At 42.6% G+C, this 144179-nt stretch overlaps 1 protein-coding gene across 1 annotated transcript; it reads left to right on the top strand.

The window, feature by feature from the left end:
* The first annotated feature begins 33441 nt into the window (after positions 1–33441).
* LOC145406150 (uncharacterized) lies at positions 33442–141599 on the top strand. The gene is made up of 8 exons (XM_080277347.1): positions 33442–34522; positions 40407–40578; positions 43324–43474; positions 89046–89261; positions 92584–92688; positions 137060–137268; positions 138011–138181; positions 141392–141599. The coding sequence occupies exons 1-8, from the start codon at positions 33442–33444 to the stop codon at positions 141543–141545; spliced, it is 2259 nt and encodes a 752-aa protein (XP_080133473.1). The 3' UTR covers positions 141546–141599.
* The last annotated feature ends 2580 nt before the right edge of the window (positions 141600–144179 follow it).

Here is a 144179-nt window from a genome sequence, read left to right as displayed (position 1 = left end):
ATTGGGGAGGCGGTGGTTGAATCGGTAGAGAGGCGGCCTGCAGTCCTGATATACCCAGGATCGAATCCCGGCTGGGGCAGGGAACAGTTTAAGGATTTGTATTTCATAAAAGCAGATTTTACTGATCTACCAGAAGACTCTCCGACATGTGCTAAAAATACCCGAGCTAAAACCAGTACACCAGTCCTGTATGAGACAACCCTAGCATGTACTCAATATGGACGGTGGGTGTTAGCGCCGAAGTGGTGACATGTGGAGGTGTGTAGGAGGACTACTGGGCCTTGGAATAGGCCCTGAAACCTTTGCCCAGACACATTAAGAAAAAAAAAAAAAGCTCGGTCGAAATCGGACATAAAAGTGTTGAAGCTGATTTTGCTTGGCCCTCCTCTGTGTCGTATTTACTGCTATCCCGGCAAGACGCAGGTATGAAGTCGCCTAGATGCACACCACACTTACACACACACACACACACACACACACACACACACACACACACACACACACACTCACACACACACACACACACACACACACACACAGACCTCGAGTAAACGTAATGCTCGTTCTCGCGCGGATAGAAATACTGAGGTGTTATATGGAAGATAAATAATTGCGAAATCGAGATGCTGGGCAGACTCCTTAACCGATGAAAATTTGGAGTCGGGATTCATACACAATTATTTACTCCTTTTACCTGAACTTGACCCAGGATTTTGTCCTTTTGTTGCTTATTTCACGTAGCTCAGCGACAAAATAAAATAATATTGTGGCTCTACATCCTTTCCATTGCACTTTTTCGTGACTAGCATCATATTCTGCTTTTAATTAGTTTCTGTAACTAAACATTCAAGATGGAAAGGTGCTGAATTTAAGCCAGGTTAGTGTAAAACGGGTATAGTTTTCTTTCACGACTCAGATTTTGATTTGCAGGAAGAACGAGAGACACTGGAGGTTTCTGAATTCTTCTTTACTTGTCTTTCCTGCACTCTCTTACGTGCTCTTCCTACAAAAACAATCTCCTTTTCTTGTCTCCCCTGCATTCTCCTGTACTAACTGAGCTAGATTTCCCCTTTTACTTATCTCTTGTGCTCTCTTTCTCGTACTACCTCGCCTTCCTAACAGTTCATTTACCTGTCTATCCTGCACTCCCTGGTACTACCTGGCATTCCTACAAAAACAATCGCCTTTAGATGTCTTTCTTTCCCTCGTGCTTGGCTTTCCTACAAAAACTATATCCATCACTTGTCCTTCTTGCTCTCTCTCTCTCGAACTACCTGGCCTTCCTACAAAACATTTAAACTTAGCCCATGATAATTTAATTTCCTCTAGCCACGAAGATCTGTTTTGCTGAAAGACAAGCGACAGGAAAATTCTTCTGTGTCTTATCTTTCTTGCAAAGACAAATCATAGTTACAAGAGGCAGTTGACTCTAAGTTTGTAAATTCGAATCCAAACTAACACATGTCAAAATCGCGACTAAATATTTCATCATCATCATCATCATCATCTTCGTATTATTATTATTGTTGTTGTTGTTATTATTATTATTATTATTATTATTATTATTATTATTATTATTAAGGTGTAAGCAGTATCTTCCACTTCCGTTTATATAAACTGACAGTCACCAGACAACAGGAGAGGGTGAGTATCAGGATGGAATCTGTATACAGGCTGCTCGAAATTTTACGCATCATTTCTCATCGCTGCGGGAAAGGCTCGGTCATCGTTATTAGTGTCTTCCCTGCCACTTTATCTATTTATTTATTTATTTATTTATCTATCTATATCTAAGTACTAGTGACCCTTTTCATACCCTGCAGCGTCTACTTTCAACGTCCTTTGTTTTGCATGATTTATTCTTAGTTTTATGGGGCAGCCGAAATGTCTACGCTCCTGACATCAGCAAACTGAGCCGTTCTAGCATCACATAAAATAGAAGGGTCAAAATTAAGACCACCCTATTACGACATATGCGTCAGGGTGGTAATTGTGTCATCTAGGGCAGGGCAGGGGCTGGGCAGGGTGGCACAGGTTTTAGGGGTTGGTGTAGGGCAAGGTCAGGAAGATCGGTTGGGTACTAGGGCTGGTTAGGGCGGTTTTATTAGTACTGGGAAGGCGATCACACCTTCACAGTCCAGTCTTATTTGGGAACACTGGGTAGATTTATTCGTGTACCAAGATTTCCTCGTCAGTAGTTTATTATTAATCTACTCCAGAATCTATCGACTTTATCTTTACCATTCTCATGGTAGGGACAACTCTCCTTTTTACTCTTCTCTCTCTTTCCCCATTTTTTTCAGTAATTATTTTTTCATACTTTTTAATTTCCGTATTATAACATCTTTAGCAATGCCAAGCCATTTGATTTATATGAGAGTGAGTCAAAGGAGTCTGGGTTCTAATATTGCCACCATTGCCACCCTCATGGTCGGGACAACTCTTGTGTTCTATACCTACTATTGTTAGACGATTTTATTCACGTGAGACTGATTTACAGGAGCCTAAAACTGTTATCCTCTTGATATTGATGACTTAATTTCGTTTTCTTCTTGACACAATCATTTTTCGAGAGAGAGAGAGAGAGAGAGAGAGAGAGAGAGAGAGAGAGAGAGAGACAGACAGACAGACAGACAGACAGAGACAGAGACAGACAGACAGAGACAGACAGACAGACAGACAGAGACAGACAGACAGACAGACAGACAGACAGACAGACAGAGACAGAGACAGACAGAGACAGAGAGAGATAGAGAGACAGAATGATTTAGTATCAAGAAATTCGTTAAGGCTATTACTAACTCGTCCAGCTCAAGAAGTCTCCCCTACATTGAATAAAAATTTCTGAATTTAACATTAATTTTAAAAAAAAGCAAAACAAGTGAAGGTGTTAAAAATGAGATCGCAAATATGTAGGTAAGTCTTCAGTGATCTATGGAACTGTTGTAAGTGTTGGTTGATGTTAGCCTGCATGCCACGTTACATAACGCATTCAGCAACGAGGTATATATCGGCACACACTTAATTCTCATCATGGGCTTCAGGCATGGTGGCGTAGGAGGCTTCGTAGCACCTCTTCCCTTGCGATTTATTTTGCCTTTTTCACTCCTTCACACACTCTTCTTTGCTCTATACGGTAAATTGTTTCAGTATCGACATAATTTGCATCACTAATTCTGAGGAGGACAGTGAGTGTAATGTGATAAATAAATCGCTAAGAATGGGATGTTAAGAAGTGTCCGAAGCCACTTGGTATACAGACCTCACAGAGGACCGCCCCTAGTTCAGGTTTAACCACTTCACAGCGATAACTTAATATAGTTCTTTCATTTTAACTGTATTTCTTTTATATCAGCCCGGCCCAAATTTTCATCCTTTTGCAGCTTACTTCATGCATCTCAGTGGCAGAGAAGGACAATACTGTGACTCTGTATTCTTTCCATAGCATTTTCCTGTGACTAGCATCATACTCTAATTCTAATCGTTTGTTACACCTCAAGCACTGGAGTTGGAGACATGGCAGTCTTAAGACATACTAAAGGGAGATTTTCGTTTTTTTGAAGCTTATTTCTCGCAGTTAACTATCTATCTATCTATCTATATACCTAGGCTGCTTCCCCCAAGGAAAGGGAGGTAGCCGAGACAAGACGACACTCCCCATTTACTCATCCATTCAAACACATTCATTCGCATCTTAGCCCCAAAGGGGAGAACGGACAGATCCTCACCGCACCACACCGCACAAGGGTAAACTGCGCAATGCAATCAGTGACATCCGCAGCAGGCCCGACAGCAGAACTGGTTTACCCCTGCCACATCATAACAGACCCATCCCCTTACCCGCACCTGACCTGACTAGCTGATCAGACCAAATGCGGGAGAATATTCCCTCAGGGCTGCGTCATCACTTATTCATTCACAGTTTCTCTCCATTTATTTCTGTCACGCACAGCCACTCTTCCTTGCTCAACAGACATACCTCTCGCATCCAGCGCTCTCTTCACACTGTCCATCCATCCTATTCGTGGTCTTCCTCTCAGCCTTACACCTCTCACATCAGATCTAGTTAACTGCCGCAGAAATATCAACATCCTAGAACTTCATCGTGACTAGCACCATGTTTAAGTACTGACCTCTTGTTACAGCTCAACCTTCAAGATGGCGAGAGGGCAACTTTACTCCCAGTTAAAGTGAACATAGCATAGTTTATCCTTGCAACCTCAGACGATTTTATTCACTTTAAAGGAAGAGGTCTCATACTGAAAGAGTTAATAACGACTATATCTAACTCCCTCAGGTTCGAAAACAAGTTGTCCCGTATTCTCGCCGGCTAAGGAAACTCCCTAACATCTTTTCCTAAGCGATTTATTTTGTTTAATTACATTTTACTTTCCTCTTCTGTGTTCTGTAAATTCTTTTAATATCGCCCCACTTTACAGACATAACGTGCCAAAGGACACTAACCAGCCAAATCTAAAAATAAATCGCTAAGGAAGAAGTCTTTGGCAGCTTCCTTACTCGACGAGAATACTTGCCCATGAGTCACACATAATGAGCCGATTCTTAGGCTTGTATTCCCGTCGGGTAAGGAAGCTCCCTAACACCTTCTCCTAAGCGATTTATTTTTGGATATGGGTGGCTAATATCCTTTTGTACGTTATTCATGCAGAGTATGGCGTATTGGAAGGATTTAAATGACATAAGAGGACAATAAGGTGTAATAAATAAAATAAAACTCTTAGGAAAAGCTGTTAGGGAATTCCTCAACCGAAGAGAATACGGACCCTAATTACATGGAAGGGTTAGTAGCAACTTTTCCTTAGCAGTTTATTTTGCATATTATTTCTTATCATTCTCTTGTATGCTATTTATGTTGTTACAGAATATTCATAGTTCGTATCAGTAACAGACAAGACAATCTCAGTATATAATATGCAGAATAAATCGCTTGGGAAAATGTGTTCCGGAACCAAAATGCCACTTTGAATACAAACCATAAGCCTGTAGTTTCCTTATCTTTCAGACATTATGGCATTTCTCCCTTGCTATACCATTTTTACTTCAACTTGGCCTAAAACTCCATCTCTATATCCTGAATACTGAGTTGTTACAAGAGACTAATGCTAGAATATGGCACTAGTCACGAAGAAGTGCTTAGATGACGATGTGGAGCCGTAGCATTGCCATTTTCTGCCACTGTGCTTGTGACGTTAGCTACAAATAAAAAATAAAAAAAAGCTCTGGGCCAAGTTAGAATAAAATAAGTATAGTTTCTCTGCATGTGGTACGATAAAATTCTCTCGCATGTTAGTTAATAATTTGGGTAACAAGAAGATCTAATGTGTATAACAGAGACTGCTGAGGTTTGTTATAGTCGGTTACATCTCGTCTGGCAAAGATCCCTAACTTCTTTCAGCTCATTTAATGTCCAGATGTTGGCAGATTGGAGGAGAAATGTAACTAGTAACCAAGGAGACTCATTCCTACCTCACATAATGGTCGCATGTAGCCAGACTGGAGAATAAATTTAACTAACAACCAAGGAGACTCATTCCCACCTCACAACTAAGACTCATCAGATTTCACGCAACCATGGCTAACAATCCAAGTTGTTTGGGTGGTCTAGTTCGCTGAGATATATATATATATAAAAAAACTGTAGTCATGATAAATCGCCAAGAGAAAGGTGTTACAAATTTTCCCAAGCTGGCGAGAATGTAAGTCTAAAAGGTCATCTAGTCGGCTTAGGGTTTGTGGCCTCTTTTCCTTATAGACTAATTTTGTATGATGCATGCTAATACGCTCTTTAATTTTTTTTATATTATTACTTACGACGTAGATTGTATTGATACAGTTTAAGATTATATTAACTCTTTATTAGCAGCGTCCCCTCTATTGAAAGAACACAAGTCAAGAGTGAGATCAGTGGAATAAAGGGAATGTGGAACTAGGTAGAAAAACAGGCAGACCGACAAACAAGAAGGTGCAGGAGTGTTAAGGTGAAAGTGTGGATGCGTTAGAAAGCACTGGGAGAAGTAAGTCCCCTGAGATAGTTTGGCCATGTAGAGAGAGTGGAAGAGAATGACTAGGAGTGTATGTGAGCGAGTTGGAGGGGGGAGGAGGAGAACGAGGGGGAGGAGGGATGGGATGGGCCGTGTGTGAGAACGAGAAGGGATGGACTAGAAAGGTATATGAGAGAGGGGCGTGTGAATTTGAGAAAAAGGCAGCCTAATGACAGAGAACAGGGTGACATGGAGGCGATTCATTTGTACCCACCCCTTCCAGAATTCATGTTCCTGGCTACAGATCAATAGTTTTCTCTGTTTATTCCATTTAAAGTCTGGGCGTATGGGTTGCATGCTTAAACCTTAAATCGCAAAATAAAATCCAAACCCCTAATTCTTTACTGTCATTTTATGGAAAGCCTGTGGTTATTAGGAATGGTTAGCCTGCATCCCACATTACAGAGTGTAGTCAGCAATAATATAGGAGGGCTAAACACGTTCCATCTGCCTCACTTGTTTCATAAATTATCGTCAAAAATTAGAGGTTTGCATTCCACTTTGCGATTACAAGTTTAATCATATGACCCTAAAGGTGATGTTCTCGTGCGGTTGAGAAACTTACTAACACCTCATCCATATCGGTTTAAGAGTATTTCTGATGCTGCTCCGTTACTATATTCTTGTACTGTATCTTCCTTACCGAATTATTTCTGTTTCTGCTCCCTTACTGTATTTCTGTGTCTTACTAAAACCTCTTCCTTGCTGTGTTATTTATGTTTCTGCTTATTTACTATATTCTTTGCCCTACTAACACCTCTTCCATACCGGATTATTTCTGTTTCTGCTCCGTTACTATATTCTTGTGCTTACTAACACCTATTCCTTACACGATTATTTCTGTTTCTGCCCCGTTACTATATTCTTGTATCTTACTAACACCCTTCCTTACCGATTTATTTCTGATTCTGCATTGTTACCATGTTACTAATGTGTTTTATTAACACATCTTCCTTAACGGATTATATCTGTTTCTGCTCCGTTAGTATATTCTTGCGTCTTAGTAACACATCTTCCTTACCGATTTATTTCTGATGCTGCTCATTTACTATATTCTTGTTTTTTACTAACACATCATTTACTGACTTATTTCTGATGCTGCGCCATTACTGTGTATATATATATATATATATATATATATATATATATATATATATATATATATATATATATATATATATATATATATGTATATATATATATATATATATATATATATATATATATATATATATATATATATATATATATATATATATATATATATATATATATATATATATATATATATATATATATATATATACCCCTTGAGGGTAGGGGTTTCTTTCAAGAATACTCCCCCAGTATCCCTGCTTGTCGTAAAAGGCGACTAAAAGGGTTGGCGGAGGGTTAGTGCCCCTCCCCGGAAAAAAAACTAAAAAAACAAACAAGAAGCCTCGGACAAGGACTGACCAAACGATGACGACCCAGGACCGGACAAAGGACTTGGTAATGGCTACATGGAATGTAAGAGGAGAGAATGATGAGGTGAAAGAGAGAGAGATTGTCTAGGTGCTTGAGGGTGCGAAAGTGGATGTATGTAGAATAACTGAAACAAAATGGAGAGGAGAAAGTGTGAGAGAATGGGAGTATGGATGGGTTATATGTGCAGGAGTAGGTGAGAATGGGAGGGCAAAGGAAGGTGTATGTATAGTTGTGAGCAAAAGATGGAAGAAGAGCATAAGACAGTATGGATCAGTTGAGTCAAGGATTGTGTGGGTAAAGTTGAAAGTTGGAATACAAATGTGGGCGATTGTGTGTGTGTATGTGCCAATGCAAGATCGTGCTAGCAGAGTGAGAGAAGAGTTCTGAACAAATGTAGAAGTGTGCATGGAAAAGTTTGGAAGGAATGAGAGAGTGTTTTTGATCGGTGATATGAATGGAAAAGTAGGGAATGTGAAGGTGGATGGAATACTTGGTGAGTGGGATGTGCCTGCTGAGATAGATGAGAATGGCAGTGCGTTAGTGGACATTTGTGCTGGGAGGGGGTTGGTGATAGCCAATACCCTCTTCAGGCATAAAATGATCCACAGGTATACATGGCGAGTGATGAGAAGGGTGGGTAGTGAACTGAGTGAAAGGAAGGCAATGATTGATTATGTGTGTGTGGATGAAAGGATGCAAAGATGTGTAATGGATGCAAGAGCTTATAGAGGCTGGGGGAGTGGACTTTCTGCCCACTACTTAGTGGTGGCCAGAATTAGGATCCAAGTAAGATGGAGGAATAGAAGAAGGGAAAGACGAGAGGAAGGAGTAGTTGCAAGGAGAGTGGAAAGGTTACAAGAGGATGAGAAAAAGGTAGAGTATAAGAGAGAAGTGGAAGAATGATTGGGCAAATATGAATTGGAGCAGATGGGAGACGTGGAAGGTGTGTGCAGGATATTTACAGAAGAAATATGTGCAGCATGTGACGTGGTGTGTGGGATGAAGAGAAGACGGAGGGGGGTGCAAGGAACAGCGTGGTGGACTGAAGAGGTGAGACAGGCTGTGGCACAAATGAAGAAAGCATACAACGAATGGATGAGAAATAGGGGCGTGGAAGAAGTTGAGAGGCGGAAGAGAGAGTTATATGTAGAAAGAAAGAGAGAGATGAAAAGATTAGTAAGAGAGAGTAAGAAGAGAGTGGATGAAGAATATGGAAGGAATTTGAGTGTAAAGTGGAGGGACTGTAAGAAAATGTTCTGGAAAGAAGTGAAGAGAGTAAGACAGGGTGGAAGTGAAGTTAGCAGGGGAGTGAAAGATAAAAATGGTAGATTACTAGTGGAGAAGGGAGAAAAAGTGAGCAGATGGAGAGAACACTTTAAGGAATTGATGAACATAGAGGATGGAAGTAATGCGAGTATAAGTGGCTGGGGAATGGCTGGGAGAAGGAGGGAGGTGAGAAGACAGGAAGAAATCAGTAGGATAGAAGTTGTGGAAGCAATGAAGAAAGTTAAATTGGGGAAAGCCCCAGGAATTGATGGAGTGTGTGGTGAAATGCTGAAGCATGGGGGAGAGATAGTAGTAGAATGGATGTGGAAGATGTGCAGATTGGCCTGGGAGGAAGGTAGAGTCCCGGAGGATTAGAAGTCAGCTATAATTATTCCCATGTACAAAGGAAAAGGGGAAAAAGAAGTGTGTGGCAATCATAGGGGCATTTGTCTTCTTAGTATAATAGGAAAAGTGTATGGTAGGATACTTATTGACAGAGTTAGAGAAAGAACAGAGGAATTAGTTGGAGAAGAACAGGGAGGCTTTAGGAAGGGAAGAGGTTGTGTAGATCAGATATTCATTCTCAGATCTTTAGTGGAAAAGTTTCTAGAGAAGGGAAAGAAGTTGTATGCGGCTTTCATGGATTTGGAGAAAGCATATGACAGGGTGGATAGACAAGGATTGTGGAAAGTATTAAGAAAATATGGAGTAAATGGGAAGTTGTTGAATGCTGTGAAGAGTATGTATGATGGTGCTAAGGCTGCAGTGCGTGTGGATGGTGAACTAAGTGAATTTTTCTCTTTGAAGGTTGGGTTGAAACAGGGATGTGTCATGTCTCCATGGTTGTTCAATCTGTCCATGGATGGGGTAATAAAAGAGGTACAAAGTAGGGTAGTGGATGTTGGAGTGGCCTTGATGAGAGAGGGTAGTGTTTGGAAACTACCTGCACTGTTGTTTGCAGATGATACTGTGTTGTTGGGTGGAGACGAAGGGGAGCTGCAAGGCTTGGTGGATGAGTTTGGAAGAGTGTGTAAGAAACTGAATCTAAAGGTGAATGTAGGGAAGAGTAAAGCGATGGTCTTTGAGAGAGGTGAAGTCAGTGAATGTACAGCGAGGTTGGATGGTGAGGAATTGGAAAATGTGAGTACGTTTAAGTACTTGGGTAGTGTGATGAGTAAGGATGGAGGTTTGGAGGATGAAGTGCTTGAAAGGGTACAGCAGGGAAGAAAGGTTGCTGGTTCCTTGAAAGCAGTGATAAGAAACAGGAAAGTGAGCATGGAAGTGAAAAAGTTACTACCTGACGGTATTGTGATACCAACTCTAACGTATGGAAGTGAAGCTTAGACGTTGTTGGAAGGACACAAGTCAAGAGTGAGAGCAGTGGAAATGAGTTATTTAAGAGGAGCCTGTGGAGTCACATGGAGAGACAGGCTGACGAATAAGGATATAAAGGAGCGTTGTGGTGTGGATCTGGATGTGATAGGAAGCGTTATGAGGAACACACTGAGGCGGTTTGGCGATGTGGAGAGGATGGAGGGTGAGAGACTGACGAAGAGAGTGTATGTGAGTGAGGTGGAGGAGGGAAGAGGGAGGGGGAGGCCGAGGCCGAGGATGAGATGGAGATATATGAGAGAGGGGGGGTGTGAGTTGGGAGCAGGGCAGTGAAATGGCGGGGGACAGGGCGACGTGAAGGCGATTTGTTTGTGGCCACCTCAAACGGGATTGAGGCGTCTGGCAATATATATATATATATATATATTGTTACATAGCCTATGATTTCATCATCCTTTGTGTAATTCTAACGTACAGTATGCTGCATGTTTGATCACGAGCGTGTTCTACCTCACTCCCCCCTTCTACCCTTACAGTAGAGTAAGTCGTTCTTTCTGTTGTTCAGAGCAGGATTGTCAACTCTTTGTCTCCATGGCTTCATTTGCGCGTCCTTCTTACAAGTTGTATCAAGCTCTGCCGGCCCCTATATAATGAGCTCAGTCTTTGCATTAATTGCCACTTAGATCTACTCCTCATTTTGTTCACATCTCTGTCCTTCCCTGTACAGTTGTTATTATTGTGAATTCTCAGGAAGTCTCCAACCATCTAGCAGCTGTGTAATTTGAGTATAACTGTTATTGCATTTTTTCTTGTACTGTGTAGCGTAAGGTGTTAATTCTTAGGCCTGGTAAGGTTTTTGTGATTCATGTGTTTTGCGTGTCAGCCCTTATTAATAATATTTTGTATCTGTAATAATATATCTTGCATTCACTGAGCATTAGCCGGTTTTCTCATTTTATCAGGGCTGACTTAGATAAATTTACTCTTGCTAATTTCGTGTTAATAGAGGCTATTGCAGTTAACCATATATTTAACCTGTTTTTTGCCATTACATTATCCTTATGAGTTCTGAATGTTTTATTATAAGCTTGAGCATTAAACTTTAACTTGTAATTTTACTGAACTCTTTTGTTTTGAACCTGGAACTTTACGGGACAGTAGTGATTTTTAGTATTCTCACTTAAAGTGTACATTATCTTTCTCTGTTCCGTAACATAAATTTGGCGACCTCTTATCAGGATATTCAGGATATTATCATAAGGATATTGCTTGATATTTTGTGACTGTGATTTATTCATGATGTCTACTACTACTACACTTGATGAAGCCAAAGATTTTTTGTCAAATGTGCAAACAGTGTGTGATGTAGAAAACAGAACAAAGAATGAACTTAAGCTTGTTGCTCAACAATTGGGAATTGCAGTTCACTCTCATCATTCTAAAGATCAAATTGTTTGCATGATTAATAAAAGCTTGTTTAATGTAACTCCTCCAAATGAGCAAATGCAGATTGAAATAGCTAAGTTACAAATAGCTCTGCAGGAGGCTCGTGTTAAGGAAGCTGAGTTTCAGGCTCGTGCTAAGGAGGCTGAGTCTCAGGCTAAGGAGACGGAGTCTCAGGCTCGTATTCAGGAGGCTGAGTTTCAGGCAAATGCTAAGGAGGCTGAGTATCAGGCTCGTGCTAAGGAGGCTGAGTTTCAGGCACAAGTTGAACTTGCTAGGATTCACATGAAACAAGGTGGAATTGGATCATCTAGCTCTGATGATTTTGATGTGGCTAAAAATGTTAAACTTGTCCCTCCTTTTAATGAATCTGATTTAACAAAGTATTTTCAGTTGTTTGAGAGGGTAGCTACAGGTTTTAATTGGCCCAAAAAGTATTGGCCAGTACTCCTTCAAACTGTTCTCACCGGTAAAGCTCAAGTAACTTATGCATCTTTGCCTCAGGATCAATCTGATAATTATGATGTAGTTAAGAGCTTGATTCTTAAGGCCTATGAGCTTGTTCCTGAAGCCTATAGAGTAAAATTTAGGACAACTTATAAGCAAGATAAGCAATCCCATGTTGAGTATGCAAAAATCAAAGAAGATCTGTTAGAGCAGTGGTTAAATTCTAAGAATGTGGATTCTGATTTTGACAAATTTAAGCAGATGATTTTGCTAGAGGACTTCAAAGGTGTATTAATGATGTAAGCCTATATCTTGATGAGAAAAGAATAGATAATTTGTCTGATGCTGCAGTTTTAGCTGATGAATATGTTCTCACTCACAAGAGATAATATAAAGAAAAAAGGAAAGCTGAGAGTAAGTACGTTGCCTCTACTCAGAGTACAGGTAACAGGAAAGAGAATAAAGATGATGTTTCTCAGGAAGTAAATACCAGCTTCACCTCTAGATTTCGGAAAAGTAAATGTACTTATTGTAGTAAGCTTGGTCATACTACGGAGAAATGTTTCAGGAGACAGCGTGATGTGAACAAAAAGGAGTTTTTAAATATTCCGTCAATTGGTCTAGTGTCCACCCTTGAGAGTTCCCAGAATTCTTTAACTGAGTTAACTGAACCTGCTTTGAGGGGTAAATTAAATTCTCATGATGGAGCTCCTCTTTTGAGCAGTAACGTGGGTGACACTCTCAAGAGTTCATGTGCTAATTTCCTGTCTGATGGTTTTGTCAGTCCTCTGGACAGTAATGACAGGAAATCAGTTAAAATATATCTTGATGCAGGTGCTTGCCAATCCCTTATGCTGACCAGTGTTCTAGGCTCTAATGTTAATTCCTCTGATGAAACTGCAATCTTACAAGGTGTAGGGAATAATTACTTCTCTGTCCCTCTGTGCAGAGTGAATTTAGAGTCTGGTTTTGTTAATGGTTCCGTTATGGTTGGGTTGGTTGAGACACTCCCAATGTCAGGTGTAACTTTCTTACTTGGAAATGATATTGGTGGAAGTCAAGTGTGTCCAGCTCCTCAGTTGTCTAGTGAGCCAGTGGCTGCGGCCTAGGATTGTGATGTCCCTGATGTGTTCTCTGCATGTGCTGTCACTAGGGCTAAGTCTAAAGTTACTGGTGACTTAGAGGATAATGATGATGATGATGTTATCCTAGCTGACACTTTTCTTGCTAATTTGGACCACTCACCAGATGAGGCAGTACCCCGTAGTGTTGATAATTTGTCTCGTCAAGAGTTGGTTGAGTTGCAGGTTGCTGACCCTGAGTTGAAAGGTCTAGCTAACTCTGCTTGCAGTGAGGAAGAGTCAGCTGGTGCTTCTACTTGTAATTATATAAAGTCAGGAGTACTTATGAGGAAGTAGAGACCCCCAACAGCATCAGCCGACTGTGAATGGGAGGTTGTACATCAAGTTGTCATCCCTCGTGTTTGTAGGCAGGATATCATTAGAGTGGCTCATGATTCCAGTTTGGCAGGACACCTTGGAGTGAGGAAGACTGTGGCACGCATTTTGAAACACTTCTACTAGCCAGGTGTCTTCAGGGATGTTTCCTGGTATTGTAAGTCTTGTCACACCTGTCAAGTTGTGGGGAAGTGTAATCAAACCGAAAAGGTTGCACCTCTAGTTCCCATTCCTCTTTTTGAGGCGCCATTCACCCGTGTGTTGGTGGATATTGTGGGCCCTCTTCCTAAGACTTCTTCAGGATTTTCTTATGTGTTGACCCTGATTGATATGGCTACTCGTTATCCTGAAACCATTCCACTTAGAAATATCTCAGCAAAGAACGTGGTTAAGGAAATGCTAGGGTTCTTCGCAAAGTTTGGTCTGCCCAAGGAGGTACAGTCAGACCGGGGAAGTAATTTCATGTCAAATGTTTTCAAGCAATCTCTGAAAGAGTTGGGCATCACCCAGATCACGTCTTCAGCTTACCATCCCCAGACCCAAGGAGCATTGGAGAGATATCATCAAACAATCAAATCGATGCTCAAGAAATACTGTTTGGAACATCAGAAAGACTGGGATAAAGGTCTTCCATTCGTTGTATTTGCCGCAAGAGAATCTCCAAATGAATCACTGGGCTTTTCACTCTTTGAACTACTGTTTGGCCATGAAGTAAGGGGACCCCTTAAGCTACTCAAGGAATGCTGGCTGTCGGAGGAAGATGACGTCAACCTGTTGGAGTATGTGACGAAGTTCAAAGAACGGCTGTCCACTGCTTTACAGCTGGCGAGAGAGAATTTAGGAGCTGCTCAGGAGAAGATGAAGACTTGGTATGATAAGAAGTCCAGGTTACGCCACTTTCAGCCAGGAGATCAGGTTTTGATTCTGCTACCAGTGCATGGGCAACCTCTTCAAGCCAAGTTTAGTGGTCCTTATTTCGTGGAGAAGAAACTCAGTGATGTCAACTATGTCATCGCCACACCAGATCGTAGAAAGAACAAGCAACTTTGTCACATCAACATGCTAAAGTTATATCACAGGCGGGACGAAAATAACCCAGTCTGCACTGTAGCTGTTGCACCCGAGTCTGCAAGTGAAGCTCTCCCATGCAGCATGAGCCTGAGTGATAGTTTGGGGAGGAATCCTGATATCATGAATGATCTCCAGACTAAGCTTTCTCATCTACCTCCCGAGGAAAGGCAAGAGTTTTCGGCATTGCTGCAGGAGTGCCCGCGGGTGTCCGTGCCACTCCAGGAAGAACCACTGTGTCGATGCATGATGTCGATGTTGGAGACGCAAAGCCAATTAAATTGCCTCCTTACCGTGTGAACCCAATGAAAGTTCCTCTCATCCAGAAGGAGCTTGGCTACCTGTTGGACCACAAGATGATTGAGCCCTGTCAGAGCGAGTGGAGTTCTCCTGTCACTCTAGTCCCTAAGCCAGGTGGGTCACAGCGGCTTTGCATCGACTACAGACATGTTAATCAGATAACCAAAACAGACACTTACCCTCTCCCTCGCGTGGAAGATTGCATAGACAAGATCGGAAAGGCTAGGTACATAAGTAAGTTTGATTTGTTAAAGGGATACTGGCAAGTACCTATGACTGAACGTGCTAGGGAGATCTCATGTTTTGTAACACAAGGAAAGACTTTTGCATGCTCTGTAATGCCATATGGTATGAAGAATGCACCAGCCACATTTCAGAAGCTCATGAATGTTGTAACAGAGGGTTTGGCAGGGTGTGTTGTTTATATTGATGATGTATTAATCTTCAGTTACAACTGGAAAGATCACCTATGCCATGTCAGTAAATTTCTTGAGCGTTTGGTTCAGGCTAATCTTGTAGCTAATTTATCAAAGTGTGAGTTTGGTCAAGCTAAAGTTCAGTACCTTGGGTACGTAATTGGTGATGGACATGTTGCACCACCAGGAGCTAAGGTTCAGGTTATAAGTGATCTTCCCAGACCTAAAAGTAGGAAAGAACTACAAAGATTTTTGGGAATGGTAGGTTATTACAGGAGATTTGTTCTTAACTTTTCAATTCTTGTATCACCACTTACAGACCTACTAAAAAAGGGAGTTAAATTTGTCTGGACTGATAACTGTGAATCCTCTTTCAGCAAGCTTAAAGCTATCCTATTAAGTCAGCCAGTGCTCGCTACTCCAAATTTTGCTAAGCCTTTTAAGATGGCTGTTGATGCAAGTGATACAGGAGCTGGGGCTGTTTTGCTGCAAGAGGATGATCAGGGTATTGAACACCCTGTATCTTATTACAGTAAGAAGTTCACTCCACCTCAAAAGAACTACTCAACTATTGAGAAAGAGCTTTAAGCCTTGATTTTGGGTTTACAGCATTTTTCATTCCATTTGTGTTCTGGTTTTGACCCCATAGTCATTTATACCGATCATAACCCACTGAAATTCCTTAGTAAGTTTAAAGATAAAAATCAGAGATGGACAAGATGGAGTCTACTTCTTCAGGAGTATTCATTAGACATACAACATGTCAAGGGGAAAGAAAATGTTATTGCAGATTGCTTATCTAGACTTTAGACATTGTTTTAGAGTAATAAGAAATTTCCTTTGTAAATTTCTTTTTCTTTGTGGGGAGGTGTTACATAGCCTATTATTTCATCATCCTTTGTGTAATTCTAACGTACAGTATGCTGCATGTTTGATCACGAGCGTGTTCTACCTCACTCCCCCCTTCTACCCTTATAGTAGAGTAAGTCGTTCTTTCTGTTGTTCAGAGCAGGATTGTCAACTCTTTGTCCCCATGGCTTCATTTGCGCGTCCTTCTTACAAGTTGTATCAAGCTCTGCCGGCCCCTATATAATGAGCTCAGTCTTTGCGTTAATTGCCACTTAGATCTACTCCTCATTTTGTTCACATCTCTGTCCTCCCCTGTACAGTTGTTATTATTGTGAATGCTCAGGAAGTCTCCAACCATCTAGCAGCTGTGTAATTTGAGTATAACTGTTATTGCATTTTTTCTTGTACTGTGTAGCGTAAGGTGTTAATTCTTAGGCCTAGTAAGGTTTTTGTGATTCATGTGTTTTGGGTGTCAGCCCTTATTAAAAATATTTTGTATCTGTAATAATATATCTTGCATTCACTGAGCATTAGCCGGTTTTCTCATTTTATCAGGGCTGACTTAGATAAATTTACTCTTGCTAATTTCGTGTTAATAGAGGCTATTGCAGTTAACCATATATTTAACCTGTTTTTTGCCATTACATTATCCTTATGAGTCCTGAATGTTTTATTGTTAGTTTGAGCATTAAACTTTAACTTGTAATTTTACCTAACTCTTTTGTTTTGAACCTGGAACTTTACGGGACAGTAGTGATTTTTAGTATTCTCACTTAAAGTGTACATTATCTTTCTCTGTTCCGTAACAATATATATATATATATATATATATATCCCACTGGATCCCAGGGGTGCTGGGTGAGGCATTGCACTGGGAGGGCACTAAGCGTACTGCCCTCCGCCTATCGGCTCATAGTCGCGAAGCTCATTAGGTCCCTACCCGGGGGTTCCCTACTTTATAAAGACTTGAAAAATCCCAGTCCTGTCCAATACTCTGGTCACCGGTCTCCAATGGGATATATATATATATATATATATATATATATATATATATATATATATATATATATATATATATATATATATATTCTCTTAGATAGACAGATAGATAGATAGATAGATATAGATATAGATATATAGATATATTTTCTGCTCCGCTTCTATATTCTTACGTGTTATTTATGCAGTCTGTGTCGACATTTTAAAGATATAAGAAGCAAAAACGAGGAAAGTAATTGGTGGTCTGTAAAATAAATCGTTATGAGAGTGGTTCTTGGGAGCCTCCTGACCCGACGAGTATACGGGCCTAAGTCCAGCCAATATGTACTCGGTTAATGAAGCTCCCTAACACATTTTCCTAAGCGATTTATTTTGTTTATTACACCTTACCGTCCTATTCTGCGTTATCTATCTATCTATCTATCTATTGCCAGACGCCACAATCCCGTAAGGGGTGGCCATTTGACTTTGAGTTATTTATTTTATGGGGAGGGGCACTAATCCTCCACCAACCCACTTGTTGACACGTAGGGAGCACGTATGGTTTGGTTATATGGTTACCACCCAGCGTAGTAAATGGTTTCTAGGCTAACAGGAAACCATTTGGCTTGTCACTCAATGTAAAGCCACCTGTAAAGGAAAGAAAAACAATAAGAAGTGGCAGGAAAGATGGGAGAATTCTGCGTTATACTCTGCATAAATAGCGTACAAAAAATTATATTAACCAGCCGAGTCTTAAAATAAATAGCTAAGAAAGAAGCGTTAGGGAGCTCTCTTAGTCCTACGAGCATACAAGCCTAAGAGTCTGAGAGTGTTAATACTGCCAGACAATAGTATTCAGTGATGAGAGTTTGATTTAACGACAGAAATAAACCGGTAAGTGGCAGGTGCTAGGGAGATTTCATAACATAGGAAAATACGAACCTGGGTAATAGACAAGAAACAAGACTTACGCCCGTATTCTCATCTGTTGAGGAAGCTCCGTAACACTTCTTCCTAAGCGATTTATTTTGTTTATTACTTCTTACTATGCTCTTCTTTAAATCACTTCAGTACCACCATACTCAGCATAAATAACATGCAAATTGATCTTAACCAGATACCCAAAAATAAATCACTGAGGAAGAGGTACTAGTGAGCTTCCTTAACAGACCTTAGAATTAATGCCTAACTACACGAGGATCATTATGGCAGACAAGCATTATTTTTGTTATTATTATTATTATTATTATTATTATTATTATTAACGTGCTAAGGATCAATCTTCCCTTAGAATACGACCTGCAGCCATTGAACTTCCTTCCAGGTCCCCACTTGTACTGTTGGTAGAGGACGGGAGATGAGGGGAATAAGCACAATTTTCCCTTCTCTTTCCTCATCCCTTCTGTACGATAACATTTATTTTATCTCATTCTAGCGAGCTCCGGGCGATTCAGTTTTCCTCCTCAGTGGCCTTTCTGGCTGAGGGAAAAAAAAAGAAAAGAAAAAGAAAAAAAGTTCATTACCCCCTTAGGTACGTCTTTTTATTTTTTATTTTATTATAATTATTATTTTTTTTTGGGGGGATGCCTCTCAACGAATGTACGCGTATTACGCTCAGAATGAACGAAACTTAAGAGATGCAACACTAAAACAATAGGAAAAATAACGGAAAATTTACTTGAATACCAGCCACAGTAGCCAGTGCAAAAACTATAGATACACTCAAAGTACGAGGAGGTATGTATTTCGAAACCAGATGCCACAACTATAGTCCGTTTAATTTCATCTGCCAAAGATCCATGCCTTCTTTCAGCGAAGTTGATGGCCAGATGTAGTCAGACTGAAGTATAAAATTGGCTAGAAACCAAAGGGACTTATTCCCACCTCATAACCAAGGCTCATCGAATTTCATGCAACCACGACTCAGCATTCAAACTGTGGGAGTTTGAGAGCTGTTTACTTCCGGGCTGACGTGAATGCTAACGGCGAGACGATTCCTTATGAGACCACACTGCAAGTGTGTGTGTGTGTGTGTGTGTGTGTGTTTTAAGATTTGTATATTAATCATTACATGGTGCATAGTTTTTCCTCTTTGGCCTTTACCGTGAAAGTTTCCATGTTTGTAATAAAAACAATTTAAAAAATCTCCCTTTTTCCTTTTTTTTTTTTTTTTTTTCAGATGGTGTGGTGCCATAGGGAAGGGCATTCTTTCTTAACTTTTTTCATGCACAATGGTCAGATCATGGTTTTAATGACGGATACCCTTGTTATGACACAATAGGCCTCCTGTTATCTGTATATCATACATCGGGTCTCTCTCTCTCTCTCTCTCTCTCTCTCTCTCTCTCTCTCTCTCTCTCTCTCTCTCCAGACTATAGGGGCGCTAGATACAGCTTTCGCTGACTATAAGATTAATATCATTGTTCGGAGGTAAAAGAATAAACCAGTAAACTGCGTCACTTGATTCTTGGGTTAGTGGGGAGATTACCGAGAGAAGGGTGAGAAACCTTTGGAAATGAGGAAGTCGTGGGTTTTTGCAACGTAATCAGTTTTTGTGATTCGACAGTATATTTTTGTGACATCGCGTGGCGCAGTTCACCCAATTTACTTAACCAAACTAAGGCTTTCTTATATACATTAATCTCTTTATATGTTAAAAGAAGAATAAAAATCTCCAGAATGAAAAAGTTGCAGTTGCATGCAGGTTCTTTTACCCCTCGGTTTTTAGAGCACTCTCACTTCCTATCCAGTGGCGAGAAGTATGTCTCGGAAACTTGGTAGCCTACCTAACGGAGGGCCCCGTCGCACAGCACGCCAAAAGTGCAAGTTTGAGTTCTTAGAGCGGATTAAAATAACTTCGATACTCGGTAATGGTCCATAAGGAAGATGAAGGGCAGTTTGGCGTTTATATAATACGTACTGTACGGTCATGTTTCGACCACGCAGTCAGAGATTAGAATGACAGGGAAGAGATTTTAAAATGGGGTTGCGGTAGTACAAGTGAATGTCTACGGCTAGATCATGCTCAAGCCATTCTGTATTCCGTATTTACAAAAGATCTTAACCACTTCTTGCAACAAATATTTCTCCGTATCATTTATTGCTTGAAATCAGTTTGGTTTGTGGTACTTTTCGCGTTATTAGTCATTGTAGTTTGTCTCTGAAGTGTTCTGTGTCTTTATCAAGATAAAATTTAAACAAATTAAGCACAAGAAGTTCTATGAATACTGTCCCAGATTACAGTGGACCAGGATGGCAACTTTTACCGGTCCGCTTGCAAAATTCCCACGCTAGAATACGTCAAATGATTGAAATACGTGTTGTTGTAGAACTATACAGAGTACTTATACAACTAAAGAAGGCAGCAATATATCAGCGCCATGTTCAAAGCGGATCGTGAAAAGGAAGGAAGTGTAGCCTAGGCTCAGATTAATGCCTGTCGACTGAGCGGTCATTAAGGAAAGCAATTAACTTTTGCTAATATAGTCTCAGTCTTCCCTTAAGGTTCCCATACACGGGCAGTCATGACTGCTCACATGGTGATTTTGCATTCATTGGTTTTGACCATACACTCGCAGCCCATCTCTCTTCGCGGCAAGACCTCCCTGTGGGAACAGCTCTCCACAGCAGCCGTACCAGCCGAGGGACGGGCCCGTCGTTTCTATCTGAGGGAGTGCCCTCTGGTCTGCTCACCAGGAGATCGAGGCTCCTCCGCCCTAGACTACCCGGCCGACGACCCTCCCTCCGCCACGACCTGGACAGGGGCTGTGCCATCTGTGACGAACAGGACCGGGCTTCCCCTCTGTGCTTCCACCTGCTGCTGCTGGAGAGCTGGGCGTGTCTTTTTCGCCCTTTCCATGAGGGGCGTCTACCTGGCTCTCGTCCCGCCCTGCCCTGGTTTAGACCATCGTGCAGCCGGCCTCACCATCTACCGTCAAGCCCCGCCCTGACTCGTCGATCATCGGGCAGCCGATCTCACCACCAACCATCGCACCTTCCCCTGCCCCTGTCGCCTTTCCCTCGTTCGTCAGGTTGCCACTCCCGCTATACTCTCATTGTAGTGCTTGTTTCTGCTTCTTCCCTAACGGGCTCTTTGTTTGCCTGTGCCCCAACAAGTGCGGGGCGAATATCACAACAACAACAGCTTGATCGTACACTGATGACGAGACTGTGCAGCTTCAGTTGCTGTTTGTGACGCACACGCACCTCCTAGGCTTAAGGGTGGGTACTGAGGCCGCGGGTATTGCAGTAATTCTTGCTCTGGAGACCAGACAGCCCAAGAAGGAAGGGAAAGAAGAATGCTGATGAAGGACTGGCATAAAAAAAACAACAACAATGTAAGGTCACACCACTGAGCTGAGCTCAGTGGTTCACACACGAGACTCCTACAGAACCACATTGCGCATTCAGTCATTCCGATACTACATCAGGCATGAATGCACATGCGTTATGATTGACGATTAAATATCAAACCATGTTCGATACTCTTTAGTCATTTGGGCAAGCCTTCAATCACACCCTTACACGACGGCTATGCCTGCTCAATCGCCATCAGTCATGAATGAACGGAGTACGACATGCAGCAATCGAATTTACATGTAGGGCTCCAAATGTACTGCTATGTGAATAGAGCCAAGGTGACAGGGGGACAGTACTGAGGATAAGGGAGGGAGGTATTGTGAAGAGATAGGAAGGGTGCCTCTGGTAAGGGAGGCGTGGGGGGGGGGGGAAGGAGTTAAGTTCTATATTTGCAAACTTTCTTGAGTTTAAGTTGATTGCTTGTTCATACCTTCGTCTTCACTCCATACATCTGGGTACTGTACCATACGCTTCACAACCAAACGGAAGGTACAGTCGTCAGCACAAATTCGCTGCAAGCCTGCTCGTGTGATGTGGGTCGTTTTGTCTGGCAACGGTGTATGGGAACTAGTTGCCACACAGGCTTTTATACGCTTTAAAGACGTGTTTGTAAGAATTAATACTATAAATCACCCAGAATACAATATTCTTTATATCTGATTAGCGTAAAAATGTGCAAAAGACGACAGATGAATGTTGTCGAATGGTGAAACTCATGTTCTCTCCCTCGTATCCATCCCTTGTCCCTTCCCACCTTCCCCTCCTCCTTCCCTCTCCCGCTATCCTTCGTCTCCACTCCTCTCTCTCTCTCCGCCCTGTCTACCTTATATCACCCACAGCGCTAATCTACGCAATAAACCGCACTCTTCTCTATTTCTTGTCTATTCCTGTTACCTTTTTGCTCCTCAACATTCGAGAGTGTCATGCCATGCAACAGTCTCTTTCTCCCACTCATTACTCCACACACGATGCAGCAGTTCGAAACTTTAGTGTTTCTGATACTGCTTCGTGATTCAGTGAACAGTATGAGGAGAATGGGAACATTTTCCTAGGGATGAGAGAGGGCGAGAGGTAGGAGGAGTGGGCACAAATGCTTGTTTAATTTTGCCTACTGATATAATAGGCACAGACTTCCAGGCTCACTCAAACAAATACTAACAAGGAATACATCACAAGAACGAGACCTCAATGTTCCTGTATCTCCCGGCTGTTGGCAGTGACAAAGGGTGGAGAACAGAAAGACAACTGGAGAGGAGTGGGAAGGAGACGAGGAGGGTAAGAATGAGACCAGAACAAGAAGGAATATTGATAATCAACCTTGGATATAGTTGGTAGTACTGCAAGCAACTGGGAATAAGGCAGACTCGGTATAGAAAACAGTCGAGAGAGAATTGCGATGCGCCAGTCGGGTTAGTGCCGTGGATAAATGAATGAAGGTAGAGACGGTGGGGAGAGGAGACAGTGGAGAGACATGAAAGTGAGTGGGGGTAGGAGGGAGAGGGAGGGGTGGGGGGGATTTCAGGAGTAAGGAGGAGAGACGGGTAAGGGAGCTTACACACTGTTATAATGAAGAATACCAGAGTATTACGCTCGTACGTCGTTCGATAATATTCTGTCAACTCTTGCAGTTTTTTACGCTAATCAATTACGGTATACCGAGAATTGTACCCTAGGCAGTTTCTAGTACCACTTTTTAAAAACATCGTTAAAGTGTATAAAAGTGTATGTGGCAATCGTCCCTTTACACTGTTGCCAGACAAAAGGACTCGCATCATACTAGTAGACATGCAGCGATTTTATGCTGACGACTGTACCATACAGTAAATTGCCATGTCGTTTGTTTTTGCCGCTACGAGATTTTGTATATAATACAGCTACGAGATTATATATATATATACATATATATATATATATATATATATATATATATATATATATATATATATATATATATATATATATATATATAGTGTAAAGTGTGCGTTTTCGTACACTGGAGAGCGAGGGTTCGTGCCCCGCTAAGGTAAAAACTTTGGGAGCGTTCTTCTGGCCACTTACTTCTTGGCGGACATCACGGGTGCTGTGGTTGAACCAGTGTCGCATACTATAAAGTATGCTTGCACCCAGTCGGCTTGCGCGGGCCGATTACACTTGGTTCACAAACTTCACACACATCCAGTGCCACTTCAACATTACAATTACACTTACGAGCACTTCACATCCTACATACAGTCTCTACCAGACAGCCTAAGCCACTTGGTAGAGATGCATAGGTTGTATCGTCCCCACTTCGATTGGGATAGACCGGTCCTGCAGTGGATACTCAAACGGCTGATGATGATGATATATATATATATATATATATATATATATATATATATATATATATATATATATATTGTCATGCAGCATATTCTGGGTTCAGCTTCTTGAACTCAAGATACGGGCATGGACTTGGGTTCTTTTGTTCAGGACCGGGACAGAGCATGCCAACAAAGAATAGGGCTCAAACACAGGCTATCCAGTCTTACACGTATATTACCTTATAAATACACAGTGGACTTGCACAATACAGAACACAGTACAATACCATATATGAGGCACAAGTATTACACAGAGTTTATATCACAGGGAAGTGCAGGTGGCGGCCAGGCGTGGGAGGAGGGCCGTCATGGGTACGCTCTCGGTAGAGGCGCTGGTCTCAGGCTGCCCACTCAGGTGTCCGGTGCAGGCTGGAGGGTGGCGTAATGGGTGGCCCTTTCCTGGCGGGAGCCTTAGGTCTCGCCGGGAGGAGGAGGCTGTCAGGGGTCATCTATGGCCGCTCGCTCTCGGGGAGGCCATCAACTGCTGGGGGCGTCGGGGGCTCGGGTGCAGGGACAGGACACCCAGGCTCACTACAGGTCTGCTCCAGACACTCTTCAACAGGAATCCTGTAGTGGAGCAATCTCCACCTTTTGTAGTACACAAGGAGCGTGAGGGGCATCTCGTTTGGCCTCTGGAAGGGCGGGCCAAGCCAGGGACGTTGCCCTCGCAGGGAGCCTCCGGGGTAGTGGAGGAGGGATGACCGGTGATCTCTCCCTCAGCTTGGCAGGTCTGGTGGACTCCGCCAGAGCTCCATTCCGGGACAGAGGAAGGAGATCCGGTGGACTCTACCCAGGCTCCCTCCCGGGGTAGTGGAGGAAGGATCGAGGTCCGATGGACTCTCCCTCTGCCCGACAGGTCCGGTGAACTCTGCCAGGGCACCACCCTTCCCGGGGACTGCAGGAGGAGGAAGTCCAGTGGATTTTCTGGCTCCTGCGGCAAGTCCGGTGGACTCTATCGGCGCTGTCCTGCTGCTGGGGGAAAGTCGCAGCTGAGGGGTAGCCATTGGATTTCCCCTCTATGACAGGTCCGGTGGACTCTACCACGGCTCTGCTCCCTTCCCTGGGACTGCAGGTGGAAGAAGTCCAGTGGACGTTCCGAAGCCCCTGCTCCCGAAGGTGGGTGGCAGAAGGAGGTCCGGTGGACTCCCCTTCTACAGCAGGTCTAGTGGACTCTACAGCGCCACTGCTCCCCTTGGGGTTTGTAAGTCTAAGAGGACCGGTGGTCTCTCCTCCTCTTGTGATGGCAGGTCCAGTGGACTCTGCCGCCGAGGGCCTCCGTGGGACTGTATACAAACAAGGCCCACCCCAAGTCTGATGAGTGCTGTGACTGTCCTGGTCGGAGGGTAATGCACCTGGACGATGCACTTCCCGTGAGTCTGGCTGGGTGGAAGAGGGGCATAAGGCAGCTGGGGACGTGGGCTGGTGTGGCTCGAGGCCCCTTTAAGCCTCCCCGTGTCCTCCTCTTGGGGTTGCTGTGCCTGGGTCTCTCCGTCGGGTGGGTATTTCATATATATATATATATATATATATATATATATATATATAAAACTCCCTGATAGTGAAGGAGTTAATGAAGGCTCTGATATATAATGTGTAACTCCTCCATTCAGAAAAGTTTATCAGAACCTGAAAAAGACGTCTTCAGTGTTTTGTTTCCGCAAATGCAGGGTACAGTACTTTTATTCAGCTGAGAATGAGTCATCGGAGCGCAAGTGTCAAATCCCTTTAACCATGGAATGCAATTTCTTTCCATCAGAAAACGACAGACTTGTTGAGCTGGGGATGTTAGATATAGCTTTAATTAACCCTTTCTTTCAAAAGTGGAATAAAATAATCTGAACAGAATGCGGAAAAATAAAAGTACCCTGACGTTCACGGGGTAAAGATTCGCTGTAAATACAAACTGAGCTGCTAGGATTGTCAAGTTAGCGCTTTTGTTCTAGCTCTGAGACATTTTATTTACCTGCAATCTTTTAGCTCGTGCTACACGTAACTTAACTTTGATCTAGTTTTTTTTTTTTTAATAAAATTTTAGCAACATTTTTAGATTTCCATATATTGTTTTCCAGATTTTTGCTCTAGCAACATTCTAGCAATTTTTGCGACCCAGAGTTTTGCTTTATTTATGAAGAGGGGTTTGGCAACTCCACCAGCTGAGCTGCTCCAACAACAGTAAACACAGCCACTCACTTCAGCAAGCCAGTTTTCTCAGTCCCTTCACCTGCCCTTGGCCTCCACTCCTGGCCTGCCTAGCTCACCGAGATGTTAGTATGGAAAAGGGCGACACATTGGCTGGGCACAGGTGTATTTTCATGGTGATACAGTGTTGCGGTGTTGAGTTATTGTAATTTATTGCATGATCGTAACTTTGGATTGTTTCTGCTGCTGAGAAGGTATCGGTATAACCCCGTGAATCCAATGACATATTTTATTGGACTCCTCATAATGTGTTCAGACACGGTATTATCCAGAACAGTGCTGCTGTTACTAGTTAGGTGTGGATGAGTTAGGTTGGGTAGTTATGATGTTATTTTAGGTCGGGGTAGGTTCTGTTCTGCTCATTTCCGTTGAAAATGGTTGATATGTAACTTAACCAGTCTTAATATAACCCATGTGGGCAGTGTTGTGTTGGATAATTACCCCCAAGAAGGTTTTATTTAAGTAAGGAAGGACCTTTAAGAGTGAAAATGATGAGTCTATCTATCTATCTATCTATTGCCAGATGCCTCAATCCCGTTCCGGGTGGCCACAAACAAATCGCCTCCACGTCGCTCTGTCCCCCTCCATTTCATTGCCCCACTCCCAACTCACCCCCCCCCTCTCATATACCTTACCTCTCCACCTCATCCCTCCATCTCATCCTTGGCCTCCCCCTCCCTCTTCCCTCCTCCACCTCAAACATACACTCTCTTCGTTGGTCTTTCACTCTCCATCCTCTCCACATGGCCAAACCACCTCAGTGTGTTCCTCATAACGCTTCCTGTCACATCCACACCACAACGCTCCTTTATATCCTCATTTGTCAGCCTGTCTCTCCATGTAACTCCACAGGCTCTTCTTAAATAACTCATTTCCACTTCTCTCACTCTTGACTTGTGTCCTTCCAGCAACGTCCAAGCTTCACTACCATACGTTAGAGTTGGTATCACAGTACTGTCATGTAGTAACTTTTTCACTTCCATGCTCACGTCCCTGCTTCTTATGACTGCTTTCAAGGAACCAGCAACCTTTCTTCCCTGCTGCACCCTTTCAAGCACTTCACCCTCCAAACCTCCATCCTCACTCATCACACTACCCAAGTACTTAAACGTACTCACATTTTCCAATTCCTCACCATCCAATCTCGCTGTACATTCACTGACTTCACGTCTCTCAAAGACCATCACTTTACTCTTCCCTACATTCACCTTTAGATTCCGTTTCTTATACACTCTCCCAAACTCATCCACCAAGCCTTGCAGCTCTCCTTCGTCTTCACTCAACAACACGGTATCATCTGCAAACAACAGTACAGGGAGTTTCCAAACACTACCCTCTCTCACCAGGGCCACTCCAACTTGAGGCTGTATCTAATTCCATCAATTTGAAAATATAAGTTTTTGCAAGTCCACAAACAGACTTATATTATCATATTTGTGTTTATTGTTTTTTGTATGATTAGTTTGATATTTACATTCCTTTCTATTGCAAGGGACAGCTAACTGAGGGTACCAGACCCCCATTAATATATTAAGTGAGCAATTTACAAAGGAAATGGCATAGAAAAGCCATTTATATTGATAATTATCATGGTACTAACTAGAAACAGATTTATCATTACCTTTTGAGAGTGAGCTTGTAAAGTAAAGCTAAAAATTCTCTGCCAGCCTAAGTTAGATTGCCTGATATTATTATGGTGCTGATGTGTCGAGTTATTGCACAAAAATGGATGATCATGATTGTTTCGGATGCTGAGAAGATAGAAATGTAGACATGGTTGATAATCACGTAATGTAAGTACAGTACTATATATCAAGCTCAAAATTTTAATCCAGTAACTAGTAGCAAATCTAGGATTGACACCCTCACTAAGAGGGCATCATTTTTATTCTTGCTGTCTTATAATTTTTTCTTCCCCTGTTGCTGGGTAGGGTAGAAGTGCATCCCCCTGCCTCCCCCCAAAAAAAAAGTTTCGTGAGCTTTGCAGTGATTTATAGACATGCAGTCATGTTCATTTGATGCCATAGTGTCAGTAATTTTGAGTCATTTGTTGGTGTCAGTGTTTCACATCGCATGGATAAAAAGGCTTTTAGTGCCTGTACATGGCTTATAACCGGGCACAAACTCAGTCCCTTGAAACACTCACAGGCACTACTTTAGGACAGCAGAAAGAATCTGTGAATTATATTTGTTTACAACTAAAGGATTCTGTAGAATGACAGTGATTAACCTAGCCCAAGCTTTGCCCCAACCTAGGTATTGTTTCAGCCCATAATCGATCTGGTTAATTTATGGGTGTTCTGTAGTTAGATTTCACCTCAGCAAACACCATTTCTTCTATGACACTTACATTGGAAATCAGTAATAATGGAGATGTAACTGTACAGTACTTAATCCAGCCTGTTGGCATCCAGAATGTGAGTCATGCCATTAACTCAGCCAATCACCAGCTGAGTTGCTGCTTGGCAACTCAGTTATGCCATGGCCTCTGTGAAAGTAACAGGCACTTTCCCATTCATGCTCTTGTTTTTTTTTTTTTCAGAAATGTGAGGCTGATAACTAAGGTGAAACTAAATTTATGAATAGAGCTTAATTTGTTCTGGATCTGCAATAGGTTAAGTGGGGTCTCAGTAGGTTAATGCCTAAAATGGCTTGTAATTCACTTATTTTGGGGGAGGGAGCCATATCACAATTTTCAGTGGAAATGAAGGTAAAAATTGAATGAATCACATAAGCAAGGGACAAATTGTAGCTTCATTGCCAGGTTAAGTATGGGCTAAAACTAGAAAATTACTCAAGCCTCAGCCAATACAAACATAATTAAGGCTCAGAGAACACAAAAACAAGCCTTAAGACAAATAGAATGCACATAGCCCTAAATACCAGCATATTAACCTCTACACGCCAGGGGTTTTCCGATGTTACATGCTTCTCCCTATGGGGGATATCCATGATGGAAAAAATACCCTTACTTCAGACTCTAATATCTGCCAAACTATAACAGTCAGAGAAAAAATTAAAGATACATAAGACTCACCAACTTTTCCTCTTTCAAATGAAAGTGTCCCCACATCTCCAGGTGGTCCCATCAATGAGTACTGGTAATGATAAGTTAGAGTTCAGAGGGTGGTGGGAAGATGCTTGCAGCTATACGCATCACCCGGCGTTGCTCCTCGCCCAAAATCATGACGGCTACCGGTATACACGTCTGTCGGCTGTTAGGGGTTAACAGGATGAAATGAGACACAAGTACAGACGTTTCATATTAGCTTTGTAAAGACTTCGACATGCATGCATGCATTGGCCTTGGTCACCTAATGGTGGCTGTCCATGCTGCTCCATCTCTGGCAGCTTCCCTGTTCAGTTCCATTTCCCTGAGGTCACACTCAGTGACCTTGTCCCAGGGTTTTTTTGCCCTCTCTCTTGCAAACCCTACCCCTAAGGTTTTCACTTCTCACTTTCTGCACCCAATTATCATTCCCCATCCTCTCTATATACACAGACCATCTCAGTCTACCTCTTCACATACCCAAACCATCTCAGTCTACCTCTCCTCATCACAACACCAATACACTTCAGTCCAATCCTGCCACAATCAGGATGCACTGCACATCCTTGTTAACATTGTCATTTCTGTACGTTTGAGCCTGCGAATATCCTCTTCCTTTACTTCCCAGGTTTCACTACCATACAGCATTACACTCCTAACACATGCCACATACAAAGATCCTTTAGCATGGAGGGAGTGCCCTCTGTGTCAAAAGAGGCAACAGCTCCCTGAACTTCTTCCAACCACTCCTCACTCTAGCCACAGAGCTAGCACCAGCCCCACCTCCAGCACATAACATGTCTCCCAAGTAGCAAAATTCTTCCACACATTCAAGAGACTCACCTGCAAGATCACTCGTTTCACACCTGACAGTCTCCTCATGCTCTCCCCAAAGCACCGCACGGATGAAATCAGCATTATTTTGCGTCTCCACTACATCTCTTGTACATGCACTTATCACAAACCCTACACAAGATGGAATTGCTTCCCATGCCCTTGTGGCAAATCACTTATGACCACCCTCCCTCTACTTTGACAGTACTGCCACCAACCCTAGATACCATCACTTTTGTTTTATCTGCATGTACTCTTGAGCCCCTGGGCCCTGTACCACATCTTCACTTCCTAAATCTTCTTTTGCCTCCCTTTCATTCTCTGCAATCAGCTCCAAATCATCAGCATACAACATCTCCCACAGGAGTCCAATTCTGAGGTCACATGAGAGGGCTTCAAGTACCATGATAAACAACAAGAGACTCAAGACTGACCCCCGATGAAGCCTACACCAGCATTCATGGAAAACTCATCACTCAAATCTCCATTCACCCATACTTGGGTGCAAGCACCCACATAGCCTACATAGCCATAACCACCCTAACAAGCCACTCCTCATTCCCAAGCTTTCTCATTGCCCACTTCACCACCTCTTTCAGGACTCTGTCTAAGGTTGTCTCCAAACCAACAAAAACAAAATACAGATCCCGTTTCTTTCCTATATATTTTTCCTGAAGCTGTTGAACAGTGAATATGGCATCAGTCATCCCTTTGCCTGGAATAAACCCAAATGGCATCTCATCAGTATTCACACTCCCTCTGACATCAATAATCATATGGATATGAGAGGCATGCAGTTCCTTGCTCCAGCTCAAGACCCATTCCACCCCTGTAACTTGGTTGCATCATGCCCTTTCACAAAGAAACAATATGTGAGCAGCCTCCTGACTCTGTGTGGACTGTCTTGGTAAACTTCCCCTCCTCCAGCCAACACAACACTTCACACATGGCTAGAACTCCTAGCTGCCATAGCCATCCAGAACCCTTAACATAATAGCATCGTTGTCCTTCACAAACCACCACCAGACTTCCACCCCTCTTAAACTACCAAGCTACCATACTAAGTGTGACACCAGACATCCACCTGTCAGAAATTACCCATGCTTCTGGGAGAGAGACAAGTGCACGTAGCCAGATTCTGTTGTGGCCATTACCCTTCTCAGCTACAATACCGGCATAAAGTACATATCACAAAACAATCCACTTGTGCCCAGACTACAGTGGGAACCCCCAAACCACAACACACATATTCATTTCATGAACAGGTAACACACAGTCCTCCAACATAACCTCAGCAAAAACCTCTCAGAGGTATTTGTTGAGGTGGCCAGTTTTTTGTGGTGAAGTAGATTCACATTCAGATGAACCTTGGGTTGCAACAGCATTTGTTGGATTGTTCATTTTGTAGCTTGATTAGTGATTGTACAGTAGATTCAGCAGGGGAAAAAAATCTTTTTTGACTGAAGAATGGTCTTTTGTGAAAAAAATAACTTGAGATGATGACCACGTATTACTTGTGGAGAGAGATACGACAGTACTGATAACTTGCATTTAGAAGTAGGAAGAATTGTTATAAAAAAGGGGGGGAGGGTAAGAACCTTACAAGTACAGTACAGGATGGTAGAAAGTAATTTGGTGACCTTTCTTTTATGGTTCATACTGAAGTCAAGGTAAAGTTACCAGTAGCTAACAGACGATGAATGGGGCTGCACTACATACCGTATGGTTTTCAGTGATGTAGTTACTGGTACTATTTCAGATATATTAGGGTCTGAGAGGGTGAGTAGCAAAGAAAAAATTAAAATTTAGTTGTGGGATGTGACTTGTAAACCAATAGAGAATCACTTTTAAAGTGTCTGAAGTATGTACGGTGATTATATTGATAAACTTAGTTTAGGTACATAATAAGTAAGGAACATTTGATTATACAGTACAGTATTATGATTTCTAAGTTACCTAAGAAGAGAAACTGGGAAATACCATATTTAATGAAGTACATACCTGTTTGAAATATTTATTTACTGTGTATTTTAGCTAAATGCTGTCTGCAGAGGTTTCAAGTGGCCAGAGATACTTTAATGTATTTCTTTTCTTTCAGGGAAAATGAAGAAAATAGATTGCTGCTGCTGATTAAAATGAGTATAGCAGAGGCAGGAGCCCACTCAGCACCTGTAATGTACTACAGTCAATAGAATTTACAGCAGTTATTCAGTGACTACATCACAACTCTCAGGAAAAGTTGTATGGTATGGAAGTAATTTAATGTAAGGTTACATACCATACTGTGTTGTCTTAGCTTCACAAAATTAAAGAACGGTACAGTACCAGAAAGCAGTGAGCTAAGTAAAAAACAGTGATATAAACAGGAAAAATTTGTGTGGAAATCATACAGAATGGAGAGTTGCATAGCTATGTGAGGATATACGACTGCTATGGTGGTGTTTGTGGCAGGGTGGTGTGCTTGGGTGGCTGCGTGGGTGCTGTGGTGGGTAGTGTCGGTGGAGGTGACTGCATGGCTGCCCGATGACCTGCTCACAGTCACACTCCTAGCCACATTGCAGTATTCCTTCATGCTGCTACTGCTCATCTCAGCTGCACACCTCTATCACACCCTTCTTCTCTCACCTACCCCTTCTTCCGTCCTTATTGAAAGTAAATTCACTTGAACTTTTAACTGCAGGCTTTGCTCTTCCAGTTCTGTCAAAAGGACATTCTCCTGTACTTGGCTGAAAGGAAAGTAAACTGGGCAGATTGCTAGAGGAACACTAGGCACTATATGTGCATTTTTGTCCAGTCATTGATGATAAGGTTACACTGAGATATAAAACAAATATACTCCAACTCAACAAGTAAATTTTATGGAAGCCATCAGAAAACATGCTTATGCAATGAGAATTTTTTTGTTGAACAAATGAATCGATAGTCCATAAAGAAATAAGAATTAATAATCATTTAAATCATTAAGTTCAAGACAGCTTCTCTGAAATTTGGATAATTGTAGGAAACTGATGTGAATGTGATACACTATATTCCACAAGGAAGCATTTGTAATGCGATCAGACTTTGTGCAACTAGCAGAGACAGGAGACCCAGCACGACCTAGTATGGTTGTGTCAATGGCTGGGGTTCTGGTGGCCCTGGCAGTGGTGGCAGGTCATGTCTGGATTGTGTACATCTCTGCCCCACAACTCCTACCCCCAGATGCTTGGCTCATCACAGCACTCGACCTCCTAGCTCACTGGGCATTGGTCTGGGAAATCACAGCATTCTGTAGCTTTCTTAATGATGTGGAAATAAAGGGAACTGGAGGAGGTTTCATTGCTGAGTTAAGGAATTGCTGGATATAGTGAGAAAGCAGTTCTTTTTACTGTGTGTGTGCTTGTGGGAAATATTATTAAAGATTTTACTGGACATGGGAGGTGTATAAATGGAGTGTAGTTACCGTATTTCTCATTGTTCCTAATGTTACTCTTGTTTTGTGTTTTACATATGGAAATTTTTGAAAATATTTATATAGCTGGCCTATGAACATTCATTAGCCTCAGAAATATGGAGAATTCAGATCCAAGTCAGATGGGCTCACGGCCTAGCGATGTGGAAGTCTTCCCTCCACATTCACATACTGACAGAGTAAGTTTACATTCCAGAGACTCTGTAGACTACGTAGATGCTCAGACTGAAGAGCCAAGAAATGAGAATGATGTCTCTTTAACACATAATTCAAAATCCTCATCTCCAACATCAGAGGCAGAGTACAATTCCTGCACCAATTCCCCAAAGCAGGAAAGATCTGGTTCTGAGGACAGTCAAGGATCACAAGCAGAGGCAACAACAGGCAGCATAAGCATGAGTGCCAACATTGCAGATAAGTTGAACAGGCTTAGAGTGTCCAGGGAGAGCCCTGAAGAAGAGTCGGAACATAGCTCTGAGAATCCTCGTTGGGAAGAGGTACGTGACCTGCCAATCCAGGATTCTGATGACTCCTTGGGTCCGTCCAAGAGACCCACACCCAAGTCATCTCTCCGTCAGGTTTTCCCTTATGTCTCCTGCCTCCCATTTGAAAACAACATGGTCTTTTGCTTTGTTCTGTCAGTTTGGGATAATATTGTGGGCCCTCAGACTGTTTATGTGTGGAAGAGGAAATCTTTCCCTTCACAAAAAACATTTGAAGTATTTGATGAGCCAGTTAATATAGAAGTAGCTGAAGATAGTATGCAAGCTGGTCAGAACATTCTACAGCAAGAAATTAATCCTGAGTCACCATCATTGAGCAAAAGCTGGGAGAGCCAAGATACTGAAGATTGGGGACAATCAAGAAGACACAGTACTGCTTCAAGTAACTTGGGGAGATTATCAGATCGAGGCACACCACCAAAGCAAGTTGGGATTCATTCAAAACCCTCTTTATCTAATAAGTCATTGAATAAAAAAAGGAAAAGTGTGAGCAGCATAGAGAGTTTCTGTGAGGATATTGGGAATAGCATACTAATGGAGTCACTGAAGGCTGTGAAGGCTGATGAAGAAAGACATTCACCAAAGGAAGCAACCCAAAAGACAAGTGATGCAGGAAATGATGCTGCATCAGAGATGAAACAGAGGTCTGAGACTGCAAAAGAAAATGAGGAACGAGGTAAGTCTTGCCACGTTTCATGAATTATGTTTGGATGTTTTATCGAAGAACCTGTCTAGAATGCTTGAAATACTAAGCTTCCCAGATTGGTGAATTTACATACTACACAGGGTTTAACCTCATCGTACTATATAAAGAATGATTGCTCCAGGAATTAGAGTTCCACATATTTCTTCACCTCAACTTGATGGAGATTTTGTTTTTACTTTTGTATCTTAGGTTTCCATTAAAAAGTGGCAGAATGAGAAAATGTACAGTGGCTGTATATAGTTTAACACTTCTTCAAGACTGGTTCAATATTTTAGTGTTAAGCTGTCTTCACAGCTTAGCATTAAAAATGGAGAGGTTGTAGTTTTTAGGTTTAATTAAGTTTTAAAGAGAAGAGTTTTAGTTATGTCTCATAACTACTCCATAAATTACCAAGTATCATGTATGGTAGCGAATAGCCTGTAACACAGGGCTTCAGCTTGTTACCTCCAGTGTTTCTGTCTCTGCCTAGATCAACCCCTGTTTGAAGCATCTTAGGAGGTAACAAGGCATTGGAGATAATGATGAAATATGAGTAGTCTTGTGTTGTGATCTACTCTAATGCCATGTGGTACTGTATACTTTTCAGTGTTTATACTGGTACAGTACTGTACTTCCATTTTTAGGCAGAATTGTATGTGTATAGCTATTGCACTGTAGGTTACAAAGTACTGTACTTGAGCTTTTTTGTTGAGGTAAAACCCAGTTTAGTAAACTTATATGCCAATTGGTAAAAAGAATTACCTTACAGTACAGTACAGTCCTCCAGAGTGCAATCATTATTTTCTAAAAATATGAAAACTTGTAGAACCTGATTTTTCAATAGTGTATGGATCTAGAGTTCCGAACTGATTATATCCAGATGAGAGTTTATCTGTATAATCCAAACTCAGTGAAGTATTACTATATAGTCAAGTACAGTATAATATAATGGCCTGATTTTGTAATCATGCCAGATGTTATGAGGCCTTCGTGGAAGGAATAACCAGCCAAGGTTTGGAGAATAATGCTTTTTGAGTTAATACCTTTAATGACTGCTCCAGTTTTCTTTGTTAATCCACCAAAAAATTGGCAAATTAATAGGCTTTTATATCATAACTGGTGAATGTGCTTGCAGTCATAATAGTGCTGGGTAATACCCATTTATAATGCAAGAAACGGGAGAGGTATGTGGGAGGTGGTCCCTATTTTTGTACATTGCAAAGGCAAAACCTATCTCATTTTGAAGGCTACGCAGTGCCAAGAGTATTGATATGTATTACTTTTGGTCTTCCTCTCCCCTCCAGAAAAAAAAAAAAAGGTCTATCTATCTATCTATTGCCAGACGCCTCAATCCCGTTTGGGGTGGCCACAAACAAATCGCCTCCAGGTCACCCTGTCCCCCGCCATCTCGCTGCCCTGCTCCCAACTCACATCCCCCTCTCTCATATACCTCTCCACCCCATCCCTCCCTCTCATCCTCGGCCTCCCCCTCCCTCTTCCCCCCTCCACCTCACTCACATGCACTCTCTTCGTCAGTCTTTCACCCTCCATCCTCTCCACATGGCCAAACCACCTCAGTGTGTTCCTCATAACGCTTCCTATCACATCCACATCCACACCACAACGCTCCTTTACATCCTCGTTCGTCAGCCTGTCTCTCCATGTGACTCCACAGGCTCCTCTTAAATAACTCATTTCCACTGCTCTCACTCTTGACTTGTGTCCTTCCAACAACGTCCAAGCTTCACTTCCGTACGTTCGAGTTGGTATCACAATACTGTCATGTAGTAACTTTTTCACTTCCATGCTCACTTCCCTGTTTCTTATCACTGCTTTCAAAGAACCAGCAGTCTTTCTTCCCTGCTGTACCCTTTCAAGCACTTCACCTTCCAAACCTCCATCCTTACGCATCACACTACCCAAGTACTTAAACGTACTCACATTTTCCAATTCCTCACCATCCAACCTCGCTGTACATTCACTGACTTCACCTCTCTCAAAGACCATCACTTTACTCTTCCCTACATTCACCTTTAGATTCAGTTTCTTACACACTCTTCCAAACTCATCCACCAAGCCTTGCAGCTCCCCTTCGTCTTCACTCAACAACACAGTATCATCTGCAAACAACAGTACAGGGAGTTTCCAAACACTATCCTCTCTCACCAGGGCCACTCCAACATCCACCACCCTACCTTGTACCTCTTTTATTACCCCATCCATGTACAGATTGAACAACCATGGAGATAACACATCCCTGCTTCAACCCAACTTTCAAAGAGAAAAATTCACTTAGTTCACCATCCACACACACTGCAGCCTTCGCACCATCGTACATACTCTTCACAGCATTCAACAACTTCCCATCTACTCCATATATTCTTAACACTTTCCACAATCCTTGTCTCTCCACCCTGTCATATGCTTTCTCCAAATCCATGAAAGCCGCATACAACTTCTTTCCCTTCTCTAGAAACTTTTCCACTAAAGATCTAAGAATGGATATCTGATCTACACAACCTCTTCCTTTCCTAAAGCCTCCCTGTTCTTCTCCAACTAATTTCTCTGTTCTTTCTCTAACTCTGTCAGTAAGTATCCTACCATACACTTTTCCTGTTATACTAAGAAGACAAATGCCCCTATGATTACCACACACTTCTTTTTCCCCTTTTCCTTTGTACATGGGAATAATTATACCTGACTTCCAATCCTCCGGGACTGTACCTTCCTCCCAGGCCAATCTGCACATCTTCCACATCCATTCTACTACTATCTCTCCCCCATGCTTCAGCATTTCACCACACACTCCATCAATTCCTGGGGCTTTCCCTGATTTAACTTTCTTCATTGCTTCCACAACTTCTATCCTACTGATGTCTTCCTGTCTTCTCACCTCCCTCCTTCTCCCAGCCATTCCCCAGCCACTTATACTCGCATTACTTCCATCCTCTATGTACAACAATTCCTTAAAGTGTTCTCTCCATCTGCTCAATTTTTCTCCCTTCTCCACTAGCAATCTACCATTTTTATCTTTCACTCCCCTGCTAACTTCACTTCCACCCTGTCTTACTCTTTTCACCTCTTTCCAGAACATTTTCTTACAGTCCCTCCACTTCACACTGAAATTCCTTCCAAATTCCTCATCCACTCTCTTCTTACTCTCTCTTACTAATCTTTTCACCTCTTTCTTTCTACATATAACTCTCTCTTCTGCCTCTCAACTTCTTCCACGCCCCTATTTCTCATCCATTCATTGTATGCTTTCTTCTTTTGTGCCACAGCCTGTCTCACCTCTTCAGTCCACCACGCTGTTCCTTGCACCCCCCTCCGTCTTCTCTTCCTTCCACACACCACGTCACATGCTGCGCATATTTCTTCTGTAAAAATCCTACACACACCTTCCACGTCTCTCATCTGCTCCAATTCATATTTGCCCAATCGTTCCTCCACTTCTCTGTTATAAAATAAATGCCACTCAGGGAGCATCATAATAATTGTTATATTTGTAAATTACAGTAAACCCTCTCTAATTCGAACCCGCATAATTCGGAAATAGGTTGATTCAGATTTTTTTTGACCACCAGGCAAATCATTTTAATTCAGATAGAAATTAGAATTAAACGAGACAAGTCCGAAAAGGGTTCCAGTGATAATTGGACATGAACAGTTTTTGTAGTGATAAGTGTAGTAATAAATGTAATTTTTAAGAACTGTACAGTACCTTCGGTATGGTTAAGTGTACTGTACTCTACTGGTGTGTTGCAATACTTCATTATCAAGGTTTGACAGTATTTTATTTTTTGTATTGTGCACTCTTTAAGTATAAAGTAATAATGTACTGTACTGTTCAAGGTTTTTGTGAAAAAGCCATGTTTTAGTGAGCGTGGGTGTGATTTGGGGATGTGGGCAAGCACGAGCTCCAATAATTTGGATTTTTGGATAATTCGACATAGGGTTCCCCTCAATTAATCCGAATTATAGAGGGTTTACTGTAAGTAATAAAACTGACAGGTATTAGGTATTGCATGTCTTACTCACAGGACCAGGAAGTGCCTTATTGGCTAGGAGGCAGTTGCCCAATGACCCTTCTTCCTCCCTGTGGGAGCACTGTCCATTGGGACAAGTGAATGCAATAGTCGAATGCTGGTCCAGAGTGTGAACTCATGACTGTTCTAAAAGGGCCAATGCTTGTTTTTTTTGGAGGCAAAAGCAAGCAATCTAGGCCAGGGGAACATGGTGGAACCTCTAGGTCCATTATGCCATTTTGGTTGGTTGTCCTTCCTTCCATGGAACACCTTATATGGCCTTCTGTATAATTTACCTGAAACAGATCTATTGTATTTTCATTTTTATACAATTGCTGTTAACAATGGACGGTATGTAACAGTGTCCAAAATAGATGTTCTTAATTTGATAAGGTAGCTACTGTAGAATTGCACTGTGTGTAATTTATTTGTAGGAAAGAAATCAAAGTATAGCAGAAACTTGAGATTTATGACCTGTTTTGATTTGCATTAATCACCTTTGAGAAGTGCATTTTAGATAATTACTTTACATATGCAAGATTAATACTGTTTGAAGAGAAAGACTATGTGATTTGGAAGAGAGTAGAACTTCATATTGGTGAGTCAAGAGGAAGATGAGAGCAAGAGAGAGATGGGAAGCTAAAGCTGCTTGAAAGTTGTTCTTTCATTGCCTTTCCCTGTTGGATGATTCACAGGAGGAAGTAAGGTGTTAGGAACTTATTTGGTATTGTAGGCAGTGTAGGGTATAATGATGTACTGTAGATTTGTAGTACACCCATACCCCGATATCCGGCAGTGTTGTGTACCAGTGGGAGTGTTCGGTCAGTGAGTATGCTGGGTATCGAAGCAATTTTTCCTGTAAGATACTGAAATAAAGCCAGAGATGTGTTCCAGACCCAAACCCAAACTCTCATATACTGTACCTTACTCAGTTAATAGAGACTGACATAGAAACACCATCGGTAATGTTATTATCCTCATAAACAATATTGTTGCTAAAAAATGGCAATTCAAACATCATATGCAGGAGGGTAGGGTGGTGGGACGTGTGGTGTTGAGAATCTTCAGGGGGCAACTGATAGTGATGGTCAGGCAGGCAGCTGGCAGTAGCTATGCCAAGTAGGGATGGGGGAGGGCAGGCGAATGGAGAGGGAGACAAGTGGAGGTGGGGGAGGGTGGGAGACAGAGAAGGAGACAAGAAAACCAGACAGCCCTACTACCTCCCCCCCCCAGTCTCACTCACTCACTCACTCACCAGTCAATCACTGTCACACACACACACACACACACACACACACACACACACACACACACACACACACAGGAGACAAGCGGGGGTGGGGGGATGGAGAGGGAGACAAGCAGGGATGGTGGAGAACAGAGGTACAGGGAGGGAGACATCCTTGGCAGTGCTGAGTGTGTTGGGGGATGAAGGAGGGACAGGGAGGGGAGAAGAGAGGGGATGGAGGGAGGACGAGAGGACCGGGAGAGCCTCATTTCAAACCTAGGGAGAGATAGGGTGTCGGAGTAGAGATGCAACGGACTTTCAAATTGCTCAGATTGTGGAACTGTTCCCGTATTTCTTGTGTTCGGTCCAGCGAAGCACCGGTTATCGATGCGCCGGACGACGGGGTATGGGTGTACAGGGTTTGTATGTATGTGTGTATGTGAGTGATTACTGTGCAGGGTACTGTAGTTTTCATGATTGTGTTCATGTTTTAAATAGCCAGTGGAGCTGAAGTAAGGGAGACGTAGCTACTTGAATTGTTTTTTACATAAATCCTGTATGCATATTTCAGTAGAGTAGGTAGTTACTTACAGTACAGTATGATTCACTTCCATGCTTGTAGCACAGGGTGGGCGAGGATGGTGGTGTGGGAGGGGGCGACTGCGAGTAGGTAGTGTGGCGTGGTATGTGACCGAGCATAGTGTGGGTGTAGGGCAGGTGGGTCCAGCCTCAGACAAGATCACTTCAGTTCTTCATGTTGTCCCACATCAAGGAATCATCATCCTTGCAGCCAGGTTAGTAGGTTTATGAAATACTGATACTTGTACAGTAGTTTTCATATCCTCTCTTTTTCAATTATATAGTAGGTATTTAAATTCCATTTTTTCTTATAACTTTTATTGCAGGCTTTGTTCAGCTTTTCAGAATAAGTTTACAATTATATGTTTTGTTTTCTATCCAGTAACCTCTGCATGCTTTGATGATATTTGATCACCACCACCACTGACCTAATGGCAGTGAGCCTGTCCATCCTCCCACCAGATTTCCAAATTTCAACATTCCATCTTGTTTTCTGTCTGCCTCTTCCTCCTGTTCCACCTCTGAGTTACCACTGTGATACCTGGAATGGTTGCAAGCCCTTGGAACGAGAATGGCTTTTAGCTGAATAGACTGAGCTTGATTTCTGTCTGCCTCTTCCTCCTGTTCCACCTCTGAGTTACCACTGTGATACCTGGAATGGTTGCAAGCCCTTGGAACGAGAATGGCTTTCAGCTGAATAGACTGAGCTTGAATGGATATGAAGGACCTGGATGGACCTAATTATACCTGAATTGTCTTAAACTGACCCTAAATAACCTGATTTTGTGTGTGTGTGTGTGTGTGTGTGTAGTAAGAATAATAATAATAATTTTCACAGTATTTATTCATTGCAGCCATTAGCTTAAAATACACAAATTGTTAATCTGGTACCCTAAATTAATGGGGTCAGCAGGCTGACCCTGGATGCTCCTGATGAGCACCGACACACTATCAAGCCTCACCAAGGTTAGAGTGGGGCTATATCCCAAGAGGACAGACCGTGTAATCTTTACCCCTCTGAGTTTCAAATCCTTGCGGGTCTTCCACCACAGCATGCCTTGAGCTACACTCGACAGGTGAGAGCTCACCTAATGCACCCAAATAGCACGGTCCGAGTGGGGCTCGAACTCAAGTTACTTAAATTGAGAGTCGAGTGCTCTGTCAACCGCGTCACCATTGTGTGTGTGTGTGTGTGTGTGTGTGTGTGTGTGTGTGTGTGTGTGTGTGTATTTACCTATTTGTAGTATATAGGAATTGAGCGATGCTCGTGTTGTCCTGTCTCCATATCCACATTTATCTAGTTTACTTGTACACACATGAATGTTTTTTTCCTGCACCACCTTTTTGTCTAAGTCGTTCCAAATACTTATGTATTTACCCAATATACCTAATTGAGATACACACGAAATATGCTATGCTCGTGGGTTCCCATCGCTGTTTCTCAGTAAGTCAAATTTAGCTTTAAACTCGTTTAAGTTTTTAGACTGGATGATCTCTTTGTCCAGGCAATTCCATAAATCTATACTTCTGTAAGGAAAGCTATATTTCTTGATATTCTTCAAGCAGCTTGACTTTTTCAATTTCATTCCGTGTCCTCTTGTTGCTCTCTTATCCCATAAAAACAGATCTTCTCGGTCAATTTTATCTAATCCCACCATGGTCCTGAACACAGCAATCATGTCTCCCCTCTTTCTCCTTTCCTCTAAGGAAGGCAAATCCAGCTTTTCCAGCCTCTCTCTGTATGACAGATCTGCCAGCTGGGGACCATTTTGGTTGCTGTTCTCTGTATTCTCTCAATCTTGTTTATATCTTTCTTTTTGTGTGGTGACCACACTACCGCTGCATATTCTAACCTGGGGCGGATCATGGCCACTATCAATTTTTTCATCATCTCCTCATCCATATAATGAAATGCTACTCTTATGTTAGTCAGGAGTTTATAAGTCTCTCTAACTATCTTATTAATGTGCTTTTCAGGTGACAAACTATCTTGGACCAGCACTCCTAAGAGTTTCTCTTCTCTCATTTTAGTGATTAATTCATTACCCAACAAATATTTCATTGATGGCCTCCTGGTACTTTTACCCATTTCCAATATTTTACATTTCTTTACATTAAATTTCATTTCCCACTTCCAGCTCCAATCATGTATCCTATCCAGATCCTCCTGCAGCATTTTACAATCTTCCTCAACCTCTTCCTTCCTCAAGATCTTTACATCATCAGCAAACAGACGTGTGTGTGTGTGTGTGTGTGTGTGTGTGTGTGTGTGTGTGTGTGTGTGTGTGTGTGTGTGTGTGTGTGTGTGTGTGTGTTTTGTTTTGTGTTTAACTCCATCATAACCATATTCATGTGTCACAAACTAGCATTTTGCCTACACATATGGGGCAACCAGAGGTGAAATGGCTTTGGCATCCAGCACACCATGAGAACTTAGGTTTGGTTCTTGGAGTGGTCAGTTAGTTGGAGTCAGTTTCCCCATTGTTCCCGTTCACTCAGCAGTACAAGTGGGGACCTGAATGTAAACTGATTCTTGCTGGTCATGTGCTAGGGGAAGATTGGAACTCAGCAAAAATTGGTGCTTACTATAGTGATCCTGTTGTTGCTCAGGGACATAAATTTAAACCTTCTTTTTCTTCGGCGCATCATAAACTTCAAACGAGGACTGACTATTGTAACTGTAAAAGCTTTTTCCAGGGGAATAGGAAAATACAGAAAATCTTCATGGGAAAATACACAAAACTTTCATCATCTGATAGCTGTTTTGACATTCTTGTAGGTACTGAGTTCACAGTAAATTACAAAAAGCCTGCCTATTAAAGTTTCTTTCCTTCCAATAAAACCAGTTCATTCATTTCCCATTGTTTACAGTATTGGATGCATGAAAAAATGTGATAGAAACAATCCCTAACATATCGAGGACTCATTGTGCAGTTCAGTAATTCCATTTGGTCATGCAGGTTTACAGTGGAGGAAGAGGAGGGAGCCACACCATACTGCCTGTCCATGGTTGTACCAGTAGAAGAGTATGGTACCTTCATGCCCCTTACTCACACAGTCACCACCTGGCTTCTCACTACTGCTGCCACTGCTAGGCTTCTGCTAACAAAGGTTAGTCATTCTTAAAGCCACTGCCGCAGTCACTCATTAGTCAGTCAGAGTAACTTCTACAGTCGCTGCTTGGCTCTGTTCACAAAGTTTAGTTATCCCTAAGGGAAGAGGTGATCAGATGGTTAGCCCTTTGGCTACATTGCACGTTCATTGTTGAGAGAGAAAAAAAAAAGCCCATATGCCTTGACTCTACTGTAGTCCACTTTCTCAAATTTTTTTTCTTTTTTTCACCTACACGACTTACATCTACCACTCATGCGTGAGTGTGGCTGTGACGCTAGTTGCTCTAGCTGCCACCAGTGTCGGGTGGCAGCGCTTGTAATGTAAATATCCAACCTGCCTCGACTCATGGCTAACCACCTATGCACCACCCACGCACTTGAGTTCTTCAGCCTTGGACTTTTTTTTTTTTTTTTTTTTTTTTGTTTTTTTTTTAGCCTCCTTCAGGTAAGATTTATGCTAGCTATCTAAATAACATCAAGATCAATGCATATCGCTAACCGTCAGTTTACGTGCGTTGCCAGAATAAAGTGCCAATATATGAGGCGTCTTGTGGACAAGGGGCGGATGCGCCCTTTTCTTACTTTTGAGTTATAAGCGTTTAAAGTTCAGGTATAGGTGGCAGACTTAGAATATTACAGAATAGCATGTTATTATATATCATTAGAATCCTCTGGAAGAGGCAAATTTATACTGCAGGAAAAACACACACACACATACACACACACACACATCACTGAATTATTTTTTGGGTAATGAATTAATCACAAAAAGGAGAGAAGAGAAAGATTTGGGAGTGCTGGTCCAAGATAGTTTGTCACCAGAAAAGCACATTAACAAGATAGTTGGAGAGACTTATAAGCTCTTGACTAACATAAGAGTAGCATTTCATTATATGGATGAGGAAATGATGAAAAAATTGATAGTGGCCATGATCCGCCCCAGGTTAGAATATGCAGCGGTAGTGTGGTGCCCACACAAAAAGAAAGATATAAACAAGATTGAGAGAATACAAAGAACAGCAACCAAGATGGTCCCCAGTCTGACAGACCTGTCATACAGAGAGAGGCTGGAAAAAACTGGATTTGCCTTCGTTAGAGGAAAGGAGAAAGAGGGGAGACATGATTGCGGTGTTCAGGACCATGGTGGGAGTAGATAAAATTGACAAAGAAGATCTGTTTGTATGGGATAAGAGAGCAACAAGAGGACATGGAATGAAATTGAAAAAGTCAAGCTGCTTGAAGGATATCAAGAAATATAGCTTTCCTTACAGAAGTATAGACTTATGGAATAGCCTGGACAAAGAGATCGTCCAGTCTAAAAACTTAAACGAGTTTAAAGTTAAATTCGACTTATTGAGAAACAGTGACGGAAACCCATGAGCATAGTACATTCCGTGTATATCACAATTAGGTATATTCTTAAATATTTGGAACGACTTAGACAAAGAGGTGGTGCATGAGAAAAACATTCATGTGTGTAAAGGTAGACTTGATAAATGTGGACATGGAGACAGGACAACACGAGCACTGCTCAATTCCTGTATACTACAAATAGGTAAATACAAATAGGTAAATACACACACACACACACACACACACACACACACACACACACACAGAGTAAAACATGAGATGGTGTTTTTTCAGCATATAGTAATTATTGTTCAATCAACTTGAAATTCATTCCTGTATTAGATGTAAATGAAACTAAGATGCTGTGAAAATTTTAGCCAAAAATTCCTATAATTAATATTTTTCCTATAATTATTAATTAAAAATTTTCATCTCCTTGTCAGCAACAGGTTGTTTTATTGTGTGTATGATAACCATTATATTGTTAATGACTGACACAATGAAGTTATAATACTCACCAACTATTTACAACTCCAACCGCACACCAATATGAAGAGGGGGGGAGGGCCTGATGGTTAGTAGTCGAGGACGTCATTGGAGGGGTCGTCCACAACTTCACTCTTTTCCTCATCCATGTTGTCTTGGGTTGCAAACAGGGTGGTGTATGCAGGTGTGTATGCCACAGGGATGTACTGAAGGAGCTCCTTGAGGTGTTGTAGCTTCCTATTCATAGGTACACCTGAGGGGTACTTCTTTGGGAGGTCTACCTGTGCGAGGTCAAACGCAGGGTCGTGCTCCTCCGACCTGCCCTTCTGTAGTTTCCACTCTCGTACCTCGTGGTAGTTGTCGCTATACCCCCCGCACACCTTGACACCCTGGAGGTAGTCATTATCTGCCATAATGCGCCGAGCTGCCTTGAAGCCTATGTTCATCTGCCGGGCCTTGGTCGTGTGCTGCTGAAGGACGTCAGAGTCAAAGAAGTCGTCGGCTGTCATCCTGACTACGGTGGCTGGGTCTGATTTTCGGCAGGACTTCATGAGCGTGATGTAGTGCTCAGTTGTGTATACTTCCATGCCCTTGAGGTGCTTTTCTAACACACCGAAATCCCGGTCGCAGGGCAGGTAGCTGTGCCCTGGCTCCAAGTAGTAGTGGTGTATTGAGGAGAACTGGTTGGAGTGAAGCAGGCGGAGGTATAGGACCACGATGTTGATATTTTTGTCTTGCCCCGCTCAGTTGTCGCTAAAGACCAAGAATTTTAGGATATCGTTGGGCACATAATTCTTGATAAAATGGAGGAGACAGCTGGCCACCTCACACGAGCCTCGCCTGGCCTCGCTCTTGTTCCACACATAGAAGTATGGATGGTTGGCTTTCAGGTCGTGGATCCCCAGATTATACGTCCACATTTTGCATCTGTAATACTGGGCACTTGCAGTCAGTTGTGGCGTGGGCAGTGTCTGCTGCAAGTCCACTGCAATGGCAAAAACTGTGGGTGTCTTGTCTTGTATGTAGACATAAATGAAACTTCTGCCTATCTTGGCGTGGCACTGATGCTCATGCCTCTTGAGGGTCAGGGACACAAGTTTTTCCTTGTCGGCCACAGGATCCAGGGACTCGAACTGTATCTTAAACGTGTCACAGGTGGAGCAGGTGTCGCTTTTGGGAGCAGTGATGCTTATCTTGTAATCCCGTACTTTGGCTATGAACCGGGACAGAATAATGGCGTTACATTCCAGTCCCTTCTCCTCCATGTAATCCTGGAACGAAATACAGGCCGGTCCAGCTAGACCCCGGGGGCAGGTACACCTTGTCTGGGTTCTTTGCCCTTGAGTAATGGGACTGGCATGTAGGGAGTTTTTTGCAGAACTCTTCAACCATCTCAAGTAGCTCGGGGGCCATCTTGTTTGCAGGTTCTTGGCGTCCACGTTGGTCCGGGGCTGGGGGGGCAGTGGGGGAGAGAGAGGCCTTGGCCAACACATTTCACACTCACTTGTCAGTAATGGCATGAATATTTAGAAAGGCAATGAAACAGACATCAATAGTAACATTATCAACCACCACATTGTAACTTTTCCCATGCTTCTTTCTACTTTCCTTCCCCTTCACTCTTGGCCTTGCAATTTCTTTTGTGTGCACCCTGGCATTAATATACTGTGACTGAAGGTCATGGCTTTTCAATGCCCAATATGCCTTAAATAGATTGTTCACATTCTCCAACCCCACTTTTTCGTAACACTTGTTCTTACAGGTACAAGCCGGGCCTACCCTCTTCTCATCCACAACAGCTCCATACCTGTTGACATACCCCTCACCACTGTCTCTTTTGGCCTTTTTCTGGGACTTTAGCCAAGTCTCGGGCCTTCTTTTGTGTGAAGGCACGAGCGGCGGTGTATTGGCGTTATCCTGGTTGGTAGTACTCGCCATGACACCGAGTAATTCACTCGTAATCTCAAAGTAATGCGGAGTGTAAACAAAGCCAGGCTTCACTCACGTGCTTTGGGGGATGACTAGCGGGGGTGCTAGCGTGCGTCTGATTGGCTGAGAGGCGGCCCTTTAACTCTGACAGAGGTAGCCGCTCGCCCATTGGCTGGGCGCGTGCTGACATTCGCCCCTACTGCTCTGAAATCCCAGACCCTCCTCGCCCTCCTCCTCCCCTCCACGTGTGCAAAACAAGGGAGATTGAACCTAGAATTCTGAACCTGCATGGGTCGGAATCGGAAAACACTCTTCACCACGAGATTTTTAGTGCTTCCATCTATCGGAAAACATGCATAACTCATTTTTTATGGGGGTGGCGCATTCGCCCCTTGTCCACGAGACGCCTCATATGAAAGACGAGTGTTATCTGCTGGGATCTGATCAGATGTTTCTATCCATTATCATTGTCACACTGTGTTTCACATATAATCTATCTGTTGGAGGTATACAGGTATATATATGCAAGTTATTGTAGCTTATCCTGTTTGAGATTGTACTAGAAAAGAAGTGTATGTGGCTGATAAACATGTGTGATAAAGTTATTGTGAAAAGATCATTTTTAGGCGTAGGCCTAGCATGGGAAGAACGGTGTTTTTTCCCCTTTGTCTCTGAAGTGTGATTAGAGGTAAACCACTGTTATGATGCCCCAGAAATCGGAAGACATAAAAAAGTAACTAAGCATCTTGTATCCAAATTTGAAAACAAGAAACATAAGCCAAACTGCTGTGTGTGCAGTATTGAGCCCTCAAAATATAAGCTGACAGGTAAGGGACAAAGTAAAAGGAAACAAACTTCATACTTTAGCAATGAATGTATCAATAAACTTGCATTGTGTCTCCTCATCCCCTGTTTCAAGATATGTCACACTCAGAAAGTGTACAAGAGGGTATGTCAGTGTTAGATAGGGTAGATAAATTGTAGTTACATTATTTCTATTTTTCATGGAACATGACAGAATGTGGTCCCATTACGGTTGTATTTTTGATTGCTTAGATTTGCCAGGAAGTCATAATTTAATTTTTTTGGAATATTACATCATTATTTTCCATGGAAACTTTGGCAGTATACTTTTGTAGTTGTAACAATAAAACATGGATAATTTTTGTTTTTCCAGGAACATGATACAATGTGATCTCATTACAATTATATTTTTTATTGTTTAGATTTGCCAGGAAGTCATCATTTTATTTTTTGGAATATCACATTACTATTTTCCATGGAAGCCTTGGCAGTATACTTTTGTAGCTGTAACTTGATAAAGCATGGATAATTTGCAGCCTTTAGTATGAATTAGACCACATATACTCCAGTATGATGAGTGAATGGAAGCGTGGCCCATTGGATTGGGCAATTTTGGGCTGTCTGGACGTTGCTACTCCTCACCCTGCCCTTGGGTGGGAAAGGAGGTCTGGATGATGATGATGATGATGATATTTTTATTTAACTTTTTAAAATGCAATTTTATTTAATTAAAAAAGGTCATCCCTACGTGTCAAGTGGGGTTGGTGGAGGATTAGTGCCCCTCCCTGTAAAACAATTAACTCTAAGCCCTTGGCCACCCCGTTTGGGATACATGGCGTCTGGCAATGAATGAATGAATGAAAAAAATCAATTTTGAAAAAACTTTCAACTTTCAAGCAGTTCTAATGCTACATACAAAAACTTTATGTATACATAAACTTATGACATCAATCAGAAACAATGGAAAAGCATTTTCATTTTTGGGTGTAAAAATGCCTCTCAAAGGGGCTGTGCTAAAATTGACGGTGGTACCCAAAGGGTTAAAGAAGCGATTTGCTATCTGAAAGGATATAAGGTCCATTCCAGGCTGGAACAAGGAATAGTTGCATGCCACCAGGGATAATTTTTTTTTTTTTTTTTTTTTTTTTTTTTTTTTTTTTGAGGCAGATGTTAGTACTGTATGGGGAGTAGGATAGTTTAGTGTGCCAAGAAATTATAGCCATAAAAATGTATATATTGCACATTATTAGTTTTTTGTAGCAGTTTTTATATGAGTGTTGAAATCACCCCAAATGTGGATGTGATAGGAAGCATTAGGAGTTCGGACATCTGTAGAAAACAGCAGTGAATGGTCCGTTCATCGACCTCCAGTCATCCAGGACATCCCTAGGGCAAGTTAGGACAGTTGTATCTTTTTAAAAAGTTATCAAACTATCAGGTATGTGGAATTGGATGCATTTTTTTTTTTTTTTTTTTTTTTTTTTTACTAAAAGCAGATTTTAAGTACCCTATGTGTGGCTGGCTGATTGAGCTAAGAAACGGTAACCACCAAGCAAAATAATGCTCTGTATGGAAGTGAAGCATGGACCTTGTTGGAGGGACAGAAGTCAAGAGTGAGAGCAGTGGAAGTGAGTTATTTGAGAGGAGCATGTGGAGTCACATGGAGAGAAAGACTGACAAATAAGGAAGTGAAGGAATGTTGTGGTGTGGATGTGGATGTGATAGGAAGCGTTAGGAAAAACACACTGAGGTGGTTTGGCCATGTGGAGAGGATGGAAAGTGAGAGACTGATGAGGAGAGTGTATGTGAGTGAGGTGGAGGGGGAGCGAGGGAGGGGGAGGCCAAGGATGAGATGAAGGGATGGAGTGGAGAGGTATATGAGAGAGGGGGGTGTGAGCTGGGAGCAGGGCAATGAAATGGTGGGGGACAGGGCGACATGGAGGCAATTTGATTGTGGCCACCCCTTACGGGATTAAGGCGTCTGGCAACAGAGAGAGATTTTACACATATACCAGTATATATATATATATATATATATATATGTGTGTATGCACAGTACATCCCCCTAGTACGTGCCTATATGGGTGGCAGAGGATGTTGTGTACTAGGAATTCGCGTACTGTGAATACATAAACTTATGGGAAAAATTACATATGGGCGGCACCCCCCTTCTTGGGCAACCCTTGAGACGCCTTTCAGACCTAAGTATTATACTATACATGGAAACTAAGACATATTACCTAAGATAATGTAAACCAACAAGATTATGGCTTTACTAGGTAAATCATCAAGGATATGGCTTAACTGAACCAACAAGAATATGGCTGCTCACCTTTACCCAAGAGGACAATAGGTGTGATGGAGGTAAGAAAAGGATCCGAGACAGGATGAGGCACCTAGCGTGCATCTCCTGCATCACCCACCACACCACCTGACACACCACCTTCCTCACCACTTTCGTCACCAGCACTTTCAGCACTGTCACTACCTAATGCACTCACTTCGTTAATAAACCCTTCAAAGTCTATTTCTGACAACTCAGACATCGAATCAGCCTCTTGATCCTCCTCAGGATATGGCTCTTCTGATGTTGAAGGCGGTGATTCCTCACTTTGTTCAAGCCGAAGGAAACGGGTGATGAGTGTTTGCTTGCGTCTGTTTACTTCCTGGTTGTACTTGTCAGTGTAGTAGCAGAAGGTTCTGTCCAGTGAAGACATCACCTCCTCCACTCGCAACTGAGAGCGTTCGATGTCCTTGAATTCTTCTTTGAATTTATCAAGGGCACACAGTACCTTGCTGATCTTCATCATGGTCAAATCTTCACTCTCCATCACTTGTGTTGCTGCCTTTTCTGCTGCTATCTCCTGCACAAGGTGGGCGGAGCATAGGCAACCATTATCGCTTCTTGGGGGGGGGGGGGGCTATGTCGTGTACACAGGGTAACCCCGGATTTAGGCCACCCTTTGCTGTCCGTCTCACTTGCAAGGAGTTCAATTCGCGTACTAATAAAAAATGCACTAAAATAAAAAAAGAACATGTCCTCGCATACAAGGGGGATCGCGTACTCGGAACTCGCATACTGTGGGGATGTACTCTCTCTCTCTCTCTCTCTCTGTATATATATATATACAAACATCTTTTCTATCGCTGCATCAGTGGTCACTGCTCCTCTGAACTGTCTGCTTGCATCCCTCCACCTCTATGACATGCACATAGCACCTGTCTAGCAACAAATTTTCATCTCATTTCTGTCCTGCTCTCTAATGCAAGAGTTGACAATTATTCCTAGTCCTTCATGTATGCAACAGGTCAGCTCTGGAACTGTCTCCCTCTGTCTGTATTTCCCACTTCCCATGATCTCCAGTCTTTCAAATGCAGTGTGTCCAGGCATCTCAAAACAAACAGATCTTGAATTTGGCCCTCTTTTGCATTGTTTTTTCTTTTGTTTTTGTTTCTTTTTTCTTGGAAGGAATAGTTTGCAGGCTCTGACCTTTGGTTCCTTCTTCCTTGCATATGGATATATAGATAGATACTGAGTGACAAGCCAAATGGTTTCCTGTGCACCAGGAAACCGTATACTGCACTGGGTGGTAACCATATAACCAAGTTTTGGCGCCTGGTGGTTTAGTGGGTAATTATTGTGCTCCAATCGGATTGAGCCAGTGAAGGTTTATATCCAAGGGGTGGTTGGGGTTGATTGCTCATGTAATGCCACTCAGGAATGAGTGAGGCTGGTAACTCTCATCTTAAATGTCGGGACCAACTGCCTAGCCCCGGGCTCATACGCTCCTCATGGGGCAATGTAGGATTGGATGATGGATGGATGGATGATATATATATATATATATATATATATATATATATATACACAGTACATCCCCACAGTACACGAGTATATGGGTGGCAGAGGACGTCGCGTACTAGGAATTTGCGTACTGTGAATACATAAACCTATGGGAGAAATTACTTATGGGCAGGACCCCCCTTCATGGGCAACCCTTGAGACCCCTTTTAGACCTTAGTAATGTACCGGTACTATACAGGGGAACTATCTAAGACATATTACCTAAGATGGCTTTACTAGGCAAAACAACAAGGATATAGCTTAACTAAACTAACAAGAATATGGCTGCTCACCTTTACCCAAGAGGACAACAGGTGTGATGGAGATAAGAAGAGGATCCGAGGCAGGATGAGGCACCTAGCGTGCATCTCCTGCATCACCCACCACACCACCCGACACACCACCTTCCTCACCACTTTCGTCACCAGCACTTTCGACACTTTCACTACCTAATGCACTCACTTCGTTCATAAACCCTTCAAAGTCTGTTTCTGACAACTCAGACATCGAATCAGCCTCTTGATCCTCCTCAGGATATGGCTCTTCTGATGTTGAAGGCGGTGATTCCTCACTTTGTTCAGGCCGAAGGAAACGGGTGATGAGTGTTTGCTTACATCTGTTTACTTCCTGGTTGTACTTGTCAGTGTAGTAGCGGAAGGTTCTGTCCAGTGAAGACATCACCTCCTCCACTCGCAACTGAGAGCGGGCTCCTACGCTCCTCATGGGGCAATGTAGGATTGGATGATGGATGGATGGATGAGAGATATATATATATATATATATATATATATATATATATATACACACAGTACATCCCCACAGTGCACGAGTATATGGGTGGCAGAGGACGTCGCGTACCGTAAAACGCTATAACTTCGGACATTTTTTATGTGTTTTAATGAATAACTCCTCGTAGAATGGTGCAATTTTATTCCTGTTGGTGTCATGTGGTAGCCAGGGAGAGTACCTACTAACTCCATATATTAAAAAAATTAGCCAAGCTAAACTTGTGCTTTTTTTTTTTCATTTTCAAGTGTCCGAAGTTAGGAACAAATTTTCTAACTTCGGACAGCTCTTCCAAACTTCGGACATCCATGTATTTTCCCTTTAAACATGAGAATGGTTAATGGGATCTATCTCTGGACACACTGGCCAAACTTCGGACACTTGAGAAGTTTTTAAAAAATGTAAAAAAAAATATTGGGCACTCGTGACCAAAGTTATACATATATATAGAGAAGTATCCCAAAATATCTTCTTTTTGGAGCTCGTAATTTCATATCACATTAAATTGCATCATATCACATTGTAGTGAGGTATTCTGGCCGTAAATAGAACTAAGAACTATTCACGAACTTTTTGAGATGAAAAAATAAAATAAAAATGCACTGCATATACCCAAAACTGTAAGAGGAACTGTCCTCATTTTCCTAAACAAAACTTCATTTAATTATCAAGTATCTACCTCATTGACTCAACAAATGCATACCGAAATAACATAATATGATGTTGAACATTTCTTACAGGTTCTAAAGACACACACACACACACACACACACACACACACACACACACACACACACACACACACACACACACACACACACACTGTCACTGCTGTCATCAACCATTGGGTATACAAATATGTGAGGTGTACCCTGAACGTGTTTGAGAAACCTGACATGTATTTCTGGTTTTACCTTCACAATGATAGCAATATAATGCCTATATCTGTCTTTGGTATCAAAGGGAACCCTCACAACTACCCAATCTGAGGGAACAACTTTATCCCCAATAATCTGGGTAGAGGTGGCTGTCAGGGGAGATGCTTGTGCTTTATGGTTGGGTGCAGATGTGGAAGTGGAAGGCTGTGCTGCTATCTCTGCTGTATCCTCTTGTGGCTGCAGTGGCTGGGGTTGTGGATCATCAACTTCACACTCTTCATGCTGGCTCTCTGTTTCATTTTGTAGTGCCCTTGTAGTAATACTCATGCCCGGTGACACATTCAACCTTTTCTTTCACCTTGGTTTCGCTATAGCTGGACTTGAGCTTGACTGACTGGTTCCATGCCTCATGTCCTTCAACAATTCCAACACTGAGCTGTCTAAGGCAGTACTGGTAGATGGTCCTGGTGTACCAGTATCAGCTGTATCTTGGATTGAATCTTCTGGAAGTCTTGAGATGGATTTCTGTGGATCAAGAGGATAAATGCCGCACTTCCTAAACCCACTACGTAGGTTGTCAGCAATGATCCCTTTAACTTTATCCACCAGTTCGGTCAGTAGTGCTGGGAAGCAGTCTTTAGGTAATGAAGCACTCAGCCTACCAACAGTAGTTTTCTTGAAGTTCTCGAGGATCTTACGCCAGTGCACTTTTAGAGGCCGGAACACAGCAACATCGAGAGGTTGTGTCAAGTGTGTGGAGTTAGGTGGTGAGAGAAGAAAGGAGATATTATGTTTCTCACATGACTCAATAACACTGGGTGATACATGGCTTGCCAAGTTGCCTCCTATAATGACAAATCTACCTGTCTTGCGTTTAGCATAGGGGAGGATAATTTTGTGGAACCAGTCATCGAATGAACACGAGTCGAACCATCCACTGGGGGACCTATTGTATAGTGTTCCAGGAGGGCCCCCTTCAGTCCAGGTATCGTAAAGATGGATAGCTTTATACACCACATATTGAGGGAGTAACACACCAAATGCAGTTCCAGAGAACATAATAGATATTGAGGATTTTGTTGAGTTCATGATTCTCTCTGGATATTTAGTGCCCCGCCTCACTATGACTTTCTTTTTACCTGGATCATCAGTAAGATTGGTCTCATCAAAATTTATTATGTTCTCTGGAGGCACACCTTCTAGTGATTTTTTCAGGTTACTGTAGAACTCGGCTAGCATGGCTCTTGTCACTCTGGCTCTGTCAGTCTTTATATTCTGGGACAATCGTCTACTAAGGGTTTGTTTGTGGCGCTTGAAGAAGGAATGGGTCCATTTAACACCAGGTACATTGTTACTGAATCGTGACACAACAACCCCTCGTTTGTCTAAATATGCTTTCACTAACATCCTCAAGTCCAAATTGTCGAGTGGGAATCCCCATTCTGCCAATGTGAGGATTCTCTGACACACCAGTAACTCTTCATCATGGCTTAATGAAGTATTACGTCCCACTTGTTTGCAATGTTTTTGTATCAGGTAATCATGTAATGTGCTCTTTTTTAATTTATATTTTTCAGCTGCTTTGCGCACACTCATGTTCTTGTTATTTATGTCATCTTTAGCCTTTTCCAGGGCACTTTTGGACACTTTACTTGTGTAGGCTCTTTTCTTCTTTATAGGAGATTTCGCTGTTTTAGCCATGTTTTTCTGTTTATATAATTAGCATCACTTTACCATTAATATTATTGTCTGTCCGAAGTTTGGACTTTATTTGGCTCAAATAATTTGTCTGTCCGAAGTTAGGAATTTTTTCTGCAAAATAAAGAAGTATTCATTAAAGCAGGCATAGCAAGATTATCCATGCATATATTTTGAAACAGTTTACTTCCCAGTACTTACAGCACTTTTCTACATATAATCGTACTGTTCACTTTTTTACAATTGAAACTGTTTGTTCTGTGTGAACAAAGTTTTGCAGGGTAAGAAAATTCAGTTATTTTTTCCAATGGATTCACGAATTTTTTTCACCCACACATATTCAAGCTAGTTAATAGGATTAATACATAATAGTCTTAGAGGATTACCCTACCTACCCACATCATTATTTTTTGCAAATATCGCACTCTCTTCCAATAAACTTGAATTATTACATTTTTTTACGAAATATCCGAAGTTTGGACGCCGTCCGAAGTTATGGCGTTTTACGGTACTAAGAATTCGCGTACTGTGAATACATAAACCTATGGGAAAAATTGCTTATGGGCGGTACCCCCCTTCATGGGCAACCCTTGAGACCCCTTTCAGACCTAAGTAATGTACTATACAGGGAAACTATCTAACACATATTACCTAAGATAAAGTAAACCAACAAGATTATGGCTTTACTAGGCAAAACAACAAGGATATGGCTTAACTGAACCAACAAGAATATGGCTGCTCACCTTTACCCAAGAGGACAACAGGTGTGATGGAGGTAAGAAGAGGATCCGAGGCAGGATGAGGCACCTAGCATGCATCTCCTGCATCACCCAGCACACTACTCGACACACCACCTTCCTCACCATTTTAGTCACCAGCACTTTCGACACTTGCACTCGTTGATGCACTCGCTTTGTTCATAAACCCTTCAAAGTCTATTTCTGACACCTCAGACATCGAATCAGCCTCTTGATCCTCCTCAGGATATGGCTCTTCTGATGTTGAAGGCGGTGATTCCTCACTTTATTCAAGCCGAAGGAAATGGGTGATGAGTGTTTGCTTGCGTCTGTTTACTTCCTGGTTGTACTTTTCGGTGTAGAAGCGAAAGGTTTTGTCCAGTAAAGACATCACCTCCACTCGCAGCTGAGAGCATTCGATGTCCTTGAATTCTTCTTTGACTTATCAAGGGCACACAGTACCCTGCTGATCTCCATCATAGACAAATCTTCACTCTCCATCACTGGTGTTGCTGGCTTTGCTGCGATCTCCTGCTCTGCGTCGGCCTCGTCCACTCGCTGCACGATTTCCTGGGGATCCTACTCTGTTGCTGCCGAATGTAAACCCCTGATCTCCTCCTGCGAGAAGGCCTGGAATCCGGGCATAGCTTGTGCACTTGTGAGAGTGGCTGCCTTGGCAACAGCCAGGGACTGAAAGCTGTTTCCCAGTGCGATTTCACACAGGTGCAGTACAAGGAGACGCCAAGCATGATTAATTGTTGCAGTGGTTATATCTGCCCAAGAGGACAACAAGAGAGTGATGGCATCCTTGAGGTTGAATGACCACCAGAAAGCCATAATAGTCTTTTCAGGAGTTGAAGTTGGTTGTGCGGGTGCTGTGCATGGTGAGCATGAAGCGGGTGGCAAGTCCAAACCATCCTCGGCATCCATGACGTCACTCCCATCTGTATTCAAGTCAAGAATTGCCTGCAGTTCCTCACAGCTGTCGTTCTTGCTGCGGAGGTGATCGTAGAGGCGTTGGTGGTATAGCTGCTTGACCGTTGCAATCAACTGGTCTAGTGGTTGGATGAGAGAGGTTGTTCTTGGGGGCAGAAAAACGATCTTGCATTCCTTGCTAAGGTCTGCTAGCCAGGTTGGATGACTTGGGGCATTAACAAGGATGAGCATCACCTTGAAGGGGATGCCAAGTTCCCAGGATTTTGCCTTGGCATCAGGGATGAAATGCCGGAACAGCCACTCAGTAATGATGCTGCTTCTCATCCAACCATTGGGGTTGCTGTACCAGTATACCTCGCTGTCATCCATGCATCGCAGATTCTTGTAACATCTGGGGTGTGCTGCAGTATGCACCATAACAGGCCGCATCTTGTGTGAGCCTGATAAGGTCACGGCAAACATGACTGTTATCCTGCTCTTGTCAATTTTTCTGCCCCAGGCCTGGCGCTGGTGCTTACTAGTATAAGTACACTTCGGCATAGCCTTGTATTATAGGGCTGTTTCATCAGTGTTATAAATTTGGTCCCTGCTGTAGCTGCCCCCGTCGATTATCCCCTTTAGGATGGCTGGATAATCCCTGGCCACCATTTCATCCGCTGATGCATGCTCCCCCGTGAGCCGAATGTGACGTAGCTCCTTCCTCTTCAGGGAGCGGCAAAGCCATCCCATGGAGGCTTTAAATGGTTTCTTAACAGCAAGCTTCAGAGCTGCAGCTTTGTAGAAAATCTTGGCCTGGTCCCTGATGTAGCGCCCGTTCAGTGGAGTTCCTTCCTTCTCCTTCCTCTGGATAAATGTAGCCAGGTACCGCTCCATAAGAATTATAGCCTGGTTGGTCAGCCTCCTTCTTCTGTCCAATGACGCCGTCCCATATGTTTTCACAGTCTTCTTTATGGCCTCCCTGTTAGCCCATATAGTTCGCACGAACGATTCTGCCAAGCCTAGTTCCTTGCCAATGGCCGTGTTACCCATCCCACTTTCCTTCTTCCTAATGACTTGCATCTTCATAGCATGGGTGATACACTTCTTCTTCCTGGAGGAGAGGGCAGACATCTTGGCTCACAGAAAAAATAGCCTCTGAGTACACAGGGATGTACCTGGAACGGCAGGTGTACCCACTGTGCATGTGTGCTTCCTTTGCTGGGACTCTCACCTCACCACTCTCCAAGCGGCGCATATGGGCAGCACGTGACGAGTGAGCAGCATCGACATCACAAGCTGGGCGGAACGTAAGTAACCGTTATCGCTTCTTGGGGGGGCAATGTCGTGTACTCGGGGTAACCCCGGATTAGGGCCACTCTTCGCCCCCCATCTCATTTACAAGGGGTTCAATTCGCATACTAATAAAAAAAAAAAAAAAAGGGGGGGGGGGGTCCTTGTGTACAAGGGGGATTGCGTACTCGGAACTCGCATACTGTGGGGATGTACTGTATAGAGAGAGAGAGAGAGAGAGAGAGAGAGAGAGATACCAAACGTGTATGTACCGTATAGTAAAAATGCATAAAGACCCTGTAAAATTCAGATTCATAATTTCCTCCAGAGTATGTGCAACAAAATCACTGGCAAAGAAACTATCACATATTTATAAATTGATTTACAAGCAGCACAAAAGATATTGTTATAAACTAAATTTATATACAGGAATCGACTGTATGTGGATATGTGATAACTCAGAAATGTGCAGAAAGGATATTGCTTTCATCAACCACAAAAGAAATGCAAGGAACGTAGCAACACATGGTTTTTAAACGTTATACACAACGATTGAACACGAGGATATAAAAAAGGAGTTGGAATGGTCAGTGCAAGTTGCTTTTAAAGGACTGAATAAGAATTTGACTGCAGTAGGCGAACACGAAGGATACTGGGTAAATAAAAGAGATGGCAAAAACTTGACATTCTCAGAGGATCAGATAATAGATATGACAGATTACCTGGTAGAAAACTGCTTTTTTACTTGTGGATATATGGTTTTCAAACAGTGCATAGGAATACCCATGGGAACAGACCCAGCCCCATTCATGGCAGATCTGTACTTATATAGTTATGAATTCAAGTGGATGGAATGAATGTCAAAAGTTCAATATTCAGTAGTGAAGAAATTTAACAAAACTAAACGATTCATTGATGCTCTAATATCCTTAACCCCTTAAGCGCGGGCATGTCGGAGGTGGTCTGTGCACCTCACACGGGGATATTCATGCTTCGACTGACTTTTTAAAAATATTTGCCAAAAACCAGATATTAGTCCTAGAATATTATAATTACATATGCATATGGCAGATACCTTCAGCTTTCTCCTGGGATGTTTGTTGAGCCTTCATCGACTACTGTAGGACTTGTGGAGACTTCTGAAGTTGGGTAATGAAGTCTCCACTTTACACTTCCCAACACCCCATAATATGATTACCACAGCCTGATATTATCACTAGAAACACTATTCTATGATTTTCAAGTAGTTTGGAATAAAAAAAAAAAAACACTGAAAGCAATGTAAATTACGAGCACGTACCAGCTTCCCACCCGCGTTTGTTCCCTGTTGGTATTCTGTCATTTATTATTCATATACACATTCACACTTTATGTTCCTAGTACATTGTCACACTTATATATATATATATATACAGTATTTATCCATAAATTTCCTTCAGTAATAGTAGTTTATTTTTGCTCCAGGCATTCACTTTCTCCTTCAGTAAACTAGCGTAGAGAGCAAAGCTTTCACTGTCATTGCTCCAAGTATTTGTTCTCATATTCTTATACAGTATTAGTAATTATTTACATTTCTATTTTATTTACACTGTGTTATACACTGTCACTTTCTGTAACTAAGGGCTCCTTTCCCTTGGAGCCATAATGAACTTGGGACACTGAAGCACTTGTAGTTTATCACCATTTCCTCCACTGGCTCATCACACGATTCACCAGAAAGATTATAGTCACTGTCCATCATTATCATGGATAAATTAGCCAGTTCACGCTCCACAGCAGTCACGTAGTCCTTTACTCCTTCCCACACGAGGTTTAGTAGGGGTAGAGGTCACAAGGCCCTCTAGAAGCAGCGGAAATGGAGGGTGCGAGTGCTACATGGTTTCTTCTCAAGAGACAACACTGAACTGAATGATGAGGCGGATATGGAGCCGCCAAGGGTTGACAACGTCAACGAGGTGACAGCTGCTAATTTATATGCTGTGGAACGATTGGCAGGAAATCTAGACAATACATAATAAATTAGGTAGTTCCAAGTGAATGTAAATATCACTTAGGCTTCTCCCTTCCTTTCTTATATATATTTTCAAGGGGAAATAAACAGGGAAAATTAGCGAACGAGTACACGTGGGGTGTTGCCAGGTGATAATTAGCCAACTCCAGGTGTATGGCACTATCAATTACCTTTTTTCTTTTTTGTATATATTATTTTGTATAAGAATAAGGCATAGGGCTCATTCCAATGGATGAAATGAGTGGAAAAATCTGGGCAAGATTTGCCTAGTGCGGATCAGCTGGGGCAGGCAGGAGGAGAGGGTAATGGAGGGGAGGTAGGGAGGGAAGTCAAGAATGGGGAGAAATGGCTAAATTGTCAACAGTGGATAGGAGTACAGATGACAATAGCAGCACTGACTATTGTTAGACACTGGCAGTACTGACAGATGATTCAAGCAACCACTTGAAAGCCCTGGCGAATTCAAAATAACACAGACATGCAAAAGTGACATCCCGCGGTATGATCCATTGCACCCGAGCATCACAAAAGTGACTCCTCGCAGTTAAGGGGTTAAACAATGATGGAGAAGTGAATGCAAGGACAAAAGAAATACATCTGGAAGCACTAGTATTAAATAAAGAAAACACCGACCACTGCCAAGCAAGCTTTTTGGAAATTATCAAAATAGACAACAAAGTAATATCACAAAACTCTGTGATAAAGATGATTATACAGTAATATTGAAATTGTATCATACCCAAATTTGTCAGGAAACATACATAGACTTCCAGTGTACGGTGTATACATGTCTCTATTGCTACGGGTCGCAAAGGCAAGTACAAATTTGGAAAACTTTACTACAAGAATCCAACAGATCACAAGAAAATTTCTCAATCAAGGATTTTTCAAAACAGAATTACGTAAGACATTAAAGAATGCATATCATTGTCACTATACCTCCATCAAACACGTGAAAGGAGAAATAAATAGTCTTACAAGAGAAATATTTGTTTCTGCTATGGATACAATAGTATCCCAGGGCCGTTGACAGGCAGAGAGTGCTCATGGGATCCCCCCTGGCTCTGTAGCAGATTGAGACTGACTACAACAAAAAACATTTATACCTACCAATTTAGACACAGCTGGATGCTACTCAGTTGACCATAACAACAACAAACTATTCCTCTCAGTTACATCAACCAGTTACACCTACCAATTGAGACTCGACTGGATGAGACTTAACGATGACAACAACAAACCATTCCTACCAGACTGAACTCCACTGGAAATGGCATACTTATCCTATCTTTTCATGTGTGTGTGTGTGTGTTTGTGTGTGTGTGTGTGTGTGTGTGTTTGTGTGTGTGTGTGTGTGTGTGTGTGTGTGTGTGTGTGTGTGTGTGTGTGTGTGTGTGTTTGTGTGTGTGTGTGTGTATTTACTTATTTGTATTTACCTATTTGTAGTATACAGGAATTGAGCGATGCTCGTGTTGTCCTGTCTCCATATCCACTTTTATCTAGTTTACTTTTACACACATGAATGTTTTTCTCCTGCACCACCTTTTTGTCTAAGTCGTTCCAAATACTTATGTATTTACCCAATATACTTAATTGAGATACACACGAAATATGCTATGCTCGTGGGTTCCCATCGCTGTTTCTCAGTAAGTCAAATTTAGCTTTAAACTCGTTTAAGTTTTTAGACTGGATGATCTCTTTGTCCAGGCTATTCTATAAATCTATACTTCTGTAAGGAAAGCTATATTTCTTGATATCCTTCAAGCAACTTGACGTTTTCAATTTCATTCCGTGTCCTCTTGTTGCTCTCTTATCCCATAAAAACAGATCTTCTTGGGCAATTTTATCTACTCCCACCATGGTCCTGAACACTGCAATCATGTCTCCCCCCTTTCTCCTTTCCTCTAAGGAAGGCAAATCCAGCTTTTCCAGCCTCTCTCTGTATGACAGATCTGCCAGCTGGGGACCATTTTGGTCGCTGTTCTTTGTATTCTCTCAGTCTTGTTTATATCTTTCTTTTTGTGTGGGGACCACACTACCACTGCATATTCTAACCTGGGGCGGATCATGGCCACTATCAATTTTTTCATAATCTCCTCATCCATATAATGAAATGCTACTCTTATGTTAGTCAGGAGCTTATAAGTCTCTCTAACTATCTTATTAATGTGTTTTTCAGGTGACAAACTATCTTGGACCAGCACTCCTAAGTCTTTCTCTTCTCTCATTTTAGTGATTAATTCATTACCCAACAAATAATTCATTGATGGCCTCCTGGTACTTTTACCCATTTCCAATATTTTACATTTCTTTACATTATATTTCATTTCCCACTTCCGGCTCCAGTCATGTATCCTATCCAGATCCTCCTGCAGCATTTTACAATCCTCCTCAACCTCTTCCTTCCTCAAGATCTTTACATCATCAGCAAACAGACTTGCATAACTGTTCACCCTATCTACCATATCATTTATGTAAACCCGGAACATTACTGGCTCCAACACCGAACCTTGGGGGACTCCACTTGTTACTTCCCTCCATCCAGACATCCTATCCTTTATTACTGTCCTCATTTGTCTGTCTCTCAAAAAGTCTCTCATCCATTCCAGGAGTTTTCCCTTCAGTCCTCCTGCATATTGTAGTTTCCACATTAGTCTCTTATGAGGTACCTTGTCAAAGGCCTTCTCTAAGTCTAAGTACGCACAATCCACCCAACCATCTCTCTCCTGTACCACGTCAATCGCTCTTGAGTTAAAGTTCAACAAATTAGAAACACATGACCTTCCACTTCTGAATTCAAACTGACATTCGGCCAAAATATTCATCTCTTCTAGATATTTTATCCATCTGTCTTTCAGGATTCTCTTGCACAATTTTGCGACCATGCTGGTTAGAGACACTGGTCTATAATTCAGGGGTTCTTCCCTGTTTCCTCCCTTATAAATTGGTACCACATTTGCCCTCTTCCATTCTTGTGGCACTTTCCCCTCTTCCAGAGAACACATGATTAAACTGTGCATTTTATCTGCCAGTTGTTTTTTGCATTCCTTCAGTACCCAATTAGAAATTCCATCAGGTCCTGGGGCTTTCTTTATATCTTGAGTTTCTAATAATTTATACACTTCCTGTACCTCCACTTTTATATCTTTTATCACCGGTACATTTCTGGTCACTCCCTCCCCTTCCACAAACTCTTTTTCATTAGTGAAAACTGATTGGAAACATTTGTTCATTATTTCAGCTTGCATTGCTGCATCTTTATAGACCTCTCCTTCTGTTTTCAATTTAGTGAATCCTTCCCTTTGTTTCAATTTGCCATTAACAAATCTATAAAACAGTTTGGGTTCATTCTTGCATGTGTCTATTATACCTTTTTCAAAATTCCTTTCTTCTTCTCTACGTATTCTTGTGTAATCGTTTCTAGTTCTTTTATATTCTTCCTTTGTTCTGTTGTTGCCCCTCTTTCTCCAGTTGTTCCACGCCTTATCTCTTTCTTTTTTTGCTATCATACACCTTCTGTTAAACCACTCCTTTTTCCTGTTTTCTTTCCCTCTTACTCTTGGTACAAATTTTTCCACTCCCAAATTGTAGAGGTCTAGAAAGATATCGCACTTCCTTTGTATCTCTCTTGTTTCTCTGAATTTTCTCCAGTCCGCATTTTCAAAAAAGTTTCTCAGTCCTGTGAAATTATCTTTCCCAAAGTTGTATCTGCCCTGTCTATGAAGCTCGTCTCTTGGCTCGACGTTCCCTATTATCATCTGGAACTCAGTGACCACATGATCACTTTTTCCTATAGGACAGAAATATTTCAATGATTCTGTTACATCGAGTTCTTTGGTAAACAGTAAGTCTAACCTTGCTGGTGTGTCCTCACCTCGAAACCGTGTCTCTTCTCTGACCCATTGCGTCATCACATAATTCATTATTATATTGAATAATATAGTGCCCCATGAATCCTCGCTGCCTCCTGAGTCCCATTCCTCCCAGTTCACCTCTTTACAGTTAAAGTCACCCACCAAAATTATATTATTGCTTTTCTCAATTATTTTCTGTAAATAGACAGCCATATCTGACAACATCTCATGGTATTCGTCATCATTCCATGCTCTCGTCTTAGGGGGAACATACACTACCACCATATCTCTCTTGACTTTCTCTCCAGTTTCTAATTTCATATATATCACTTCAGCCCTACCTTCTCTCATTTCCACGGTGTCTACATTTATGTTGTTCTTCACTGCTATCATCACTCCTCTTCCCGTTTTTTCTTTTCGGTCTCTTCTCCACAGATTGTATTTACCATCTCCGAAATGAACATCAATATCCTCTCTTAATTTGGTCTCTACAAAGCACATGACATCAGGTTCATATTCTCTCAAGAAATCATTAATTTCAAGCCTGGCCGATATTAAACCATCAATATTAGTGTATATCACCTTTAAATTATTTTTCATGTTTTTTATACCCTCTTCTCTCCTTCTCTCCGTCAGTACCACTTCCTCAAATCTAATCTTTCACAGCTATCCCCCTTAGTTTCCTTCGCTTCTGTTTCCGTATATACCACTTCCTTACTTTCATATCCAATACTCTCCAAAAAAAAGTATTACATTCTTCCTCTTTGAAGGTTAGGTTGAAATAGGGATGTGTCATGTCTCCATGGTTGTTCAATCTGTACATGGATGGGGTAATAAAAGAGGTACAAGGTAGGGTAGTGGATGTTGGAGTGGCCCTGGTGAGAGAGGATCGTTTTCGTCGTTTTCGTTTTTAAAGGCTCCAACATGCTTGCATGTGTCGGCCTTGGTCACCTAATGGCGGCTCTCCACTCTGCACAATCCATTGCAGCCTCCCTGTTCAGTCCCTTAACCCTAAGGTCACACTTAATGACCTCGTCCCATGTCTTTCTCGGTCTACCCCTCATAACCCCACCCCCAATATTAACACTTCTCACCTTCCTCACCCAATTATCATCCCCCATCCTCTCCACATGTCCAAACCACCTCAATCTACCTCTCCTCATCACAACACCAATACACTCCAGTCCCATCCTACCTCTCAACTCTTCCATTGTAAACCCAGCCCCTCCAGGCCTTGGACGCAGGGACGCACTGCACATCCACCTAATCACTGTCATTTCTGTACGTCTGAGCCGGCGAATGTCTTCCTCCTTCACTGCCCAGGTCTCACTGCCATACAGCATTACACTCCTAACACATGCTGCATACAAAGACCCCTTAGCACGTAGGGAGAGCCCTCTCAATGTCAGGAGAGGCAAGAGCTCCCTGAACTTCTTCCAACCACTTCTCACCCTAGCCACAGAGCTAGCTCCAGCCCCACCTCCAGCACACAACATGTCTCCCAAATAACAAAACTCTTCCACACACTCAAGAGATTCACCAGCAAGTTCAATCCTTTCACGTCTGACAATCTCCACCTGCTCACCCCGGTACGCCGTACACATAAAATCAGCATTATCTCGCAGTCTGCCTCTGATACCACTACATCTCTTATGCACCCATTTAGCACACAGACCGCACAAGATGGAATTACTTCCCACGCCCTTGTGGCAAACTGCACATGGCCACTCTCCCTCGTCTTTGACAGTACCGCCACCAACCCTAGATATCATCACTTTTGTTTTATCTGCATTTACCCTTAAACCCTTTTGCCCCATACCATCTCTCCACTTCCTAAACCTTTCTTCTGCCTCCCTTTCATTCTCTGCAATCAACACCAAATCATCAGCATACAACAACTCCCACGAGAGTCCGTTTCTAAAGTCACGTGAAAGGGCTTCAAGTACCATGATAAACAACATGGGACTCAAGACTGACCCCTGATGCACACCAACATTCACGGAAAACTCATCACTCAAATCTCCATTCACTCTCACCTGTGTGTGAGCACCCACATACATGGCCATAACCACCCTAACCAGCCACTCCTCCAAGCCAAGCTTTCTCATTGCCCACTTCACCACCTCTCTAGGGACTCTGTCAAAGGCCTTTTCCAAATCAACAAAAACAAAATGAAGATCCCTTCTCCTACCAATATATTTTTCCTGAAGCTGTCGAACAATGAATATGGCATCAGTGGTCCCCCTACCTGGCATGAACCCAAACTGCATCTCATCAATATTCACTCTTTCTCTAATCATACCTTCTAAAACTCTCTCCATTACCTTCATTATCTGATCTAAAAGCTTTATACCTCTATAATTTCCTCTTTCCAGGGCATCACCCTTCCCTTTATACACATTTACAATTACACTCTTCAGCCAATCATCTGGGACAACACACTCATAAATAATCCTATTTATCAGGTCAGTGACTAAACTCACCCCTATATCGCCTTGGGCCTTCAACATTTCGGCAGTCAACCCAGACACACCTGCTGCCTTCCCCACCCTCATCCTGCCTATTGCCTCACTCACAGTAGCAGTATCAATCAAAGGCCAAGGGCCAGACACTGGATCTGCTGGCTCCAAACCTTCCCTGTCCCAGTCAAACTCCTCATTCAACAACCGGTTATAATGCTCCCTCCATGCATCTTTAATATCCTCACTGTTCACCACTACCCTTCCTTCATCATTCTTCACACACTGCTCACCTTTGATATCCCGATTATCCCTCTTCACCTGACCTGCCACCCTAAATATATTTTTCCTTTCCCCATGATTTAGGTTATCAAGTAACTGTCTCTGTGACTCAGACTTTGCCCTGTATACCTCTCTTCTAGCCCTACGCTTGGCAGCCAAATAGTCCTCTTTGCTACCACCCTTCTTCCATTCCCGGAAAAGCCTTCTTTTCTCCTTAATTGCAGCTTCTACACCCTCATCCCACCACCAAGTTACTTTATGTCTTGGTGGTCCTCTTGTCCAGCCGCATGTTACATCAGCAACTCTCAAGAAATTGTTCTTGAGGGCTCTGTACTGTTCATTAACGCCTCTGTCTACAGCTCCCTGTTCAACCACCACTCTCCTCAACTCGCTATAGAAGGCATCACTTACTACTTGGTTTTTCAGCTTCCATATTTTCCTCCTAGGTACATAAGTCCTCTTTTTCATTACTTGTTCTTTAAGCACCACATCACAAATCAACAGTTTGTGCTGCTGCACACACTCCTCACTTCCTATAACTTTAACATCCCTCACTAACCTCCTATCGGCCCTCCTAACCAGAAAATAATCTATCTGACTGCTATTTCCCCCAGACTCATACATAATTAACCTACTGTCTCTTTTCCTAAAACATGTGTTGCACACAATCATATCCGTTTCCTCCCCAAACTCGAGTATCCTTTCCCCTTCTGCATTCCTTAGACCATACGCACATCCCCCATGCACTCCTTCATTGCCTTGTGCTGCTTCACCTACATGACCATTTAAGTCCCCTCCCAAACTCACTCTCATCATCCCGCATACCACCCACTACACGTATTAAATCATCCCAAAATCTATCTTTCTCTGATTCATCCAATCCTGCCTGTGGAGCATATGCCGATATAATCACAGCTACCTTTCTTCCCAACAGAATTTTCACTACCAATATCCTATCGCTTACTCTCAAACCATCACACCAACACCTCCATATCCATCTGTCCCCCCCTGCCAAAACAACTTATAGCAACAGTCCTTCCCAACAATCTTTCTAGCTGATCCACCCCTGTACCGGACTTCCTGCAAACACACCACATCCACCCACCTCCTACTGAATGCCTCAACGACTTCCCTTGCTCTTCCCCTCAAACTTCCCACATTCCATGAACCCACCCTCATCCCCATGGGTGATTTACTGTCCTCAGGCTTGCTTTGAAACTTATTTTGTTTTGTCATCTTCAGTATTAATAAAGGGGGACAGACTCCCTGTACTATTGTTTGCAGATGATACTGTGTTGTTGAGTGAAGACGAAGGGGAGCTGCAAGGCTTGGTGGATGAGTTTGGGAGAGTGTGTAAGAAACGGAATCTAAAGGTGAATATAGGGAAGAGTAAAGTGATGGTCTTTGAGAGAGGTGAAGTCAGTGAATGTACAGCGAGGTTGGATGGTGAGGAATTGGAAAATGTGAGTACGTTTAAGTACTTGGGTAGTGTGATGAGTAATGATGGAGGTTTGGAGGGTGAAGTGCTTGAAAGGGTACAGCAGGGAAGAAAGGTTGCTGGTTCTTTGAAAGCAGTGATAAGAAACAGGGAAGTGAGCATGGAAGTGAAAAAGTTACTACATGACAGTATTGTGATACCAACTCTAACGTACGGAAGTGAAGCTTGGACGTTGTTGGAAGGACACTGGTCAAGAGTGAGAGCAGTGGAAATGAGTTATTTAAGAGGAGCCTGTGGAGTCACATGGAGAGAGAGGCTGACGAATGAGGATATAAAGGAGCGTTGTGGTGTGGACGTGGATGTGATAGGAAGCGTTATGAGGAACACACTGAGGTGGTTTGGCCATGTGGAGAGGATGGAGAGTGAAAGACTGACGAAGAGAGTGTATGTGAGTGAGGTGGAGGGGGGAAGAGGGAGGGGGAGGCCGAGGATGAGATGGAGGGATGGGGTGGAGAGGTATATGAGAGAGAGGGGTGTGAGTTGGGAGCAGGGCAGTGAAATGGCGGGGGACAGGGCGACTTGGAGGCGATTTGTTTGTGGCCACCCCAAACGGAATTGAGGCGTCTGGCAATAGATAGATAGACATTCTTCCTCTGTCCTCTTATCATTTTTTTCCTTTACTTGATCCTTCAGTGATTTTAAAACTTCTCTTTCTTTTTCATTTAAATTTTTTTTTATTATAATATTTTTCATTCCAGCATCTTTGCTTAATTTCCAGGTCATTTTGAGTATATCATTTACTAAACTTTCTGATGTCAACTTGACTCTCATTGGTCTTGTTTCCCCTTTCCTATAAGGCCCTATCCTCCTTACTTCCTCAATTTCTTTTGCCCACTTGTCTCCTTCGGGGTCAATTTTACCTAATATACCTCTCACCAGGTTCATGTCTCTCTAGAGTCTCACGAATCTAACCTTTTCTTCCTCCTCCCTGTTTCCAAATGTTACCACGCATCTGTTCCTTTCTACAGTTTCTCTCACTATTTTCTCTTTTTTTCTTCAGTATTTTCACTACATTTTCTTCCATCTTTTTCTTGTTCATTTCCCTATCTTCCTGGATGATTTCTCTTAGGCTGACCACTTCTTTCTGTTCTTCCTCTACGTGTGCCCACTGTTCCTTATGTTCTTCTAATACACTACTCACCTTCTCTGTTTTATTAGTACTCTCTTCTAGTTTCCTCCTCAATTCAACATTTTCACGCTTCAAATTTCTAATTTCTTCATTCGCCGTCTCATTGGACTGGATCAGACTCTGTATAGTAATTTCCGTATTCTCAGACACGTCCTTTAACATTAAATTCTCCACTTTCTTTTCAAGTTCACTAATCCTCATTAGCAATGTTTTAACCAGATCCATGATATTAGTATTTCTATCAAATCCAGGAAATTCGAGTCCCTTAGTGTTTACATTTTCGGCCATGTTGGATGTTGGTTACTCTAGCAAAAACAGCTGTTATCGAAAATACTAGAAAACATTCATGTATACTCTTCCCAATAAATCTGTACATTTTTGGTAGTCTGTATTAACTTACAATATTTTAAACTTAAAACAAAACCATAGGAGACAGGATAAACATAATTCCTGGAAACTGCTTAAGGTATGCAGCCTGGGCCTAGGAACTGTTGAGAGACACGTCCGTCCCTTGTGGCTGTCCGTGTGTGTGTGTGTGTGTGTGTGTGTGTGTGTGTGTGTGTGTGTGTGTGTGGATAAACCAGTGATTTGCTGTCTGAAAAGGATATAAGGTCCATTCCAGGCTAGAACAAGGAATAGTTGCATGCCAGCAGGTACAAGATTTTTTTTTTTTAGTGGTCTGAGGCACATGTTAGTACTGTATGAAGGGTAGGATAGTTTAGTGTGCTATGAAACCATAGCCATAATAATATATACAGTATATTGCACATTTTTAGTTGTTTGTAGCAGTTTTTATATGAGTGTTGAAATCACCCATATCAGATAGAGCCAGGATTCCACAGGCTTGAATGATGAGTGAATGGAAGCATGGCCCATTGGCTTGGGCAAGCTTGGGTTGTCTGGCTGTTATTGCACCTCACTCTGCCCTAGGGTGGGAAAGGAGGTCCAGATGATGATGATGATGATGATGTATACTGTACTATATATATTTATTGCCAGACTCCTTAATCCCGTAAGGAGTGGCCACAAACAAATCGCCTCCATGTCGCCCTGTCTCCCACCATTTCATTGCCCTGCTCCCAGCCCACACCCCTCTCTCTCTCTCTCATATACCTCTCCATCCCTCCATCTCATCTTTAGCCTCCCACTCCATTTCCCCCCCTCCACCTCACTCACATACACTCTCCTACTCAGTCTCTCACTCTCCATCCTCTCCACATGGCCAAACCACCTCAGTGTGTTTCTCATAACGCTTCCTAGCACATCCACATCCACACCACAATGCTCCTTCACTTCAGTCTGTCTCTCCATGTGACTCCATATGCTCCTGTCAAATAACTCATATCATATCCACTGCTCTCACTCTTGACTTCTGTCCCTCCAACAAGGTCCAAGCTTCACTTCCATATGTTAGAGATGGTATCACAATACGATAATGTCATGTATAAGCTTTTTCACTTCTATGCTCACTTCCGTTTCTTATCATTGCTTTCAAAGAACCAGCAACTTTTCTTCCCTATTGTACCCTTTCAAGCATTTCACCCTCTAATTTCCATCCTTACTCATCACACTACCCAAGCACTTAAATGCACTCACATTTTCCATATCCTCCTCATCCAGCCTCACTGTACATTAAATGACTTCATTTCTCTAAGAGGTCATAACTTTACTCTTCCATACATTCACCTTTAGACTCTGTTTCTTACAAACACTCCCAAACTCATTCACTAAGCCTTGCAATTTCCCTTCGTCTTCACTTAACAATACAGTATCATCTGCAAACAACAGTACACTGCCCTTTCTCATTAGGGTCAGTCCAACATCCACTGCCCTATCATGTATCTCTTTATAACCCCATCCATATACAGATTGAACAACCATGGGGACATGATACATCCCAGTTTAAATTCAACCTTCAAATAGAAAAATTAACTCAGTTCACCATGCACACACACACTGCAGCCTTAGCACCCTCTTACATACTCTTCACGACATTCAACAACTTCCCATTTACTCTATATATCCTAAATACTTTCCACAATCCTTGTCTATCCACCTTGTCATATGCTTTCTCCTAATCCATGAAGGCCACATACAACTTCTTTCCCCTCTCTAGAAACTTTTCCACTAAAGACCTACGAATGAATATCTGATTTACATGACCCCTTCCCTTTCTAAAACTTCCCTGTTCTTCTCCAACTAATTCCTCTGTTATTTTCTTCAGTCAGTAAGTATCCTACCATATACTTTTCCTGTTTCACTAAGAAGGCAAATGCCCCTATGATTACAACACACTTCCTTTTCCCCTCTTTTCCTTTGTACAGGGGAATAATTATTCCTGACTTCCAATTCTCTGGGACTCTACCTTCCTCCCTCCATATCCATTCTACTACTATCTCTCCCCCATGCTTCAGCATAGCATTTCGCCACACACTTCATCATTTCCTGGGGCTTTCCCCATTTTGACTTTCTTCATTGCTTCCACTACTTCCATCCTACTAATTTCTTCCTCTCTTCTCACCTCCCTCCTTCTCCCAGCCATTCCACTGCCACTTATCCTGACATCACTCTCATTCTCTATGTTTAACAGTTCTTGAAAGTGTTCTCTTCATTTACTCACTTTTTCTCCCTTCATCACTAGCAATCTACCATTTTTATCTTTCACTCCCCAGCTAACTTTTTTATCACCCTGTCTAACTCTCATTACCTCTTTCCAGAACAATTGCTTACATTCTCCCCACTTTACACTCGAATTCCAAATTCCTCATCTTCTCTCTTCTTACTCTCTTTTACTAATCTTTTCATCTCTCTCTTCCCCTCTACACATATATAACTCTTTCTTCTGTCTCTCAACTTCCTCCATGCCCCTGCATCCCAGTCACTCTTTGTATGCTTTCTTCTTTTGTGCCACAGCTTGTCTCACCTCTTCATTCCATCATGCTGTTCCTTGCACCCGCTTTCATCTTCTCTTCACCCCACACACCACCTCACATGCTGCTCATATTTCTGCTGTGAATGTCTTACACACACCTTCCACGCTCCTCATCTGCTCCAAATCATATTTACCCAATCTCTCCTCTTCTGTCTTATATTCTGCCTTTTTTCCATCGTCTTGCAACCCTCCTACCCTCCTTGTATGGAATACTTCTTCCTGTCCTTCCCTCCTCCATTGCATTTGAACCTTGACTTTTGCCACTATGTGGTGGTCAGAGAGTCCACTACCTCAACCCCTGTAGGCTCTTGCATCCATTACACACCTTCTCATTCTGTCATCCACAAGCACGTAATCAATCATTGCCTTCTGCTCAGTCATTTCGCCGTCCACCCTTCTTGTCACTCGCCATGTATACCTGTGAATCATTTCGTGTCTAAAGAGTGTATTGGCTATCACCAACTCCCCCTCCCTGCACAAATGTCCACTAGAGCACTGCCATGCTCATCCATTTCTGCAGGCACCAACTACTCCCATCAACCTTCACATTCCCTACTTTTCCATTCACATCTTCAATCAGAAACACTCTTTCATTCCTTTCAAACTTTTCCATGAATGCTTCCACATTTGCCCAGAACTCTTCTTTTACACTACTTTGCATGATCTTGTATTGGCACATACACACACACAATCGCCCACATTTGTAGTCTTACTTTCAATCTTGCCCACACAGTCCTTGAGCCAACTGATTCATACTCTTATATTCTCCATCCATCTCTTGCACACAATACATAGTCCTTCTTTTTCCCTCTCATTCTCACCCACTCCAGCACATAGCCTGTACCCCATCCATACTCTCACTCTCACATTCCCATCTATCTATATAGTCTCATTTATTCCACGTATCCTCAGGCACCTGGATAATTTTTCTCTCTTTCACCTCATCATTCCCACCCCTTAAATTTCATGTCGCAATCCATACCATGTCCTTTGCTCGGTCCTTAGTCATCACCTGTTGATCAGTCCTGGTCCGAGGCATCTTGTTTGTATTTTTAGTTAATTGTTTTCTGGGGCGGGGCATTAACCCTCCACGAACCCACTTGATATCAAATAGGGAACACGTGTTGTAAAGTTTTAGTACTGAATAATTTGCATACGATATAACTAAGATGAGACCTGTTTGCATAGGCCTAGGGGAGGTAATTTTGGTAACCTGGATGATGTAGTGGCAGTGTATCACAGGATATTAGGTGGATAACTTACTACAGGCTCTAGGGCCTATGTTGCAGAGACAAGTACCATGGCTAAGCACCTCAGGGCACCTACTCCCACCTTTATCTTCATGTACCAGGGAAAAAGAAAAAATAAAGTACTGAGTGTAACTTTTCTTATGATTCCTTAAACTGATACCGTAAACCTTTAGGAACAACACTCTATAGCACCTGCAAGAAAATAATCTATGAAATTATACAAACTGATGTGTAAAGTGAAGACAGAAATCCAGAAACTGGTAATAACTGCATTTTATGTAGGCCTAACTGAGTATTTAATTATTTTTGTATGATTATGTGTGTGTGTGGATGAGAGAATGAGGTACATAATGGGTGCAAGAGCATTTAGTGTCTGGGGGAATGGACTTCCTGACCATGAGAATCAGGGTTCAAATGAAATGGAGGAATAGAAGAAACGAAGGACAGGAGGAAGTAGTTCATACAAGTAGGGTGGAATGGTTACAAGAGGAAGGAAAAAAGGCAAAATGTAAGAGAGAAGTGGAGGAGCGATTGGGTAAATATGGATTGGAGCAGGTGGGGGACATGGAAGGTGTGTGCAGGATATTCACAGAAGAAATCTGTGCAACATGTGAGGTGGTGTATGGGATAAAGAGAAGACAAAAGGGGGTGCAAGGAACAGCATGATGGAATGAAGAGGTGAAACAGGCTGTGGCACAAAAGAAAGAATATAGTGAGTGGATGGGAAACAGGGATGTGGAAGAAGTTCAGTGACAGAGCTATGTGTAGAGAGGAAGAGAGGCGTCAAATGATCAGTAAGAGAGAGTAAGAAGAGAGTGGATGAGGAATTTGGAAGGAATTTGAGTGTAAAGTGGAGGGAATGTTAGAAACTCTTCTGGGAAGTGGTAAAGAGAGTTAGACAGGGTGTCAAAGAAGTTAGGGAGTGAAAGATAAAAATGGTAGATTACTAGTGGAGAAGGGAGGTAAAGTGAGCAGATGGAGAGCACACTTTAAGGAATTTTTTAACATAGAGAATGAAAGTAATGCAATTATAAATGGCTGGGAGATGGAGGGATGTGAGAAGAGAGGAAGAAATCAGTAGGATGGAAGTTGTGGAAGCAATGAAGAAAATCAAAATGGGGAAAGCCCCAGGGATTGACGCAGCGTGTGGCAAAATGCCATGGCATGGGGGAGAAATAGTAGTAGAATGGATGTGGAAGATGTGCAGACTGGCCTAGAAGGAAGATAGTGTCCAGGATGATCAGAAGTCAGGTATAATTATTCCTCTGTACAGAGGAAAAAGGGAAAAAGAAGTGAGTGATAATCACAGGGACATTTGTCTTCTTAGAGTAATAGGAAGAGTATATGGTGGGATACTTATTGACACAGTTAGGGAAATAACAGAGGAATTAGTTGGAGAAGAACAGGGACGATTTAGGAAGGGAAGAGGTTATGTACGGTAGATCAGATATTCCTTCTTAGGTCTTTCGTGGAAAAGTTTCCAGGGAAGGGAAAGAAGTTGTATTCAGCCTTCATGGATTTTGAGAAAGCATATGACAGGGGGGATAGACAAGGATTGTGGAAAGTACTAAGAATATTTAGAGTAAATGGGAAGTTGTTGAATGCCATGAGGAGTATGTATGAGGGTGCTAAGGCTGCAGTGCATGTGGATAGTGAACTGAGTGAATTTTTCATTTTGAAGGTTGGATTGAAACAGGAATGTGTCATGTCCCCATGTTTGTTCAATCTGTATAAGGATAGGGTTATAAAAGAGAATCAAAGTAGGGCAGTGGATGTTGGAGCGTCCCTAATGAGAGAGGGAAGTGTTTGGAAACTCCCTGTACTGTTATTTGCAAATGATACTGTTTTGTTAAGTGAAGACGAAGGGGAGCAGCAAGGCTTGGTAGATGAGTTTGGGAGAGAATGTAAGAAATAGAATCTAAAAATGAATGTAGGGAAGAGTAAAGTTATGGTCTTCAAGAGAAATGAGGTCAGTGAATTTACAGTGAGGCTCGATGAGGTAATGGAAAATGTGAGTGCAAGTACTTGGGTAGTGTGACGAGTAAAGATGGAAGTTTAGAGGGTGAAGTGCTTGAAAGGTACAAGGAAGGATGGTTCCTTGATAGCAGCGATGAGAAATAGGGAAGTGAGCATGGAAGTGAAAAGTAACGCATGACAGTATTGTGACACTAACTCTAATGTATGGAAGTGAAGTTTGGACCTTGTTTGAGGGACACAAGTCAAGAGTGAGAGCAGTGGAAATGAGTTATTTGAGAGGAGCATATGGAGTCACATGGAGAGACAGACTGACAAATAAGGAAGTGAAGGAATGTTGTGGTGTGGATGTGATCCAGGCAGTGTTAGGAAAAACACATTGAGGTGGTTTGGCCATGTGGAGAGGATGGAAAGTGAGAGACTGACAAAGAGAGTGTATGTGAGTGAGATGGAGGGGGGGAGAGGGAAGGGGAGGCCAAGGATGTGATGGAGGGATGGAATGGAGAGGTATATGAGAGAGGGGGATGTGAGCTGGGAGCGGGGCAGTGAAATGGCGGGGGATGGGGTGATGTGGAGGCGATTTGTTTGTGGCCACCCCGTATAAGAGATTAAGGTGTCTGGCAATAGATATATAAATAGATATACATACACACACTTGTACACATACCCTCGATGTGCCGGTCTAGACCGGTTTACTGCCTCTCTCGTAAGTAAGTAAGTAAGTAAGTAAGTAAGTAAGTCAGTAAGTAAGAACAGTAATTGGAAGTAATGCACACCCAAATCGCACCGAAATCATACGAGAGTGGCTGAAAGTATTATTTTATATTATATTGTGAATTGTTGTGATAAAATACAAGTGATTTGGTTATACTTTTGCAATAATTTCAGAGAAGTCATATGCTAAGCACTTTAGCCATTAGCTAGTGGACATTTTTGCAGTTGCAAACTGTGTAGCTATGCAGTGAAATGACTCATGGCATTATATCAATAAGTTTTATAAAAGCAAGTGGTAATAAAAGTCATTCATGCAGTTTGATAAAGTTGGTAATGATTTTCCTCACATTGTTACTGTTTCGCTAAGGTCTAACATAACCACTGTGGAATATCGTAATAAAATCACACGAGACCCCCCAGAAGTGTTTAATTATTATTATTATTGTAATTGTTGTGATGAGATAACGTGGCAGTAACCTTATTTTGTATGGAAAAAATCCTGTGGTTTGGTGGAAATTTCCACCTCACTGGACTATTTCCTGCATCAGACCATCAGAACACAGTTGTATTCTCTTAGATTGTTCTCTGGGTATGGAGTGCCTACTGACATGCAGAGTGTTGCTAACAATAGTAGAAAGATCGGATTTTTACTGACAAAAATTTTCTCTCGTGATTAAGGATAAGTGGGTTAAAACACGAGTTGAAAACACAGTTTTTTTCCTATTTCTCTGCATTGCACATTCACTAGGTTGTTGTCACAGCCGCTGCAGCCAAAGGGTTAAGGTATCTACAGCAACCAAGATTCGGCTGACCTGCATCTTGGAGAGCTCTCCTGATGTTTCTGGTGTTGCTGGCATCTGTGTGACCTCGTCTTGTCTCTTTTACCGTAATTCATTGTCGATAGATACTGCAGTTCACCAGCATTGTTAATTTCAGACGTTGTGGATGTTAATAGACAGCTCGCACTATTTGGGAATCGTGCTGTTTGATCACGCGCTAATTGGGACCCAAGTGTATATCGGGGTAGATTTAACATGTAAAGTATAGTGATGTTTTTGAGCTTTGGAATTCCCCCCCTAGCCAAACTAAACAAGTTCAAAAACAAGTTTCTAGCTAACCTAAGCCCTCAAAGAGCTTTAAAATAAGCTAAACTAAGCCTAAATGCAATTTATGACTCGCTTAAATCCAAAACTAAAGTCTGAAAAATCATCAAAAATAAGTGTGGAAAAAATCAAACTTAGTAAACTGTACCCCAAAATGACAATGTTCATTCTACCTTTGACGAAAACACATTAATCTAAGTCCAAAAACAGTTTACAAGTCAACCTAGACACAAAATTTAAGTCTAAAATATCATCAAAAAAATAAAAAATAAAAAAATAAAAATGTTGTACCGGGGTTTGACCATTGCTAGGTGGGATAGGGTGGTACTGTATTTCTACCCCCATCACTAATCCACGGCATTGCATATAAGGGTATCATATATCACGGTTTCCCAGAGGTAAAGCTCGATATACAGTGCCTCCATATGCGATACCCCAAGTTAGCCGTGGGGGTAGAAATACCATTCTAATCCCCTAACAATGGCCAAACCCCAGTAAAACGATATATATATATATATATATATATATATATACAGTAATCACTTCAATATCCGGATCAATAGAGCCATCGGTAGGTTCGGATATTGGTTTTGTCCGGATATTGGGCCCCAGCTTATGGACTTGTACTTACGGACCCTAACACAGAGAAACACCTATACAACTCCCTCCGGACATGCATAGCACCTATTTAACACCCAAATCACACCAATAAGGCACATAAATGACTGAAATAAATGCAATAGACACATAAAATGTGGGTTTAGAAGTATGTTCATACATTAATAAACATTCTGGTACTTATGGACTCTAACCGAACCTAACCTAACCGAACCTAACCGAACTCTGAAAAACACATTCCTACTGCACATGCATGAGGTAAGTTTAGTATGGAAAGAAGTACAGTATGACACTTTCTGGTAAGTATAGTATGGGAAAAAATACAATATGAAACATTCTGGTAAATATAGTATGGAAAATAGTACAACATGAAACATTTTGGCTACTTACAGCAAGTCCCTGGCCACCTCGATGAATAACCGCCTCCTCTCGGACTCTGACAGTAAGAACGATTTCCTGAAGCACTTGCACTACACTCTTCCTGAAGTCTTGCACTGAACTTAGTCACTAACACACAGAAGTCCGTTCTTTTCACAGTGTTCACTTTAGTCCAAATAATGTTCCATTAAATTTAAGTGTTGCACATTAACTTTTCCCAAGCCATGGCGAAGAGCGTAGGTCTTGTCGCGGTGAGAGACAGGCGGGAAGTGGGGAGGATGCAGCGGCGCTCTATCGGACGTCGGAGGAATGACGAACCAAAACAATGCTCTCACGCGGCGCGCGGCAAGTTCAAATTACGGACGGCAAAAAATCGATTTTTTTTTCCAATTTTTTTGGATTTTCGGACCATTTTGGGAATGTTTGATCCCAGGACGATAAGGTTCGGTTAGTGGGGATGTTCGGTTATTGGGCGTCCGGATATTAGAGGGATTACTGTATATATATATATTGAATATTTTTTGAAGGACAAAGGTGGTCAGGAACCTAACCCCCCTATTTGTTAACAATCTTATGGGAAAAATTGGTTCATTATTCGACCAGTTTGTTATTCAACCACTTTTTATGGAACACATCCCTGTCAGATAGTGGGGGAGAGGCATACTTTACATGTTAAATCTACCCTGATATACGTTACTCTGCCAAAAGATTTTTTTTTTTTTTTTTTTTTTTTTCTTAAACGTATCCCACTGTTAAACTGGGGTTGACCCTGTATATACAAACACACCACACACACAAGTACCAAACTGCAAACCTTTTATGTACATATAGTGTAGTAATGTAGAAGCATGGGCTAGATCTATGTGTAATGTTTTTCCATCTACTTCCATCCTTTTTTCCTTCCATCCTCTTCTGTCTTTCTTTCTTTCATTCTTTCCTTGTCCTTCTGCCTACGGGTGACTTTACACTCCCTCTTCTGTCTTTCTTTCCTTCATTCTTTCCTCTTCCCTCCATTTTTTCCTCTTCCCTCAGCCTGTGGGTGACTACACTAAGTGACAAGCCAAATGGTTTCCTATACACCAGGAAACCATTTACTACATTGGGTGGTAACCATATAACCAAATTTTGGTGCCTGGTTTAGTGGGTAATTATTGCACTCCAGTTGGATTGAGCTGGTGAAGGTTTATATCCAAGGGGTGGTTGGGGTTGATTGCTCATGTAATGCCACTCAGAGATGAGTGAGGCTGGTCCCTCTCATCTTAAATGCCTAGCCCCGGGCTTCTACGCTCCTCATGGGGCAATGTAGGATTGGATGATGGATAGATGGATAAAGGGTTGTTTCACTGTATAAGCAGGGCTTAAATGAAGTTGCCAAATGTCGTTTTTCCCCTTGTCTCAGAGTTACTGTCCTCTTTTTGCCCCCATCTACTGCCTTCTTTCATATTATTTTCAGTAAATCACTTCTTTAATTAGAATACAGTGAGAAGAGCGACTCATCACTACGACTAAGTAAAGAATGTAATATTTAATGGGTGGGGGCAGTTTGTGCTTATTTTAACAGTGTGTGTACACTATTTAGGTAGTAGTAGTAGTTGTTCCCTAGGCAGTCTGGCCAAACAGCCGCGAGCCCCTTAGGAAGGCCATGGCCGAGACCGGGCTTTCCCACAGAGCTCTCAAAGAGTGTATGTTGTGTTGTTGGGATAGGTGATTGTGTGTAATGCAGTCTTCCATAATGTGCTTAATAGTATGGGGTGCTGTGTTGCATCCTGGACAGGCATCAGCAATTTAATAGTATGGGGTGCTGTGTTGCATCCTGGACAGGCATCAGCAACGGAGTCATCCAGCCTCTTCTGGTAGCTTAAGAGGGCTGGATGGTGCGTGACTGAATGGAGCGGCGAGTGATCTGAGTGTGGATATGCTTCTGGAAGCTGGTCTGAGGTGGGCGTGGGGGGAGAGATGACAGTATTTGTGTATGGTGTCGTGTGATGGATGTTGTTTTGATGTTCCTTGGTGTGGGTGGATGTGCTGCCATGTAATATAGTGGATGTTGTGGGTTTGTGGAGGCTGCAGCAAGAAACTGGGTGCCTCTCATGTCTAGGTGATCCTTGACTTTGAGGACTTTGGTTTCTTGATGTAGGTGGTCTGTGGGTTTAGTAGCTGTGCAGCCTGTGATTATTTTTAGGACCTTGTTCTGTATGGTCTGTAGAGTGTTGTAGTGTGTTTTGGTGAGGTTAGAAACCCAGGCAGGGCTTGCATAATTCATCACTGAACGTATGTATTGTTTGTATACTGTGGTGGTGGTTTCTTTGTTGTGTCTGAATGTTGTATGGGCAAGTGACCTCAGAGCATTGAGTCTTGGTGTTATTTTATTTTTAATGTTTGTGATGTGTTGTTTAAATGACATTGATGTATTGTATGTTACACCAAGGATTTTGTGTGTGTGTGTGTGTGTGTGTGGTAGGGAGGTGTTTATGGTGAGGTGTGGGATGTGACTGTGTTCTGCTGTCCAGTTTGTGAGAAGAGTCATTGTAGATTTGGCTGGGGCTATTTTGAGCCTGTTTGTGGTGAACCATTCATGTAGTGTGTTGAGGTAAGGTTGAATGATGTGTGCAGCAGTGTTTGCATTTTGGTACATACATGTGTTATATCATCTGCATAGGAAGCTATGTGTATCTGTGGTGTGTGGGATGTGGGTACGTTGTGCATGTATAGGTTAAAGAGTGTAGGGGACAAAACAGATCCTTGGGGGACGCCGTTTGTGAAGTTTCTGATGTTAGAAGACTGACCGGCAAATGTTACATGTGCACATCTGCCTGCTAAGTAGTTTGCCAGCCATCTTTTTGTGTTATTGTGCATGTTTGTGTTGAGTATTTTGTTTGTGAGGTTGTGGTGGGGGATGGCATCAAAAGCTTTGCTAATGTCTAATGTGACTAGGAGAGTTCTGTGTTGTGGCCTAGCTGAATTCATGCCATCAAAAACTCTGTGTAAGGTCTGTAAGAAGGGTGTTTGTGGAGTGTAGTGGCCTAAAACCATGTTGTGACTGGGCTAGGGGAATGTGAGGTGTAACTAGTTGTAGTACCAGTCGTTCAGTGACTTTAGAGGGGATGCAGAGGAGTGTGATGGGGCGATGTGAGGAGGGTAACGTGGGGTCTTTGTTGGGTTTAGGGATAGCGATGATATTGCCATACTTCCAGATGTTGGGTATTATGTGCGTAACTGTAGTTTGATATGTTGGTGAGTGTTTGTATGCCTTGTGGTCCTAGGTGTTTAAGGTGAATGTTGCTTATGTTGTCTGGTCCACAGGCAGATGAGTACTTAAGGTTTTTAATGATGTGCTTCGTCTGGTTGTAAGTGAAAGGTGCGTAGTCTGGGTCTGTGGGGAACTATCTCTTACGTCGGCTGATATGTCGGTCTTCGGGATGGGGGTTTAGATGGCTGACTTGTGAAAAGTGATTGATGAGAGTGTTTGCTGGTTGTTTGTTTGAGGGTATGGTGTCTGTTGTGATGGCAGCGTGTGATTGTGTGGTGTTGCTGTTGGAGAGTGTGATGCTGTTTAGTGTTTTGTAGAGTTTACTGATGTTTGTTTTGTGTTCAAGTGTTTGGAGGTATTTTTTCCAGTTTAGTGTTTGCTGTTCTGATATTTTATTGTTTATCTGAGTGTTGAGTTCTTGTATTTGTTGTATGATGTCTTGTGTACGTGGTGTTGGGGAGTGTCGCAGTGTGTCCCGTTGCCTGATGAGGCCTTGAATTTCTGGTGTGAAGTTGGGGTTGTGTGTCTCTCTGTTGCCTCTAGGGATGTCTTTTGTCTGCATTTTGTATGATTGTATTGAAAGTGTTCACAGCGGTGTTGATGTTTGTTGTCGGTGTACTGTTTAGTGTTCCGAAATGTTCTGTTTCAGTTACAAAGGCCTCCCAGTTGGCTGTCTTATAATTAGTGTATGTGTGTTTGTGGCCAGCTGGGGTGATTCTGGTTTTGGTTGTGATGATGATTGGGAGGTGATCAGAACCTAGGGTTTTGACCACTCTCCATGATGTAGTGGGAGCGAGGTTTGGGGAGCAGAAGGTGATGTCTGGAGATGATGGGAGGAAGAGGGCTGGGTGTGGGATATGGGTATGTTGGTCTAGACTGTTTAGTATGAAGAGATGATCTGTCTGGGATTATAGTACCAGCCCTCTGTCTGTGTCAGGGTTGTTGACATGCCACTATTTAGGTACATAAACCCACATGGCCACCACACGTACCACCATAACACAGTATACCACATTCTGAGCTCGCTGCTTTCGGCCTTCAATACTTTTTCTTCTCCCCTCTTCTTTCCCACTCACCCACATGTTATTATAAACCTTTGACCCCTTGATGCCAAGCCTGTCTTGGCACGGGTGCCCTCTCCCTATGGGCATATTCCCCAAAATAACCTTTTCTCAAACCTTCATATCTGGGAAAGTAATCCCTCTATTATCCGGACATCCTTTACGTGGACATCCATTAACTGTATGTTGTGATCTGGCTGTTCAAAACCACTCATTTGTACATTTTTTCATATCAGGACAAAATGCGTCTGGGCTGAAATTATGGTCATGCGAAAATTTCTGCCCGGATGGGCAGGAAATTGTCCAGTGGGACTGCCATGTCTGGCTGGGTAGTTTACCCAGCATCCAGTTGAGACCCCCTTGCTTGGTCTCATTTCCCACAAGGCAATTGTGATGTAAACAGTTCCTCCCAGACAGTTGCTATGACGGTGCACGTTGTGGCTTTTGTGGTGGTTCCCTGTCTCCTTCAAGCCCTGCTATTCCTTGCATGCCTTTCCTTAGGGTGTGTGATGATGGTCCCTCCACCAGAGAAAGGGAGAGGGTGGTGCTGACTCTTTAGAAGTGGAAGATCCTGGGCAAGATTGATGCAGGGTGGTCGAATCATGAGTGTTGATGTTGATTTTATTCTAGGTTATTGTACTGTACCAAGATTTTATTCCAGTTTACCATTTTGTTTTGTGTACCCACTGCATTTTTCATGTGTAGACTTTTTTTTTTTTTTTTTTTTTTTTTTTTTTTATGTCACTGCAGGGTATGACCCTGCAGTGGTGATTGCATGTCTGTGGTTGATGGGTCTGCTTGATTATGATGATTGCTTGGCTGTGGTTTATAGGTCTGCTTGACCAGGCAGTGTAATGTTAAACAGCAGGAACAGGTATTGTATGATGTACTGTAGTGGCCATTTACACTGGCTTTCAAAGTAAGGTCATGTACAAATGGGAGCAAGGGGAAAAGCCCATTATCCGGACGGAGCCATTACCAGGACATGCCATTGGCTTTATTACGTTGGATAATCAAGGGAATATTGTATAGCAACTGCATTGCGCAGTTGACCCTTGTGCGGTGTGGTGCGGTGAAGATCTGTCCGTTCTCCCCTTTGGGGCTAAGATGCGAATGAATGTGTTTGAATGGATGAGTAAATGGGGAGTGTGTCGTCCTGTCTTGGCTACCTCGCTTTCCTTGGGGGAAGCAGCCTAGGTATATAGATAGATAGATAGATAGAATTCGGGGAAAAAAATTAATGACCATAATACTCACCAACTCTTCTGCTTGTGAATGAAAGCATGCCCAGGCCTGCAGGTGATCACGTCGATGAGTATGGACGTGAAGAAGATGAGTAACTTATGGCACTTGAAGCTGGATGCCTCCGTGCGTGTGCATGTGACGCTGACTTGTGATAACACTTACTTTACTACTTTTGTTCTATAGCACTTATTCAATTTGTACTTGATATCACATTCACAGTTTATATCACAAATTGTGCATGATAATTTCAGGGCCAAGAAAAGTACAGAAGTTCAACCTAAAACATTTTCTACAGGTGTGACTTAGGTTTTCTTTCATTATTGCTAGGGTGGCTCGAGATATTTACAAACTCGACCTCACTTATTAGCTTTCAGCTTTCTTTGCCACTTATAAAATACAAACAAACACATCATTTGCACATCAAGCATCTTTGGGCAGAGGCTTGGCAGGGGTGGATGAGGCAAGGGGTCCATGTGAGGCTGGAACGGAATTGGACAAGGTAGATTCTTATGACATTGCTCTGCACTTAGCTAAGCCACTGAAAAGACTGATCAGTGCTTTCGTGGGGTGGTTGGACCCTCTCCCTGCCCTTTGGTGACAAGGTCAAATGGTGGCCAATTCAAACTGTGGTGGGATTGCATTTGCGATTCCTACTGACACCTGGCGTTAAGCATCTACCCCATTAGCATCAGTCCCAACCGACACCCAGCACTTAAGGGTTGATGGGTTTCAGTAAGACTATTAAGCTGCAAAACAGTGTCAGGCCAACAACATTCACACAGAATTGGACAAAACAATTACCAAAATATTCAATAAAAGTAATTTTAATGTTTCTGTTCATATCCAATATCCCAATATCGATAGTAAATATCGGTTGGTTCAGTACCTGAAAATATTTGAATCTTGGCGATATGTCGGTTCATATCTGTTACAGAGGAGTAGACTGTAGCACCAGTCGAGCAGGGCAGTACTCCCGAGGTGGATGGAAAGCTGATGACAGGGAGTGCTGGAGCTTCCGTTTCATCAGCCCTCAGGACTAGTTCCTGATCATCCCCCTTTGCTGAACTTTTTCAGTGTCTCAGTTACACAGAGAGTTACACAGAGAGTAGGCCAGCATGCTCTCCAGTACAAATTTCTCTAACTATCTACACCAAACTAAATGCACAGTACACACTACACTTCCTATTCAAAATTCAACAAAGATGACGTCTCTTCACCAAGCCTCGGAGTCCCCAGGGGGGGGGACCATAAATGCCCCCACCATCCGCCCCTCTCCTGGTGACGACTCGAGGTGCCTGGAACCACTGTCTGACTCTCTTCTTCTTCATTTCTGCAACATTCGCGGCCTTTCCTCTAACTTTCGCTCTGTTGAACACCACCTCTCCTCCTCTAAACCTCACCTTCTTTTTCTAACGGAGACTCAGCTGTCTGAGGCAACTGACAGCAAACCCTTTTCTGTATCCTCCTACTTTCTCTATACTCATTTCAAAGCCAAAGGTGGCTGTTGTGTATATATACGCAACGACTTATTTTGCTCTCGTGTTCCTGAACTTGATTCTTCTGAATTCTCTACACTCTGGCTTCGGCTTTCCTGTCATTCTCTGACTAAATATATCTGTGCTGTTTACGTATCCCCTAATTCTACTGACTATCAAAAATTCTTCGACTATCTTACTTCTACGATGGAACACATTCTATCCATTTCTCCTTTCTCTGAAATCTCCATTCTAGGAGATTTCAATGTTCACCACCACCTTTGGCTCTCCTCTCCTTTCACGGATCCACCTGGTGAACAAGCCTACATCTTTTCTATCCTTAATGACCTAGAGCAGCTTGTACAGCACCCTACCGGGATCCCTGACCGCCTTGGAGAGAGCTCCAACATACTTGACCTCTTCCTCACAACTAATCCTTCTGCTTACTCTGTTAATCTTTTCTCTCCGTTGGGCTCCTCCGATCACAACCTTATTACCTTAACCTGTCCTATCACTCCGGTACGGCCTGGGGACCCTCCAGGGAAACGTCGTCTGTGGCATATTGGAGCCGCGGACTGGGAGGCCCTGAGGCAGTACTTCTTTGATTTTCCCTGGAATGATTATTGCTTCCATGGCCGGGAGCCATCTGAGTGTGCCTTGCACATTACGGAGGTTATTCTCTCGGGCATGGAACCATACATTCCTTTCTCATATCCTTTGACTAACGAAAGAAAGCCTTGGTTTAATCACGCTTGTTCTAATGCTGTCCGCAACAAGGAGAGGGCCTACAAAAGGTACCGGAGCCAACCCACCCCTGAATCACATCATCTTTACATTTCTGCCCGGAATCATGCTAAGTCTGTTCTTCGCTGTACTAAAAATAATTTCATCCATACTAAATGCTCTCAACTCTCCAACTCGAATTCTTCCTGCTCCTTCTGGCACCTTGCCAAAAATCTTTCTAACAACTTTACCTCATCATCCTTCCCTCCTCTTTTCTACTCTGATGGTTCTGTAGCTATTTCTTCTACTGATAAAGCAGATCTCTTCGCACAGACTTTCTCCTCCAATTCCACCTTAGACGATTCCGGTGCTGTTCCTCCATCACTTCCCCCCTCTGACTTCCTCATGGCTGACATTAAAATTTCTTCAGTCGATGTATTTTCTGCCATCACTGGCCTCAGTACTAACAAGGCATATGGGCCTGATGGGGTCCCTCCTGTTGTTCTCAAAAACTGTGCGTCTGTGCTTACACCCTGCCTAGGCAAACTCTTTCGCCTTTGTCTGTCAACTTGTACCTTTCCTTCTTGCTGGAAGTTTGCTCTCATTCAGCCAGTCCCAAAGAAGGGTGAACACTCCCAACCCTCCAACTATCGTCCAATTGTTTTAACGTCCTGTATTTCAAAAGTTTTCGAGTCAATTCTCAGTAGAAAAATTTTAAGGCATCTTTCCTATCACAACCTTCTTTCCGATCGTCAGTACAGGTTCCGTCAGGGACGCTCCACTGGTGATCTTCTCACCTACCTTTCAGACTCCTGGTCATCCTCCTTTCGGGACTTTGGCGAAAGCTTTGCCATTGCACTTGACATCTCAAAGGCTTTCGATCGAGTCTGGCATAAACCTTTAATTTCCAAACTGCCCTCCTACGGTTTCTATCCTTCTATCTGTGCCTTCATCGCTAGCTTCCTTTCTGGTCGTTCTATAGCCGCTGTTGTAGACGGCCATCGTTCTTCTCCTAGATCTGTCAACAGTGGTGTTCCTCAGGGCTCTGTCCTATCACCAACTCTCTTCCTTTTATTCATCAGTGATCTTCTAAGCTGTACATCTAACCCTATCCACTCATACGCTGATGACTCCACCCTTCACCTTTCCATTTGGTTCCCGCAACGCCCATCTCAACAGTTACATCAACAAACAAGGGATGTGGCTATGGCACACCTAATATCTGACTTGGCTCGTATCTCTGACTGGGGTAAAAATAATATGGTTGTTTTTAATGCACCTAAGACACAGTTCTTACACCTATCAACCAGACAAAATCTTCCTCAGGTATACCCACTAATGTTTAATAATATTCAGCTTAATCTTGCATCATCCTTGAACATGCTTGGGGTTTCATTTACTCGGGACTTATCTTGGAAAGATCATATTACATCTCTTGTAAAATCTGCTTCCAAGAGATTGGGTGTGCTAAGCCGACTCCGCTCTTTTTTTACCCCTGCACAATTGTTGACTCTATACAGGGGTTTTATCCGCCCCTGTGTGGAGTACAACTCTCATGTGTGGGGAGGCTCCCCACATACAGCTCTTCTCAATAGGGTGGAGTCAAAGGCTTTTCATCTCATTAACTCTCCTCCTCTTACTGACTCCCTTCAACCTCTGTCTCTTCGCCGTACTGTTGCATCTTTATCTCTTTTCTGTCCCTACTTTAATGGTCACTGCTCCTCTGAACTGTCTGCTTGCATTCCTCCACCTCTACGACGGGCGCGTAGCACCTGTCTGGCAGCAAACTCTCATCCCTTTTCTGTCCAACTCTCTAATGCAAGAGTTAACCGTTACTCCCAGTCTTTCATTTGTGCAACAGGTCAGCTCTGGAACTGTCTCTCTCTGTCTGTATTTCCTGCTGCCTATGATCTCGTCTTTCTAACGCAGTGTGTCCAGGCATCTCAAAATGATCGGATCTTGAATTTGGCTCTCTATTGTATTTTGTTTTTCTCTTGGAGGGAACTGTTACTGTGGGCTCATGGCCTTTGGTTCCTTCTTTCTCGCATTAAAAAAAAAAAGAAAAAAAAAGAAAAAAAAGCATCTGTTACAGCACAAATACCAGTCTTAAATTAAACGGCTTTAACATATATTGTAGTCACAGCAGACGGTGGGTACAGTATTAATTGGTGACAAAGTTGAGGTGTTTTATGTGTTTGAGGACCAGTGGAATATCAGGGAATGGGCTGTCTAGTCTATACTCAGAGTTGGAGACATGAAGCATTACTGCTGTTGCAATAATTTTTTTAAGGATGCTGACTAATTAAACCTTCATTCTTCTGTTTCTGCCTCCCCCTCCCCCTCCCTTTTTTTTTTTTTTATTATCTAGTGAAGCCTTCACTCACTTTCTTCACCAATAATCACTGCTCTTTTGTAAGATGCCTGTCAATGAAACCTTCACTCCAGAGTTTCTGCTTCTGCAATGTTGGCAAGTGCATGAACCAGTAACAAGAGCATTATTAGAACAGTTATCCTGGAATCCTTATTGACCATACCTTCCCAGTACAGCTGATCAGGTTTGAGGATCATTTTGGTGAGATGTAAGTGGACATGGGAAGTGTCTCAGTCATCCATGTCTCCTTCCTATCCATTTTACCCATCCACTCTTTTAGTTAATATGTAGGTGTTCACTTATTCTCTGTAATGATCATTTATCATTGCATTATTGCTATCTCCAGTCCATCTCATTCAGCTAAGGGGAGATGTTTCAGATTGGTGGAGGTTTGTATCAAAGACAAGTTGCTGGAGGTGTGTGAGATGCCTGTAGAAATTTCAGTAATCAGGTTCACACAAGCTTCATACACTGATATCTGTTTTGATGATCTTTCGAAAATCAGTTGACTTGATTTTGCAGCATGGTTTGGTGGGTGGTGGATATATCAAAGACAAGTTAGTGGAACTGTGTGAGGTGCTTGTAGCCTTGCGCAGCGCCAGCCTGGATCAGTATCCCCTCACCCCTGCCCCTCGACCCCCTGATGACCGCAGATTCGCAGAAGTTGTCCTCACCTCTCATCTCCAGACACTGGGAGCCTCAGTTGTGGTGGCAGACTCACCAAATGCTGCTAATAAGGTATATATTCTGTATTTATCATTGGGCTTTATTCTGGGTGACATGGAGGGCTTCATAGCACCATTTTGTAAGTACAACTCTCTAACATTCCATCATCATCATCTGGACCTCCTTTCCCACCCAAGGGCAGGGTGAGGAAGAGCAATGTCCAGGCAGCCCAAAATTGCCCAATCCAATGGGCCACGCTTCCATTCACTCACCATTCAAGCCCCCGGAATCCTGGCTCTATCGGATACGCCAAAAACATTCACCACATTCTGTAGCTTCACATATCGTATCCGACAGAGTCAATCCAGACGCTACCACATTAAAAAGGGGTGCCAAAAATCCCTGATCATGCATATCTCCTCACAAAATTCATCCAGCCATCTTGATCCCCTGTCAGTTCCCTAGCCTCACTGACTTCCAAACCTCTCTTCCTCACACATTCATCCACCATATCTCTCCACCTTTTCCTTGGCCTACCTCGCCTCCTCCCTCCTTCAAATTCACTCAGATATACCTTCTTCACCACTCTATTGTTATCCATTCTCTCCACATGACCATACCATCTCAGTACACTCTCTTCAATTCTGGTGTCCACCGACTTCCTCACTCTGCATCTTTCATGATCACATTATTTCGTATCCTATCCACCCTCTGTACTCCACATACATTCCTCAGCAGCCCCATCTCCACTGCTCTTACTCTTGACTTTTCATTTTTATGCCACATTATAGTCTCACATCCATATGTTAAAGTTGGCACTAACACTCCTTCATGTAAGCCTTGTGCAGTTGCAGCACTCAAGCCTCTGCTTCTTATCAAGGCCTTCATTGCACCAGCTACTTTTCTTCCTTGTGTCACTCTACTTTCAACTTCTTTTGCACATTTTCCTCTCTTTTCTATCACTGTACCCAGGTATTTGAGCTCTCTCACCGATTCCAGTCTCTCCATTCACTGTTACATTGCACTGGGAGTCACCTTCTCTCACAATAACCATCACTTTACTCTTTTCTACATTTACTCTCAAGGCTCGATGCATACAGACATCAGCAAAACTCAGCACTAGCCTACCAAGTTCTTGTCCGGTACTTGCAAGCAGTACTGCATCATCAGTATACAACAAATTTGAGATATTCCATCCATCACCATTCTTTACCAATGCCATCCCTCCCTCCATTACTCGTGTTTTCACTTCTCTCATCACCCCATCCATGTATACATTGAACAACCATGGGGACATCACACAACCTTGTCGCACGCCCACACTGATTGTGAACCATTCACTTAGATGCCCATTAACCCTGACACATGCTTCACTACCGTCATAAAAACTCTTGACGGCACCTAACAGCTTACCCTCTACACCGTACATGTGCAAAACTTTCCACAATCCTTCTCTATCCACTTTGTCATATGCTTTTTCTAGATCCATGAATGCCATAAACACCTTATGGTCCTTCTCACAAGCCTTCTCTACTATCAGTCTCACTGCAAATATTTGGTCCACACATCCTTTGCCACTCCTAATGGCACCCTGTTCATCACTCACTAGGACTTCTGATATCTCTCTTACTTTCTCTATAATAATTCTTCCATATACCTTCCCTACCACACTCAGTAAGCTTATGCCACGATGATTCTTACACTCACTTCGTTCACCTTTATTTTTGTACAGGGGTACAATCACAGCCTTTTTCCACCCTGCAGGCACAGTTTCACTCATCCATGCCTTCTTACATATCTCCAACAAGCACTTCATTCCATTCTCTCCACTACATTTAAGCATCTCTACATACACCTCATCAACCCCAGCTGCTTTCCCATTTTTCAGCCGCCTCACAGCACTCTTCACCTGTGCGAGTGTCACGTCTCCTGGCACTGCATTCCTTCTCTGCACACCCCCAAAACCAATAACGTTTACAGCTGCTGTGCTCTCTCTATCCCCGTTCATCAGGCTTTCAAAATATTCTTTCCATCTGGTCCTTACTTCATCTCCATGGGTTAATAATCTACCACCTGCATCCTTCACATCATCCCATTTCTTACCGCTTTCACTACTACATTTCCGCACCCCTTTCCAGAATAACTTTCTATTTTCAGAGTAGTTCGGATTCCATTGTAAGTTATTTTTGTTGTTTTAATATTGATGATGTTTAAATGTAGTGTGCAGAATAAATTACTAAGGAAGAAGTGCTATGGTAACTTCAGAGTCACTTGGAATACAACCTTTATTCTTATGCTGTTGCAGCACCCATCCATCCAACAAACCAATTCTTTTTTTGTCCTATCAAGAGCATAAGGGAATGGTACTAGGTTACTCAATCCCAGCAGTTAAGGGGAGGGTGAAGTATCTATTTGTAGTCAGATGCCTTAATGCCAGAAGAGTTGGCCACAAATGAATCTCCTTTATGTCATTCTGTCCATCACAGACAGGCTGTCCTCTCTCCAACTCATACACACACCTCACTTATATACAATATGCATTTGTTTTACGATTGGGGTGTGTTTTTCTAAACAGATCTTAAGATGGTTGATTATATAATGAATTTAGCATTGTAGCAAGCATATAAGCAAAAAAATATGGTAGTCATGTAAAGAAAAATAGGCTATCACAGCAGTTGTATGGGTGAAAAAGAATCGATCCATCCATCATCAATCCTACATTGCCCCATGAGGAGTGTAGGAGCTCGGGGCTAAGCAGTTGGTCCCGACATTTGAGGTGAGAGTGACCAGCCTCACTCATCCCTGAGTGGCATTACATGAGCAATCAACCCCAACCATCCCTTGGATGTAAACCCTCACCGGCTCAATCAAATTGGACCGCAGTAATTACTCACTAAACCACCAGATGCCAAAATTTGGTTATATGGTTACCACCCAGCATAGAAAATGGTTTCCTGGTCTACAGGAAACCATTTGGCTTGTCACTCAGTGTAGAGTCACCCACAGGCAAAAGGAAGAGAAAAGGAAAGAAAGACAAAAGAGGAAGTGTAAAGTTACCTGTAGGCAGAAAGACAAGGAAAGAATGAAGTAAAGGAAGACAGAAGAGGATGGAAGGAAAGAAGGATGGAGGAGAGGAAAGGGCAGACACCTGACAGCAGCACTACTGTACATCGAGTGAGTGGATGGTCATAAAGTTAAAAGGAGACGTAAATTCACATTGATCATATACTGAGCGATTGATTAACAAGGGTGTGCCGTACCTCTACATTCCATCCTCATTTTCCCTCTTTCCCACCCCCCAAACTGTTAAGATGAATTAGAAAACATTGCATAACCCATCATCCTGACAAAAGCACATTCATATGTAAAATTTGCACTTTGAAATTTCTTGCAGATGATAATGTGGCTTGCTCAGTTTTCTGACCCAAGTACACTACATGCCTCTCGACTGTGCCTCTCCTACTCACAGTGGCCATTTCATCCAGGGTTGTATATTCAGGTAAGAGTTGGGAAATGTGCCCGCAGCCACCTTTATAACCTCTGGAATCTGGGAGATGTTCATTTACCAGTAGTTTAATCTTGTTGCTGCCAGAGTTTTTTTTTCACCTTTGCAAAGGCCTTGTAGTGATGGGGTTTATTACCTCCACCAACAAAGTTCGAGGAGGTTATGTATTCACCTTTGTTTTTCTGTTTGTCCACACGATATCTCCCAAACATCTCAATGAATTTCAATGAAATTTTGTGGAAAGGTGGGCCATGGGCCAAGAAAGAATTGATTAACCTCTAAAGTCTGTTCATCATCGATCAATGTGTTTTAGTCCAAGTATATTCAGTCTGATCCACATCAAATTAGGATAAGCCACAAAAGAATGGGGAGAGATTGCCACGCCTTTTTGATGACGTAAATGGAAGCCAGCAAATGGAAACAACAATATCTGGTGGTGTCTGGCATGATTGACCCCTCTAGATGTGTGGGAGGACCCCCCCTCTCAGCCATCTCTCCACCTCCCTCCGTCCCATTGAATTCTCCTCTCTCAGTCTCTCCCATCAAATCTCCCCCATACCCCTTCAGTACCATTGTGGGGGTGTGTAGCAGGCATATTTCTTCCATGTTGAGGCCCCCCACCCCCCACTCTTGTCTCCCAGGGCCCCCCCACCCCCCACTCTTGTCTCCCAGGGCCCCCCCACCCCCCACTCTTGTCTCCCAGGGCCCCCCCACACCCACTCCATCTCCCTCTGCCCTATTAGTTCCTCGTCTGACTGTCACCTCCCACCCAAATCAAGCAAGCCAAACACCACGCCATTGCATCATTAACATTCAAGCTATTACCCTCGACCTGTTTTATGCAGTGGAGTGTGTATTATATCTGTTATTAGTTATTTATGTAAGGCTGTTAGCTAAAGAATATTACTGTAGTTTCTTTGTATAAGTTATCCATTTTCCATAATTTTCAGTGGGAAACTTTTGTGATTGTCTGGTACCTGCCATTTACACACATCAATACAGGTATTTTTTATATAATATACATGTATTTTATTGTATTATTTACATGTAGAAACTAATATTTTTACATGACAAACAATTTATTTTTTGTTATTTCATTTATATTATCATAATGTTTTTTCTTCATTTATACATTTCAGTATACCTGTATATATAAATATTTGTCGTATTAAATTATTTACGTATGCAGTGAATCGATATACAGTACTGTATTTGTATCTTTCATGAAAAGCTATATTTTTTCCCCCTTTTTTTATGCACACTCATATAGCTTGTTTCGCACCTGGGCACATGTTTCATATTGATTCGGGTGAGTTTGTAAGGTTATGTGGCGAAAAATAGGTACTGATATATGCCAAAATTTTCCTACTTCGTTCAGACACAGTGGGTAACTATTATAATATTTGACAGTCGATTGTGTGGTAACCATTAGGCCAGTGGTTCTTAACCTATGGGTCGCGACCCAAATTTGGGTTGCCAAGCCATTTGGAGTGGGTCGCCAAGAGACAAATATAGTACTGATATTATTAATGTTGTATACTATTACTTTTTAACATATTACCGTACTTATCGATACTTCACACTTTACATTCTCTCTCTCTCTCTCTCTCTCTTTCTCTCCTCTACAGTAGGTGATTGCATTTTGCTTAAAAAAAGATTATTACCATGCACACAACTGGGAATAGCGTACCGGTACTGTACATTTTATATTTTAAAACTTAACCGTTTTCATTTCGGAGTAATGATGTCCAGCTCATGGCTTACGTACGGTACCGAGGTCCAGAACACATGGAAGAGGAATTTCTGTTCTGTCGGCCATTACACACGACCACAACCAGAGAAGATATTTTTAGTACTGTGGACTCATTCTTCAAGAAAGCAGGGCTTCAGTGGAATCAGTGTTTTATGTCTGTTGTGATTGTGCACCAGCAATGCTGAGAGTACGTCATGGCTTCATTGCTAGAGTTAAAGAAGAAAATCCATTCGTGCTGATTGTTCACTGTCTCCTTCACCGTGAGAATCTTGCTTCTCAGGGGTTGTCACCTGAGTTACAGAAAGTGATGCAGGAAGTCATCCAGGTAGTCAGTTTCATTAATCTAGGGCTGTGCCCTCCAGGATCATCAGTTGGATGTGTTTTGATTTTGGTTCAGAACATGTACACGTGTTGTACCACTCTGAGGTTAGGTGGCTGTCACGAGGAAGGGTGCTCCAACAGTTGCCTGAAATGCAGAACGAGACTGAGATACATCTAGCAAAAAAGAACCATTCACTGGCCCCAAAGATTCTCTGATTCAAAGTAGGTGATGCAAGTGGCTTATCTTGCAGATATCTTTGCTGAGATTAATGCCTTGAACATTTCAATGCAAGATCACGATCAGACATTAGTTGGGCTGTCAGAGAAGGTAACTGCATTCAAGGGGACACTGAAGCTGTGGAAGAGTAAAACTGAGACTGGGAAGACTGCGTCGTTCCATCTTTGAGTGAATTTCTGGAAGACGAAAAATTTTCTCTCACTCAGGTCCAAAGCATCATTGTGGAACATATCTCCAGACTAATCGAAGAGTTTTTCACTACATTCCTGAGAATGTGATGAAATATGCCTGGGTAAGAAATCCTTTCAGCATTGAAGCTGAAGACTTACCTGACGAGATTTCGAACATCAGCTACCTCCAGGAGCTGCTCATCGAGGTTCAGAATGATGAAACACTTCGTTATGATTTCAGGAAACAAAATGAATCACTGAGCTCATTCTGGATCAGAGTTTACAAAGAAAAGAAAATTCTTGGAGGTGAAGCTCTGAAAGCACTCCTTCCCTTTGCTACAACTCATCTGTGTGAGACAGGATTTTCTGCACTCACAAAATACAGAAACCGTCTACAACCAGAGCATGACCTAAGATGCAGTCTGTCATCTAAATCACCCTGGTTTGTGAAGCAGATTAAAACTTTTCAGTGCCAGGGATCTCACTGATTATAGTACTTTATGTCTCAGACAACATCCAAAAGAGTGACTTTCTCCTTAATGGTCCTAGTAAATAGGTGTATCATGAACATGAATGAATTATTTTGATTTTCTGATCTTCGATTTATTTTTATCCTGCCAAAATGTGTTGATATTTTAGTTCTTAGGAAGTACATGTAATAAAAATGAAATTTATTTATTATGACATCAATAAAATATTGAAATATTACTTTGGTTTTAGTCACATGACATGACACATATGTTTGTTTCAGTTCTGGTGCAGAGTAAGTTTACAAGGATTTGGGTCGCCATATAGACCATCTTATGGATTTTGGGTCGCCAAGAAAAAAGGTTAAGAACCACTGCATTAGGCCTATAGGACTGAGATTGGCATTTTCAGGTGTGTAAATGCAGGCTCTTCAGATTGATAAGAGAAATTTTTACCCTGGTGAAGGTTGAAAAATCGATGCCTTCTTGCGGCTGGGGTGACAGTTGGGCCTGGAGATTTGCGGACTCTAGGGATTAAATTTTGGGGCGGATCCGTATCGTATGTATAATATCTCCAAAAGTTTTTGATGAATTTCAATGAAATTTTGTGATAGAGTGCACCATGGGTCAAGGAACAATTGGTTAAATTTGGGGGCAGCTTTGGATCCTATGTATTCCACACAAAATCTCCACGAATCCAGATCCGGATCCATCTTAATGGCAGTGACATTGGCAGAGGTATGCGCTCTCTGAGTGCTTTCTAGTTAAGACTGTATCATACCTCAGCAGTAGCCTCTCCTAGGCTGAATAAAATTGTCAGATGGCAGAAATAAAATGAAAAAACATTCATAGGCTAAATGGGTTAATTACAGTAATGAGGAAGCATGAGACTAATAGACATATCAGTACCAGTTACAACTCTGTCTGATATCCATGAGAGTACGGTGAGCAAGAGAAGCTGTAGAGCCCAAGTCATGATGTAGTGGTTAATGCCATCAAATTGATTGTTTTAATCAATTTATGGTACCTCCAAATTATTTTGTTCAGTGTTTAAAAGAGTTTTTTAGGAGGAAGGGTTAGATATAGCCTCCTAGAGATCTTTCCAAAGTTGTTTAAAATCATGTTTTCCTTTGCCTGAAAAAAAAATAAAAATAAAAAATACACCACCAGAGTGAAGATGTTAATAATATACAGTAGGTAGTGGAGAATAGAGTACAGTGAGCAGGCTTCCAATGTATTCCCCCTTTGACCTTTGCATTTCTTTAACCCCTTAACCGCGGGGTTGTTGGGAGTGTGCCGTGCTTGTCCCGCAGGGATATTCGCTCTCCAACTGACTTTTTAAAAATATTTGCCAAAAATCAGTTATTAGTCCTAGAATATTATAATTGTATAAGCATATGGCACATACCTTCAGCTTTCTCCTGGGATGTTTGTTGAGCCTTCGTCGTCTACCGTAGGACTTGTGGAGACTTATGAAGTTGGGTAACGAACTCTCCACTTTACACTTCCCGATACCCCGTAATATGGTTACCACTGCCTGATATTATAACTACAAACACTATTCTATGAATTTCAAGTAGTTTGGAATCCATATTCCAAAAGAAAAACTGTGAGAGCAATGTAAATTACGAGCGCATACGAGCTTTCCTTCCGTGCTGGTTCCCCGATGGTATTCTGAGGCGTAGCTGTCATTTATTATTTATAAACACACTCACACTTTATATTCCTAGTACTTTATTACACTTATTTATGTATACAATATTTATCTATAAGTTTCTTTCAGTACTAGTAGTTTATTTTCACTCCAGGCATTCACTTTCTCGTTCTGTAAACTAGCTTAGAGACCAAAGCTGTCACTTTCATTTTCATTACTCCCAGTATTTTTACATGCTAGAGCGAAACTTTCACTTTCACTTTCATTACTCCTAGTATTTATACTTGTATTCTTATATTACTACTTACAGTAATCCCTCCACTATCCAACGTAATAAGCCAAAGGCATGTCCGGAAAGTGGTCCTGTCCGGATAGTGGGCACCAGCCTCCTGGACTTGTACTTATGGACCCTAACTCAGAAAAACACCTATACAACTCCCTCTGGACATGCATAACACCTATTTAAGACCCAAATCACACCAATAAGGGACATAAAAGACTGAAATAAATGCAAAAGAACCATAAAATGAGGTTTTTGAGGTAGGTTTATACAATATTAAACATTCTGGGTACTTACAAGTCCCTGGCTCCTGGACTGGTAGTTATGGACCCTAACCTAGCCTAACTCAGAAAAACACCTCCCTACTGCACATGCATAGCACCTAAGACACTACATATTCACACCAATAAGGGACATAAAAGAGTGAAATTAGGTGTTTGAGGTAAGTACAGTATGGAAAATACAGTACAGTACATTATGAAACATTCTGCCTACTTACAGCAAGTCCATGGCCATCACAATGAATAACTGCCTCCTCTCAGATTCTGACAGTAAGAAGGATTTCCTGAAGCACTTGCAGTACACTGTTCATGAAGTCTTGCACTTAACTTAGTCATTCGCACTCAGAAGTCCATTCTCTTCACACTGCGCACTCTTGTCTTACTTATGCTCCATTGTAACTTAATAAGTGTTGCACTCTGCACTTTAAGTCTTTCCACTCATAAAACCAATTTCAAAACAAATCACACAAGTTTATGTACGTTAAATTTAGTCCAAAAATTGTTTGTCTTTTCACTCAAATTTCTAATTTCTTAACAATACTGTATGCACTGTTTTTCTTTCACTGCACAACACTAAATTGCCGTGTGGTCTAGTGGAGAAGTTCTTGCCATTAATCACTGTCAGAGTCTGAGAGTATCACTGGGAGGTGACCTAGGGGTACGTCACTGGGTCATGGTGATGGCGTACCCACTGCAGACGACTCAGAAGATAGATGTAAACTCACGTCGAGCGGTGACTCCACCTTGGCTGATGTGCTGGGCTGTGGCTCGGAGCATGAGGGCCTGTCTTGGAGAGGCATTGGAGTGGAGCCAGGGCCGGGCACAGCGGGGGTCACGGGCCTGAAAGAGCTGTCATTGGTTGATTGACACAAGGAACGACGATTCTGACGATTTATGATGCGCTGCCTGAAAGCACACACTTCCTCCACAAGTCCCAAAGGCCCCATCTCCATGTTGCAGTCCGGGTGTTCCAGGTAGTCCAGAACGAACTCTAGGTGTTCCCTGGAGTGCGCTCAGCTTGGGGATGGCTGGAGTTGTGTCATGCTGAGAGGAGTCCGCATCATCGTCGCCATCCTCGTCGGAATCTTCAAGCTGGGTACTGACACCTGCAACTGAAGATGCGGTCTCAATATCAGACAGGGTCTGATACCCAGGATCGCCCTCATCGTCATCCAACCACTCACGCACTTCGTCCACATCAACATCGTCACCGTGCGCACGTAGACGTGCATGGAAGTCATCCACGTCGAAACCTAGGAAATCGTTCTCCACATGTGTTCCGAGAAGCAGACGAGACCAACCATTTTCTAGAGTCTTGACAGGGATTTCCTTCCATGCACTGGCCCAGTTGTAAATGGCAGACTTGATGTTGTGGCGGCGAAGGTTTTCCTAAGTCCGCTGGCCTCGTGTGTCCCGTCCCTCCCTGCGCTTGTCCTCGTCCTTGAGAACAACCATCACCTCGTTCAGGAACTTCCGTCGGTATAGGCGCTTCGTTGCCACGATCATTCCTTGGTCCATTGGTTGGATGAGAGCAGTAGTATTAGGTGGCAGAAACATGCACCTAATGCGGCCATTCTCAGCCACCAAGTCCTTGTCACACGGGTGGGCAGGTGCATTGTTGAGGAGAAGGAGGGACTTTATCTGGTCGCGTGGGATTCCCAGTTTCTCCGTCTGGTAATGTATGACCCACTTGACGAAATGGCGGTGGAACCAGTCTTTGAAGATGTGAGCTGTGAACCATGCCTTCAAGGAATGGTACCAGATGTCAGGAAGGACATCCATCACCCCACGAAGACACCGAGGCTGCTTTGCACGGCCAACAATAACAGGCTTAAGCTGGTGCATGCCGTTAGCATTGGCACAACACAAAGCAGATAGCTGTTGCTTGGAGAGCTTGCGGCCAGGTACACGCTCCTCCGTCTCCTCGGCTAGAGTGTTCGTAGGCAAAGAGCGATAGAATAAACCAGTTTCGTCAGCATTGTAGACTTGACCGAGAGTGAGGACCTCTCTGTCGATCAAGCCCTTCACCTTGTGCCGAAACTCCTCTACTCCATCCTTGTTAGCGTCCAAAGCTTCGCCATGAAACTTACGGTTGGTAAGGCCATGTCGTAACTTGAACGCGAAGAGCCAACCCTCGGATGCCTTGAAGTCTAGGGCGTCGTGAAGCCTTGCGAACTTCTCAGCAGCAGCCTTCAGCTCCGTACCACGTACCATCACACCAGCAGCACGTTGCTGTCAATACCAAATCAATGTGGAGCGGTCGACTTCAGCAAACATGGGAGTAAACATCATCTTCCTCTCCACGTTGCGTTTGTTTTTCGACGAGAAGTCAGCCGTGTACTGCATGAGTTTGTCTCGGGATCTCTTAATATCAAACAAAGTAGATTGGGCCAGGTTGAACTCACGGAGGATGCATGACGAAGACCATCCCACATCTACTTTCTCCAATATCTCCCGCTTCTTCTCCAAAGTCAAAACCCCACTCTTCCTCTTCTCCGGTGGCGGGGCCATCATCACACACACGAAGGAGAGGCACGAGAGCAGCAGGAGTGCCTGCAGCAGGTAAGGCACCACCACAAAAGCGAGCACGTGGGCAGCCATGACGACAAGCGTTGACTCACAACAAGAGACGGGCGGAAAGTGGGGAGGATGCAAGGGCGCTCTAGCAGACGTTGGAGGAATGACGCACCACAACAAAGCTGTCCCGCGCATTGCACGCCAAGTTCAAATTACGGGCAGGAAAAAATCGGATTTTTTTCGAATTTTTTTGTGGTTTTCGGACCATTTTGGGAATATTGGATCCCGGGACGAATATGTCCAGTAAGTGGGGATGTCTGGAAAGTAGAGGGATTACTGTATTTACATTTCTATTTACATTATTGTACATTTCTATTTTATTTACACTATAGCACTGTCACTTGCTGTAACTTATGAAACTATTTTCCTCTGTTCAGTTATATTTACATTCATTGCTTTCACTTGCTGTTTACACATTATTTACATTTCCACTTGCACTGTTTTAGAGTCACCAGAAAGATCGTAGTCACTGTCCATCATTATCGTTGATAAATTAGCCAGTTCACGTTCCACAGCAGTGTCACTTAGCCCTTTACCCCTTCCCACACGAGGTTTAGTAGGGGTAGAGGTCACAGGGCCCTTTGCATGGGGTTAAAAAGCGGCGGAATTGGACAGGCGCGAATCCAACGTGGGTTCACCTTGAAAGACGACAGTAAACTGAATGCTGTGGCCTAGGGGCAGTGAAGGGTTAGGGTTGCCAGTGTCAGTGTGGTGACAGCTGCTAATATATATGCTGTGAAATGATTGGCAGGAAATCTAGACAATACATAATAAATTAAGTAGTTCCAGGTGAATGTAAATATCACTTAGGCTTCTCCCTTCCTTTCTGATATTTATTTTTATTACGAGAACAGGTCATACGGCATATTTCAAGGGGAAATAAATGGAAAATTAGCGAACGAGTGCACGTGAGATGTTGCCAGGTGATAATTAGCCCATTCCAGATGTATGGCAGTATCAGTTACCTTTTCTCTTTCTTTTATATATTATTTTGCATAAGAATAGGGCAAAGGGCACATTTCAATGGATAAAATGAGTGGAAAAATCCGTCCAGGATTTGTGTACCACAGAGCAGCTGGTCAGGCGGGAGGAGAGGGTAATGGAGGGGAGGTAAGGAGGGGAGTCAAGGACAGGAGAAAAATGGCTAAATTGTCAACAGTGGATGGGAGTACAGGTGACATTAGCAGAACTGAGTATAGCTGGACACTGGTAGTACTGATAGATGATACAAGCCACCACTTGAAAGTCCGGGTGAATTCAAAATAACACAGAATCACAAAAGTGACGCCCCGCGGTATGATCCCTTGCTCCCTAGCGTCATGAAAGTGACGGCCCACAGTTAAGGAGTTAATTAATAGCTATTGCATTTCTTTTTTATTATCAGCAAGCCATTGTGAGAGGTGGCACTGGGAAGGTACACTTGGTTGATGCTAATAGTATATGTGTAAACTTATAAAACCAGTTTAGAGAAGTGCAGTACACATGTACATATTATTCCATAATGGCTAGTGTATTTATATATATTTTAACGTAGACAGTTTGATGGATAGAGCAGGGGCAGTGGTAGAGACTGATTAGAAGTCAAGTGGATGTCTGCTGCTTAGGCTACAGGAGGTCAGGTTTAGGGGAGGGTCAGCTTGGATGATTACTGGGAAGGATTGTAGGTATAAGCTGTCCTGGCAGGGAAGTGAAGACTGATATAATGGTGTGGATGTGCTGGTCGAGCAGAAATGGGTGGAATGTGTCATGAATGTAATGAGAGTAGGTGAATGGATTATAGCAGTGAAAATATTGTTTGGTAAACTCAGGATTTCAGTTATATCGGCATATGCTTCATAGGTTGGCTTCAGTGATGAAGAAAAAGATAGATCCTTGGACGCCTTAAATACATGTGGTTGGTGGTATGGGGGATAATGAGATTTTAGTTTTGGGTGAGGATTTAAATGGTCATATGGGCTCAAAGATATGAATTGGGTTTCATGGGGGATGCATTAATGGTATGGCTAATGTGGAAGGGTAGAGGATACTTGAATTTGGGGAGGTAATGAACATGATTGTGTGCAACACACATTTTAGAAAAAGAGAGAGTAGGTTGATAGCATATGAGTCTGGGATTAATAGTAGCCAGATTGACTACTTCCTAGTTAGGAGGGCTGATAAGAGGTTAATGAGGGATGCTAAAGTTATAGGGAGCAAAGAGTGTGTACAGCAGTACAAATTAAAAACATATGACATGGTGCTTAAGGAGCAGGTGGTGAAAAAGAGAACCTATGCAACCAGGACGAAAATATGGAAGTTGAAAAACCAAACAGTAAAGGATGCCTTCTATTGTGAGATGATGAGAATGATGGCTGAATGGGGAGCTGTAAACGGAAATGTTATTGAGTACCGAGCTCTCAAGAACAATGTCTGAGCTACTAATTCAGTGAGGAGATGAACAAGGGGCCCTCCAAGACATAAGGTAATATGGTGGTAGGATGAGGGTGTAGAAGCCACAGTTAAGGAGAAAAGAAGACTCCTGGGAATGGAAAAGGGATGGTAACATAGAGGAATACTTGGCTGCCAAGTGTACATTGTAAGTGTAGGAAGGAAAGTATATAGGGCAAAATCTGAGTCTTCTCAGAGACTTGCTGGATAACCTAAATAATGCTGGAAGAAACAATGTGATATTTAAGGTGGCAAATCAATTGAAGAGGTAAAACAGGGATATCATAGGTGAGCAGTGTGTGAAGAAAAATGAAGGAAATGTAGTGGTGGACAGTGAGGATATTAAAGATGTCTGGGGAGAGCTTTATAACTGGCTGCTAAATGAGGAGTTTGACTGGAACAGGGAAGGTTTGGAGTTGTTTGATGTAGTGTGTAGGCCTGGAATTGATACTGTTGCTGTGAGCTGGCCAATAGGCAGGATGCAGTTGGGGAAAGGGGCAGGTGTGTCTGGGTTGATTGCTGAAATGTTGACAGCCAGAGCAGATACAGGAGTGGGTTTAATTACTGATTTCCTAGAATCGATTTTATTTGTATATGTTGTCTCAGATAACTGGCTAAAGAGTGTTATTGTAAATGAGTATTAGGGGAAGGGTGATGCCCTGGTTGGAGGAAGTTATAGAGGCATAAAGCTTTTGGGCCACATAATGAAGGTAATGGAGAGAGTCTTAGAAGGTATGATGAGGGAAAGTGTGAATATTGATGAGATGCAGTTTGGCTTTAAACCAAGCAGAGAGACCTTTTATGCCATATTCATAGTCTGACTGCTTCAAGAAAAATACGAGGTCTGTCCAAAAAGAAACCTTACTTTTTAAATAGCACACCAACTAGTTGGCATACCATAATCATAGTGGCAGCACTGTGTAGTGGTGACTTTGTACTTTAGTCTAACACTATCTCCATTATGTCACATCACTTTGTCATTGAGGTACATGCATTTGAGTGAACATGTGTTTAGTGCACTTGACAAAGTTCCTTACATCTCTTCTATCGTCTGAAATCGGCAGTTTTTCAGGGTGAATCTCAACTTTGAGGGGGGGGGGGGAGTCCGCAGGGGCCAAATCCAGAGAGTAGGGCAGCTGGGGAATGATAGTCATCTCATGCTTCACCAAAAAGTCATCGATAAGGAGTGATGTGAGCAAGTGCATTGTCATGTTGTAGCATCTTGGCTTTGTTTGTCCACACCTTAGGCTTCATCCTTCTCACTGCCTCCATCAGATGCTTCAGGACATCCAAGTAAACCTCTTTATTGATTGTCAGACCATGTGGAACAAACTTATGATGAACGATGCCCTTCCAATAAAGACAGTCAACATCACCTTCACATTCTAGCAGTTCTGACGTGCCTTTTTGATTGCGGTGATGGTGTTCCAACCCACTGGGTCAACTGCCTTTTGGTTTTGACGTCATAGCCATGCACTCATGTTTCATCACCTGTTATGAGACAGAATTTCATGCAAACACATTGCTCTTCTAAATCCTTCGTTGTTCAACTTCCAAGAAATCACCAGGTGCTCTAAACACAAGTTCATTCAAGTGCATGTACCTCAATGACTAAGTGACATGGCTTGATGTGGCTAGTGCCAGACTAAAGCTCAAAGCCGCTCCTACACGCAATCCCTTTGCGATCTTGCTATCCCGGCTCATTGGTGAGCTATTTAAAAAGTTCGGTTTCTTTTTGGACAGACCCCATATATTGGTAAGGAAGGAGAGCCGTACTTCATTTTTGTTGATTTGAAGGCCTTTGACAATGTCCCTAGGGAGATGGTGAAGTGGGCAGTGAGAAAGCTTGGGATGGAGGAGTGACAGGTTAGAGTGGTCATAGCTGTGTATGTGGGTGCTCACACCCAGGTGAGAGTGAATGGAGGTTTGAGTGATGAGTTTTCTGTGAATGGTGGCATGTATCAGGGGTCAGTCTTGAGCCTGTTATTGTTTGTCATGGTGCTTGGAGCTCTCTAGCTTGACTGCACAAATGGACTCCCATGGGAGATGTATGCTCATGATTTCTAGTTGACAGCAGAAAGATTTAGGAAGTGGAGAGACTGAACTGGGCACAATGGTTTGGGGGTAAATGCAGATAAAACAAAAGTTATGATATCCAGGGCTGTTGGCAGTGCTGTCAAAGCAGAGGAAGTGTGGTCATGCGTAATTTGCCATAAGGATGTGAAAAGTAACCCTATCTTGTGCAGTGTTTGTGATAAGTTGGTGCATAAGAGATGTAATGGCATTAATGGTAGGCTACAAAATAATGCTAATTTCTCTTGTGCAGTGTGTTGGGGAGAGCACTTAGAGATTGCCATGCATGAAAGAATTGATCTTGCTGGAGAGGCTCCTGAGTGTGTGAAGGAGGTTTGTTATTTGGGGGACATGTTATATGCAGGAGATGGGGCTGGAGCTAGCTGTGGTTAGGAAAAGGAGTAGTTGAAGTTCAGGGAGCTGTTGCCTCTCCTAACATTGAGAGGGCTCTCCCTGCACCATGCTAAGAGATTTTTGTATGCTGTATGGTAGTGAAACCTGAGACCTGGGCAGTAAAGGAGGAGGGTATTTGTATGGAAGTGACAGTGATTTTATGGATGTGTACTGTGTCCTTGCATGAGAGGCCTAGGGGGACTAAGATTGTGATTGACGAGTTTAGAGGAAGGAGGGATTTGAATGTATTGGTGTTTTGGTGAGGAGTGGGTTGAGATGGCTTGGACATGTTGAGAGAATGGAGGATGACATTTGGGTGTGGAAGGTGAGACGGATCAGCGTTGGAGGTAGGATTGCTAGAGGCAGACTGAAAAAGACCTGGGATGAGGTGAGAGTGTGACCTCATGGATATGGGATAGAATAGGGAAGCTACCAGAGACCAGCATGGAGAGTTGCCATTAGGTGACCAAAGCTGATGCATGCAAGCATGTTGGAGCCTTTGTAAATTATACGATGCAGAACAGAGCATTGTGATATGGTCTGCTGGGAAGATGACTTTAAGAGCAGATAAAACTGTTGCAAAGGAAGTGCTAGTACACATTTTTTTCCATAACAGGTAACATGCCAGTATTTCTTTTTTATTGTAGACAGGGTAATGCATTTCTTTGTGGTGTGGACTGGCTTGTCTTTTGTATTGTAGGTAAGGTTACTGCATTTTTTTTTTTTTTAAGGCTAATGCATTTCTTTTGTATTATAGCCAAAGGCAGTTAATTTATATATATATATATATATATATATATATATATATATATATATATATATATATACTGTATATGAAAGACTGACTAAGAGGGTGTATGTAGGTGAGGTGGAGGGAGGGAGAGGGAGGGGTAGACCGAGGATGAGGTGGAGGGATGGAGTTGAGAGGTATATGAGGGAGGGGGGGGGGAGGTGGGGGACGGGGAGTCAAATGGTGGGTGACAGAGTGACTTGGAAGCGTTTTGTCAGCGGCCACCCTTTGCGGGATTAGGGTGTCGGGCTAGAGAGAGATAGATAGATAGATAGAGATATATATATATATATATATATATATATATATATACTGTATATATATATATATATATATATATATATATATATATATATATATATATATATATATATATGTATATATATACTGTATATATATATATATATATACTGTATATATATATATATATATATATATATATATATATATATATATATATATACAGTATATATATATATATATATATATATATATATATATATATATATATATATATATATATATATACTGTATATATATATATATATATATATATATATATATATATATATATATATATACTGTATATATATATATATATATATATATATATATATATATATCTATCTATCTATTGCCAGATGCCTCAATCCCGTTTGGGGTGGCTACAAACAAATCGCCTCTGAGTCGCCCTGTCCCCCGCCATTTCACTGCCCTGCTCCCAACTCACATCCCCCTCTCTCATATACCTCTCCACCCCATCCCTCCATCTCATCCTCGGCCTCCCCCTCCCTCTTCCCCCCTCCACCTCACTCACACACACTCTCTTCGTCAGTCTTTCACCCTCCATCCTCTCCAAGTCGCCAAACCACCTCAGTGTGTTCCTCATAATGCTTCCTATCACATCCACATCAACACCACAACGCTCCTTTATATCCTCATTCGTCAGCCTCTCTCTCCATATGACTCCACAGGCTCCTCTTAAATAACTCATTTCCACTGCTCTCACTCTTGACTTGTGTCCTTCCAACAACGTCCAAGCTTCACTTCCGTACGTTAGAGTTGGTATCACAATACTGTCATGTAGTAACTTTTTCACTTCCATGCTCACTTCCCTGTTTCTTATCACTGCTTTCAAAGAACCAGCAACCTTTCTTCCCTGCTGTACCCTTTCAAGCACTTCACCCTCCAAACCTCCATCCTTACTCATCACACTACCCAAGTACTTAAACGTACTCACATTTGCCAATTCCTTACCATCCAACCTCGCTGTACATTCACTGACTTCACCTCTCTCAAAGACCATCACTTTACTCTTCCCTACATTCACCTTTAGATTCTGTTTCTTACACACTCTTCCAAACTCATCCACCAAGCCTTGCAGCTCCCCTTCGTCTTCACTCAACAACACAGTATCATCTGCAAACAACAGTACAGGGAGTTTCCAAACACTATCCTCTCTCACCAGGGCCACTCCAACATCCACTACCGTACCTTGTACCTCTTTTATTACCCCATCCATGTAAAGATTGAACAACCATGGAGACATGACACATCCCTGTTTCAACCCAACTTTCAAGGAGAAAAATTCACTTAGTTCACCATCCACATGCACTGCAGCCTTCGCAGCATCGTACATACTCTTCACAGCATTCAACAACTTCCCATCTACTTCATATATTCTTAACACTTTCCACAATCCTTGTCTATCCACCCTGTCATATGCTTTCTCCAAGTCCATGAAAGCCGCATACAACTTCTTTCCCTTCTCTAGAAACTTTTCCACTAAAGATCTAAGAATGAATATCTGATCTACACAACCTCTTCCCTTCCTAAAGCCTCCCTGTTCTTCTCCAACTAAATTCTCTGTTCTTTCTCTAATTCTGTCAATAAGTATCCTACCATACACTTTTCCTATTATACAAAGAAGACAAATGCATATATATATATATATATATATATATATATATATATACTGTATAGAGTAGTTCCTCAATTATCTGACATAATAGAGCCAAAGGCGTGTCCAGGTAGTGGCAGTGTCCGGATAATGAATAATACCCCCCTACTGTACCCAGACCCTACCTATACCTAACGTATTTGTACAGTACCTCTGCATACTTTAGCAGTGTTTTCCAGTCATTCAGGCATATTTAGACATCAAAACAGGAATATCAAAAACAATAACCAAGAAAATCATACAGAAAGAAAGATGAAACGCAAAAAAGCACCCTAGCTGTACACTATATACAGTATCTTTCTTAATTCTGGCAGTGTTTTCTGGTCATTCTACCATATTTAGGAGATCAAAACACACATAGGAATATCCAAAATGATTCTAAACATCAAGAAAACCGTGCAATAAAAACACTGAAAACAAAAAAAAAGCCTATCTATACACTACTGTATGTACAGTACCCCTCCTAATTTTGGTACTGTTTTCAGGTCAGTCTGCCATATTTAGACATTAAAACACACACAGGAATATCCAAAGTAATGCTATACACTAAGAAAACCATGCAAAAAAATTAAAAAAACAAACACTACCTATATGTACAGTCTATCTATCTATCTATCTATAGCCCGACGCCCTAATCCCGCAAAGGGTGGCCGCAGACAAAACGCCTCCAAGTCACTCTGTCACCCACCATTTGACTCCCCTCCCCCCAACTCACCCCCCCCCTCCCTCATATACCTCTCAACTCCATCCCTCCACCTCATCCTCGGTCTACCCCTCCCTCTCCCTCCCTCCACCTCACCTACATACACCCTCTTAGTCAGTCTTTCATTCTCCATCCTCTCCACATGTCCAAACCACCTCAGTGTATTTCTCCTAATCTTTTCAACCACATCCACATCTACCCCACAACGTTCCTTCACTTCTTCATTCGTCAACCTGTCCCTCCATGTCACTCCACATGCTCCTCTCAAGTAACTCATTTCCACTGCTCTCACTCTTGACTTGTTCCCCTCTTGCAAGGTCCACGCCTCGCTTCCATACGTCAGGGTAGGGATCACAGTACCATCATGCAGTGACTTCTTAACTTCCATACTCACCTCCCTATTTCTCATCACTGCTTTCAGTGTGCCAACAACCTTCCTTCCCTGCTGTACCCTTTCACGTACTTCATCCCCCAAAGTTCCATCCTTACTCATCACACTACCCAAGTACTTGAATGCACTCACATTCTCCATATCCTCACCCCTCCAAATTTGGCAGTTTTCCGGTCATTCTGCCATAATGAGACATCAAATCACACATAGGAATATTCATATTATTGCTAAACACCAAGGAAACAATGCATAAACTACAAAAATCCACTCACAAAAAAATGAAGACTGTTCAAAAATCAGTTATCTTTGTGACACACTCTGCTTCGGGGCACACACACAAAAAAATCCATGGCCAAATATGCCGTCGGAAACTGCTCATATTGATATAAATGGCATACCATCATCTTCAGTGGTGTTTATACTATAAGTTACATTAATAAAAACACAGAAAACTGATGATAAAATAACAAAACTGCAGTGAGAGTATATAGTGTTCAAGAGTAAATATTACCTTCATGTAAATTCCCACCATCCAAGTGCAAAATTTTGCCCACACCTTACAAGAGTTAAGCATATACGTAGATGCAGAATCTCTTGAGCTTTCTTGTGGATTTTTCGGAATTTAGATGCGACCAATAGTATTCAAATAAATTGCCAAAAACTTTAAAAAATCACAGGTCACTGCTTTCATCGTGAAGGAGGGGAGGGACTGAGGGCATGAGGGGGGAGCCGGGAGGCCTGGCTAACAAGGCGGGGAGAATGGGAGGGTATGAAGGAGGGACGAGAGGGGGGGAGAAGCTAGGCTGTGGGCAGGATTTTCATTCTTCTGTCACGAGGTGGACAGACGCTTTCACCCAACTTGTGGCCTGTGGTCTGTCTAACACATGGGTTGGCCATAGGGAAACACAACTCCCAGTGACCAGGCGACTTTGGGCGTTCGATGTAGAGGCGGACGGGCGCTTTCACCTGACTTGTGGCTTATGGTCTCTGTCAGACATGCGGTGGGAGTTGGGATAGGCTACTCCCAGTGGCCACACAACTTTGGACATTAGATGGGGATGCTTACGGATGTTTTGACATCATTTGTGGTTTACAGTCAGTATTACTCGGGTGCTGGAGGTTCGTAGGGAGTGATCGGACCAGTGCGCGACTTTGACCTTTCAGTATAGGGATAGATGGACATTTTAGCTCAGGTTGTGGGTTACGGCCTATTTCCTGTGCATGGCTCTAGTCCAGCGGCCGTGATCCCTAATGTTTGAACATATCGGCTGGCCGGCTGAAGTTCTTGGGAACTTTTACATCGGGATAATAGCAAGTAAATTCGGATAATGGTTTAATAGAGCCAAGGTTCAGTATCCGGATAATGAACAGGTCCAGATACTGCACGTCTGGATAAATGAGGGATTACAGTATGTACTGTATATACAGTAAACTCTCCATTATCTCTCATAATTCAGCCAAGCCCTATGCTGAATAGAGTGAAATGCCGGATATTACATAGTACCCCCCATCGGCACACTATTCAGAGTCGGGCCAGATGTTGCATAACTATCCATCTTGACCCTCTATCCTAAAAACTTTCCCATGAGTAAAAGCTGAAAAGTAAGCATAAAATGTAATAAGTAATGATACAGTACAGTAATACACAGTTGGTTGGCTACCGTTTTCAAGACAGTTGATACACCTCGACACCAGATATTGCACAAAACTGCCTGTTATGTCCCGTTTTGGCCCCAGATATTGTATAATTTAGCTGGATATTACTTTATTAGAGCCGCGCCAGTGCACCAGATGAGGCACTGGGCCGGATAGTGCAACGATGGAAAATGGAGAGTGTACTGTATACTGTACATACATATACTGTATATATACAGGCAGCCCTACGCATTCACGGATTCAACTTTCGCGTGTCTCGCAGATCTGCAGATTGCCCTTCTGCGGAGCCAAGATTCTGTTTGCGGCTGCAAAGTGTAGCAGTATGGACGCTGGCGGGTCATTTCGTTCCAAACCAGGCCCTCACCAAACCACTGCATTCCTCAGCCTGTGTCCTGCCACTGTCGCGGTCGCTTTGCTATCTCTGTGCTGCCACGCCAAACCTCCCATAATTTCATTATTGTGCCCAATAATTGTGCTTTGACAATTATTGGGCATTGCTGTGCTATTAGGTGAGTGAATTAGCACCCGATTGTGCGATTTACTTGTGATAACTTTGTCCCATGTGTGTTTGTGTGGCTGTAGAGGCATTTAATTTAGAGCACACCAAACATTCGCAGAAATTCCACATTCATGGGTGTCTTTGTCCCCTAACCACTGCGAATATGGAGGGCCGCCTGTATGTGTAGTCATATATATATACTGTACTGTATATATATATATATATATATATATATATATATATATATATATATATATATATATATACATATATATACATACATACATACATACATACAGTAAGCCCTCGATACATCGAACCCTTTTATAGCAAACTTCGGATATAACGACCCACCATTTCCAGAACGAACTTCCACTGGATATAGCGGCGGAAGTTCACTCCCTGGCATGGTAAGTGTACTGTAACAATACTACTTTACAGTATAGGTATTTTATATGTACAACTTCATACAGGATGGTATTTACTGTACATGTACTGTATAACTACATAAACCATTGAATTCTCCACGTGAAACTTCATAGAGTAAGTTGTGGTTGCACACATAGGACTGAACAGCTCCACAGATATAGCGACCTTGGGTTGGTAATCCCTCAGTTAATAACGATGATTGGATATAGCGACGATCCCCCTCCCCCCAATTAGTTCGTTATATCAAGGGTTTACTGTGTGTGTGTGTATATATATATATATATATATATATATATATATATATAAAGGTAACTCGCACTTAACACGTGGGTTTCGTTCCTATGGTGCCGTGTTAGGTGCGAAATCGCGTATATTTAAACTACTCCGTATTTTGCTCCCTAGACCCCCTATATGTGTTGTTTTGCTGTTATCTGTCACTGGTAATCACTAGAAAGCACTTTAAGTGGTTAGGTTTATTTAATGTTATAACTCACAAATACAGTACTCCAGAGCAAAACTTCAACACACAAATACTGTACGTAAACACAAGGAAACATTCCGACGCCGATCATAGGTAATCTTATAAATCAGGTTAACTGGTACCAGTGCTTTAACATACAAGTACATACCAGAACAGTACATATTTAACTTAGAAATGCAGTACTGTGATATCGAATGATTTCAGTACTGTTAGGAATGGCTGGAAAAAAAAAATGTTATGAATACATTTTCACCTTTTTGATATATGTTTATGGTAGTTTTGAGTTATTTTTTACGTTATCGTTGTGCCCATGCTTGGAAAAGGGAGCGAAAGAGTTGAATTTTTAGTCCTAAATGAGAAAACTGCACGTCCTTCAAGGACTCTGCCACGGGAGAATAAAGTGGAGGGTCAGTCCGATTAGCAATAAAGAAGTTGTGTCACAACTTCCAGCTCCCACACCACGAGAATGGCTAAAAATAGAATCGTAATGCAGTTTCAGAACCAACAATAAGTCTAATTGTTACGAATACAGATACAATGCAGAAATAAATACGTTTACAGACGGGGAAAACGTACTTCTTCCGTCATAACATGTTCATCTTTATCATTTTACGTTCATCTTTATCATTTTACCTTGTTATTTTCGCAATATATATTGCTGTCTCGTAAACAGGGTGGTTGTTTGTGTTTTGCAAGGGAGGAAAAAGATTGTATTTTCTGTCTGGGTCGAGATAATGGGTGTAACTATGTGTGGTTAGGCATGGCCACGAGCAAAAAAATCATACATCCACTCATCACGATAGCAGGTGGTGAACTGACAGATGATACATGAGAGGGTGAAGTCAAGGTCAGTCTCATGTCCCAGATTTTCGTTCACTTCCCGAAAGTTTTCACAGTTTTCTACAAGTTGCAATGCATCAAATGATCCAAACCATTACAGCAAACCTGAGCAAATAGGTAAAGATACCAAGACAAATATGTATTTTTCTCTTATTATAAGTCTTTAACGAACAAACAAAAAAGGCAATATTCCGACGCCGATCATGAGTAATCATATAAATCAGGTTAACTGATTACAAGGCTTTATTTAATGCTTTAATTGCTTACAAGTACATGCCAGAACAGTAAATATTTAACTTACAAATACAGTTTGTACTGTAGAAAAGCAGTACAGTAAGAGATTAACGAACAAACAAAAAAGGCAATATTCCGACGCCGATCATGGGCAATCATATAATTCGGGTTAACTGGTTACAAGGCTTTATTTAATGATTTAACTTCATTTAAGTGCTTACAAGTACAGTACATACGAGAACAGTAAATATTTAACTTACAAATACTGTACAGTACTGTGGAAAAAACGAACAAACAAAAAAGGCAATATTCTGACGCCTATCAGGTAAACTGGTTATAAGACTTTATTTTTTGCTTTAACGTTATTTAATAGTACTTTAAGTTGCACATAAACTTACCAGAACAGTACAGTACTGTAAATATTTAACTTACAAATACTGTGCTACTGTACTCGGGAATGTCTCACTCACTGAATAATTTCCCGCCTAGATCGTCACGTAATCAAAACAAACCGCACGCTGCGGTGACGTTCGAGGATTTGATCTTTCAAAGGCCTCTCCTGCGTTAATTTGTAGTTTTCATAATGGTTTTTTAATCTTACGTTGTCTTATATGTATCCCAGCCCTTACCGTGTATAATTGCGAGCACGTTCCGTGAGTGTTCCGTGCGAGTTACCTGTATATATATATACAGTAATCACTCTAATATCCGGACGCCCAATAACCGAACATCCCCACTAACCGAACCTTATCGTCCTGGGATCAAACATTCCCAAAATGGTCCGAAAATCCAAAAAAATTGGAAAAAAAACCGATTTTTTGCCGTCCGTAATTTGAACTTGCCGCGCGCGCCGCGTGAGAGCATTGTTTTGGTTCGTCATTCCTCCGACGTCCGATAGAGCGCCGCTGCATCCTCCCCACTTCCCGCCTGTCTCTCACCGCGACTGGACCTGCGCTCTTCGTAATGGCTGCCCACGTGCTCGCTTTTGTGGTGGTGCCGTACTTGCTGCAAGGCCTCCTGCTGCTCTCTGCCCTACTCTTAGTGTGTGTGATGATGGCCCCGCCTCCTGAGAAAAGGAAGAGAGTGGTGTTGACTCTGGAGAAGAAACGGGAGATATTGGAGAAGGTTGATGCGGGTTGGTCTTCCTCTCGCATTCTCCTCGCGAGTTCAACCTGGCCCGGTCGACTTTGTTTGATATCAAGCGTTCCCGAGACAAGCTCATGCAGTACACGGCTGACTTCTCGTCGAGAAGCAAACGCAACGTGGAGAGGAAGGTTATGTTTACTCCCAAGTATGCAGAGATCGACCGCTCCACGTTGATTTGGTATCGACAGCAACGTGCAGCTGGTGTGATGGTACGTGGAACGGAGCTGAAGGCTGCTGCTGAGAAGTTTGCAAGGCTTCACGACGCCCTAGACTTCAAGGCATCCGAGGGTTGGCTCTTCGCGTTCAGAAGTTGCGACATGGCCTTACTAACCGTAAAGCACATGGCGAAGCATTGGACGCTAACGAGGATGGAGTGGACGAGTTTCGGCACAAGGTGAAAGGCTTGATCGACAGGGAGGGCCTCACTCTCGGTCAAGTCTATAACGCTGACGAAACTGGCCTATTCTATCGCTCGGTGCCAACGAACACTCTCGCCGATGAGACGGAGAAGCGTGTACCTGGCCGCAAGCTTTCTAAGGAACGGATATCTGCTTTGTGTTGTGCCAATGCTAACGGCATGCACCGGCTTAAGCCCGTTATTGTTGGCCGTGCAAAGCAGCCTCGGTGCCTTCGTGGGGTGATGGATGTCCTTCCTGTCGTATGGTACCATTCTTTGAAAGCATGGTTCACAGCTGTGATTTTCAAAGACTGGTTTCACCATCACTTCGTCAAGGAGGTCATACATTACCAGACGAAGACACTGGGAATTCCTCGCGACCAGGTAAAGGCTCTCCTTCTCCTCGACAATGCACCTGCCCACCCGTGCGACAAGGACTTGGTTGCTGAGAATGGCCGTATTAGGTGCATGTTTCTGCCACCTAATACGACTGCTCTCATTCAACCAATGGACCAAGGAGTGATCGTGGCAACAAAGCGCCTGTACCGTCGGAAGTTCCTGGACGAGGTGATGGTGGTTCTCGAGGACGAGGACGAGCGCAGGGAAGGACGTGACACTCGAGGCAAGCGGACTTTGGAAAACCTTCGCCGCTACAACATCAAGTCTGCGCTGTACAACTGGGCTAGTGCATGGAAGGAAGTCCCTGTGAAAACTCTTGAAAATGGTTGGTCTCGTCTGCTTCTCGGAACAGATGTGGAGTACGATTTCCTAGGGTTTGACGTGGATGACTTCCATGCACGGCTACGTGCGCACGGCGACGATGTTGATGTGGACGATGTTCGTGAGTGGTTGGACGACGACGAGGGCGATCCTGGGTATCAGACGTTGTCTGATATCGAGATCGCGTCTTCGGTTGCTGGTGTCAGTCCCGAACTTGAAGATTCCGACGACGAAGGCGATGATGATGCAGACTCCGCCCAGCAGGACACTACTCCAGCCATCCCCAAGCTGAGCGCACTCCGGGAACATCTAGAGTTCGTCCTAGACTACCTGGAACACCCGGACTGCGACAGGGAGATGGGGCCCTTGGGACTCGTGGAGGAAGTGCGTGCTTTCCGGCAGCGCATCATCAATCGCCAGAATCGTCGGTCCTTGCGTCAGTCAACGATTGACAGTTTTTTCAGGCCCGTGACCCCCGCTGTGCCAAGCCCTGGTTCCACTCCGTTGCCTCCCCAAGACAGGCCCTCATGCTCCGAGCCACAGCCCAGCACATCAGCTACAGTGGAGTCACCGCTCGACGTGAGTTTGCGGCTGTCTTCAGAAGTCTTCTGTAGTCGGTACGCCATCACCACTACCCACCGATGCACCCCTTGGACGCCTGCCAGTGATACTCTCGGGCTCTGACAGTGAATAAACAGCAAGAACTTCTCCACTAGACCACACGGGAATTTTGAGTGTTGTGCAGTGAAAAAAACGGTGTGTTGTGTTAAGGTTTTCAAGTTGGGAGAAAAGACTAAGTAGAAAAGAAATTTAACGTAACTAACCTTCTTTGTTTTGGCTTTGGAAACTTAAAAAAACTTGGGAAAAGTTAATGTGCAACACTTAAATTTAATGGAACATTATTTGGACTAAAGTGAACACTGTGAAAAGAACGGACTTCTGTGTGTTAGTGACTAAGTTCAGTGCAAGACTTCAGGAAGAGTGTAGTGCAAGTGCTTCAGGAAATCGTTCTTACTGTCAGAGTCCGAGAGGAGGCGGTTATTCATCGAGGTGGCCAGGGACTTGCTGTAAGTAGCCAAAATGTTTCATGTTGTACTATTTTCCATACTATATTTACCAGAATGTTTCATATTGTATTTTTCCCATACTATACTTACCAGAAAGTGTCATACTGTACTTCTTTCCATACTAAACTTACCTCATGCATGTGCAGTAGGAATGTGTTTTTCAGAGTTCGGTTAGGTTCGGTTAGGTTAGGTTCGGTTAGAGTCCATAAGTACCAGAATGTTTATTAATGTATGAACATACTTCTAAACCCACATTTTATGTGTCTATTGCATTTATTTCAGTCATTTATGTGCCTTATTGGTGTGATTTGGGTGTTAAATAGGTGCTATGCATGTCCGGAGGGAGTTGTATAGGTGTTTCTCTGTGTTAGGGTCCGTAAGTACAAGTCCATAAGCTGGGGCCCAATATCCGGACAAAACCAATATCCGAACCTACCGATGGCTCTATTGATCCGGATATTGGAGTGATTACTGTATATATATATATATATATATATACAGTACTCGTCAAAATTACGCAGCACCTTCCGCTGGGTGCACAATACTTATGGCCAAAAAAGAATCACCCATTTTGGGGGGTAAAAATTGAGCCACAAGTTTGCGCCGCGAGCATGATGTCACTGTAGCCTGAGGCCTTCGGACGCGCTGGTTGGTTCCCGCCTCAGATGCCCACGGGCTGCCTGAGAGAGAGGAGCTCCGCCGCGTCTCCCTCTGAAATTGCGCCATTGTTTACCGAGTGTCCCACAGTGTTTTGGCTTTTGCCACTTTGTTATGGCACCTACCCGTGAACTATCGAGTGAAATTATATCACAGATCATTGCTCTAAAGGAGGCAGGCCACCAGACAAAGGAAATTAGTGAATTGGTTGGTGTGGCACAATCGACAGTGCGTCGTTGGTGTGCGTGGTTTCGAGTGGAAAACAGTGCTGAAATTCCCACAAAGAAGCCACAGTCTGGTAGGCCTAGGAAAACTTCCCCAAGGTCTGTTAATGTTTTAAAACGTGCAGTGGAGTTTAATCATTGTGTGAGTGCAAGAAAAATAAAGGAAACAACCCGGAAGTGTTTGGTGAGGTGTCTGTGAGAACTGTGTCTTGTAGGGTTCATGAACTTGGTTACACAAGTCAAGGCCTGTGAAGAAGCCTCTTCTCACAAAGAACCAGAGACTTCATAGGCTTGCCTTTGCTAATAAATATCTCCACTGGAGGGAGGAGCAATGGTTGTCAGTGTTGTGGTCTGATGAGGCAACGTTTAGTGTAACCTGTAACAGAGGAGCACGTGTGTACCGACGCAAAGGTAGTGACCCACTTGACCCACGGTATGTAGAAAGCACAGTTAAACATCCTGATTCACTCATGGTATGGGCTTGTTTTTCGGGGCAAGGTTTGGGGAAGCTTGTTGTGCTTCCAAAGAATGTTTGAGTGAATCACATTGTTTACCTGGAGCTTCTGTGTGATCATTTACCAGACTCCTTCGAGCTAACAGGTGCACGAGTGTTTCAGCAGGATGGTGCACCTGCTCACAGGGCCAAATTGGTCACCAAGTGGTTTCATGACTGCGAGGTCTGATTCATGAAAGACTAGCTCGGAAATAGCCCAGACCTCAACCCAATTGAAAACCTCTGGTACCTTGTAAAGAAGAGTCTCCAAGGGAAGGACGTGAGCTCTGTGCCTAAGTTGGAAGCTGCAATTCGTGACTCCTGGGAGAAAATACCCCTCCAGCACCTCAGGAGCCTCTTCCTTTCACTTCCAAGACGTCTCAGGTCCGTGAAGAAGCGTAAAGGATACCCTACGAAGCACTAAAGGTAAATACAATGCATTACTTAAATGTTCTTCCAGTGTTGAAAGGTTTGTTTCGCAGTAGGGACGCAGGGCGCTTCATACTTCTGACGAGTATTGTATATATGTCTATATATATATATATATATATATATATATATATATATATATATATATATACTGTATATATATATATATATATATATATATATATATATATATATATATATATAAATATATATATATATATATATATATATATATATATATATATATATATATATATATATATATATATATGCTTTGGCTGAGCCAAGGAATTCATGGAGAAGGTTGGGGGAGGCCTTTGTTCAGCAGTGGACCTATAATGGCTGATGATGATGATGATGATGATGATGATGATATATATATATATATATATATATATATATATAATGCTAGGTGAAAATAGGCTCGACTTCTTGTTCCTACTACACCTAACGTGGAGTGGGGTCCTCTTTCGAGACCGGAGCTTAGTGCAATAAAGAGGGGCAGAACACAAAAACTCTAGGCAATAACCTTTACACGTATATTACCACAATCAGACACAGGACAAATCAGCAGATATTACAGCATAATACATAGCAATATAAAACCTTATCTAGGACATGGGTATCTCGCAGGATACTTACTTATCTGACATTAATGCCAACACAATCAATCCTAGTGTATTCAGGGTACAGTGAATATAGGCGTGTGCGGGAGGCGTGGGGGAATGAGTCGCACAAGGGGGGGGGAGAAAAAAGGGGGGGTGCGGGGAGTGACTTGTGACGGCTAGGAGGGAGTTATGGTAATACTGGAGAGAGGCAAATATTAACAATGAGGACTACACGTTTTCCACTAGCAAAGGGACTTTGGTAATTGATTTTATTCTTGATTTACACTTACTCTAGGTACTGGGATAAGAGAGTGGCGTATAAGATTTACGGGCAGCGTGAGTGGGGGAATATCACTAATACTCTCTCGTTATATTTCTTTAGAGCTCACAGTAGTAGGGGTATGTCACTACGGAGGAATCTCCAGGTGGCACAGGCTTACTAATTGTATGTAAGGGACGTCACTCGTAAATATAGTTCATCAGATCTTGTTCCACACGCTCGTCCTTTATTCTCTCACTGTGATCTCACTCGCCCCGATATTCGCTATATTAAGTCACTGCACAGTACTATACTAGGGGAAATCACACTTAACCTAAATCACTCACACTGTAACATCACACGTATTCATCGTGGGGATAGGCGGGAACATGCCGTCGGCAATCCTGGCGGGCTAGGGGCACCGCCAATGGGAGGCGTACCAAGAGGGCACGGGACAACTCGTAAGGGCGTCCTCTCGCGTCCTGGGCTACCCGTGGCTTCCGGGCCGGGCTCAGGAGTGTGGCCCTCGAGACTGGGGCCGAATAGCTCCAGGAACCTCTGTTGTAAGTCTCGGCCGGAAGTGAGAGCCTTACGTCGTCGTAGGGGCGTATGGAGATCGCGCCCGGGTGTCCTGGGGAGAATCGACAGAGACTGCGGACTGTGGTCTCCAGTGTCTAGGGGCGCCGACAGAGGAGGGCTGCGGCATCGACTTCCACTGGGGCCCGTCAGGTGCGTCTGCTCTAGAGCCAGACGTAGGGAGCAGAGGCCAGGGGAGGCTGTGAGGCCTGTCTGGGCCACTCTGGGATGGGAGGCCTGGGCTCTGGTCTCCTGCCGGGGTGACGTCTCGCTCCTTGCCTCTTTCTGTGTACCCTCGGAGCGACAATAGGTCGTCTCATGAGGAGGGGAGCGACAATAGGCCGTCTCTACCAGGACACTTTCGGAGCGACAATAGGCCGTCTCACGAGGAGGGGAGCGACAATGGGCTGTCTCTACCGGAACACTTTCGGAGCGACAATAGGCCGTCTCACAAGAGTGGGAGCGACAGTAGGTCGTCTCTACCGGGACACTTTCAGAGCAACCATAGGCCGTCTCTACCAAAACACTTTCGGAGCGACAATAGGCCGTCTCACGAGGAGGGGAGCGTCAATAGGCCGTCTCTACCAAAACACTTTCGGAGCGACAATAGGCCGTCTCACGAGGGTGGGAGCGACAATAGGCCGTCTCTACCGGAACACTTTCGGAGCGACAATAGGCCGTCTCTACCGGAACACTTTCGGAGCGACAATAGGCCGTCTCACGAGGGCGGGAGCGACAATAGGCCATCTCTATCGGAGCACTTTCGGAGCGACAATAGGCCATCTCACGAGGAGGGGCGCCATCTGGAGTGTCTATGACAACTCCACCCCTAGCTGGTTCAACAATCCCACTCCGTGAAGGTAGTGTCCTTCTCCTACGACGGCGACGGCATGGTGGCTGCGTGACATAGGGGTGCACGGCCCCGGCTGACATATGTCGCTGTTGCCGGGAGTTGTTCCGACTGGTGGGGGCTACCCCGTGGGGTCCGTGTGGGGGTGTCGGCACGTTCCCGGGCATACTGGGCTGTATCCTGCTTGCCCTGTTGTCGGGGGCACTATGGTATATTTCGGGGGCACTGTTCTGTAAGTCACGCATTTTAATATATATATATATATATATATATATATATATATATATATATATAAATATATATATATATATATATATATATCTATATCTATATATCTATTTATATGCCCTATATATATATATATATATATATATATATATATATATATATATATATAAATATATATATATATATATATATATATATACAGTACAGGTAACTCGCACGGAACACGTGGGTTTCGTTCCTACCGTGCTGTGTTAGGTGCGAAATCGCGTATATTTAAACTACTCCATATTTTGCTCCCAAATGTGTTGTTTTGCTGTTATCTGTCACTGGTAATCACTAGAAAGCACTTTAAGTGGTTAGAAGGTTTATTTAATGTTATAACTCACAAATACAGTACTCCAGAGCAAAACTTCAACACACAAATACTGTACGTAAACACAAAGAAACATTCCGACGCCGATCATAGGTAATCATATAAATCAGGTTAACTGGTACCAGTGCTTTAACTTACAAGTACATACCAGAACAGTACATATTTAACTTAGAAATGCAGTACTGTGATATCGAATGATTTCAGTACATAATCTGTTAGGAATGGCTGGAAAAAAAAAATGTTATGAATACATTTCCACCTTTTTGATTTACGTTTATGGTAGATTCGAGTTATTTTTTACGTTATCGTTGTGCCCATGCTTGGAAAAGGGAGCGAAAGAGTTGAATTTTCAGTCCTAAATGAGAAAACTGCACGTCCTCCAAGGCTAGACTCTGCCACGGGAGAATAAAGTGGAGGGTCAGTCCGATTAGCAATAAGGAAGTTGTGTCACAACTTCCAGCTCCCACACCACGAGAATGGCTAAAAATAGAATCGTAATGTAGTTTCAGAACTAACATTAAGTTTAATTATTACGAATACAGATACAAAGCAGAAATAAATACGTTTACAGACGGGGAAAACGTACTTCTTCCGTCATAACATGTTCATCTTTCTCTATCATTTTACGTTCATCTTTATCATTTTACCTTGTTATTTTCGCAATATATATTGCTGTCTCGTAAACAGGGTGGTTGTTTGTGTTTTGTAAGGGAGGAAAAAGATTGTATTTTCTGTCTGGGTCGAGATAATGGGTGTAACTATGTGTGGTTAGGCATGGCCACAAGCGAAAAAATCTTACATCCACTCATCACGATAGCAGATGGTGAACTGACAGATGATACACGAGAGGGTGAAGTCAAGGTCAGTCTCATGTCCCAGATTTTCGTTCACTTCCCGAAAGTTTTCACAGTTTTCTACAAGTTGCATTGCATCAAATGATCCAAACCATTACAGCAAACCTGAGCAAATAGGTAAAGATACCAAGACAAAAATGTATTTTTCTCTTATTATAAGTCTTTAACGAACAAACAAAAAAGGCAGTATTCCGACGCCGATCATGGGTAATCATATAAATCAGGTTAACTGGTTACAAGGCTTTATTTAATGCTTTAATTGCTTACAAGTACATACCAGAACAGTAAATATTTAACTTACAAATACAGTACTGTAGAAAAGCAGTACAGTAAGAGTTTAACGAACAAACAAACAAGGCAATATTCCGATGCCGATCATGGGTAATCATATAATTCGGGTTAACTGGTTACAAGGCTTTATTTAATTATTAAACTTTATTTAAGTGCTTATAAGTACAGTACATACGAGAGCAGTAAATATTTAACTTACAAATACTGTACAGTACTGTGGAAAAAACGAACAAATAAAAAAGGCAATATTCTGACGCCTATAAGGTAAACTGGTTATAAGACTTTACTTCTTGCTTTAACGTTATTTAATAGTACTTTAAGTTGCACATAAACTTACCAGAACAGTACAGTACTGTAAATATTTAACATACAAATACTGTGCTACTGTACTCGGGAATGTCTCACTCACTGAATAATTTCCTGCCTAGATCGTCACGTAATCAAAACAAACCGCGCGCTGCGGTGACGTTCGAGGATTTGATCTTTCAAAGACCTCTCCTGCGTTAATTTGTAGTTTTCATAATGGTTCTTTAATCTTACGTTGTCTTATATGTATCCCAGCCCTTACTGTGTATAATTGCGAGCGCGTTCCGTGAGATCGTGTTCCGTGCGAGTTACCTGTACATATATATAGATATATAGATATATATATACATATATTATATATATATATATATATAAAATATATATATAAATATATATATATATATATATATATCTTTTGCCAGACATCATAATCCCATAAGGGATGGCCATTTGACTTTGAGTTATCTGTTTTAAGGAGAGGGGCACTAACCCTCCACCAACCCTCTTGTTGACACGGAGGGAGCACACATGGTTTGGTTATATGGTTACCACCCAGCGTTGTACATGGTTTCTTGGCTTACAGGAAACCATTTGGCTTGTCACTCAGTGTAAAGCCACCTGTAAAGGAAAGAAAAGCAATAAGAAGTGACAGGATAGATGGGCAAAATAGGAAGAGAGGAGGACAGGCACAGAAAAAGAATGATAAAGGCTAAGGAAGAAGTAGGCAGCACTACATTAAGTAAGTGGATGATGGTCGCCACCACCTACCACAATGTATACTGTATATATATATATATATATATATATATATATATACAGTATATATACAGTATATATATATATATATATATATATATATATATATATGTATGCGGCCTGTGATAGTCATAGTGCGGGTTGCATCAACCTGTGACGTATTGTTATCACATGTCTGCACGAGGTGTCATCACAGTCCGCTGAGCATTGCTGCCCCAGTTGAGCCTACCCTCTCCTCTTGCTGTGGCTGCACACATGCTGTTTGTGATCTTTGTTCTTTTTTTTTGCCATGGAACCCCATTCCAGCAAGCCCACAACCTCTTCTATTCAAGGCGAGGAGTCCTCCAGTGTTTGTATGTACTGAAGTCTTTATTAGATAAGTAAAGATCATAGAAAAACACCCTGAAAATTGCCCCAGAAGGTGAACATAGGGCTGGCTTGGGTACCATGAAACCCTTTAACATGTAAACATATGACTCCATAACATGGATTTCTCATAAAGCAGGAGCTTCTGGGTTCAATATTTGCTTGTTATGTGAACGCAGTACTTATTTTGCTTTACAAGTAAGGCAACTCAGAATATCTTAGGAACTATCGACCTATTAGCATATTATCAGTTATCTACAAACTCGTCAACAAATTCATTATGAACAGAATTATGAACAGGCAGGATTCCAGCACAGGTATTCAACCACAAATCATCTACACACACTGAATCAGCTAATTTAGAAGACTGTTACAGAATATAACAAACCCCTGTGCTTAGGTTTTGTTGATTATGAAAAGGCTTTTAGTTCAGTGGAGCACAAAGCAGTTGTAAATTCCTTGCTGGAATAAGGAGTAAACAAGAACATTATAAAACTGCTTGAAAACACGTACTGTACAGTAGATCTCAATTTCGTGAATTAATTCAGTCGACCCCTATTCTATTTTCTCTAATTTTCCTCTAAATCGAGTTCCCTAACCAAGTCCTCATATAAAGTAAATTTTTCTGGTATTCTGAGAAATTTCCAGCCCAATCCCTGATGCCAACAGTCAGGCCTAGTTCCTGACAATGCTCATCCAAACCTAGTGAACTATGCTAACTCTCAGTGCTACACACAACAGTCTGAACCCATAAGTAATCCACCCATCCATCCATCATCCAATCCTACGTTGCCCCATGAGGAGTGTAGGAGCCCGGAGCTAGGCAGTTGGTCCCGACATTTAAGATGAGAGTGACCAGCCTCACTCATCCCTGAGTGGCATTACATGAACAATCAACTCCAACCACCTCTTGGATATAAACCTTCACTGGCTCAATCCAACTGGAGTGCAATAATTACCCACAACCACCAGGCGCCAAAATTTGGTTATATGGTTACCACCCAGCGTAGTAAATGGTTTCCTGGTGTTCAGGAAACCATTTGGCTTGTCACTCAGTGTAGAGTCACCCACAGGCAGAAGGAAGAGGAAAGAATGAAGGAAAGAAAGACAGAAGAGGGAGTGTAAAGTCACCCATAGGCAGAAGGACAAGGAAAGAATGAAGGAAAGAAAGACAGAAGAGGATGGAAGGAGAGGAAGATGGAAGAGAGGAAAGGGCAGACACCCGAGAGCAGCACTACATCGAGTGAGTGGATGGTGAGCGCCCTCACCCACCACTGCTTAAATGCATTTTGTGCATATGTTAACACTGATACATACAGTAATGACTTGGTAATAAAATATACACACATCCAGTACTGTAGTGTAGGAAATAGGGATAGTAAAATACAGTAAGGCTTACCTCCAAATGTAGGGGTTCTGCACTTGTTGCAGAAATGTGCCTGACACAGGTAGCCATACTGGCTCCCCCCCAAACCTGTGTCAGGCTTTGGGGGTGGTTTAGTCACTGTCAAGAGTCATCCTCCATCAGCACTAGAGATAGTAATGGGGTGATGGAGAGACTGGGAATCATCAGGGATGGTGTTGCTGATGGTGTAGTTGTCCCTAGGGCAGATGCTGAGAGCAGAGATATCAGATTCACATGAGGGGAGGCTGGAGGTGGATGGCAAGGAAACGTCTGATGTCCAACTGTCCTTCCTTTCCTTAGGTTTATATGGTAGTGGTGGCTTAAAGAAGTCATCAGTCTTGGACTGCTTTGGGGCATATATCTCCCTCTGGATCTTCCTAACGCTGGTCCTCATTTCCCTCAGGTGAGGGTAAAGCACTTGGAGATCCTAACAAATGGTGTTGATGAGGAAATCCAGAAGTGTGTCAACATTGTTGCTGGCTTGGGATAGTCTGACTTTGCCAGTAAACTCCTGCACTTCCTCCTCAACCTGTGTGTCCTCTGCAGTCACTTCCGCCACAATTTCCTCATCAGCCTTGATCATCCACATCCATCCATTCATGGATGTCCTCCATGCCCACTTCAGCCTTGCCTGCTCAGTGAAAGGCCTCCCTACACTCCTCTGCAGTAAAGCCCTCAAAATCTGCAGCCTCCTCCTGTTGCTGCTGCATGTGCTCCCTCTGGCCAAATACTACATTCCACCCATGAATAAACATCCTGGTGGCCACAAGGTCCTGATGTTCAGGACAGTGTCATGCATGTTATAGTTTTTCCATGCCTCAGCTCTGCACTGCCCTATGGGGCCCTGTTCTTCGCCTGGCCCCATCTCTACCTCCAGAAAGTCGTCCAGCATCAGCCTCCTTTAATGCTGCTTAAATTTTTGGAAGATCCCTTGATCCATGGGCTGCAGGATGGAAGTTGTGTTGGCAAGAAGGAACGTGGCTTTGATTTTCCCATCGTGGGTGGTCAGCACTTCCTCTGAGGGATGGGCTGGGGCCTGGTCCAGCAGCAACAGAGCCCTAACCTCGCCTAGCCTTACATTGTGCTCCCTCATCTGGTAACCCTTGACTGAGGGCACAAAGCAGTCAAAAAACCAAGACTTGTTTATCCTGCTTGTGAACCAAGCCATGGTACTGCTGTTATAGTCCACAGGCAGTCTATTTGTGATTGGCCTTATTGCCTGTAATTGCTTCGCATTGCCTACTACCATTAGCCTCAGTCGATGCGAAGCATCAAAATTTGCGCACAACAGCACAGACACACATGATTTGCTGTACTTCTGGCCTGGCACACTGGACTGGCTTTTCTTGGTGCATGTGGTGTTAGGCAGGGCTTTCCAAAAAAGCCCAGTTTCATCAGCATTATAAATTTTGCCAGTCCTGAAGGCCTGTCTCCCTTTAAGCACTTTCAAAGTCAGCACTTAACTTCTCACCCATAATTTTTCTGTGTGTTATGTCATGTCACCTGCAAAATTGTATTACCCACCCATCACTTGCCACAAAGTCCTCAATTCTGAGCTTCTCAGCAAACCTCAGTCCAGCACTCTGTATCTCAGGCCCACGCACAGGCAGACCCTGGTTTCCTTGATTATACTGTACCCGCTGTACACTGATTCCTTTGATTTTTCAAACTTCATTTTTTTCAGAGACCACCTTTCTATAATTTTAGATTTTTCACTAACACCAGCACTCACCTCTGGTTTTAATTTCAGTTTCTTGATTATGTCCTTGTGTTTGCGTAGGTCATACACTTGGGCTTTCATCACTTCATACGCCGTCATCACCGCCCCAGGGCTTACTCCACGCTCCATCTTCTCAATTATTCCAATTTCTGGGCAAGAAAAAACCTCTCCCTCCTCTTCTTTTCCTGAACCATAGGCATGGGTCACAAAAGCTTTGGTTCACTGAAGAAAAAAAAACACAAGGTCACAATACCAAGGCAAAGCTGTACACATGCAGAGTTATCATTAACAGTAGGGTGATCGTGTGAAGGTTGTATGGCCTGTGCGACGTCACTCACTCCCCGCCATTGCCACTACCCAGGCTTTTTTTTTTTTTTTTTTTTTTGCGAGGAAGACTGTATCATAGGCCGCGAGCCTGCACTTATTGTTCCTTCCTAGAGAAAAACAAAATACAAGAGAGAGCCAAATTCAAGATCCGATCATTCGAGATGCCTGGACACACTGCATTTGAAATACTGGAGGTCATAGGAAGCAGGAAACACAGACAGAGGGAAACAGTTCCAGAGTTGACCTGTTGCATAATTGAAGGACTGGGAGTAACGATTAACTCTTGCATTAGAGAGTTGGACAGAAAAGGGATGAGAGTTTGCTGCCAGACGGGTGCTACGCGCCCATCATAGAGGTGGAGGAATGTATGCAGACAGTTGAGAGGAGCAGTGACCATTGAAGTAGCGATAGAAAAGAGATAAAGATGCAATAGTGTGATGAAGAGACAGATGTTGAAGGGAGTCAGTAAGAGGAGGAGAGTTAATGAGACGAAAAGCCTTTACCTCCACCCTATTGAGAGGAGCTGTATGTGGGGAGCCTCCCCACACATGAGAGTTGTACTCCACACAGGGGCGGATGAAACTCCTGTATAGAGTCAACAATTGTGCGGGGGTAAAGAAGGAACGGAGTCGGCTTAATACACCTAATCTCATAGAAGCCGATTTTACAAGAGATGTACAGTAATATGATCTTTCCAGAGTAAATGAAACTCTGAGCATGTTCAAGGATGATGCAGGATTAAGCTGAATATTATTAAACATTAGTGGGTACACCTGTGGAAGATTTTGTCGGGTTGATAGGTGTAAAAACTGAGTCTTTGATGCATTAAAAGCAACCAAATTATTTTTACCCCAGTCAGAGATACGAGCCAAGTCAGACATTAGGTGTGCCATAGCCTCATCCCTTGTTTGTTGAAGTAACTGCTGAGATGGACATTGTGGGAACCTAATGGAAAGGTGAAGGGCGGAGTCATCAATGTGTGAGTGGATAGGGTTAGATGTACAGCTTAGAAGGTCATTGATGAATAAAAGGAAGAGAGTTGGTGAGAGAGGGTAGTGTTTGGAAACTCCCTGTACTGTTGTTTGCAGATGATACTGTGTTGTTAAGTGAAGACGAAGGGGAGTTGCAAGACTTGGTGGATGAGTTTGGGAGAGTGTGTAAGAAACGGAATCTGAAGGTGAATGTAGAGAGAGGTGAAGTCAGTGAATGTACAGCGAGGTTGGATGGTTAGGAATTGGAAAATGTGATTACGTTTAAGTACTTGGGTAGTGTGATGAGTAAGGATGGAGGTTTGGAGGGTGAAGTGCTTGAAAGGGTACAGCAGGGAAGAAAGGTTGCTGGTTCCTTGAAAGCAGTGATAAGAAACAGGGAAGTGAGCATGGAAGTGAAAAAGTTACTACAGGACAGTATTGTGATACCAACTGTAAGTATGGAAGTGAAGTTTGGACATTGTTGGAAGGACACAAGTCAAGAGTGAGAGCAGTGGAAATGAGTTATTTAAGAGGAGCCTGTGGAGTCACATGGAGAGACATGCTGACAAATGAGGATATTAAGGAGCATTGTGGTGTGGATGTGGATGTGATAGGAAGCATTAGGAGGAATACACTGAGGTGGTTTGGCCTTGTGGAGAGGATGGAGGGTGAAAGACTGATGAAGAGAGTGTATGTGAGTGAGGTGGAGGGGGAGGAGAAGTAGGGGGAGGCCGAGGATGAGATGGAGGGATGGGGTGGAGAGGTATATGAGAGAGGGGGGGGTGTGAGTTGGGAACAGGGCAGTGAAATGGCGGGGGACAGGGCGACGTGGAGGCGATTTGTTTGTGGCCACCCCAAACGGGATTGAGGCGTCTGGCAGTAGATAGATAGATAGAGTTGGTGATAGGACAGAGCCCTGAGGAGCACTACCATTGATAGATCTAGGAGAAGAACGATGGCCGTCTACAACAACAGCTATAGAACGACCAAAATGGAAGCTAGAAATGAAGGCACAGATAGAAGGATAGGAACCGTAAGAGAGCAGTTTGGAAATTAAAGATTAATGCCAGACTCGATCGAAAGCCTTTGAGATGTCAAGTGCATTGGCAAAGCTTTCACCAAGGTCCCGAAAGGAGGATGACCTGGAGTCTGAAAGGTAGGTGAGAAGATCGCCAGTGAAGCGTCCCTGACAGAACCCATACTGACGATCAGAAAGAAAGTTGTGATAGGAAAGATGCTTTAAAATTTTTCTATTAAGAATTGACTCCAAAACTTTAGAGATACAGGATGTTAAAGCAATTGGACGATAGTTACAGGGTTGGGAATGGTCATCCTTCTTTGGGACTGGCTGAATGAGAGCAAACTTCCAGCAAGAAGGAAAGGTATAAGTTGATAGACAAAGGCGAAAGAGTTTGCCTAGGCAGGGTGTAAGCACAGAAGCACAGTTCTTGAGAACAACAGAAAGGACTCCGTCAGGCCCATATGCCTTATTAGTATTGAGGCCTGTGATGGCAGAAGATACATCAGCTGAAGAAATTTTAATGTCAGCCATGAGGAAGTCAGAGGGGGGGAAGTGATGGAGGAATAGCACCGGAATCATCTAAGGTGGAATTGGAAGAGAAAGTCTGAGCGAAGAGATCTGCTTTATCAGTAGAAGAAATAGCTACAAAGCCATCAGAGTAGAAAAGAGGAGGGAAGGATGATGAGGTAAAGTTGTCAGAAAGGTTTTTGGCAAGGTGCCAGAAGAAGCGGGAAGAATTCGAGTTGGAGAGTTGAGAGCATGTATTACGGATGAAATTATTTTTAGAAGAGGGAAGAACAGACTTAGCACGATTCCCTGCAGAAACATACAAAAGATGTGATTCAGGGGTGGGTTGGCTCTGGAACCTTTTATAGGCCCTCTCCTTATTGTGGACAGCATTAGAACAAGCGTGATTAAACCAAGGCTTTCTTGCATTAGTCAGAGGATATGAGAAGGGAATGTATGCTTCCATGCCTGAGTGAATAACCTTCGTAATGCACAAGGCACACTCAGATGGCTCCCGGCCATGGCAGCAATAATCATTCCAGGGAAAATCAAAGAAGTACTGCCTGAGGGCCTCCCAATCCGCAGCTCCAAAGTGCCACAGACGATGTTTCTTTGGAGGGTCCACAGGCCGTACCGGAATGATAGGACAGGTTAAGGTAATAAGGTTGTGATTGGAGGAGCCCAACGGAGAGAAAAGAGTAACAGTGTAAGCAGAAGGATTAGTTGTAAGGAAGAGGTCAAGTATGTTGGAGCTCCCTCTAAGGTGGTCAGGGATATGGGTAGGGTGCTGTACAAGCTGCTCTAGGTCATTAAGGATAGAAAAGATGTAGGCTTGTTCACCAGGTGGATTGGTGAAAGGAGAGAAGAGCCAAAGGTGCTGGTGAACATTGAAATCTCCTAGAATGGAGATTTCAGAGAAAGAAGAAATAGATAGAATGTGTTCCATCGTAGAAGTAAGATAGTCAAAGAATTTTTGATAGTCAGTAGAATTAGGAGATAAGTAAACACTGCAGATATATTTAGTCAGAGAATGACAGGAAAGCCAAAGCCAAAGCCTAGAGAATTCAGAAGAATCGAGTTCAGGAACACGAGAGCAAGGTAAGTCATTGCGTATATATACACAACAGCCACCTTTGGCTTTGAAATGAGTATAGAGAAAGTAGGAGGAAACAGAAAAGGATCTGCTGTCAGTTGCCTCAGACAGCTGAGTCTCAGTTAGAAAAAGAAAGTGAGGTTTAGAGAAGGAGAGGTGGTGCTCAACAGAGCAAAAGTTAGAGGAAAGGCTGCGAATGTTGCAGAAATGAAGAAGAAGAGAGTCAGACAGTGGTTCCAGGCAGCTCGAGTCGTTACCAGGAGAGGGGCGGAAGGTGGGGGCATTTATGGTCCCACCCCCAGGGACTCCAAGACCACGTGTTGCTCTGCCATGATTTGTTTGATTTTAGAAAAGGAAGTGTGGTATGTACTGTGTTTGTAGTTTGGTGTTGATAGTTAGAGAAACTTGCATTGGAGAGCTTGCTGGCCTACTCTCTGTGTTACTGAGACACTGAAAAAGTTCAGCAAAAGGGGATGGTCGGGACCTAGTCCCGAGGGCTGATGAAACGGGAGCTCCAGCTCTCCCTATCATCAGCTTTCCATCCACCTTGGGAGTACTGCCCTGCTCGACTGATGCTACAGTTGGTGGGGACATGTGGCAACACCGCACTGCCAGCCAGGGAAGCGATCCGCTATAGGCTCGATGACACACTCAATATACGGAACCTTTTCCGGTATTATGATTATTTTTGAACAGAATATCCTTTAATGACTTTTTCTCAATTTTACGGAAATTTTCCTCTAAACTGGGAAAAAAATTATCAGGGAAGATAATCTTCCACTTTCTCGGGCTTCTGTATCAGTGTTCTTAAATCAAGCATCTACTGCGCAAAGATGGAACTGTTACAGTTAGGTTACATAAAGACTCAGAAAAAATTAAGATTGAGAAAGGCGTGTGCCAGGGAGATAAAGTATCACCAAAATTGTTTACAACATGCCTTGAAAGCATTTTCAGAAAGCTAGAATGAGAGAACAAAACAGTAAACAAAGATGGAAAATACTTAAACCCTTTAAGATTTGCAGATGACATTGTCCTAATCTCAGAAGCAGCAGCAACAGCACAAGAAATGACAAATGGCCTAAATTGATGAGAGTTTCAAATTAGGGCTAATGATAAATGGAGTAGAACTAATGTTTAATCCAAATACACCAAAGAGCACCATCAAAGTAGGAGATGTTCTTGAAATTGAGGAGACAATTTCTTGAGGCTAATACAGTACTGTACTAAAAATATCAAAAGATCATCAAAATGAATTAAAACTACTCATTACAGCTGGATGGAAAGCTTTTGGTAAACATAGAGACATCCTGAAAAGTACCTTGTCAGTACGGTATGTATGAAATGAAAGGTATAAAACAATTGTATAATCCCAGCTGTGATGTACAGCTGTGAGACCTGGAAAACGACAAAATCAGTGGAAAATACAGTACAGTATACTAATCCACTCTCAGAGAGGAATGAAAAGGTCAGTACTGGAAATATCTTTAAGAGACAGGGAGAAATTAACTTGGATGAGAGAGGAGACTAAAGTCAAGAACATTATTAAGGGAGTAGGCTTCAGCACCAGTCAATCAAGGTGGTATTCCCAAGGGGAATGGGAATGCTGGTGATAGGGAGAACTGGTGCTCCCATTTCATTAGCTACTTGATCATCCCCCTTTGCTGACATTTTCAGTGTGACACTAACCTGGAGAGTAGACCAGCATACTCTCCCAGACACTTTCCTCTATTTCATGCACTACTCAATGTGCACTTTATATGTCGCACAACGTATCCCACTAAGTACAAGGGTTGACATCAGCAATGGCATGCAGCCAGAAAACTTTGCCCCCGTCACCTAGTGGTGGACCTATTGTGGGGAGTCATGACGAGAGCTCCACTAGCATAGATTTTGGTGCTGGGATGGGATGGAGTTCAACCTGTGCTATAGGGTACAGGACATTGTGGTTCCCAGGTTGCCACTTTCGTGCAGTAGAAAGGGGTCCAAACTTTGGAGTAGCGCCTATCAACGGGTGTTAATGATGGGTCAGTTACAGTGCCAAGGCTCTTGGAGGGTGTCATGTAGCTGTTCTGGCAGGGTGTCGTGAGACCAGTGCCACAGCCACTGGTCATGGCTGGTGGGCTATGGATCCCAAATCCCATTCCTAGGCCTGGGGTAGTGCGAGTGGGTGAGGCTTGTGATGTGTCTCTCCCCATTATTTATTCGTACCAAATTATGACTAGAAAGAAAGATCTTCTAAGCAAGCCTGATGAAACTAAATCACCTAAGGGGATCAGAGTGCCATCATAGAATGAGAGAAGTTTTGAGGGGTAGAGTGTGGGAAGTAGTTGAGGCATTTAGTAGGAGGTGGATGGATGTGGGATGTGTGCAGGAAGTCAGGTGTAGGGGAGGATCAGCCAGAATGATTGACAGGAGGGATGCATGTTACAAGCTGTTTTGGTAGGGTAGGGCAGATGGATATGGTGGTGTGGGTGTGTTGGTTGGAGAGAAATGGGTGGAATATGTCATGAATGTAATTAGAGTCAGTAAAAGGAGAGCAATAGTGAAAATTTTGTTCAGTGGGATTATGTTTGCATATATATTGGCATATGCTCCACAGGCAGGCTTGGATGAGGTAGAGAAGGTTAGATTCTGGGATGACCTGATACATGTAGTAAGTGGTATGGGCGATGATGAGATTGTAGTCTTGGGAGGGGACTTAAATGGTCATGTAGGTGAAGCAGCTCAAGGATATGAAGGAGTACATGGGGGATATGAATATGGTTCAAGAAATGAGGATGGGGAAAGGATACTCGAGTTTGGGGAGGCAGTGAACATAATTGTGTGCAACACACGTTTTAGGAAAAGGGAGAGTAGGTTGATTACATATGAGTCTTGGGGAAGTAGCAGCCAGATAGATTATTTCCTTGTCAGGAAGGCTGATAGGAGGTTAGTGGGGGATGATAAATTATAGGGAGTGAGGAGTGTGTGCAGAAACAAAAGTTATTGATATGTGACATGGTGCTTAACCTCTAAAGACGGCATTTCTCTGAAGCTATGTTCCACCCTAGCCGCAATACGGTGACAATTTTTCATCTTTTACCAAGGTAAAAAATTTTCTTACAAATTTGAAGAGCTTGAATTTACTCACCTGAAAATGCCAATCTCAGTCCCCTAGTCCTAATGGTTACCGCAAAACCGCCTGTCAAAGATTATAAGAATCCCCCCTGGCGGTAAGAGAGAAAAAGAAAAAATTGGCAGGAGCTTAATTTTCGCTAGAGAACCTTACCAAAATCAATGAAATCAACGTAAAATTTGTTTCTATTGATGTAACTAGGTGTAGGGGTCAGCTTGATAGTTTAAAAAAAAAAAAAAAAAAAAAAAAAAAAAAAAAAATCCTACAGAACCTTACCAAAATCAGTTAAATCAGTGTAAAATAAGTTTTTATTTATCAAACTAGGTGCATACTCAGCACGAGAGTAATATGAGAAAGCAAAAATTTTTGGTGAGAGTAGACAGTTGATAAAAGTGTTAATGAACAGTACAGAGCCCTCAAGAACTACCTCTTGAGAGTTGCTGATGCAGTGTGTGGATGGACAAGGGGCCCCTCCAAGACATAAATTAAGTTGGTGGTGAGATGAGGGCGTAGAAGCCTTAGTTGTGGAGAAAAATGAAGGCTTTTCCGGGAGTGGAGAAAGGGTGGTAGCAGAGAGGAATAGTTGGCTGCCAAATTAGAGCTAGAAGAGAGCTTTGCAGGGCAAAGTCTGAATCTCAGATACTTTTATTTGATAACCAGAATAGTGAGGAAAGGAAGATTATGATATTTAAGGTGGAAAATTGGATGAAGAGGGAGACTAGGGATATCATAGATGAGCAGTGCACGAAAAATGATGAAGAAAAGGTAGTGGTGAACATTGGGGATATTAAAGATGCTTGGAGAGGACACTACAACCAGTTGTTGAATGAGAAGTTTGATTGGGACAGGGAAGGCTTGGAGCCAGCAGATCCAGTGTCTGGCCCTTGGCCTTTGATTGACGCTGCTACTGTGAGCAGGATAATAAGCAAGATGCAGGTGGGGAAGGCAGCAGATGTGTCTGGGGTGACTGCTGAAATGTTGAAAGCCTCAGGATTTATAGGAATGGGATTAGTCACTGATTTGATAAATACAATTATATATATGAGTATGGTGTCCCAGATGGTTGGCTGAAGAGTGAAATTGTAAATGTGTACAAGGGGAAGGGTGATGCCCAGGAAAGAGGAAATTATACAGGCATAAAGCTTTTGGACCAAATAATGAAGGTATTTAAGAGAGTTCTAGAAGGTATGATTAGAGAAATAGTGAATATTGAAGAGATGCAGTTTGGGTTTATACCAGGCAAAGGGATCACTGATGCCATATTCATTGTCTGGCAGCTTCAGGAAAAATATATAGGAAAGAAAAGGGAACTGTACTTTGCTTTTGCTGTTTTCGAGAAGGCCTTTGACAGAGTCCCTAGAGAGGTGGTGAAGTTGGCAATGAGAAAGCTTGGGGTGGCTGGTTTGGGTGGTTATGGCCATGTATGTGGGTGGTTGATCCCAGGTAAGGGTAAATGAAAATTTGAGCGAGGAGTTTTCCGTGAATGTTGGTGTGCATCAGGGGTCAGTCATGAGCCCCTTGTTGTTTATTATGGTATTTGAAGCTCTCGTGTGACTTCAGAAATGGACCCCTGTGGGAGATGTTGTATGCTGATGATCTGGTGTTGATTGCAGAGAATGAAAGGGAGGCAGAGGAAAGATTTAGGAAATGGAGAGATGGTATAGGGCACAAGGGCTTAAGAGTAAATGCAGATCAAACAAAAGTAATGGTATCTAGGGCAGGGGGCAGTACTGTCAAAAAAGGAGGAGAGTGGCCATGTGTGATATGCCACAAGATGTGGGAAGTAATTCCATCTTGTGTTTGTGACAAGTGGGTACATAAGAGATGTAGTGGTATTAGAGGAAGACTGCAAGATAGCGCTGATTTCTTGTGTGCGTTGTGTCAGGGAGAGCATGTGGAGATTGCCAGGCATGAAAGGATTGAACTTGTTGGCGAGTCTCTTGCGTGTGTGGAAGAATTTTGTTATTTGGGAGATGTCATGTGCTGGAGGTGGGGCTGGAGCTAGCACAGTGGCTAGAGTGAGGAGTGGTTGGAAGAAGTTCAGGGAGCTGTTGCCTCTCCTGACATTGAGAGGGCTCCCCCTCCATGCTAAGGCATGTGTTAGGAGTGTAATGCTGTGTGGTAGTGAGACCTGGGCAGTAAAGGAAGAGGATATTTGCTGGCTTAAATGTACAGAAATGGCATTGATCAGCTGGATGTGCAGTGCTTCCTTGAGTGCGGGGCCTGGGGAGGCAAGGTTTACGATGGGAGAATTGAGTGGTAGGATGGGACTGGATTGTATTGGTGTTGTGATGGGGAGAGGTAGATTGAGATCATTTGGGCATGTGGAGAGGATGGGAGATGATAATTGGGTGCAGAAAGTGAGAAGTGTTAATGTTGGGAGTAGGGTAGTGAGAGGTAGACCAAAAAAGGACCTGGGATGAAGTCTTTGAGTGTGGCCCCAGGAATAAGGAACTAAATAGAGAAGCTGCCAGAGATCAAACAGCATGGAGAGCTGCCATTAGGTGACCAAGGCCGATGCATGCAAGCATGTTGGAGCCATCAAAAAAAAAAAAACAAAAAAAAACAAATAGAGGTGGGAAAGTCATGCAGCAAGAACTAGGGAGAACTGATGGAGCAAGAGGCTGACTGACTAGACTCCAAGAGGTTGTAAGCATAGCAGAAAAATGCCAGACAGGAGGTGGAGAGATAAGATTGAGAAGTTAGCAGGCAAAACCTGGCAGAGATTGGCTCGGTCAAGGAATTCATGGAGAAGGTTGGAGGAGGCCTTTGTTCAGCAATGGACTTGCAATGGATGTGTGTGTGTAGTATATTTATATACCCGTATCTATCTCTATCTGTTATATATATTTATGTATATTTACTTATTTATTTTCTTTCGTATTACTGATAGCTTTTATTATTACTGACAACTTCTGTTATGAACAGGGTTAATGTAATTCTCTTGTAAGATGGACAGTTAAAGTATTCAGTTTGTTACCTTGACCAGGGTATTGTGAGAGGTGCCAGTGGAGAGGTAAACTTATCAGCGCACAAGCTGCTGCAGTCACCACACCCCATTACTGTAGTGGACGTTGGGCGAGGCATAGCGAAGCAGACAGGTGCCCCAGATGTGCATGCCCGCCGTAGTGCCTCTGCCCTCAGTCAGGAACTGCTATCGCTTTGGCATGACTTACCCGATGTCTCCGTCCCATCAGAGTCAGTATTGTTGGCATTCATTGGTGGGCTCTGAGCCCCTTAGATTTTAAAAATATTCATCACTATACTCTACTCTTTTCACATTACCGTGGCGTAAAATTACTACCTCTTCATATTCAATGCTAAGTTGTTACAATATATTAACAGTAGAATACAGTATGATGCCAGTGACAAAGAAGTACCATGGAAAGGGTGTAGAGCTATAGCATTTTCTTTCTCTGTCACTGAGCCACATGAAATAAACTGCAGAAAGACAAAAATCCGGGTCAGATCAAGGTGAAAAAACAAAGTTGCAAATAGCAAATTTCCACAGCTAAACTTTCCAGAAACATTAGAATTGATGGTCATTAATTTTATGCTTTCAATCCTACTCCATTTTCTTTTGATCTGTAGGAGCTTGTTAGAACCACATTTTTCATAAGAAATTGTTGGAACTAGTCATAGAGCTAGAAGCATCACCACTAGCAAAGAATATCCAGTTGATAGGCCGTATCTTCATGGCTGAAGTGGCTTCAAAGATTTTGTAACACTTCTTCCTTAGCAAAAATTTATTCTGCACAGAATACCTCAGTATCCTCATATACTTTGATGAGACAAGCTACTGCAAAATAAAGATTTAAAAGAGCGTGCAAGAGATTGTTGCAGTATGATATGCTAAATATATCTAAGAAAGAAGTGCTGCAAATCCTGCTATGTCTCTAGGATGCAACTGCTTATTGAAAGCCTTATTTTTATCATATAGGAGCCTGTTGGAACCAGTACGAGGTGCATCGCCGCTAGTGAAGAAGTTTCTTCATGACTATGACCGGTTGAGCTCTTGTGACAGTGAGGTGCGTCAGGGATTTGTCACTGCTTTTCTCCGCTCCCTTCACTACACTGCACTTGCCCTCATCACTTGGACACGGCATCAGTGGTACGTAGCATTGATATAAAGCATTTTGAGAAAGAGAGTGTGATGATGATTGAGTAGGAGGGCTTGGTTAGATGGTTCAGACACATAAAGAGAGTGAATGTAAAAAGAGTACAGTATACTGTATGTAAGTGTAAAGGTTGGAGGAACATGGTTAGGCCCAGAAGGTGGAGAGATATGATACAGTTGTGGTAATAAATAATCACCTATCCTCTGGTACCTCGTGCCTCAGGCTGGCTCCTTTATGAGTGGCAAGTCACAGTGGAGTAAGAGGGGCTGGGAGAAAGGAACCAGAGTAAGAAGGGAAGGTGGGTGGAGGGATGAGCAATGGTGTTGGGATGGAGTGGGGGAGGGGAGGGAGGGGAGATGGGGGAGGGAGGGAAGGTGGGAGAGAGAATGAAATGCAAAGTGGTGGTCACATTATTTGTCTGTTTTCATTCATTCAGGGCATGATATAAAGGAGTTAATATCTGGAAGATAATACTGCAATACACCTTGTATTGCAGCATCAAATAACAAACTTTAGATACGTGGTGATATCATGGGCTGGTTTGTGAGAGAAATATTCCCGGTACTGACTTGACAAATCAGACATTAGTACGGTGCCAGGTATTTGTGTTTATCTGTGTATTTTGACTTTGGAAGCAGAATGGAATCTGGATGGCTTTGACTTCCGTAATGTTTGTGTAAGAAATGTCCTCTACCTTCACATGTAATTAATTTTTGGAACTAAATATCATATCAAACCTTTGACATGGCTGTGTCCACATTAAATATGATCATCCTCATGGTATACACTCCCTCTTTTCAGTCACCATCATGTCACCTGTTTTATGGCATCTCTATATGAAAAGGCTATTGATAATGATTGTGCATAAGAGGTAACTAGGTTTGATGTATGTGCACATGGGTGGATATAATAACGATATCTCTCACAATCTGTTAGAAGGAAAATGAAACAAATCATACCCAAACTCCCAATGTTTACCATCATTGGCCAAGCCAAAGCAACCAGGAAAGCCTTAGTAAGTAGTCCAGTGGCCTCCTGCCTCAATAACCTCTTGCAGTCTTGTGATACCGAGGAAACAATGTTGTTGATGGTTTGCTGGTTTTGTCTGAACAGCTCCCACTTGTCCTTGGTATGCTGGAGGAGGCGGGCCTGTGTCCTCTCATTCTTTGGCTCCCACGCATTGACAATCTGTGCTCAAACTCTCTCGATGGCTCTGCACTAATGTTTGATCTGCCACTATCACAACCCAGCCCTTGATATCACCACCAACCTAAAGCTTGTTATCTGATGCCGCTATACATGGTGTAAATCAGCATTATCTACCGAATATTAACCCCTTTATATCATACCATGAATGAAAAAAAATAGGCAAATAATTTTATCACCACTTCACATTTCATTCTCCCTCCCCTACCTACCCTCCCTCACCGACCCCACCCCAGAACCATCGCTCATCCCCTCACCCACGATCCTTTCTCTCCCTGGTCTCTCCATCTCAGCCCCCCTTACCCCGCTGCAACTTGCCACACATAAAGGAGCCACCCTGAGTCACGGGATACCGGAGGATAGGTGATTATTTATGACCACGACTGTACAATAAATGTGTGTGAGAAAACTTATTACGGAAGTTGATGTGCATAGGGAATTTACAGGGGATCACATTGGCTGGATGAATTTTGTATGGAGGAGCACATGAGAACTGTTTTACAACTCCCCCCCCCCCTCCCCGGGTTGACGGACTGAATATCCTGCAGGTGTGTTAAGTGCATCTATAAGAAACATCATCATCATCATCGCCATCATCATCATCATCATCATTTCCATCACCACCACCATCACCACCACATCATCCTGCAGGTGGGGCAAAGCAGGGTACTGAATGCCAAGAAAAGTTAAGACTGTGTTAGTAGGAGAACTGAGCAACAGTTTGGGAAGGGAAATGGGCCATATACATATTCATTCGCCTTTCAAGCCCCTGAAACCTTGGCATCACTTGATCGGCATACACGCAGATGGCTTCACTTTTACCTATTCGACAGTCAGTCCGATGACTTTCAAGTAAAAGGGGGTGCCAAATTCACCTGGGAAAATGTGCAGATGGTTAGGCTTCTGAATTAGAGCTAGGATTCCAGGGGTTTGAACGTGAGAATGAGTATTGGGACCCATTTCACTGGGCATGTTGATAATTTTTCCACTGTCATTCTCTCTCTCTCTCTCTCTCTCTCTTTCTCTTTCTCTGGATCCTGCTTCACCAGATCCTTAGGTGGAAAAAAAAAATAGATGATGATGAATATAGTGTCAGTCTGCACTGAAAATCTAGGATGAATGCTTACTTAATGAGGCTTGAAATGAAGCAGCTTTGAGTGATGCATGCTTTTGGTGCATGACAGAGAAGAAAAGAAAAAAAAATATATTTTTGACCTCAGAGCAACTTGGTGGGGGCATTCACCATCCACTTACTTAATGTAGTGCTGCTCTCGGGTGCCTGCCCTTTCCTCTCTGCCTTCTGTGTGCAGATGACTCTACAGTGAGTGACAAGCCAAATACTGTAGTTTCATGCACACCAGGAAACCATTTACTATGCTGGATGGTAACCATCTAACCAAATTATGGCACCTGGTGGTTTAGCGGGCAATTAAGGCGCTCCAGTTGGAATGAGCTGTTGCAGGTTTATATCCAAGGGGTGGTTTGGGTTTATTGCTCACATAATGCCACTCAGGGTTGAGTGAGGCTGGTCACTCTCATCTTAAATGTCAGGACCAGCTTGCTTAGCCCCAGACTCATATGCTTCTCACGGGGCAACACTGGATTAGATGATGAATGAAAAGCAACTTGAAGTGAAAGAGTGCCACTTTATGAATGGTTTAATAATGAAACTGTTGTACAGTCAGTGAAGCAACTTTAAATAAGGGCCAACTGTTGGTATGTTCTTCATTCCCACTGAAACCTTTACTTCCTCATTGATACATTGTCAGTCATTATGGCAGTCATCCAGTCTTTTATTGTCCCATTGGCAGTGTAGAGGTCTAGGGTCAGGCTATTTAGTATAGGCTGAATAATTTAAGGCAAGAATGACAAGTTGCCGATCCCTCAATAGCATTTTTTAAAGCAATAAACCCCATCTACTCCATGGATTATGTGGAAATATTCATCTGGAATATGTGGCTCATGCTAATGAATTACAAACCATTATTGTGTGGCAGGTGTGGTGAGAGGCGCAGGTCCGGCTATGGGTCTTTACGTCGGGCGCTGTGCGCTGTATTTGACCTGGATGAACGGGACCTGCGAGTGATCCTTGCCCGCACTGAGCTTCTTGAACCTGGCTTTTACTCATATGTTTCCTCCATGTCCCAGTGACCCATGCAGGACAGGTATCAGGGCCCATATTCTTTCCAGCATAGGAGACTTTCTAGCACCTCTTCCTAAGTGATTTGTATACTACAACTTGCTACTCTCTTGCATGTTTACCCATATATTTGTAATATTGGTTTAGATTGCACAATTGTCAAAGATTGTTTTGTTGTGGCTTCAGGCTTATGTGGAATATGAACATGGTGTACTGCAGGCCTAAGTTGCCCATCTGCTGTCCATCATCCTTCTTTCCAGGGATAGGTAAGTATGTAGTTGGGGGATGCATGTGTAACTGGAGAGTTCAGCTGCTTGGTTATATCAGTGCCAGCTCATGAAGACATCCCTCTCCTGCATCAAAATATCATGGAAGAGAATTGTACCATATTCTGCCAGGTTTAGAAATGAAGTTGTATGGGAGAGGCGCTTGGGAGTCACCTTAACTAACGAGAACATGGGTCAAAGACACAAAAAGTCAGCAGGGCTAGTAAAGCTAAAATCCTTGTGATATTTCTTGGGTTGGACCACTTGGTTGTACTCATAGTTAATGTGTGCAGTCATTACATTGTGCACTTTGTAATACCATACTGAGAAATGCATACTACCACAGATGTGCACTCATTAAAACTCTTGTCACATCATCATTTATTGATGCTGCTGGTGATTAGTAATTTGTTTGGACATTACTGCAGGTTTGAGCATTCTTGCTTACTGATTCCTTAAATAAATTCATATGATGAGAAAATCTTTTAGTACTGTACAACAACGTAACTTCGGACAGCGCCCAAACTTCAGACGTTTTGCGAAAAAATGTAATAATTGAAGTTTATTGGAAGAGAGTGCGATATTTGCAAAAAATATTGATATGGGTAGGTAGGGTAATCTTTAAAGATTACTATGTATAAGTGCTATGAAACTAGCTTGAATATGTGTGGGTGAAAAAAATTTATGAATCAAATGGTAAAAAAAATCGACATTTTTTAACCCTGCAAAACTTTGTTCGCACAGAACAAACAGTTCCAATTGTAAGAACGTAATTAGTACGATTATATGTGGAAAAGTGTTGTAAGTACTGGGCAGTAAACTGTTTTAAAATATATACATGCATCATCTTGCTATGACTGTTTTAATGAATATCTCTCTATTTTTCAAAAAAACAAATCCTAAATTCAGACAAATTACTGGAAAAATACAGACAATAGGTGTGTGTGTGTGTGTGTGTGTGTGTGTGTGTGTGTGTGTGTTTTACAAGCACAGGCCTCATAGGAAAGTGTGTGTGTGTTTTACAAGCACAGGCCCCTTAGGGAAGTGTGTGTGTGTGTGTGTGTGTGTGTGTGTGTGTGTGTTTACAACCACAGGCCTATTTGGGATGTTTGTTTCTGTGTGTGTGTGTGTGTGTGTGTGTGTGTGTATAATACTAAAGTGTGTGCCTTCATAACATGTGCCTGTGTGTGCGTATTGCTATTGGTTTGTGTGCGTGTTAGTGAGTGTGTGGGTGTCATTGGAACCAGTAAGAAGTGTTTAACATTATATTATGTTATTTCAGTATGCATTTGTTGAGTCAGTGAGGTAGCTACTTGATAATTAAGTGAAGTTTTGTTTAGGAAAAAGAGATCAGTTCCCCTTACAGTTTGGAAAATATGCAACGCATTTTTATATAATTTTTTCGTCTGAAAAAGTTTCTGAAGAGTTCTTAGTTATATTTATGGCCAGATTACCTCACTACAATGTGATATGATGCATCTTAATGTGATTTCAAATTATGAGCTCAAAAAAGAAGATATGTTTGGATATTTCTCTTTATATATGTATAACTTGGGCCACGAGTGCCCAGTATTTTTTTTGACATTTAAAAAAAAACTTTAAAGTGTCCGAAGTTTGGCCAGTGTGTCCAGAGACAGGTGCTATTAACCATTCTCATGTTTAAAGGGCAAATACTTGGATGTCCGAAGTTTAGAAGAGCTGTCCGAAATAAGGAAATTTGTTCCTAACTTCGGACACTTGGGGGGGGGGGGAAACAGACGAGTTTAGCATGGTTAATTTTTTTTTATTATATAGATTCAGTAGGTACTGTCCCTGGCTACCACATGACACCAACAGGGATAAAATTGCACTATTTTACACAGAGTTATTCATTAAAACACATTAAAAATGTCCGAAGCTAGGGTGTTTTACGGTACTGTACTTTTGTGGGCAGTCATGAGCTTTATTTTTGCCTATTGATTCCATAAACAGGCTCATTGGTCAGATAGCATCTCTTATTTTGTACAACAGATTTTTCACTTTTAACTTTTAAAGTATTCTTCTTCTGCAGTCATATTGAAATTTTCCTGGACATTATTCATCAGACTGCTAAGTATATCTCCCAGTTAAAAAATTAATATTTACTTCTAAAATAGGTAGTGACACACAGTATATACAGCAGTGAGATTCTTTTACAGAGTTTTCACAATCATATATAAATGGGAATTATTTTATATACTTTTATGTATGATAATGTCCTGTACATTGAAAATGTCGTAAAATGTTTTGACTAGACATATTCACTTCCATGTACAGTGTGAATATTGTATACCAGATTACTTTTCATGGTGGAATTGGTTTGCATTTTAAATAGTTTAGGTTTCTTAATTGTAAACTGGA

The sequence above is a fragment of the Coenobita brevimanus genome, chromosome 69, assembly GCF_032717465.1.
Source record: "Coenobita brevimanus isolate Jiangsu-jjx chromosome 69, ASM3271746v2, whole genome shotgun sequence".
Taxonomy (NCBI): Eukaryota; Metazoa; Arthropoda; class Malacostraca; order Decapoda; family Coenobitidae; genus Coenobita; species Coenobita brevimanus.
This window is presented reverse-complemented; position numbering and strand designations above follow the sequence as displayed.

What these genes read in the sequence shown, in the direction of transcription:
- LOC145406150 (XM_080277347.1), top strand. Translation starts at nt 33,442, where the DNA reads ATGGAGAATTCAGATCCAAGTCAGATGGGCTCACGGCCTAGCGATGTG. An exon ending in ATCATCATCCTTGCAGCCAG is followed by an intron (nt 40,579 to 43,323) that starts GTTAGTAGGTTT and finishes TTGGTCATGCAG; the next exon opens with GTTTACAGTGGAGGAAGAGG. An exon ending in CACCAAATGCTGCTAATAAG is followed by an intron (nt 89,262 to 92,583) that starts GTATATATTCTG and finishes AATTTCTTGCAG; the next exon opens with ATGATAATGTGGCTTGCTCA.